The sequence below is a fragment of the Pristiophorus japonicus genome, chromosome 7 (assembly GCF_044704955.1).
Source record: "Pristiophorus japonicus isolate sPriJap1 chromosome 7, sPriJap1.hap1, whole genome shotgun sequence".
Taxonomy (NCBI): Eukaryota; Metazoa; Chordata; class Chondrichthyes; family Pristiophoridae; genus Pristiophorus; species Pristiophorus japonicus.
Genome location: NC_091983.1, coordinates 161,086,580 through 161,230,758, shown reverse-complemented (window position 1 = coordinate 161,230,758; position 144,179 = coordinate 161,086,580). Strand labels below are relative to the sequence as shown.

Below are 144,179 nucleotides of genomic sequence, written 5' to 3'. Positions count from 1 at the left end.
TGGTGGCAACAGACGTGCTTGCCGACATTATCTCACATTCAATCCATTTGGAGTACGCATGTACAACCACAAGGAACATTTTTCCCAAGAATGGGCCTGCATAGTCGACATGAACCCTGGACCATGATTTGGGGGGCCAGGACCATAAACTTAGTGGCGCCACCTTGGGTGCATTGCTTAACTGTGAACATGTCTTACATTTGTGCACGCAGGACTCCAAGTTTGCATCGATACCGGGCCACCACATGTGGGATCTGGCTATCGCTTTCATCATTACAATGTCTTCGTGCGTACTGTGGAGGTCATTAATGAAAGTGTCCCTGCCCTTTTTGGGCACCACTACTCGATTACCCCCTAGAGGCAGTATGCCTATATGGACATTTCATCTCTGCATCGCTGGTACGGCTTTATTTCTTCCTGCATCTCTTAACGGGACACTGGACCAGCTCCCGTGGAGCACACAGTTTTTTGCTAAGGACAGTAAGGGGTGCTGGCTTGTCCAGGTTCTAATCTGTCGGGTGGTAACAGGTGATTGCTCATTCTCGAATGCTTCCATTACCTTAACTAAATCTGCAGGCTGTGCCATCTCCACCCCTGTGGGCAATAGCAGCCTACTGAGAACATCGGCATAGTTTCCTGTGCCTGGCCTGTGGCGGATGGCGTAGTTGTATGTGGACAACGTGAGCGCCCATCTCTGTATGCGGGCTGATGCATTCGTATTTATCCCCTTACTTTCAGAAAAGAGGGATGTAAGTGGCTTATGGTCAGTTTCCAATTCAAATTTGAGCCCAAACAGATATTGATGCATTTTCTTTACCCCATAAACACACACTAACACTTTTTCGATCATGCTGTAGGCCCTCTCAGCCTTAGACAGACTTCTGGATGCATAAGCAACCGGTTGCAATTTCCCAGATTCATTAGCTTGTTGCAATACACACCCGACACCATATGACGACACATCACATGCTAGTACTAAACGTTTACATAGATCATACAACACAAGCAATTTGTTTGAGCATAACAGTTTCCTAGCTTTCTCAAAGGCATTTTCTTGGCTTTTACTCCATACCCATTCATCTCCTTTACGCAGTAAAGAGTGCAGTGGTTCTAACAGTGTGCTAAGACCCGGTAAGAAGTTACCAAAGTAGTTCAGGAGTCCTAGAAACGACCGCAGCTCCGTCACTTTCCGTGGTCTCGGAGCGTTCTTGATTGTCTTCGAATCAGTGGGCCTGATGCCATCCACCGCGATTCTTCTCCCCAGGAACTCCACTTCAGGTGCCAGGAAAATGCACTTCGAGCATTTTAACCTGAGCCCCACACGATTAAGCTGACTAAGAACCTCCTCCAGGTTCTGCAGGTGCTCGATGGTGTCCCAACCTGTAACCAAGATGTCGTCCTGGAAGGTCACGGTGCGCGGGACCAACTTCAGCAAGCTTTCCATGCTCCAGCTGATCGAATCCCAAACGGGCATCTGTTGTAAATGAAGAGACCTTTGTGCGTGTTGATGCAGGTGAGGCCCTTCGATGATTCCTCCAGCTCCTGCGACATGTAGGCCAAGGTCAAGTCCAGCTTCGTGAACGTTTTTCCTCCCACCAGCATCGCAAATAGGTCGTCTGCCTTTGGTAGCGGGTATTGATCATGCAGGGAGAAACGATTGATAGTTACTTTGTAATCAACACAGATTCTGACGGTGCCGTTTTCCTTGAGTACTGGAACAATCGGACTGGCCCACTTATTGAATTCGATCGGCGAAATGATGCCCTCTCGTTGCAGCCGGTCCAGCTCGATCTCCACCCTGTCTCTCATCACGTATGGTATCGCTCTCGCCTTGTGATGGATGGGTCGCGCCCTCAGAATCAAGTGGATCTGCACTTTTGCTCCTTGGAACTTCCCGATGCCTGGTTCGAACAGCGAGGGGAACTTGTTTAGGACCTGGGCACATGAAGTGTCATCGACAGACGAGAGCGCTTGGATGTCGCCCCAGTTCCAGCGTATCTTTCCCAGCCAGCTCCTGCCGAACAGCGTGGGGCCATCGCCCGGTACCAACCAGAGTGGTAAATTGTGCACCACTCCATCGTAGGAAACCTTTAAGGTAGCACTGCCAATTACGGGAATCAGTTCCTTAGTGTACGTTCTCAGTTTAGTGCGAATGGGAGTCAGGACTGGCCTTGAGGCCTTGCTGCACCACAATTTATCAAAAGTTTTTTTGCTCATTATGGACTGGCTCACGCCCGTGTCCAGCTCCATTGACACTGGGAGTCCATTTAATTCAACCTTCAGCATTATCGGGGGACACTTTGTGGTAAATGTGTGCACCCCATATACCTCTGCCTCCTCAGTCAGAGGTTCTGGTTCATTGTGATCCACCCTGGATCTGTCCTCCTCTGCAACATTGTGGTTTCAGGATTAGCAGGGTTTGCAGCTTGCCTGCACACTCATTGGAGGTGTCCCATTGTTCCACGGCTCTTGCAAACGTATCCTTTGAAGCGGCATGAATGGAAACAATGATCACCCCCGCAGCGCCAACAAGGTGTTAATGGCCGAGCATTCACCATCCTTGATGGAGGACTCTGAGACATCTGCAGATGTGCAGCTGCAGGCATGTGAGTCCTGCCCTGCATGTTACGATTCGAAAACAAAATTACTTTGTTTACAGTACTTGCAGCAGCACTCGTGTGCTGAGAGATTTGTTTGGTATTGTCACTGGTGGCGATGAACGCCTGGGCTATTGCAATGGCTTTACTCAAGGTTGGGGTCTCGACAGTTAAAAGTTTGTGAAGTATTACTTCATGGCCAATGCCAAGTATAAAGAAGTCCCTGAGCATGTGCCCCAAGTTTCCTTCAAATTTGCAATGTCCTGCAAGGCTACAAGGCGATGTAGCTCGCCAATTCCTGGCCTTCAGAGCTTTTGTACATGTAGAACCGGTGCCTCGCCAGCAGAACACTTTCCTTCAGGTTTAGATGCTCCCAGACCAGTGTGCACAAATCATTGTATGACTTCTCTGTGGGCTTCACTGGAGCGAGCAGATTTTTCATGAGGCCATACATTGGTGCTCCGCGAACATTTGGCAGTGTTTGCTTCTCCTTCAAGCTCGTTGGCCACAAAGTATTGGTCGAGTTGCTCCACAAAAGTTTCCCAATCATCTCCCTCCGAAAATTTCTCCAGGATGCCCACTGTTCTCTGCATCTTTGGGTTCGCTATCTGTATCTCGTCGCCAGATGTTGTGTATGCAGAAAGAGTCAGACTGAACACTGTGAGCTCAAAGTAAAGTGTGACCTTAGTCTTTTATTGCAGGTCTCCAGAGTGCCTCTCCAACCTGTGAAGCCTTCTTAAATACCTGTGCTCCCAAAGGATTATGGAATCCCTTGGGACTCCGGGGAATGAGCCCTCTGGTGGCTGTGCAGAGTAACTACAAGTCCACACACATAACAACATTCCCCCTCAAAACCAAGAGTGTAACTATTTACAATGTGAGTCGATCTGGGGCCCTTCTTGCCCTGGTTGATCGTCTTGGTGTGAAAGCTGGTGTTGTTGAATCATTTGTTGGGCCCTCGCTGGGCTGCTGTGCAGCTGGCCTTGCTGGACTGCCTGGTGTGTTGGGCCCTGCAGATAATGGGTTCTGCTTCGTGGTCAACCGTGGTGTCGGTTGCCAATAGCGTGTGTGTTGGGGGATCAAAAAAGGTAGGGTCCAAGGTGGGTGGATCAGGGTAGTCCGTGAATCTGAGTTTGATTTGGTCCAAGTGTTTCCGATGAATGAGTCCATTTGAAAGTTGACCCGAAACACCCTGCTCCCCTCTTTGGTCACGACGGTGCCAGGAAGCCACTTGGGACCTTGTCCATAATTTAATACAAGTACAGGATCATTGATTTCAATCTCACATGACACATTTTCACTATCATGGTATGCAATTTGTTGAAGCCGCCTGCTCTCTACCTGTTCACGTAGATCAGGGTGAACTAACAAGAGCCTTGTCTTAAGTGCTCTTCGCATGAGCAGTTCAGCGGGTGGGATCCCAGTGAGTGAGTGTGGTCTCGTGCGGTACCTAAACAGGACTCGGGATAGGCGAGTCTGCAGTGAGCCTTCAGTTATCCTCTTCAAGCCTTGTTTGATGGTTTGCACTGCTCTCTCTGCCTGACCATTGGACGCTGGTTTAAACGGGGCAGATGTGACATGTTTGATCCCGTTATGCGTCATGAATTCTTTGAACTCAGCACTGGTAAAACATGGCCCGTTGTCGCTCACCACGACATCGGGTAAGCCGTGTGTGACAAACATGGCCCACAAGCTTTCAGTGGTGGCAGCGGATGTGCTAGCCGACATTATCTCACATTCAATCCGCTTGGAGTACGCGTCTACAACCACAAAGAACATTTTACCGAAGAACGGGCCTGCATAGTCGACGTGTACCCTAGACCACTGTTTGGAGGGCCAAGACCATAACTTAGCGGCGCCTCCCTGGGTGTATTGCTTAACTGCGCGCATGTATTACATCTGTGAACGCAGGACTTTAAGCCCGCATCGATACCGGGCTACCACATGTGGTATCTGGCTATCGCTTTCATCATTACGATGCCGGGATGGATAATGTGGAGGTCATTAATGAAGGTGTCTCTGCCCTTCTTGGGGAACACTATTCAATTGCCCCACAGAAGGCAGTCTGCCTGTATAGACATTTCATCTTTGCACTGCTGGAATGGCTTTATCTCTTCCTGCATTTCCACTGAGACACTGGACCAGCTCCCGTGAAGCACACAGCTTTTAACTAGAGATAATAAAGGGTCCTGGCTTGTCCAGGTTTTGATCTGTCGGGCAGTGACGGGTGATTGCTCACTCTCAAATGCTTCCATAACCATGGCTAGATCTGCGGGCTGCGCCATTTCCACCCCCGTGGTGGGCAATAGCAGCCTACTGAGAGCATCGACGCAGTTTTCTGTGCCTGGCTTGTGGCGGATGGCGTAGTTGTATGCGGACAACGTGAGAGCCCATCTCTGGATGCGGGCCAATGTGTTGGTATTTATCCCTTTACTCTCGGAAAACAGGGATATGGTCAGTTTCCAATTCGAATTTTAACCTAAACAGGTATTGATGCATTTTCTTTACCCCATAGACACATGCTAACGCTTCTTTTTCAATCATGCTGTCAGCTCTCTCGGCCTTAAACAGACTCCTGGATGCATAACTAAATCATTAGCTTGTTGCAATATACACCCGACGCCATATGACAACGCATCACATGCTAATACCAAACGCTTACAAGGATCATACAATGCCAGCAATTTGTTTGAGCATAACAATTTTCCTGCTTTTACAAAGGCATTTTCTTGGCTTTTGCCCCAAACCCATTTGCCCCCTTTTCATAGTAAGACATGCAATGGTTCTAATAGTGTGCTGAGACCCGGTAAGAAGTTACCAAAGTAGTTCAAGAGTCCCAGAAACGACCGCAGCTCCATCACGTTCTGTGGCCTCGGTGCGTTCTCAATTGCCTCCGTCTTCGCGTTGGTGGGCCTGATGCCATCCGCTGCAATCCTCCTTCCCAAGAACTCCACTTCAGACATCAGGAAAACACACTTTGAGTGTTTTAACCTGAGCCCCACGCGGTTGAATCGACTAAGAAACTCCTCCAGGTTCTGCAGCTGCTCGACTGTGTTCCAACCTGTGACCAAGATGTCGTCCTGGAAGACCACGGTGTGCGGGACCGACTTCAGTAAACTTTCCATGTTTCTCTGGAATATCGCCGCCGCTGATCGGATTCCAAACGGGCATCTGTTATAAACAAAAAGACCTTTGTGTGTGTTGATGCAGGTGAGGGCCTTTGATGATTCCTCCAGTTCCTGTGTCATATAGGCTGAAGTCAGATCCAGCTTCATGAATGTCTTTCCTCCCGCCAGCGTTGCAAAGAGGTCGTCGGCTTTTGGTAATGGGTATTGGTCCTGCAGGGAGAAACGATTGATAGTTACTTTGTAATCGCCACAGATTCTGACAGTGCCGTCTCCCTTGAGGACTGGGACGATAGGACTGGCCCACTCATTGAACCCGATCGGTGAAATTATGCTCTCTCTTTGCAGCTGGTCTAGTTCGATCCCTACCCTTTCTATCATGTACGGTACTGCTCTCGCCTTGTGATGGATGGGTTGCGCCCCCGGAATTAGGTGGATCTGCACTTTTGCTCCTTGGAATTTCCTGATGCCTGGTTCGAACAGCGAAGGAAATTTGTTTAAGACCTGGGGACACGAAGTGTCATCAGCGGGCGATAGCGCTCAGACGTCGTCCCATTTCCAGCGTATCTTTCCCAGCCAGCTCCTGCCGAGCAGCGTGGGACCATCGTCCGGTACCACCCAGAGTGGTAGCTTGTGCACCGCTCCATCGTAGGAGACCTTTACGGTAGCACTGTCGATTACAGGAATCAGTTCTTTAGTGTAAGTTCTTAGTCTCATGCAAACTGGAGTTAAGACTGGTCTTGAAGCCTTGTTGCACCACAACCTTTCGAAAGTCTTTTTGCCCATGATGGACTGACTCGTGCCCGTGTCCAGCTGCATTAACACCAGGAGTCCATTTAGTTCAACATTCAGCATTATCGGGGGACAATGTGTGCACCCCATATACCTCTGCCTCCTCTATCTGAGGCTCTGGTTCATAGTGATCCTCCGTGGATCTGTCCTCCAATGCAGCATAGTGGTTTGCAGGTTTAACAGGCTTAGCAGCTCGCCTGCACACTCGTTGGAGGTGTCCCATTGTCCCACAGCCCTTGCAAACGTATCCTTTGACTCGGCATGAATGGAAATGATGATCACCCCCACAGCGCCAACAAGGTGTTAATGGCCTTGCATTCATCACCCTTTTATGGTGGACTCTGAGACATCTGCGGACGTGTGGTTGCAGGTATGTGTGACCTGCCCTGTACGTTACGATTCGAAAACATCACCACTTTGTTCACAGTACTTGTAGCAGCACTTGTGTGCTGAGAGATTTGCTTAGTATTGTCACTGGTGGCAATGAACGCCTGGACTATCGCTATGGCCTTACTCAAGGTTGGGGTCTCTATAGTCAAAAGCTTGCCAAGTATGGTTTTGTGGCCAATGTCAAGTACGAAAAAGTCTCTGAGCATGTGCTCCAAATGTCCTTCAAATTTGCAATGTCCTGCAAGGCGTCTCTGCTCGGTGACATAACACACCCCTTCCTTGCCTTCAGACCTTTTGTTGGTGTCGAACCGGTACCTCGCCATCAGAACGCTTTCCTTCGGGTTCATACTCTCGGACCAGTGTGCACAAATCGTCGTACGATTTCTCCGTGGGTTTCGCTGGAGTGAGCAGATTCTTCATGAGGCCATACATTGGTGCCCCACAGACGGTGAGGTGGATCGCTCTATGTTTGTCAGCGCTCTCTTCCCCATCTAGCTCGTTGGCCATGAAGTATTGGTCGAGTCGTTCCACAAAAGTTACCCAATCATCTCCCTCTGAAAATTTCTCCAGGATGCCCACTGTTCTCTGCATCTTTGGGTTCGCTATCTGTATCTTGTCGCCAAATGTTGTGTATGCAGAAAGAGTCAGACTGAACACTGTGAGCTCAAAGTAAAGTGTGACCTTAGTCTTTTATTGCAGGTCTCCAGAGTGCCTCTTCAACCTGTGAAGCCTTCTTAAATACCTGTGCTCTCAAGGGATTATGGGATCCTCTGGTGGTTGTACAGAGTAAATACAAGTCCACATATATAACAGTAATCTAATGATTGATTAAGGATTACGGGTGGAGGAGCAATAGTGATAGGGAATTCATTAGGGGAACAGACAGGTGTTTCTGCGGCCGCAGACGTGACTCCAGGACAGTATGTTGCCTCCCTGGTGCCAGGGTCAAGCATGTCACTGAACGGTTGCAAGACATTCTGAGGGGGGAGGATGAACAGCCAGAGGCCATGGTGCATATCAGTACCAATGACATAGGTAGAAAGATGAGGTTCTGCAAGCAAATTTTAGGGAGCTAGGAAAGAGGTTAAAAGCAGGACCGCAAAGATAGTAATCTCCGGATTACTCCCGGTGCCACGTGCTACTGAGCACAGAAATAGGAGGATAGAGCAGATGAATGCATGGCTGGAGAGATAGTGCAGGAGGGAGGGCTTTGGATTCCTGAGGCATTGGGACTGTTTCTCGGGGAAGTGGTATCTGTACAGGCCGGATGGGTTGCCCCTGAACAGGATCGGGACCAATATACTCCCGTGGGGTGGGTTTTGCTAGTGCTATTAGGGAGAGTTTAAACTAGCTTGGCAGGGGGATGGGAACCTGAGAGCAGATTTAGAAGGGAGAGAAACAAAGCTTCTGTTTCTATGATTCTATGATTATACAGAGAATAATAGGAGCGTTATAAGCAATGATCTGAACCTCAAAATTGATTTGTCTTATGAGGGGCTATAATGCTCTCGGGTGCTGCAAGTCATATGGCTGACATCACACTCTGATACAAGATCAGTTCATTTGCATCATATCATGGCGCTCACGGTACACAACACATGATATGCTGGGAACGCAACAGGTGAAAGGATGGGTTATCTGGCATCAGCAGCTCTTAAGCAGCTGCTGGTTGGCCTTAAAACAATCTTGCTGTTAAAGAGGGGAAATTGGAGCAGAAGAGTATGAATCAAGAAATAATGGAGTCTTGTAAGAAAGGTACAGCAATAATCATGGGTGATTTTAATCTTCATATTGATTGGACAAATCAAATTGGCAATGGTAAACCTTAAGGAAGAGTTGATAGAGTGTATGCGGGATGGTTTCTTGGAACAATACGTTGTGGAATCAATCATGGAGCAAACTATTTTAGATTTGCTAATGTGTAACAAGTCTGGATTAATTAATGAACTTGTAGTGAAGGAAACTCTTGAGAAGAGTGATCATAATATGGTATAATTTCAAATTCAGTTTGAGGGTGAGAAAGCTAGCTCTCAAATTAGTGTCCTCAACTTAAATAAAGCTAATTACAAAGGTATGAAGACAGAGTTGGTTAAAGTGGACTAGGAAAATATCAAAAGCCCAGCGGGAGATCGAGAGCCAGCGGCAGTTGGTGAGAGGGGAGCGACCTATAAAAGGCCCAGTGGGAGATCGAGAGCCAGCGGCAGTTGGTGAGAGGGGAGCGGCCTATAAAAGGCCCAGCGGGAGATCGAGAGCCAGCGGCAGTTGGTGAGAGGGGAGCGACCTATCAAAAGCCCAGCGGGAGATCGAGAGCCAGCGGCAGTTGGTGAGAGGGGAGCGACCTATAAAAGGCCCAGCGGGAGATCGAGAGCCAGCGGCAGTTGGTGAGAGGGGAGCGACCTATAAAAGGCCCAGCGGGAGATCGAGAGCCAGCGGCATTTGGTGAGAGGGGAGCGACCTATCAAAAGCCCAGCGGGAGATTGAGAGCCAGCGGCAGTTGGTGAGAGGGGAGCGACCTATAAAAGGCCCAGCGGGAGATCGAGAGCCAGCGGCAGTTGGTGAGAGGGGAGCGACCTATCAAAAGCCCAGCGGGAGATCGAGAGCCAGCGGCAGTTGGTGAGAGGGGAGCGACCTATAAAAGGCCCAGCGGGAGATCGAGAGCCAGCGGCAGTTGGTGAGAGGGGAGCGACCTATAAAAGGCGTACCGGTGCAGCTACAGCGGGAGAGAAAGCAAAATAGAAGTAGAAAGTAATCAAAAAGTGACGTCACAGCCAATGGGGTAAGTGATTGGCTGGTGATTGGTGAGTAGCTTTTCTTTTCTTTTTTATATCAGTAAGTGAACTGTAACATTGTTATTACCAATTTAAGGGTATCTAAGGTTAAGACATGGCAGGAGAGCTCGGTCACGTGATATGCTCCTCCTGTACCATGTGGGAACTCGGGGACACTTCCGGTGTCCCTGGGCGCTACGTGTATGGGAAGTGTATCCGCCTCGAGCTCTTGACGGTCCGCGTTGCGGAATTGGAGCTGAGGGTGGATTCACTCTGGAGCATCCACGATGCTGAGAATGACGTGAGTATCACGTGTAGTGAGTTGGTCTTACCGCAGGAGAAGGGTCCACAGCCAGATAGGGAATGGAAGACCAGCAGGAAGAGCAGTGCAAGAAAGATAGTGCAGGGGTCCCCTGTGGTCATCCCCCTGCAAAACAGATACACTGCTTTGAGTACTGTTGGGGAGGATGACTCATCAGGGGAGGGCAGCAGCAGCCAAGTTCATGGCACCGTAGGTGGCTCTGCTGCAAAGGAGGGCAGGAAAAAGATTGGGAGCGCGATAGTGATAGGGGATTCGATGGTGAGGGGAATAGATAGGCGTTTCTGCGGACGCAACCGAGACTCCAGGATGGTATGTTGCCTCCCTGGTGCAAGGGTCAAGGATGTCTCGGAGCGGGTGCAGGACATTCTGAAATGGGAGGGAGAACAGCCAGTTGTTGTGGTGCACATTGGTACCAACGACATAGGTAAAAAAAGGGATGAGGTCCTACGAAAAGAATTTAAGGAGCTAGGAGCTAAATTAAAAAGTAGGACCTCAAAAGTAGTAATCTCGGGATTGCTACCAGTGCCACGTGCTAGTCAGAGTAGGAATCACAGGATAGCGCAGATGAATACATGGCTTGAGCAGTGGTGCAGCAGGGAGGGATTCAAATTCTTGGGGCATTGGAACCGGTTCTGGGGGAGGTGGGACCAGTACAAACCGGACGGTCTGCACCTGGGCAGGACCGGAACCAATGTCCTAGGGGGAGTGTTTGCTAGTGCTGTTGGGGAGGAGTTAAACTAATATTGCAGGGGGATGGGAACCTATGCAGGGAGACAGGGAGACAAAAATGAGGCAAAAGCAAAAGACAGAAAGGAGATGAGGAAAAGTGGAGGGCAGAGAAACCCAAGGCAAAGAACAAAAAGGGCCACTGTACAGCAAAATTCTAAAAGGACAAAGGGTGTTAAAAAAGCAAGCCTGAAGGCTTTGTGTCTTAATGCAAGGAGTATCCGCAATAAGGTGGATGAATTAACTGTGCAAATAGATGTTAACAAATATGATGTGATTGGGATTACGGAGACGTGGCTCCAGGATGATCAGGGCTGGGAACTCAACATCCAGGGGTATTCAACATTCAGGAAGGATAGAATAAAAGGAAAAGGAGGTGGGGTAGCATTGCTGGTTAAAGAGGAGATTAATGCAATAGTTAGGAAAGACATTAGCTTGGATGATGTGGAATCTATATGGGTAGAGCTGCTGAACACTAAAGGGCAAAAATCGTTCGTGGGAGTTGTGTACAGACCTCCAAACAGTAGTAGTGATGTTGGGGAGGGCATCAAACAGGAAATTAGGAGTGCATGCAATAAAGGTGCAGCAGTTATAATGGGTGACTTTAATATGCACATAGATTGGGCTAACCAAACTGGAAGCAATACGGTGGAGGAGGATTTCCTGGAGTGCATAAGGGATGGTTTTCCAGACCAATATGTCGAGGAACCAACTAGGGGGGAGGCCATCTTAGACTGGGTGTTGTGTAATTAGAGAGGATTAATTAGCAATCTCATTGTGCGAGGCCCCTTGGGGAAGAGTGACCATAATATGGTGGAATTCTGCATTAGGATGGAGAATGAAACAGTTAATTCAGAGACCATGGTCCAGAACTTAAAGAAGGGTAACTTTGAAGGTATGAGGCATGAATTGGCTAAGATAGATTGGCTAATGATACTTAAGGGGTTGACTGTGGATGGGCAATGGCAGACATTTAGAGACCGCATGGATGAATTACAACAATTGTACATTCCTGTCTGGCGTAAAAATAAAAAAGGGAAGGTGGCTCAACCGTGGCTATCTAGGGAAATCAGGGATAGTATTAAAGCCAAGGAAATGGCATACAAATTGGCCAGAAATAGCAGCGAACCTGGGGACTGGGAGAAATTTAGAACTCAGCAGAGGAGGACAAAGGGTTTGATTAGGGCAGGGAAAATGGAGTACGAGAAGAAGCTTGCAGGGAACATTAAGGCGGATTGCAAAAGTTTCTATAGGTATGTAAAGAGAAAAAGGTTAGTAAAGACAAACGTAGGTCCCCTGCAGTCAGAATCAGGGGAAGTCATAATGGGGAACAAAGAAATGGCAGACCAATTGAACAAGTACTTTGGTTCAGTATTCACTAAGGAGGACACAAACAACCTTCCGGATATAAAAGGGGCCAGAAGGTCTAGTAAGGAGGAGGAACTGAGGGAAATCTTTATTAGTCGGGAAATTGTGTTGGGGAAATTGATGGGATTGAAGGCCGATAAATCCCCAGGGCCTGATGGACTGCATCCCAGAGTACTTAAGGAGGTGGCCTTGGAAATAGCGGATGCATTGACAGTCATTTTCCAACATTCCATTGACTCTGGATCAGTTCCTATCGAGTGGAGGGTAGCCAATGTAACCCCACTTTTTAAAAAAGGAGGGAGAGAGAAAACAGGGAATTATAGACCGGTCAGCCTGACCTCAGTAGTGGGTAAAATGATGGAATCAATTATTAAGGATGTCATAGCAGCGCATTTGGAAAATGGTGACATGATAGATCCAAGTCAGCATGGATTTATGAAAGGGAGATCATGCTTGACAAATCTTCTGGAATTTTTTGAGGATGTTTCCAATAAAGTGGACAAAGGAGTACCAGTTGATGTGGTATATTTGGACTATCAGAAGGCTTTCGACAAGGTCCCACATAGGAGATTAATGTGCAAAGTTAAAGCACATGGGATTGGGGGTAGTGTGCTGACGTGGATTGAGAACTGGTTGTCAGACAGGAAGCAAAGAGTAGGAGTAAATGGGTACTTTTCGGAATGGCAGGCAGTGACTAGTGGGGTACCGCAGGGTTCTGTGCTGGGGCCCCAGCTGTTTACATTGTACATTAATGATTTAGACGAGGGGATTAAATGTAGTATCTCCAAATTTGCGGATGACACTAAGTTGGGTGGCAGTGTGAGCTGCGAGGAGGATGCTATGAGGCTGCAGAGTGACTTGGATAGGTTAGGTGAGTGGGCAAATGCGTGGCAGATGAAGTATAATGTGGATAAATGTGAGGTTATCCACTTTGGTGGTAAAAACAGAGAGACAGACTATTATCTGAATGGTGACAGATTAGGAAAAGGGAAGGTGCAACGAGACCTGGGTGTCATGGTACATCAGTCATTGAAGGTTGGCATGCAGGTACAGCAGGCGGTTAAGAAAGCAAATGGCATGTTGGCCTTCATAGCGAGGGGATTTGAGTACAGGGGCAGGGAGGTGTTGCTACAGTTGTACAGGGCCTTGGTGAGGCCACACCTGGAGTATTGTGTACAGTTTTGGTCTCCTAACTTGAGGAAGGACATTCTTGCTATTGAGGGAGTGCAGCGAAGATTCACCAGACTGATTCCCGGGATGGTGGGACTGACCTATCAAGAAAGACTGGATCAACTGGTCTTGTATTCACTGGAGTTCAGAAGAGTGAGAGGGGACCTCATAGAAACGTTTAAAATTCTGATGGGTTTGGACAGGTTGGATGCAGGAAGAATGTTCCCAATGTTGGGGAAGTCCAGAACCAGGGGTCACAGTCTAAGGATAAGGGGTAAGCCATTTAGGACCGAGATAAGGAGAAACTTCTTCACCCAGAGAGTGGTGAACCTGTGGAATTCTCTACCACAGAAAGTAGTTGAGGCCAATTCACTAAATATATTCAAAAGGGAGTTAGATGAAGTCCTTACTACTCGGGGGATCAAGGGGTATGGCGAGAAAGCAGGAAGGGGGTACTGAAGTTTCATGTTCAGCCATGAACTCATTGAATGGCGGTGCAGGCTAGAAGGGCTGAATGGCCTGCTCCTGCACCTATTTTCTATGTTTCTATGTTTCTATATATTATAGGGTTTGACTATAGAAACACAGTGGCAAACATTTAAGGAGATATTTCATAACTCTCAGCAAAGACTTATTCCATTGAGAAATAAAGATGCTAAGAAAAGGATGAACCATCTCTGGCTAACTAAGGAAGCAAAGGATGGTGTCAAATTGAAAACAAAGGCATACAATGTTGCGAAGGACAGTGGAAGGCCAGAGGATTGGGAAACTTTTAGAAACCAGCAAAGGATGACTAACAAAATAATAAAGACAGAGAAGATAACATATAAGAGTAAACTAGCAAGAAATATAAAAACAGACAGTATGAGCTTCTACAGGTATATAAAAAGAAAAACAGTAGCTAAAGTAAATGTTGGTCCCATGGAGGAATGGACTGAAGAACTAATAATGGGAAACAGGGAAATGGCAGAGACTTTGAACAAATATTTTATATCGGTCTTCACAACAGAGGACACTAAAAGCATCCTAATAATTGATAATCAAGGAGCTATTGCGGGGAGGGGGTGGGGAGGGTAGGGGCTTAAAACAATCACTATCACTAGAGGTACAGTACGAGGCAAACTAATGGGACTAAAGGTGGACAAGTCCCCTGGACCTGATGGCATGCATCCTAGGGTCTTAAAAGAAGTGACTGTAGAGATAGTGGATGCATTGGTTGTAATCTACCAAAATTCCCTGAATTCTGGAGAGGTCCCAGCGGACTGGAAAACTGCAAATGTAACACCTCTATTTAGGAAAGGAAGGAGACAGAAAGCAGGAAACTATAGTTAGCCTAACATCTGTCATTGGGAAAATGCTGGAGTCCATCATTAAGGAAGTAGTAGCAGGACATTTAGAAAATCAAAATGCAGTCAAGCAGAGTCGGCATGGTTTTATGAAAGGGAAATCATGTTTGACAAATCTGCTGGAGTTCTTTGAGGATGTAACGATCAGAGTGGATAAAGGAGAACCAATTGATGTCATATATTTGGATTTCCAGAAAGCATTCGATAAGGTGCCACACAAAAGGTTACTGCACAAGATAAAAGCTCACGGGCTTGGGGGTAATACATCAGCGTGGATAGAGGATTGGCTAAACTAACAGAAAACAGAGAGTCGGGATAAATGGGTCATTTTCAGGTTGGCACAGGGATCAGTGCTGGGGTCTCAACTATTTACGATTTATATTAATGACTTGGATGCGGTGACCGAGTGTAACATAGCCACATTTATTGATGATACAAAGATAGGTGGGAAAGCAAATTGTGAGGATGCCGCAAAAAATCTACAAAGGGATATAGATAGGCTCAGTGAATGGGCAAAAATTTGGCAGATGGAGTATAATGTGGGAAAATGTGAGATTATCCATTTCGGTAGGAAAAATAAAAAAACAAATTATTTAAATGGGGAGTGATTACAAAATGCTGTAGTACAGAGGGATCTGGGGGTTCTTGTGCATGAAATACAAAAAGTTAGCATGCAACTGCAGCAAGTAATCAGGAAGGCAAATGGAATGATGGCCTTTATTGCAAAGGGGATGGAGTATAAAAGTAGGGAAGTCCTGCTCCAACTGTACAGGGTATTAGTAAGACCACACCTGGAGTACTGTGTACAGTTTTGGTCTCCTTATTTAAGGAAGGATATACTTGCATTGGAGGCAGTTCAGAGAAGGTTCACTAGGTTGATTCCTGAGATGAAGGGGTTGTCATATGAAGAAAGGTTGAGCAGGTTAAGCATATACTCCTTGGAGTTTAGAAGAATGAGAGGTGATCTTATTGAAACATATAAGATTCTGAGAGGGCTTGATAGGGTAAATGTAGAGAAGATGTTTCCCCTCATGGGGGAATCTAGAACTAGGGGGCATAGTTTCAGAATAAGGGGTCTCCCATTTAAAACAGACATCAGGAGAAATTTCTTCTCTCAGAGGGTTGTGAATCTTTGGAATTCTCTATCCCAGAGAGCTGTGGAGGCTGGATCTTTAAACATATTTACGGTAGAGATAGGCAGATTTTTGAATGATAAGCGAGTCAAAGGTTATGGGAAGCGGGCAGGGAAGTGGAATTGAGGCCAGGATCAGATCAGCCATGATTTTATTGAATGGCGGAGCAGGCTCGAGGGGCCAAATGACCTCCTCCTACCCCTATTTCTTATATTCTTATGTTATGAAGCAAAGGCCCCAATCTTTCCTCTGTGGGGCCAGAGGAGCAGAAGAAATGCAGGCAACAGAAGGGCTCCAATTAATGAAGCAACTTTTGGCGATGCTGTTGGAGGAGATCCAAAAAGGATCATCTTTCTGTGAAGAGCAGCACTAGAGCAACATGGATAGAGATGGCTGCAAGAGTGAGTATTATCTCACCTCTACACCAAACATGGGAGTGGGCGAGGAGATTTTCTTTGGTCACATGAAAGTTACTAAGGTAATTGTGTTCACATTTTGCTTCATATTATAAGGCATCTTAACCTTCCTTCAGTTGAAGTTTGGAGCAGCATCACAGGGAGAGAATACAAAGCACTTCTTCCACTATCCGTGCACCGATTTCCAGGTGCGTGGAGAGGCTCTGGGGGTGTGTTGCTGAGGCCTATAAAAAGGCCCAACGCGTCGGAGAGACTCGGGAGTTCCAGGTACGTGGAGAGGCTTGGGAGGTACATGGAGAGAGGCCTATAAAAAGACCCAACGCGTCGGAGGAGGCTCGGGCGTTCTAGGTGCGTGGAGAGGCTCGGGAGGTGCGTCGCTGAGGCCTATAAAAAGGCCCAACGCGTCGGAGAGGTTCGGGAGTTCCAGGTACGTGGAAAGGCTCGGGAGATACGTGGAGAGAGGCCTATAAAAAGGCCCAACGTGTCGGAGAGGCTCGGGAGTTCCAGGTACGTGGAGAGGCTCGGGAGGTAAGTGGAGAGAGGCCTATAAAAAGGCCCAACGTGTCGGAGAGGCTCGGGAGTTCCAGGTACGTGGAGAGGCTCGGGAGGTAAGTGGAGAGAGGCCTATAAAAAGGCCCAACACGTCGGAGAGGCTCGGGAGTTCCAGGTACGTGGAGAGGCTCGGGAGGTAAGTGGAGAGAGGCCTATAAAAAGGCCCAACACGTCGGAGAGGCTCGGGAGTTCCAGGTACGTGGAGAGGCTCGGGAGGTAAGTGGAGAGAGGCCTATAAAAAGGCCCAACACGTCAGAGAGGCGTGCTTGTACAGCTGCAGCAGGGTGAAAAGGCAAAAAAGAAGTAGAAAGAAATCGAAAAGTGATATCACATCCAAGGGGGTAAGTGATTGGCTGGTGATTGGCAAGTAATTTTTCTTTTTCTTTCTATATCAGTAAGTAACCTTTTAACATTGTTGTTGCCCAATTAGGTTAATCTAAGGGTTAAGTCATGGCAGGAGAGCTCGGACATGTGTTATGCTCCTCCTGTACTATGTGGGAACTCAGGGACGCTTCCGGTGTTCCTGACGACTACGTGTGTGGGAAATGCATCCGCCTGCAGATCCTGACAGACCACATTGCGGCACTGGAGCTGTGGGTGAACATAAGAACAGAAGAATTAGGAACAGGAGTAGGCCATCTAGCCCCTCGAGCCTGCTCCGCCATTCAACAAGATCATGGCTGATCTGGCCGTGGACTCAGCTCCATTTACCTGCCCGCTCCCCATAACCCTTAGTTCCCTTATTGGTTAAAAATCTATATATCTGTGATTTGAATACATTCAATGAGCAAGCCTCAACTGCTTCCTTGAGCAGAGAATTCCACAGATTCACAACCCTCTGGGAAAAGAAATTCCTTCTCAACTCGGTTTTAAATTGGCTCCCCCGTATTTTGAGGCTGTGCCCCCTCGTTCTAGTCTCCCCAACCAGTGGAAACAACCTCTCTGCCTCTATTTTGTCTATCCCTTTCATTATTTTAAATGTTTCTATAAGATCACCCCTCATCCTTCTGAACTCCAACGAGTAAAGACCCAGACTACTCAATCTAGCATCATAAGGTAACCCCTCATCTCCGGAATCAGCCTCGTGAATCGTCTCTGTACCCCCTCCAAAGCTAGTATATCCTTCCTTAAGTAAGGTGACCAAAACTGCACGCAGTACTCCAGGTGCGGCCTCACCAATACTCTGTACAGTTGCAGCAGGACCTACCTGCTTTTGTACTCCATCTCTCTTGCAATGAAGGCCAACATTCCATTCGCCTTCCTGATTACCTGCTTCCCCTGCAAACTAACTTTTTGGGATTCATGCACAAGGACCCCCAGGTCCCTCTGCACCGCAGCATGTTGTAATTTCTCCCCATTCAAATAATATTCCCTTTTACTGTTTTTTTTTCCAAGGTGGATGACCTCACATTTTCCGACATTGTATTCCATCTGCCAAACTTTAGCCCATTCGCTTAACCTATCTAAATCTCTTTGCAGCCTCTCTGTGTCCTCTACACAACCTGTTTTCCCACTAATTTTTGTGTCATCTGCAAATTTTGTTACACTGCACTCTGTCCCCTCTTCCAGGTCATCTATGTATATTGTAAACAGTTGTGGTCCCAGCACCGATCCCTGTGGCACACCACTAACCATCGATTTCCAACCCGAAAAGGACCAATTTATCCCGACTCTCTGCTTTCTGTTAGCCAGCCAATTCTCGATCCATGCTAATACATTTCCTCTGACTCCGCGTACCTTTATCTTCTGCAGTAATCTTTTGTGTGGCACCTTATCGAATGCCTTATGGAAATCTAAATACACCACATCCATCGGTACACCTCTATCCACCATGCTCGTTATATCCTCAAAGAATTCCAGTAAATTAGTTAAACATGATTTCCCCTTCATGAATCCATGTTGCGTCTGCTTGATTGCACTATTCCTATCTAGATGTCCCGCTATTTCTTCCTTAATGATAGCTTCAAGCATTTTCCCCACTACAGATGTTAAACTAACCGGCCTATAGTTACCTGCCTTTTGTCTGCCCCCTTTTTTAAACAGAGGCGTTATGTTAGCTGCTTTCCAATCCGCTGGTACCTTCCCAGAGTCCAGAGAATTTTGGTAGATTATAACGAATGCATCTGCTAAAACTTCCGCCATCTCTTTTAATACCCTGGGATGCATTTTATCAGGACCGGGGACTTGTCTACCTTGAGTCCCATTGGCCTGTCCAGCACTACCCCTCTAGTATAGTGATTATCTCAAGGTCCTCCCTTCCCACATTCCCATGACCAGCAATTTTTGGCATGGTTTTTGTGTCTTCCACTGTGAAGACCGAAACAAAATAATTGTTTAAGGTCTCAGCCATTTCCACATTTCCCATTATTAAATCCCCCTTCTCATCTTCTAAGGGACCAACATTTATTTTAGTCACTCTTTTCCGTTTTATATATCGGTAAAAGCTTTTACTATCTGTTTTTATGTTCTGCGCAAGTTTACTTTCATAATCTATCTTTCCTTTCTTTATTGCTTTCTTTGGTGGATGAACTCTGGAGCATCCACGATGCTGAGAATGACGTGAATAGCACGTTTAGCGAGTTGGTCACACTGCAGGTAAAGGGTACACAGCCAGATAGGGAATGGGTGACCAACAGGCAGAGCAGTGCAAGGAAGGTAGTGCAGGGGTCCCCTGCGGTCATCCCCCTACAAAACAGATACTCCGCTTTGGGTACTGTTGAGGGGGATGACTCATCAGGGGAAGACAGCAGCAGCCAAGTTCATGGCACCGTGGGTGGCTCTGCTGCACAGGAGGGCAGGAAAAAGAGTGGGACAGCGATAGTGATAGGGGATTCAATTGTAAGGGGAATAGATAGGCGTTTCTGCGGCTGCAACCAGGATGGTATGTTGCCTCCCTGGTGCAAGGGTCAAGGATGTCTCGGAGCGGGTGCAGGACACTCTGAAAAGGGAGGGTGAACAGCCAGTTGTCGTGGTGCATATAGGTACCAACGATATAGGTAAAAAACGGGATGAGGTCCTACAAGACGAATTTAGGGAGCTAGGAGCTAAATTAAAAAGTAGGACCTCAAAAGTAGTCATCTCAGGATTGCTACCAGTACCACGTGCTAGTCAGAATAGGAATCGCAGGATAGCTCAGATGAATACGTGGCTTGAGCAGTGGTGCAGAAGGGAGGGATTCAAATTCCTGGGACATTGGAACCGGTTCTGCGGAAGGTGGGACCAGTGCAAACCGGACGGTCCGCACCTGGGCAGGACTGGAACCAATGTCCTAGGGGAGTGTTTGCTAGTGCTGTTGGGGAGGAGTTAAACTAATATGACAGGGGGATGGGAACCTATGCAGGGAGGCAGAGGGAAATAAAAGGGAGACAGAGGCAAAAGATAGAAAGGAGAATAGTAAAAGTGGAGGGCAGAGAAACCCAAGGCAAAAAACAAAAAGGGCCACATTACAGCAAAATTCTAAAGGGGCAAAGTGTGTTAGAAAGACAAGCCTGAAGGATCTGTGCCTCAATGCGAGGAGTATTCGAATTAACTGCGCAGATAGCAGTTAATGCATATGATGTAGTTGGCATCAAGGAGACATGGCTCCAGGGTGACCAAAGCTGGGAACTCAACATCCAGGGGTATTCAATATTTAGGAAGGATAGACAGAAAGGAAAAGGAGGCGGGGTGGTATTGCTGGTTAAAGAGGAAATTAATGCAATAATAAGGAAGGACATTGGTTTGGATGATGTGGAATCGGTATGGGTGGAGCTACGGAATACCAAAGGGCAAAAAACGCTGGTGGGAGTTGTGTATAGGCCACCAAACAGCAGTAGTGAGGTTGGGGACGGCATCAAACAAGAAATAAGGAATGTGTGCAATAAAGGTACAGCAGTTATCATGGGCGACTTTAATTTACACAGATTGGGCTACCAAACTGGTAGCAATGCATTGAAGGAAGATTTCCTGGAGTGCATTGGAGATGGTTTTCTTGACCAATATGTCGAGGAACCAACTAGAGAGCTGGCCATCCTAGACTGGGTGATGTGTAATGAGAAAGGACTAATTAGCAATCTTGTTGTGCGAGGCCCCCTGGGAGAGAGTGACCATAATATGGTAGAATTCTTTATTAAGATGGAGAGTGACACAGTTAATTCAGAGACTAGGGTGCTGAACTTAAGGAAAGGTAACTTCGACGGCATGAGATGTGAATTGGCTGGAATAGACTGGCGAATGATACTTAAAGGGTTGACAGTGGATAGGCAATGGCAAACATTTATAGATCACATGGATGAACTTCAACAATTGTACATCCCTGTCTGGAGTAAAAATAAAACAGGGAAGATGGCTCAGCCGTGGCTAACAAGGGAAATTAAGGATAGTGTTAGATCAAAGAAGAGGCATATAAATTGGCCAGAAAAAGCAGCAAACCAGAGAACTGGGAGAAATTTAGAATTCAGCAGAGGAGGACAAAGGGTTTAATTAGGAGGGGGAAAATAGAGGACGAGAGGAAGCTTGCCGGGAACATAAAAACTGACTGCAAAAGCTTCTATAGATATGTGAAGAGAAAAAGATTAGTGAAGACAAATGTAGGTCCCTTGCAGTCAGAATCAGGTGAATTTATAATGGGGAACAAAGAAATGGCAGACCAATTGAACAAATACTTTGGTTCTGTCTTCACGAAGGAAGACGCAAATAACCTTCCGAATGTACTAGGGGACCGAGGGTCTAGTGAGAAGGAGGAATTGAAGGATATCTTAATTAGGCGGGTAATTGTTTTAGGGAAATTGATGGGATTGAAGGCCAATAAATCCCCAGGGCCTGATTGTTTGCATCCCAGAGTACATAAGGAAGTGGCCCTAGAAATAGTGGATGTATTGGCGATCATTTTCCAACAGTCTATCGACTCTGGATCAGTTCCTGTGGACTGGAGGGCAGCTAATGTAACACCACTTTTTAAAAAAGGAGGGAGAGAGAAAACGGGTAATTATAGACCGGTTAGCCTGACATCAGTAGTGGGGAAAATGTTGGAATCAATTATTAAGGATGAAATAGCAGCGCATTTGGAAAAGAGTGACAGGATCGGTCCAAGTCAGTATGGATTTATGAAAGGGAAATCATGCTTGACAAATCTTCTGGAATTTTTTGAGGATGTAACCAGTAGAGTGGACAAGGGAGAACCAGTGGATGTGGTGTATTTGGACTTTCAAAAGGCCTTTGACAAGGTCCCACATAAGAGATTGGTGTGCAAAATCAAAGCACATGGTATTGGGGGTAATGTACTGGCATGGATAGAGAATTGGTTGGCAGAGAGGAAGCAGAGAGTCGGAATAAATGGGTCCTTTTTGGAATGGAAGGCAGTGACTCGTGGAGTGCCACAGGGCTCAATGCTGGGACCCCAGCTCTTTCAAATATACATTAATGATTTGGATGAAGGAATTGAGTGTAATATCTCCAAGTTTGCAGATGACACTAAGCTGGGTGGCGGTGTGAGCTGTGAGGAGGATGCTAAGAGGCTTGGACAGGTTAGGTGAGTGGGCAAATGCATGGCAAATGCAGTATAATGTGGATAAATGTGAGGTTATCCACTTTGGTGGCAAAAACACAAAGGCAGAATATTATCTGAATGGCGGCAGATTAGGAAAAGGGGAGGTGCAACGAGACCTGGGTGTCATGGTTCATCAGTCATTGAAAGTTGGCATGCAGGTACAGCAGGCGGTGAAGAAGGCAAATGGCATGTTGGCCTTCATAGCTAGCGGATTTGAGTATAGGAGCAGGGAGGTCTAACTGCAATTGTACAGGGCTTTGGTGAGGCCTCACCTGGAATATTGTGTTCAGTTTTGGTCTCCTAATCTGAGGAAGGATGTTCTTGCTATTGAGCGAGTGCAGCGAAGGTTCACCAGACTGATTCCAGGGATGGCTGGACTGACATATGAGGAGAGACTGGATCAACTGGGCCTTTATACACTGGAGTTTAGAAGGATGAGAGGGGATCTCATAGAAACATATAAGATTCTGACGGGACGGGACAGGTTAGATGCGGGAAGAATGTTCCCTATGTTGGGGAAGTCCAGAACCAGGGGACAGTCTTAGGATAAGGGGTAGGCCATTTAGGACTGAGATGAGGAGAAACTTGTTCACTCAGAGAGTTGTTAACCTGTGGAATTCCCTGCCGCAGAGAGTTGTTGATGCCAGTTCATTGGATGTGTTCAGGAGGGTGTTAGATATGGCCCTTACAGCTAAAGGGATCAAGGGGTATGGAGAGAAAGCGGGAAAGGGGTACTGAGGTGAAGGATCTGCCATGATCTTATTGAATGGTGGTGCAGGCTCGAAGGGCCGAATGCACCTATTTTCTATGTTTCTATGTCTAATTGTTAAGTTGAAATGGATGGTAGCAAATGTACCAGCATGCTCATGTTTTGCCAGGACTCTGCATTGCTGCTATGGTAATGCATTTGGTCTATGGCCATTATGTGCGGTATGCAACAAACACGAAGCATGCATCGAACAAAAGAGGGTATATTTTCTGACTTTGCATGGAGGAATTTTAGGTCCTGCCAACTGGGGAAAACCAGGTGGAAGGGGAGTTAAAATGAAATCGGTTCACTGTTCCCACCCTGTAGTCTATTTTTAACAGTTCTGTTTTCCTGGGCGGATGAGGCAATCACCTAATTCCAGCACGGACATGCCATTCATTAGAAATAGATATGGAGGCCCCAATCTTATTTTTGTGGGGCCAGAGGAGCAGAAGTGGGTCCCACAAATACATTTTGGGTCGCTGCTGCTCCAGGCTCTCACAGGGATCAGGATGTTTGAAAATTACCCGAAGGTATCTGCTACCCTGGCAGCACACAATCAGGGAGAGTAGCTGTCATGTGTGCAAACGCTTTGTATTCACTATGTAACTATGTACGATGTACAACCTGAGGGCGCTGCTGTTGGAGGCCCAGGGGTTTCCTGCCCTGGTGTGCGGGGGCATATAAAAGGCAGTCAGCCATGCTGCCCCTCATTTTGCAGTCATATTAAATGGACTGAAGTCACACAGCTCTTACTCACAGTACAAGGCCTCGTGGAGTTATTCGATGATAATTGCAGAAATAATAACTGGCGATGAAAATACGGACTTTCACGCGATTATGGCTACCTTTGGGACACTAAAAGACTTTGCAGAGGGTGATGATTGGGATGCCTTCACGGAAAGGCTCAAGCAATATTTCGTTCCAAAAGATCTGGCAGAGGAGACGGACACATTGGCGGAGAAGCGCAAGGCTGTACTGCTGACCAGTGTGGGCCCGAGGTCTACCGTCTCGTCAGGGACTTGCTGGCACCCACGAAGGCCAAGGATAAGACATACGAAGAGCTGACTGAACTAATTCGCGATACCATACAGATGACTTCCGACCAGAATCGGAGCTCACTGGCAAGTACTGTATGTAAAATAACGCCGATTGCAGGCAGAACTGTTGAACTAATAAGAACTGTACAGAGCAGAGCCTACATGCCTGCTGCTGCTAGGCCGCCAAGGGGTGTAAATGTGAAATCATTAACATAATGCTGGCATTGTGGTGGTAATCATGGGGCCCATCAATGTCGATTTAAAGACTATGCGTGCAAAAGCTGCAGAACAAAGGGCCACCTCCAGCGAATGTGCAAATGTACTGCGACTCACCACGTGGCAGTGGAGTCGGCAGAAGATTCCCGATACAGCGTGGATCACAAAGGACAAGCTAGAGAGGCAACTCAGCCCAAGGGAGCAGTGTGAGGGGTGCACACCCTCTCCACAAAAAGTCCTCCCATGATGATAAAAGTCAAATTAAATGGCGTTCCTGTATCCATGGAGCTGGACACGGGGGCGAGTCAGTCAATTATGAGCCAGAAGGCATTTGAAAGGCTGTGGGGCAACAACAAAGCACAAAGACCCAAGCTGAGCCTGATTCAGATAAAGCTGCGCACCTACACCAAGGAACTGATACCAGTTATTGGCAGTACGAACGTAAAAGTATCCGATGACGAAGAGGCACACGAGCTGCCACTGTGGATTGTACCAGGCGACGGGCCAATGCTGCTTGGCAGAAGCTGGATGGGGAAGACTCGGTGGAACTGGGAAGACGTCAAAGTATTATCGTCAGTGGACAATGCTTCCTGTGCTCAAGTGCTGAGCCAGTTCCCATCATTATTTGAACCAGGCATCGGCAACTTCACAGACGCCAAAGTACAGATCCACTTGGTCTCCGAGGCACGGACCGCTCATCACAAGCTCGAGCGGTCCCTTACATGATGAGGGAGAACGTGGAGATCAAATTGGACAGACTTCAACGCAAGGGAATCATATCGCCAGTCGAGTTCAACGAGTGGGCCAGCGCGATTGTTCCGTTACCAAAGAGCGATGGCACGGTCAGAATCTGTGGCGACTACAATGTAACGATCAACCGAATCTCGTTACAGGACCAGTACCCACTACCCAAAGCCAATGCCCTTTTCGCGACATTAGCAGGGGGAAAGACGTTCAACAAGCTGGATCTAACCTCTGCTTACATGACCCAGGAGCTGGTTGAGTTGTCGAAAAAATTAACGTGCACAAAGGACTGTTCGTGTACCACAGATGCCCATTCGGGATTTGCTCGGCTGCAGTCATACTCCAAAAAAACATGGAGAACCTGTTTAAATTGGTTCCATGCACCGTCGTATTTCAGGACGACATCCTTATCACTAGCCGCAACACCTCCGAACACCTGCACAATCTGGAAGAAGTTTTAAGTCGACTAAACAGAGTTGGACTCCGGTTGAAACGATCTAAACGTGTCTCCCTGGCGCCAGAGGTAGAATTCCTGGAGAGGAAGATTGCAGCAGACGGCATCAGACTCACGGACTCGAAGACAGAGGCCATCAAGAATGCACCCACACCACGAAATGTAACGGAGCTGCGCTTGTTCCTGGGACTCCTCAACTATTTTTGGTAACTTTCTTCCAGGGTTGAGCATCTTGCTGGAACCTTTGCACAAGCTGTTATGCAAGGGAGATGACTGGGCTTGGGGTAAAAATCAAGAGGCCGTCTTTGAGAAGGCCAGAAACCTGCTGTGTTCAAATAATGGTGTTATATGACTCATGTAAACGTCTAGTTTTCAGCATGTGATGCATCGTTGTACGGTGTCAGGTGTGTTTTGTAGCAAGCCAATGCCATGGGCAAGCTCCAACCGGTTGCATATGTGCCCAGAAGCCTATCAAAGGCCGAAAGAGGCTACAGCATGGCCGAAAAGGAAGCATTAGCCTGTGTTTACAGTGTAAAAAAGATGCACCAATATTTGTTTGGACTCAGGTTCGAGTTAGAGATGGACCACAAGCCCCTAACTTTACTGTTTTCGGAAAGCAAAGGCATAAACACCAATGCTTCATCTCGAATCCAAAGATGGGCACTAACACTGTCTGCCTACTATGTGATCTGCCACAGGCCAGGCACTGAAAACTGCGCCGATGCTGAAAGGTGCAAAATTCACAAGAAACCCCCCCTGTGTTTGGGCTCATTTGAAAGGAAATTTAATTTGGGACTATCTACAGAAAAGTTTGGAACTCTAAAGTGCTTATGGAAGAAACTACGAACTTTAATAGAATTTTGGATTTTAAAAGACAAACTCAAGGCTGTGGGCGCACCGACGGAATTAGCAATAGACTGTCTAATTGTGTGAAGCTACCTGGGTGTGAGGACTAAATTAGCCTGTCTGGAAGAATGGATATTCGAAAATCCTTCCCCCACAAGAGACATTAACATCACATAATCACCCAGCAGTAGCTACCCATCAACATGGGTCTGGACAACCATTTCAGCGTATACATCACAAGGAGGCCCAATCCAGCCTGTATGCGAAAGACTAAGCATAAAAGGACATTGCAATTACCAAACTAATATTTCCATCAGGAAACAGTTTTCGAACATCAACCCACCCAAGACATATCAACTTTTAACGAGCCCGACAAAATATTACAAAGAAGAACCAAGCCCGTCAAAATTATACAAAGGATTTTGAACAGATTTGGCGGCAAGATTAGAACACTGAAATCGTATAACTGACCCCTGTTTCAACAGAGGTTAGGTGGTTGCTAGGTAGCTACAAGGCTGCTACTACCTCAGATGACACACTTTGACTGACAGACTAGTACCACACTATGCTGTGTCATCAAGACAAGGAGAGAAACCAAAACGACAGTTGTAAACTAACTTCTCCAGCCTCGAAGTCCTGAAGTCCTGAAGGAAGGAAGAACATCACCATCGCAGCAGCGACCGACCACAGTCAACGTGGTATCAAGGGAAAAGCAACCGCGATCTACTGTTAACTATCAAAAGGATTGGTAAGCATAGTCCCTGCATGCCCTGGAGTCTAACCTAACTAGAATTAGGTATTGGGAGGTGGGAGGTATAATTTTCTGTGACCCCCTTTGAATGTGTAGTGCATGGTTCTTTATTAGAGTGATTTGTGATTTTAAGTTTGACCTTGTACCTTTCCTTGTACTGTCCTTTATTAGAGTGTTTATAAGTTTGATCTTGTACCTTTCCTTGTATTGTTCTTTATTAGAGTGATTGTAAGTTTGGCCTTGTATTTTCTTACAAGAGTAATAAGTCTATATTACTCTGACTGTAATAAACCCAAAGTTCTTTGCATCAAACCAGTGTCTTCTGCACTTTTGTTACACCCCCAAATAAATCCAGAGTACAGAACCCAAGGGAGTGGGAGCGATTTGAACCACTCAAGTTGGTCAGAAGGGAACCTGACCCCCTCATAGAGACCACACCCCCCCTTACAATGCTCTCAGCCGACTGCCGTTGCCCACCACCAGGGTGGAAACGGCGCAGCCCGCAGACCTGCTACTGGCCATGGATACCTTTGATAGCGAAGGGTCACCCGTAACAGCCCGCCAAATTAAGACCTGGACCAGCCAGGATCCTCTGCTATCCCTTGTAAAAAGTTCTGTCCTCAATGGGAGCTGGTCAGCGGTCCCTAGAGAGATGCAAGACGAGATCAAGCCGTTTCACCGTCGTAAAGACGAAATGTTGATCCATTCAGATTGCCTCTTATGGTGCAACCGCGTTATCTTGCCAAAGAAAGGCAGGGAAACCTTCATACGTGACCTACACGGCACCCACCCAGGCATAGTCATTGTTATGTCCTGAATAAAGAGTCAGACTAGATACTGAAAGCTCAAAGTAAGGTATGACCGTAGTCCTTTATTTACACATCTCAGAGTGCCTCGCCAGCCTGTGAGGCCTCCTTATATACAGGTGCTCCCAAGGGATTGTGGGATCCCTTGGGACACCAGGGGATAAGCCCTCTGGTGGTTAGACCCAGTATTTACAGGTTTACATACATAACAGTCATGATGAAGACCAGGTCCCAAGTCTGGTGGCCCGGTATTGACTCGGACCTGGAATCGTGCGTGCGCCAGTGTAACACATGCTCACAACTGATCAGTGCTCCCAGGGAGGCTCCACTTAGTCTCTGGTCCTGGCCCTCAAAACCATGGTCCAGGATCCATGTGGATTATGTGAGCCTCTTTCTGGGAAAGATGTTCCTGGTTGTTGTGGCTGCCTACTCCAAATGGATTGAATGTGCAATAATGGCATCCAGCACATCCGTAGCCACCATTGAAAGCCTAAGGGCCATGTTTGCCACCAATGGCTTACCCGACATTCTTGTCAGTGACAATGGTCCATGTTTCACCAGCTCGGAAATCAATGAATTCATGACCCTCAATAGCATCAAGCATGTCAGATTTGCTCCGTTCAAGTCCGCATCCAATGGCCAAGCGGAGCGGGTTGTCCAAATCATAAAGCTGAGCTTGAAACGTGTCACGGAAGTCTCCTTACAAACCTGCCTGCCCCGGGTACTGCTCAGCTACAGGACATGGCCCTACTCACTTACCGGGGTTCCCCTGCAGAATTACTTATGAAACGAGCACTCAAAACCAGGCTCTCCTTAGTACACCCTGACCTCATTGATCAGGTGGAAACCAGGCGTTATCAGCAAAACATGTACCATGATCGTGTGGATGTATCACGCGACATCACTGTAAATTACCCTGTGTTTGTGCTGAATTACGCTCAGGGCCTCAAATGGGTCGCTGGCACTGTATTAGCCAAGGAGGGGAATAGAGTGTTTTTTGTCAAACTGCTTAACGGTCAAATGTGCAGAAAACATTTGGACCAAACCAAATTACGATTCACAGATAACCAGGAACCACCTGGTGGTTCAGTGACCCACCGACACACGCCCAATCGACAACAGACCTCGCTACCAATCACGAGGATGATCCCTCCATCCCCAACAGTCCAGCCCAATCAGTCGCGCTGCAAGACAGCAGTGGCCCAACCAACTCACCTAGGCCAGAAGTGACACTCAGATGGTCAACCAGGGAGCACAGGGTTCTGGTTCGCCTTTAGCTGTAATCAACTTGCATCAAAGACTTTTGGGGGGAATGATGTCATGTATGCAAACTCTTTGTATTCCCTATGTAACTATTTACGATGTACCACCTGAGGGCGCTGCTGTTGGAGGCCCAGGGATTTCCTGCCCTGGTGTGCAGGGGCATATAAAAGGCAGCCAGCCATACTGCCCCTCACTTTGCAGTCGTATTAAATGGACTGAAGTCACACAGCCCTTACTCACAGTACAAGGCTTCATGGAGTTATTCGATGGTAATTGCAGACATAATAGTTGCAGTTGTAGTTCTACCATGCCAGCCACCCAGTATGAGCCCACAATCTTCAGGAACATCTTCCATACCCAGAACTTGATTTGCATTCAGCAAATGCTGTTGGAATTTTCAACAACAAAATATCTATACCAGTCAACCGATATCTGTTGCTATGTTGCCTAGGGCTCTCTGTTCATGTAAAATAGTGACATTTAAAAAATTACTGCTGAGCAACTTACAATTTGACATAAAATGTATGATTTTATATTATATTCCTTGTCAATTTTTGTTTGGGGTTCTGGAATGGTACTCTTGAAGAAGAAGTGGCAAGATCTATTAAAACCATTGCAGGTTTACAGCTTCTCAACTGAATGTCTACTACAGGTTTTCATTCCTGCGTGACGGCTGGATTTTCTTGACAGCTTGGCACCTCCCTGTGATGTAAGGCTAGTACAGACCGCACCCTTTTTATTATCATAGGAACTCAGGTTGGCCTTTGTTATGTTTGTAGTGCAGATGTACTCTCTACCATGAAAACATGGTGAGTGCATTGCAGTGAAACAAATGAAGCACAGTGAAATGTCATCGTCTGAAGCTATACTTTGTGAACAGAGTCATCTCTAAGTTAAATGTTGAGGACTTTGTGTTTCTCCGCCTCTGAGAAATATATATGTAAATGTAAAATTATTAATTTTGAAAGCATCCAGCCTCGGTGAAGAAAACAGCTCAAAGCAACATATCCTCTTAAATCTACAGCTTGCCTCTTCTGAAATCATTGACATTTGAGAATCAACATTTCTGCTGTGTAGGTGAAAAGTTAAACAATGGAGATGTTCTGTGACTCATGCAGGCAGCATCTGAAGAACTTTATGGAACTAATTCAGAGGGCCTCAGAAAACCTTTTGCAGAAAATAAAAGATTTTTTCAAGACAATACAGTGCTGTTCTTGCCTGAAGCAGAAAAAAACTGACCCAGCCAGTCTTTACAAGTCAGTTTTACAACAACACGAAAAAGAGGCTGCACAGGAGTTTTTGCAGCACATAGAAGAAGGTAAGCTTGTTTTATATTTGCTTTATTATAGGTTTGACTTTCTACCTTAGTGTTGGGCCTTGATAGGAATTGTGGCGTGATTCCCAATAGGGGTTTTAATTTTTTCGTGATTTTTTTATAAGCATATATTGCATTGCAGAAACATTGAATTTGCTACATTTTTTATTCTTTTCACACTTGCATTGCTTTTCCAGTGTCATATTGTAGCATAATTGTGGAGGGTTCTAAATGTTCAATTTGCTCAATTAATATATTTTACATATCAATATAGTTTGCTTTAAAGTTACAGTTGTATCAGAAATTATTATCTAGAATTTACTTTAAATAGAGGGTAGCCTTTGATGGCAGTGTATAAAAAACTGCCTGTTAATATGGCTTCAGACATAAATAGTTGCCATGGTCACTATCGTTAAAACTGTGCTACACTGGCAGACTGTCCAAGGTGGGTATGAATAAAGAGTCTGACCAGATGCTGTAAGCTCAAAGTAAAGTGTGACCTTAGTCTTTTATTACAGGCCTCCAGAGTGCCTCTCCAGCCTGTGAGGTCTCCTTAAGTACAGGTGCTCCCAAGGGATTGTGGGACCCTTGGGACTCCAGGGGATGAGCCCTCTGGTGGTTAAACAAGGTACTTACAGGTTTACATATATAACAACACTCCCCCCCCGCCTCCCCTCCCCACCCCCCCCAAAGTCAATAGTGTAACTATTTAAAAGATGAGTCGATTTGGGGCCTTTCTTTCCCTGGTTGATCGTCTCGGTGCAAATGCTGGTTTTGGTGAGTTGTTTGTTGGGCCCTCGCTGGGCTGCTGTGCAGCTGGCCTTGCTGGACTGCCTGGTATGGTGAATCCCGCTGGGCTGCTGCGGGTGATGGGTTCTGCTTCGTGGTCAACTGCTGAGTCGGTTGCCACTGGTGTGTGTGTTGGGGGGTCAAAAAAAGTAGGGTCTAATGTGGGTTGCTCTGGATAGTCCGCGAATCTGAGTTTGGTTTGGTTCAAGTGTTTCCTGTAGATGAGTCCATTTGAAAGTTTGACCCGAAACACCATACTCCCCTCTTTGGCCACGACAGTCCGGGAAGCCACTTGGGACTTTGTCCATAGTTCAACACAAATGCAGGATCATTAATCGCAATATTGCGTGACACATTTACGCTATCATGATATGTACTTTGTTGAAGCCGGCTGCTCTTTACCTGTAGGTCAGGGTGGACTAACGAGAGCCTTGCTTAAGTGCCCTTTTCATGAGCAGTTCAGCGGGTGGAATCCCAGTGAGCGAGTGGGGTCTCGTGCGGTAACTAAGCAGGACTCGGGATAAGCAAGTCTGCAGTGAGCCTTCAGTTACCCTGTTCAAGCTCTGCTTGATTGTTTGCACTACTCTTTCTGCCTGACCATTGGATTCTGGTTTGAACGGGGCAGATGTAACATGTTTGATCCCGTTATAGGTCATGAACTCTTTGAACCTGGCACTGGTGAAACACGGCCCGTTGTCACTCACAAGGACATCAGGCAGGCCGTGCATGGCAAACATGGCCGGCAGGCTTTCAGTGGTGGCAGCGGACATGCTTGCTGACATTATCTCACATTCAATCCATTTGGAGTACGCATCTACAACCACTAGGAACATTTAATCTAAGAACTGGCCTGCATAGTTGATATGGACGCTAGACCACGGTTTGGAGGGCCAAGACCATAAACTTAGTGGCGCCACCCTGGTTGCATTGCTTAACTGTGAACATGTGTTACATTTGTGCACGCAGAATTCTAAGTCCGCATCGATACCGGACCACCACACATGGGATCTGGCTATCGCTTTCATCTTTACAATGCCTGGGTGGGTACTGTGGAGGTCACTAATGAAAGTGTCCCTGCACTTTTTGGGTACCACTACCCGATTACCGACGAATTGACCGACAAGTCTAAGCTACTCACCACCATCAACACACATCGAGGCCTTTTCATGTACAATCAATGCCCATTCGGCATCAGGTCAGCAGCTGCTATATTCCAGCGCAACATGGAGAGTCTGCTCAAGTCCATCCCGGGGACGGTTGTGTTTCAAGATGACATACTCATCACGGGCAGGGACACCGACTCTCATCTCCGCAATCTTGAGGAAGTACTAAGTCGATTGGATCGGGTAGGCCTAAGAGTTAAGAAATCCAAGTGTTTGTTTCTCGCGCCTGAGGTTGAATTTTTGGGCAGAAGGATTGCCGCTGATGTAATCCGCCCAACCGAGTCCAAAACTGAAGCAATTCGCCCGGCACCCAGGCCCTGGAATGTCTCAGAACTGCGCGCCTTTCTCAGGCTACTCAATTACTTTGGGAACTTTATGCAGATCTTGAGCACGCTCTCCTGCCTTTGTCTGTGTGTGGGGGTAGCGATTTGTTTCACAATATGAACCCCTTGTTCCGATGCCTCATTGGTTATCGTACCCGAAGTATAGATCAGCCTCGTTTCTTCTTCGCCTGCCAAGAACGTCTGTGCGACCAGTGCTGCTGCCTCTAGAGTCAAGTTCCGAAAGCTTATAGAGACTAAGAATATGCCTGCATGGCCTATTCCTTCAATAAAAAAGTCTCTCAGTACTTCTCTCCTTAGTTCATCGGGGAACTCACATGAACTAGCCAGCCTCCGAAGTTCCGCCACGAAGTCGGGTATGCTCTGGCCACACAGCGTCTGTAGTTGTAGAACCTGTATCTGGCCATGTGTGGGCTGCTTGCTGGCTTCAGGTGGTCTCTCACCAGTGTGCTCAACTCCTCAAATGACTTGCTTGCTGGTTTCTCCCGTGCCAGCAGGTCTTTCATTAAAGCATATGTTTTCGAGCCACAGCTGGTCAAGAGATGGGCTCTTCTCTTGTCTGCCTTATCGTCGCCCAGCCAGTCTTTGGTCACAAAGCTTTGCTGGAGCCTTTCTATAAAGTCATCCCAATTGTCTCCAGCATTGTATTTTTCATCTGAGCTGTTGGTAGCCATTCTGTGGATTCTGTGATCCCGTAACTCGTCGCCACTGTTAAGTCCTGACTCTAATGTACTGACTCACACGAGACACATGCTGAAGTCAAGGTCACTCAGGACCTGCACCTTTAATTCCAGCTCTCCAGTGCTGCACTTGCCTGAGACCTCCCTTTATATACCTCACTGGGACAGGTATGGAGTATCTCCTGCAAGTGCACCCCTGGTGGTAAGGTATGCTTATTGTTACAGGTCATATCCAGTTACAGTCATGTATAGCATGGTAAGATACAGTTATATACAGTAATGTGAGATACATGACAAACGGCATAGGGGGATTGTGGGGGTGAGGAGTTTGCACGGTACAGGGGGACTGTGGGGGTGGGGAGTTTGCACGGTACAGGGGGACTGTGGGGGTGGGGAGTTTGCACGGTATGGAGGGACTGTGGGGGTGGGGAGTTTGCACGGTACAGGGGGACTGTGGGGGTGGGGAGTTTGCACGGTACAGGGGGACTGTGGGGGTGGGGAGTTTGCATGGTACAGGGGGACTGCAGGGTATAGAGAGAAAGCAGGAACGGGATACTGAAGGAATAATCATCCATGATCTTATTGAATGGTGGTGCAGACTCGAAGAGCCGGATGGCCTACTCCTGCACCAATTTTCTATGTTTCTATGTTTCTATGTAACACCAGCAATTTGTTTGAGCATAACAGTTTTCTAGCTTTTACCAAAGGCATTTTCTTGGCTTTTACCCCATACCCATTCATCTCCTTTATGCAGTAAGGCATGCAATGGTTCTAACAGTGTGCTGAGACCCGGTAAGAAGTTACCAAAGTAGTTCAGGAGTCCTAGAAACGACCGCAGCTCCGTCATGTTCTGTGGTCTCGGTGCATTCTCGATTGCCTCCGTCTTCGAATCGGTGGGCCTGATGCTGTTCTCCCCAGGAACTCCACTTCAGGTGCCAGGAAAACGCCGTTCGAGCATTTTAACCTGAGCCCCACGCGATTAAGCTGACTAAGAACCTCCTCCAGGTTCTGCAGATGCTCGACGATGTCCCGACCTGTAACCAAGATGTCGTCCTGGAAGATCACGGTGTGCGGGACCGACTTAAGTAAGCTTTCCATGTTTCTCTGGAATATCGCCGTGGCTGATCGAATCCCAAACGGGCAAATGAAGAGACCTTTGTGCGTGTTGATGCAGGTGAGGCCCTTCGATGATTCCTCCAGCTCCTGCGTCATGTAGGCCGAGGTCAAGTCCAGCTTCATGAATGTCTTTCCTCACACCAGCGTCGCAAAAAGGTTGTCGGTCTTTGGTAGTGGGTATTGATCCTGCAGGGATAAACAATTGATAGGTACTTTGTAATCACCACAGATTCTGACGGTGCCGTCTCCCTCAAGGACTGGAACAATCGGACTGGTCCATTCGTTGAATTCGATTGGCGAAATGATGCCCTCTCGTTGCAGCCGGTCCAGCTCGATCTCCACCCTGTCTCTCATCACGTACGGTATCGCTCTCGCCTTGTGATGGATGGGTCGCGCAGCTGGAATCAAGTGGATCTGCACTTTTGCTCCTTGGAACTTCCTGATGCCTGGTTCGAACAGCAATTTCTCTAATTTTATTTTAAACACTCGGAGGCGAAAATTCCTTGATCCTGTTCCATTGCTGTAACTATGGCAGAGTGGGATTCACTCCCCACAGACAGACTTAGAGCTTGACTCCACTGGATCATCTGGGTTCAGGGTGGAAGTAAACTTAAATCATGCCAGTATGGGTGAATTCTGGGTACCCAATAGAGAAGGGAGTGGAAGAAGTGATCCTGGGAAGAAGCTCAACAGAGAAGTCAGCGTAACTAAGTGAAAATGTCAACAATGGTGGAAATCAGCCACCTTTAAAAGAAGATAATTTCAGTGTGGCTTCCTGCTGTCTTCTGGGGTGATCCAAGCAAAAACTCAGGCTTAGACACTCTTATGAGGGTCCACCTCCATTGCTCCATTGACCAGTATCTTGACAGCATCCAGGTTGCTTGAGTCAAAGAAAGCAAGAGCAGTGGAAATTGCTATGGTCAACACCATCCAATCAGCTCTGTTCTTTTCTGTCATTAGCTCATCAGTGGGGTGGAGAAAACTTCCATCTGTCCCCAGATGTAAGTTCCATACATTATTCTTTGGGGTAGAGCTCAGTGTGGAGGCAATGCAGTTGAAGCCAATCCTCTACTTAGCTGACATCCACAAACACACATTTTCAATATGGCTCACTGGTCAGTGATCAGGACAGGACTCCTGGTTTATTTTCCTCTGCTTGTGCTGAGACTAATTTTTAAATTCCCACAAGCGACCGGACGGTGATCAGCTAACTCACAATACATTGAGAATTGAACCTGGGACCTTTCCTAATAGAAATGGCTTAGTATCATATCACTTTGTTTGTTCACTTGTGTTTAAGACCCGTTGAAAAATATTTAAAAGGAAAACAATATGCCTGTTGTGACTGCTGATGCTGAAATCTTTAGTTATATTTGATCAGTAGAAACAGTCCCGGGAAGGACGCTAATTCTTGATCAAAATAATAGAAGCCCCCTGAAAATGGACACCCTCGATATGTCACCAGAGAAAGTGTTTTCTATTTGGTGGACCTAACATGGCACGTCTCTGCTTGCTCAGTTAAAAAAAAAGGGACTATCACTTCTCAGGCAAAAGGAACAATTTTCATTTTATAGTGTATATGGCAGGAGTATCGTTGAATAAAAAAGACCCCCTTCCCCCAGCAGAATATTATTCTTTTATCACTGTTTATTTTGCTCATTTAATTGTTTTACTGTAAAAATGTTCAGAAGGGACAGATACTGGGAAATGTATCTTCAGGAAAACAGTATAGGGTAAAATCACAGTCCAAAATTAGGACTCTGTTTCCATTAAATAGTGGTCAGCAGAATTTCACACAAGGGTTAAGTATTCGTACACTAATATCCCACAGTGCGATTCAATCCCTTGGACTCACCTGTAAAATAACCAATCCGTCTTGTTTGTCTCTACAGCTTCAGAAAATAAAGTGATAGACAGGGAATGCTTGGAGGTCTTGCAGACATTAGCTGCTTCTGAAAATCCTAGTCTACAGCAATCGGCTGCTCTCTACTACTTACACATCAGTGAGCAATGTGAGTATGATATATTTTTTAAATGTTTTAAAGTATATCTTACTAAGGACATGTTAGCCTAAATTTTGCAACATTAGTGCAGCTGAGACCCAGATAGTTAGAAGTAGCTTCTGGATAAACTCAGATTAAAGTGTAATATTTGCACCTAATTTTCTGAGGCAAGCCCATTAGCATTGCTTCAGGTATAGATTTGGACAGGGTGGAAGGAGCACACTGATGATAGGAGCAGAAAATTGTTTCAGGGAAATTTAAAGGGGTGCGAGAAATTAAAGGACAGTAGCTGTACAGAGTGACAAAAATTATGAAATGATTTGGAAAAGACATCTCAACCCATGAGCAGCCTTTGACCAGTAGAAGCAGCACCAGGAAAGATGCCCTCAGAGCTATCAACATCAGAGATGGATTTATGATCACAGAGACAGAAACTGATTGCAAATCCATTTAAATATATGAAGAGTAAACATATTAAAACAGGTCACATTTTGTAAAGTAAAATTGAATTTCATCAAGGTTGAATGCCATTGCTGTTGAGTGAAGTTTGATGGCGCTTGTATATCCTGCAAAGACAGTAACTGGGCTAGAAATTGGATATATCCAAGAAAGTGGCAGTGTTAAGACTAAGGTTATGCTGCATCACCTGGAAATGGTCTAGTTAAGAAATCATAGACATTACAGCAGAGAAGGAGGCCATTTGGCCCATTACATTCGTGCCAGCTGACAACGAGCTATCCAGCCTAATCCTACTTTCCTGCTCTTGGTCTGTAGCCTGCAGGTTTCGGCACGTCAAGTGCATATCCAAGAACGTTTTAAATGCTATGAGGGTTTCTGCCTCTACCACCCTTTCAGGCAGTGAGTTCCAGACCCCCACTACCCTCTGGGTGAAAAGATTTCTCCTCAAATTCTCTCTAAACCTCCTAGCACTTACTTTAAATCTATGCCCCCTATTTATTGAAACCTCTGCTAAGAGGAATAGGTCCTTCCTATCCACACTATCTAGGTCCCTCATAATTTTATACATCTCAATTAGGTTTCCCCTCAGCCTCCTCTGTTCCAAAGAAAGCAACCCCAGCCTATCCAATCTTTCCTCATAGTTAAAATTCTCCAGTCCAGGCAACATCCTTATAAATCTCCTCTGTGCCCTCTCTAGTGCAATCACATCCTTCCTGTAATATAGTAACCAGAACTGCATGCAGTACTCTAGCTGTGGCCTAACTAATGTTTTATACAGTTCAAGCATAACCTCCCTGCTCTTATATTCTATGCCTCGTATAATAAAGGCAAGTATCCCATGTACCTTCTTAACCATCTTATCCATCTGTCCTGCTACCTTCAGGGATCTGTGGACCTGCACTCTAAGGTCCCTCTGTTTCTCTACACTTCTCAGTGTCCTACCATTTATTGTGTATTCCCTTGCGTGTTAGCCCTCCCCAAAATGCATTACCTCACACTTCTCCAGTTTGAATTCTATTTGTCAAGATGCAATATTCATGCTCACTCTTCATTAATATGATTTTCGTCATGATTTCAGCGCTAAAACTGTTGCTCATTGGCATTACACTGAATAGGTGGACCTATATCGGGATGGTCTAGTTCACAGTCATGATTGGCACAGGCTTTTTCCACTACTTAAAGGGAAGGTGCCAGTGATCAGGAAGGCCAATGGAATCTTGGCCTTTATTGCAAAGGGAATGGAGTATAAAAGCAGGGAAGTCTTGCTACAGTTGTACAGGGTATTGGTGAGGCCACACCTGGAATACTGCGTGCAGTTTTGGTTTCCGTATTTAAGAAAGGATATACTTGCTTTGGAGGCAGTTCAAAGAAGATTCACAAGGTTGATTCCAGAGATGAGGGGGTTGACTTATGAGGAAAGGTTGAGTAGGTTGGGCCTCTACTCATTGGAATTCAGAAGAATGAGAAATGATCTTTGTTATGTATTTAACCCCTTGCAACCTGTATCACACTACCAGCAGAGGGCCTACCTGCACGGTATATAAGCAGGTCACCACGAGGTACTTGCACTCTGGAGTCTTATTAAAGGAGCTAAGGCCACATTTGCTCATTGTACACAGTACTCAGTTTCATTCTTTATTATGAATGCATTAATTGGCAACGAGGTAACGAACAACCGCGCGAAAATGCAAACAACAGTTGGTATCCTGGAGAAGTTCTCAGAAGGAGAAGATTGGGAGGCCTTCGTGGAGACCAATACTTTGTGGCCAACGAGCTGGAAGGGACGAGAACGCTGCCAACCGAAGGGCGATCCTCCTAACTGTCTGTGGGGCAACAACCTATGGCCTCATGAAGAATATCCTAGCTCCAGTAAAACCAACAGCTAAATCCTATGAAGAATTGTATATGCTGGTCCGGGAGCACCTAAATCCTAAGGAAAGCATTTTGATGGTGAGATATCGGTTCTACACGTGTCAACGGTCGGAGGGCCAGGAAGTGGTGAGCTATGTCGCCGAACTAAGGCGCCTCGCAGGAAATTGCGAATTTGAGGGATTCCTAGAACAAATGCTTAGAGACTTTAATGTACTGGGCATTGGCCATGAGGTATCCTTCGCAAAATGCTGACTGTTGAAACTCAGAATCTAAGAAAAGCCATAACAATAGCCCAGGCATTTATGTCCACCAGCGACAACACCAAACAAATTTCGCAGAGTAAAGAAGTTTCGGCTAGTACTGTGCACTAAGTAACGTCGTTTTCGAGCAGGAATATACATGGCAGAATGTACATGCCGGCTGCTGCTGCTCGACCTCAGGTGACCCAGAGTCCGTCATCAATCGTTAATGTGAGGCAGTTAACACCTTGTTGGCGTTGTGGAGGTGATCATCGGCTCCATTAATGCCGCTTCAAGCATTATGCGTGCAACAGTTGCAGAACAATGGGACACTTCCAGTGAATGTGCAGGCGAGCTGCAAACCCTGCAAACCACCATGTTGCAGAGGAAGGTCAAGCCACTGTGGATCAGGCTGAATTGGAGACTCATACTAAAGAGGCCAACACATTCACCACGAAATGTCCACCAATAATGTTGAAAGTTGAACTGGACGGAATTCCAGTATCTATCGAACTGGACACAGGTGCGAGTCAATCCATAATGAGTAAAAAAGCCTTCAACAGGCTGTGGGGCAACAAGGTACACAGGCCCAAGCTCAGCCCCATTCACACCAAACGAAGGACTTACACCAAGGAACTAATTCCTGTAATTGGCAGAGCAGAAGTCAAAGTCTCCTATGACGGAGCAGTACACGAACTCCCGCTGTGGATCGTGCCAGGGGATGGTCCCACATTTTTGGCAGAAGCTGACTGGGAAAAATCCGCTGAAACTGGCACGACATTCGAGCGCTTTCATCCATCGACGACGCCTCATGTGCCCAGGTTCTGAGCAGATTTCCAACATTGTTCGAGCCAGGCATTGGAAGCTTCTTGGGAGCGAAAGTGTAGATCCATTTGGTTCCCGGTATGCGACCCATCCACCACAAGGCACGGGTGGTACCATTATATGATGCATGAGAAAGTGGAAATTGAGCTGGACAGGCTGCAGCGAGAAAGCATCATCATGCCGGTGGAATTCAACGAGTGGGCCAGTCCAATTGTCCCAGTATTTAAAGAGGACGGCACGGTCAGAATTTGTGGGATCTTTAAAGTAACGATTAACCGTTTTTCGCTACAGGACCAGTACCCAAGGCAGGCGACCTATTTGCCACCCTGGCTGGAGGTAAGACATTCACCAAGCTGGACCTGACCTCGGCCTACGTGACGCAGGAGCTGGAGGAGTCTTCGAAAGGCCTCACCTGCATCAACACGCACAAAGGTCTGTTCATCTATAATAGATGCCCGTTCGGGATTCGGTTGGCCGCAGCAATCTTCCAACGGAACACGGAGAGCCTGCTAAAGTCGGTTCCTCGCACTGTGGTTTTCCAGGACGACATGCTGGTTACAGGTTGGGACACCATTGAGCACTTGAAGAATCTGGAAGAGGGTCTTAGTCGGTTGGATCGCGTGAACGCTCGAAATGTGTTTTCCTGGTGCAGGATGTCGAGTTCTTGGGAAGAAGAATCGCAGCAGGCGGCATCAGACCCATCTACGCCAAGACGGAGGCCATCAAGAACACGCCGAGGCCACAGAACGTGACAGAGCTGCGGTAGTTCCCTGGACTCCTTAACTATTTCGGTAATTTCCTACCTGGGTTAAGCACCCTGCTGGAACCCCTACATGCGCTACTGCAGAAGGGAGATGACTGGGTATGGGGGAATTCACAAGAGGCTGCCTTTGAGAAAGCCAGAAATCTGTTGTGTTCAAACAAACTGCTTGTCCTGTATAACCCTTGTAAATGATTAGTGCTCGCTTGCGATGCGTCGTCATAAGGGGTCGGGTGTGTGTTACAACAGGCTAACGAATCGAGGATTTTGCAACCGGTCGCTTATGCGTCCAGGAGTTTGTCCAAGGCCGAAAGGACCTACAGCATGATTGAAAAAGAGGCTCTGGCATGCGTTTACGGGGTAAAGAAAATGCACTAGTACTTATTTGGCTTCAAGTTTGAGCTTGAAACTGACCACAAGCCGCTCATATCACTGTTCTCTGAGAGCAAAGGGATTAACACCAATGCCTCTGCCCGCATCCAAAGATGGGCGCTCACACTGTCGGCATACAACTATGTAATCGGCCACAGACAGGGCACAGAGAACTGCGCTGATGCTCTCAGTCAGCTGCCATTGCCCACCACCGGGTGGAAATGGCACAGCCAGCGGACTTGCTCATGGTAATGGATGCATTCGAAAATGAAAAGTCCCCCGTTACGGCCCGCCAGATCAGGACCTGGACCAACCAGGATCCTTTACTGTCCTTGGTTAAAAAAAAGTGTCCTCCATGGGAGCTGGTCCAGCGTCCCAGCTGAGATACAGGAGGCAATTAAGCCGTTCCACAGGCGCAAATGCGAAATATCCTTGCAGGCGGACTGTCTGTTGTGGGGTAATCGCGTGGCCTTACCCAAGAAAGGCAGAGATACGTTTATTTGTGAACTGCATAGCACCCACCCAGGCATTGTAATGTTGAAAGCCATAGCCAGATCCCATGTGTGGTGGCCCGGCATCGACTCAGATTTACAGTCGTGCGTGCGCCAGTGCAACACCTGCGCTCGGCTGAGCAATGCACCTAGCGAGGCACCGCTAAGTTTGTGGTCTTGGCCCTCCATACCGTGGTTGAGGATCCACTTGGACAATGCGGGCCCATTTCTCGGAAAAATGTTCTTGGTTGGCGTGGATGCTTACTCAAAATGGATTGAATGTGCAATAATGTCTGTAAGCACGTCCACGCCCACTATTGAAAGCCTACGAGCCATGCTTGCCACGCACGGCCTGCCTGATGTCCGAGTGAGCGGCAATGGGCCATGTTTCACCAGTGCGGAATTCAAGGAATTCATGACCCGCAATGGGATCAAGCACATCACATCTGCCCCGTTCAAGCCCGCATCCAACGGCCAGGCAGAACGGGCAGTTCAGACCATCAACCAAAGCTTGAAATGCATGTCGGAAGACTCCCTGCAGACCTGACTATCCCGAGTGCTGCTCAGCTACTGCACCAGACCCCACTCACTCACCGGGGTTCCCCCAGCCGAGCTGCTCATGAAAAGGGCGCTCAAAACAAGGCTCTCTCTTGTCCACTCTGATCTCCATGATCACGTGGCGGGCAGACGGCATCAAAAAAGTGTGTACCATGACCGCGCAAATTTGTCACGTGATATTGAGATCAAGGACCCTGTATTTATACTCAATTATGGACATGGTCCAAATGGTTTGCTGACACGGTCAAAGCCAAAGAGGGGAGTAGGGTGTTTCAGGTCAAATTGGCCAATGAACTAACGTGCAGAAAACATTTGGACCAAATCAATTTGCAGTTCACCAACAGCTACGAACAACTCGGAGAAGACACCACTAACTTTGACCCTCCAACACACACACAAGTGGCAACCGACATCATGGTTGACCACGAAGCCGAACACACCATCCCCAGCAGCCCAGCAAGGCCGGCTGCCCAACAGCCCAGTGAAGAACCAACCAACTCACCCACATCCGCATTTATACCAAGACGATCGACAAGGGAGCAAAAAGTCCCAGATCGTCTCACCTTGTAAATAAGTGTACTATTAACTTTACGGGGGAGTGATGTTATGTATTTAACACCTTGCAACCTGTATCACACTACCACCAGAGGGCCTACCTGTTGGAGTCCCAAGGGATCCCAGCATCCCTTGGGAGCACGGTATATAAACAGGCCACCCACGAGGTACCTGCACTCTCGAGTCTTACTAAAGGAGCTAAGGTCACATTTGCTCATTGTACACAGTGCTCAGTTTCATTCTTTTTTATGAACGCATTAATCTTGTCGAAACGTATAAGATTATGAGGGGGCTTGATTTTGTGGATGCACAGAGAATGTTTCCGCTGACAGGAGAGACTAGAACTGTCATGTATCTTACATTATTATATATAGCTGTATCCTAACATGCTATACATGACTGTAATAAGATATAACCTGTAAACACCAGCATACCTTACCACCAGGGGTGCACTTACAAGAGACAGGTATATAAGGAAAGGTCTCAGGCAAGTGCAGCATTCCAGAGCTGTGACATACAGGTGTGGGTCCAGAGTGACCTTGACTTCACTACATGCCTCGTGTGAATCTGTATTGAGGGGACAGGACTTTACATTGGCGACGAGTTACGGGATTACAGAATCCACAGAATGGCGAACAACGGATCAGATGAAAAGTACAATGCGGGAGACAATTGGGAAGACTTTATAGAAAGGCTCCAGCAAAGCTTTGTAACCAAAGACTGGTTAGGCGACGATAAGGCAGACAAGAGAAGAGCCCATCTCTTGACCAGCTGTGGCTCGAAAACATACGCTTTAATGAAGGATCTGGTGGCACCCGAGAAACCAGCAAGCAAGTCGTTTGAAGAATTGAGCACACTGGTAAGAGACCACCTGAAGCCAGCGAGCAGCCTACACATGGCCAGACACAGGTTCTACAACTACAGATGCTGTGTGGGCCAGAGCATACCCGACTTCGTGGCGGAACTTCGGAAGTTAGATAGTTTATGTGAGTTCTCTGATGAACTAAGGAGAGAAATGCTGAGAGACTTTTTCATTGAAGGAATAGGCCATGCAAGCATATTCCGAAAGCTCATAGAGACCAAGAACCTGACCTTAGAGGCAGCAGCACTGGTTGCACAGACATTCTTGGTAGGGGAAGAAGAAACGAGGTTGATTTACAATGCAGGTACGACAACTAACGAAATATTGGAACAAGAAGTTCACAGCACTAAACAAGCTGCTACCCCCACACACAGACAAAACCGGGAAAACAGGCTCTTGACAGCAGGCAGTGGCGCCAGAAGCCATCAAGGGCCACAGGAACGGCCGTTCACACCTCATCAACTCACAATGCAAGCAATCAACTTCAAACTGAGAGAAGCTCAAGAGAGATCAGCCAGACGCAGCTCATTCTTTGGGAATACTTTGAACAATGGAACCGGTCTGTGCTGGAGGTGTGGGGGTGGGCACTCGTCAAGGGGATGTCGATTTCAGCACGCTGTTTGCAGGAACTGTGAATATACAGGGCATTTGGTCCGCATGTGCAAAAAAACGGCAGCTCGGCTGGTATACGAATCGGATGGGTCGGAAAGCGGACCAGAAGACCAGAAGAAGGGGACAGTACCCGGGACACCAATGTACAGTGGGTCAACACGATCAATGGCCGCTGCTCCTACAACAGGACGCCTCCTATAATGATGAGGGTCCTACTCAATAGGATACCTGTCAACATGGAGCTGGATACGGGAGCGAGTCAATCTCTCATGGGCGCTCAACAATTTGAACAACTGTGGCCGTATAAAAGAGACAGACCAAAACTCACAAGGGTCGACACCAAACTAAGGACTTATACCAAAGAATTCGTACCAGTCCTCGGCAGCGCCATGCTCTCTGTCACACACAAAGGGACAGTGAACCGACTTCTCCTGTGGATTGTCCCCGGAGACCCCCCAGCACTGCTGGGGAGAAGCTGGCTGGCAAAACTAAACTGGAAATGAGATGATGTCCATGCCATATCATTAGAGGAACGGACCTCCTGCTCAACAGTTATAAAGCGATTTGAACATCTCTTTCAGCCAGGTGTGGGCACTTTCAAAGGGGCCAAAGTCAAAATCTACATCACACAGGATGCTAGACCGGTCCATCACAAGGCCTGAGCTGTACCCTATGTGATGAGGGAAAAGATTGAACACGAACTAGACAGGCTTCTGCGGGAAGGCGTTATATCACCTGTGGAATTTAGCGACTGGGCAAGTCCCATCGTCCCAGTCATGAAGCCTGATGGATCCGTACGAATCTGTGGGGACTACAAATCTACCATAAACAGAGTCTCCCTACAGGACCAGTACCCGCTGCCCAGAGCGGAGGACTTATTTGCCACATTGGCTAGAGGTAAACTTTTCTCAAAACTAGAACTCACATCTGCGTATATGACGCAAGAATTGACCGAGGAATCCAAGCTACTCACCACCATCAACACACATCGAGGCCTTTTCATGTACAATCGATGCCCATTCGGCATCAGGTCAGCAGCTTCCATATTCCAGCGCAACATGGAGAGTCTGCTCAAGTCCATCCCGGGGACGGTTGTATTTCAAGACGACATACTTATCACGGGCAGGGACACCGACTCCCATCTCCGTAATTTGGAGGAAGTACTACAGCGGTTGGATCAGGTAGGCCTACGAGTCAAGAAATCCAAGCGCCTGTTTCTCGCACCCGAGGTTGAATTTTTGGGCAGAAGGATTGCCGCTGATGGAATCCGCCCAACAGAGTCCAAAACAGAAGCAATTCGCCTGGCACCCAGGCCCCGGAATGTCTCAGAACTGCGCGCCTTTCTCGGGCTACTCAATTACTTTGGGAACTTTATGTAGAACTTAAGCACGTTGCTGGAGCCTCTCCATGTGCTACTCAGGAAGGGATGCGATTGGTTTTGGGGGGACGTCCAGGAACGCGCCTTCAATAAGGCATGCAACCTTCTGTGTTCCAACAGTGTTTTGACTTTCTTTGATCCAGGTAAAAAGCTAGTTTTCACATGCGATGCATCAGCGTATGGGGTCGGGTGCATTTTGCAACATGTCAATAGTGCGGGCAAATTACAACCCATAGCTTATGCCTCCAGGTCACTTTCGCGGGCGGAGCGCGGGTACGGAATGGTGGAGAAGGAGGCGCTCGCGTGCGTGTACGGTGTCAAAAGGATGCACCAATACCTTTTCGGGGCCAAGTTCGCATTAGAAACCGACCACAAGCCCCTCACGGCCCTGCTATCCGAGAGCAAGGCAATAAACGCCAATGCCTCGGCGCAAATTCAACGGTGGGCACTCATGCTGGCGTCCTACGACTATACCATAAGGCACAGACCAGCCACAAACAACTGTGCTGACGCGCTCAGCAGGCTACCCCTGGCAACCATGGAAGGGTCTGACGAACAGGACGGTGAGATAGTCATGGCAATCAATGCCTTTGAGTCCACAGGTTCACCCATGACGACTCGCCAAATCAGAGCCTTGGCGGCCAGCGACCCCACGTTATCCTTAGTAAAAAGATGTGTCCTAACCGGTGACTGGGCAGAGGCTCGCGATGCCTGCCCCGCGGAATTAAAACCCTTTCACAGGCGCGTGCATGAGCTATTACTACAAGCAGACTGCCTGATGTGGGGCAGCCGAGTAGTCATGCCTCTGTAAGGCAGAGAGGCATTTGTCCGGGAGCTCCACCGCGAGCACCCAGGGATCATTCTCATGAAGGCCATAGCCAGATCCCACATCTGGTGGCCTGGTATTGACGCGGAATTGGAGCTCTGCGTCCGAAGGTGCACCATTTGTGCCCAACTCAGCAATGCCCCCAGGGAGGTCCACTGAGCCCCTGGCCCTGGCCCACCAAACCGTGGTCACGGGTGCACGTAGACTATGCGGGCCCATTCATGGGCAAAATGTTCCTCGTAGTTGTAGATGCATTTTCAAAGTGGATCGAATGCACCATTTTAAACTCGAGCACAACCTCCACCACTGTGGAGAGCCTCGCAACCATGTTTGCAACGCACGGAATCCCTGACATATTGGCCAGTGACAATGGTCCATGCTTCACCAGCGCAGAATTCCAATACTTTATAATTGACCACGGCATAAATCACGTCAAGACGGCACCGTTCAAGCCGGCCTCCAACGGCCAGGCGGAGAGAGCAGTGCAAATCATTAAACAAGGCATGCTTAAAATCCAAGGTCCCACGCTGAAGGTCACCTGTCGCGACTGCTGCTGGCAAACAGATCACGTCCGCACTCACTGACTGGAATTCCCCCCGCGCAACTGTTGATGAAAAGGACTTTAAAAACAAGGCTCTCATTAATTCTCCCAGACATGCACGAAATCGTTGAGGCAAAGCGCCGTAAGCTGACTGAGTACCATGGCAGAAATTCGAGGGGGAGATGGAATGAGATAGGGAACAAAGTATTTGTACTAAACTATGGCAGGGGTCCCAAATGGCTTGCAGGGACAGTAACAGGCAAGGAAGGAAACAGGCTACTCGTAGTACAAATGGACAATGGCAAAACCTGCCGGAGGCATGTAGACCAAGTCAAAAGCAGATTTACCAACAACACTGCGGAACCAGAGGCAGACTACAATATGGAACTCGCACCACACCTGGTGGACAGACAGAGGAAACAACCTGAGGAAAGGGCAATAGCCCAGGTGAGTCAACAACAATCACACCAATCGAAACAGACAGCCCAGGCGAGATACCAGCAACCACACCCAAAGAAAAACGGACACCAAGGTGAACAACTGAACCACAACTCAGACGCTCCACGCGAGATCTTAAACCACCTGAGAGACTGAACCTATAAAGACAATAAGACCTTGGAGGAGGGTGATGTCATGTATCTTACATTATTATATATAACTGTATCCTAATATGCTATACATGACTGTAATAAGATATGACCTGTAACCACCAGCATACCTTACCACCAGGGGTGCACTTGCAAGAGACAGGTATATAAGGACAGGTCTCAGGCAAGTGCAGCATTCCAGAGCTGTGAAATAAAGATGCAGGTCCAGAGTGACCTTGACTTCACTACATGCCTCGTGTGAATCTGTACTGAGGGGACAGGACTTTACAAGAACTAGAGGGCATAATCTTAGAATAAGCGGCCGCCCATTTAAAATTGAGATGAGGAGAAATTTCATCTCTCAGAGGATTTTGGATCTGTGGAATTCGTTGCCTTAGAGAGCTGTGGAAGCTGGGACATTGAATAAATTTAAGTCAGAAATAGACAGTTTCTTAAACGATAAAGGAATAAGGGGTTATGGAGAACGGGCAGGGAAGTGGACCTGAGTCCATGATCGGATCAGCCATGATCGTATTAAATGGCAGAGCAGGTTCAAGGGGCCGTATGGCCAACTCCTGCTCCTATTTCTTATGTTCTTATGTTCTTATTAAAGAGGATGAGGAAGGAGGGAGGAGGCAGGTGCCCAGTCATCCATCCGAACGGGCTGTCCAGGAGCGGCTTATCAGACTCCGATTCAAATTAATGAAACCCATATCCCCGTTGCACGCCACATCCCCATCATACCATCCCTGTCTCACAGAATATCACATCGCTTTCTTGATCACAAAGTCAAAATGAGACACACCACAAAAGATTCCAAACACAATTATTAAATTTATCAATAATCATAAGACACATAATTACAATTACGAATGCACCCTGGTGCAATTCCTCAGTGTCTGTCTTTCGTGTGGCTTTGCCGGGCTGCCAGGCTGTTCAGCTGTCCCAACAGCACAGCGAAGAGCCGGAAGGAGAAGCAGCACTGACAAGTAGCAATGAGCACTTCGTAGGAACACTAAGATAGGAAAAGCCACACGAAAGACAGACACTGAGGGATTGCATCAGGGTGCATTCGTAATTGTAATTATGTGTCTTATGATTATTGATAAATTTAATAATTGTGTTTGGAATCTTTTGTGGTGTGTCTTATTTTGACTTTGTGATCAAGAAAGCGATGTGATATTCTGTGAGACAGGAATGGTATGATGGGGATGTGGCGTGCAACGGGGATATGGGGTTTCATTAATTTGAATCGGAGTCTGATAAGCCGCTCCTGGACAGCCCGTTCGGATGGATGACTGGGCGCCTGCCTCCTCCCTCCTTCCTCATCCTCTTGCACCTCATCCTCCTCCTCCTCATCCTCCTCTTCATCCTCGCCCTCATTCTCCTCCTGAGATGGTCCCGCAATCCCTGCAAACGGGTGTCCCATTTCATGGTGGTCTGCTGGCAAGGGCTGCACCCTCAAGATGGCCAAGTTGTGAAGCATGCAGCAGACCACCATGAAATGGGACACCCGCTCTGCCAAGTACTGGAGGGTTCCTCCCAAGTTGATCTGCTCGATGATGTTCCTGGTGGAGGCATAGCTCTCATTATATGAGTGCTGGGCACAAGTGTTGGGGTTGCGGAGGGGAATCATGAACCAGATGGAGAGCGGATAGCCCCCGTCTCCTTGCAACCACCCTTGAGCTTGCTGTGGTGGCTGGAAGATTGTTGGGACACAGGACTGACACAGGATGAAGACATCATGGTCGTACACCAACTATACATTAAGTGAATGGTAGCCGTTGCAGTTCTGGAAGATCTCAGGATTGTTATACGGTTCCAGCAAAGCCACATGCCTGCTCATCCTGCTTCTCTCCACTGAGAGAGTAGCTAACACTAGTAGTCCCTTCTACTGGTGCAGAGAGCCTCAGTAACTTCCCCGATGCAGTGATGGACAGCGAACTGTGAGATGTTAGCTATGTCTCCTGCTGCAAACTGGAAGGATCTGCTGGCAAGGAAATTGAGGGCCACAGTAACCATGACTGCCACTGGGAGAGCTGTGGTTGTCCTACTCTGAGGCTGCAGGTCTGGTTGCAGGAGGTGGCAGAGTTCTGTGACCACCTCCTTTCTGACGTGTAGCCTCCTTAAGACACCGCTCCTCGCTTAAGTGGAGGTAAGAGAAGTGCTCTCGTAAGATCCAAGGTAGGTAAGGCTACCTGTTGAGAGCTTCATAGCCCTTCTTCTCCTCCCTCAGTGTGCATGTTCCTGTCTTCCTCGCTGCCTCAACTCTCTCTGCCGTAGATCCTGGAGAGCGAGGTCGACTGCCAGTACTGCCCCCATGACCGTGAGCAAGTGTTGTGAGCAGAAGTCTTCAACAGATAATGAGTGACTTCTACACTCACAGTCACCAAAAAAAACTAGAAATAACCGAAAAAGCTGTTTCAGTAGCAAGAAGTAGGAAACAGCCACTGAAACTGCAGAACCCTGTAAGGGTCAACTGATTGGGGATGGTGCCTGTTATGTATGCAAATTTGTAACTACCATGTTTAACCACCAGAGGGCTTATCCCCTGGAGTCCCAAGGGATCCCACAATCCCTTGGGAGCACCTGTATATAAGGAGGCTTCACAGACTGGAGAGGCACTCTGAGATCTGTAATAAAGGACTACGGTCACACTTTGAGCTTGCAGTATCTAGTCTGACTCCTTATCCAAGACATAACAACTGGCGACGAGATACAGATGACGAACCCCAACGCAATAATGCTGTGGGCATCCTGGAGAAATTTTCAGAGGGAGATGATTGGGAAACCTTCATGGAGCGACTTGACCAATACTTCTTGGCCAACGAGCTGGAAGGAGAAGGGAACGCTGCCAAACGAAGGGCGATCCTACTCACCGTTTGCGGGGCACCAACATAATGGCCTCATGAAAAACCTGCTCGCTCCAGCAAAACCCACAGACAAGTCATATGATGAGTTGTGCATACTGGTCCGGGAGCATCTAAACCCGAAGGAAAGCGTTCTGATAGCGAGGTATCGGTTCTACACGTACAAGAGGTCTGAAGGCCAGGAAGTGGCGAGCTATGTTGCCGACCTAAGGCGCCTTGCAGGACATTGTGAATTTGAAGGACACTTGGAGCATATGCTCAGGGACTTCTTTGTACTTGGCATTGGCCATGAAGTAATACTTTGCAAACTTTTGACTGTAGAGACCCCAACCTTGAGTAAAGCCATAGCGATAGCCCAGGTGTTTATCTCCATCAGTGATACCAAACAAATACAAAACAAATTTCCCAGCATACGAGTGCTGCTGCAAGTACTGTGAACAAAGTAATGTTGTTTTTGAATCGAAATGTATATGGCAGCACTTACATGCCTGTAGCTGCACGTCCGCCGATGACTCAGAGTCCGCCATCACGGGTGAATACAAGGCCATTAACACCTTGTTGGCGCTGCGGGGGTGATCATCAATTCCATTCATGCCGCTTCAAAGGATACGTTTGCAAGGGCGATGGAACAATGGGACACCCCCAAAGTATGTGCAGGCGAGCTGCAAACCCTGCTAATCCTGCAAATCACCATGTTGCAGAGGAGAACAGATCCACGGTGGATCATGATGAACCAGAGACTGAGACCAAGGAAGCAGAGGTATATGGGGTGCACATATTTACCACCAAGTGTCCCCCGATAATGCTGAAGGTTGAATTAAATGGACTCTCGTGTCCATGGAGCTAGACACGGGCGCAAGCCAGTCCATAATGAGTAAAAACACTTTCGATAATTTGTGGTGCAACAAGCCTTCAAGGCCAGCCCTGACTCCAATTCGTACCAAACTCAGAACGTACACAAAGGAACTGATTCCTGTAATTGCCAGTGCTACCGTAAAGGTCTCCCATGATGGAGCGGTGCAAGATTTACCACTCTGGGTGGTACAGGGCGATGGCCCCACGCTGTTCGGCAGGAGCTAGCTGGGAAAGATACGCTGCAACTGGGACGACGTCCGAGCGCTTTCATCCGTCGACAACACCTCATCTGCCAGGTCCTAAGCAAGTTCCCCTCACTGCTCGAACCAGGTATTGGGAAGTTCCAAGGAGCAAAAGTGTAGATCCATTTGATTCCGGGGGCGCGACCCATCCATCACAAGGCTAGAGCGGTACCTTACATGATGAGAGAGAGGGTGGAGATAGAGCTGGACAGGCTGCAACGAGAGGGCATAATTTCGCCGATCGAATTCAATGAGTGGGCCAGCCTGATTGTTCCAGTCCTCAAGGGAGATGGCACCATCAGAATCTGTGGTGATTACAAAGTAACTATCAATCGTTTCTCACTGCAGGATCAATATCCGCTACCAAAGGCAGATGACCTATTTGCGACGCTGGCAGGAGGGAAAACGTTCACGAAGCTGGACTTGACCTCAGCCTACATGACGCAGGAGCTGGAGGAATCTTCGAAAGGCCTCACCTGCATTAACACACACCAAGGTCTTTTCGTTTACACCAGATGCCCGTTTGGGATTTGATCAGCCGCAGCGATATTCCAGAGGAACATGTAAAGTTTGTTGAAGTCGGTCCTGCGCATCGTGGTCTTCCAGGACGACATCTTGGTTACAGATCGGGACACCGTCAAGCACCTGCAGAACCTGGAGGAGGTTCTTAGTCGGCTTAATCGTGTGGGGCTCAGGCTAAAACGTTCGAAGTGCATTTTCCTGGCGCCTGAAGTGGAGGTCCTGGGGAGAAGAATCGCAGCAGATGGAACCAGGCCCACTGATTCGAAGACGGAGGCAATGAAAAACGCACCAAGACCACGGAACGTGACAGAGCTGCGGTCATTTCTAGGGCTCCTGAACTATTTTGGTAACTTCTTACCAGGTCTTAGCACATTGTTAGAACCCCTGCATTCTTTACTGCATAAAGGAGATGAATGGGTATGGGGTAAAAGCCAAGAAAATGCCTTTGAGAAAGCTGGAAAGCTGTTATGTTCAAACAAATTGCTTGTGTTGTACGTTCCATGTAAACATTTGGTACCAGCATGTGATGCGTCATCGTACGGGGTCGGGTGTCTATTGCATAAAGCTTATGAATTTGGGAAATTGCAACCGGTTGCTTATGCATCCAAAAATCTGTCTAAGGCCGAGATCGAAAAAGAAGCGTTAGTGTGTGTTTACGGGGTAAAGAAAATGCATCAATATCCGTTTGGGCTCAAATTTGAATTGGAAACCGACCGTAAGCTGCTTATCTTTTCTGAAAATAAGGGGATAAATACGAATGTATCTGCCCGCATCCAGAGATGGGCGCTCATGTTGTCCGCATACAACTACGCCATCCGCCGTCGGCCAGGCACAGAGATGGCGCAGCCTGCAGATTTAGTTATGGTAATGGAAGCATTCGAGAGTGAGCAATCACCTGTGACCGCCCGACAGATTAGAACCTGGATGAGCCAGGACCCCTTACTGTCCTTAGTAACAAACTGTGTGCTCCACGGGAGTTCGTCTAATGTCCCGTTAGAGATGCAAGAAGAAATAAAGCCGTACCAGCGGCGCAAAGATGAATTGTCTATACAGGCAGACTGCCTCCTATGGGATAATTGGGTAGTTGTGCCAAAAAAGGGCAGGGACACTTTCATTAGTGATCTCCACATTACCCACTCAGGCATTGTAATGATGAAAGCGATAGCTAGATCCCACGTGTGGTGGCCCAGTATCGATGCAGACTTAGAGTCCTGTGTGCACAAATGTAATACATTGTGTAATACATATTCAGCAATGCACCCAGGAAGGCGCCACTAAGTTTATGGTCTTGGCCCTCCAAACCGTGGTCTAGGGTTCATGTCGACTATGCAGGCCCATTCTTGGGAAAAATGGTTGTAGATGCCTGCTCGAAGTGGATTGAATGTGTGATAATGTCGGCAAGCACGTCCGCTGCCACCATTGAAAGCCTACGGGCCATGTTTGCCACGCACGGCCTGCCTTATGTCCTTGTAAGTGACAATGGGCCGTGCTTTACCAATGCCGAATTCAAGGAATTCATGTCCTGCAATGGGGTCAAACATGTCATGTCTGTCCCGGTTAAATCAGCGTCCAATGATCAGGCAGAATGAGCAGTTCAAACAATCAAGCAGAGCTTGAAAAGGGTAACTGAAGGCTCACTGCAGACTTGCTTATTCCGAGTCCTGCTTAGTTACCGCACAAGACCCCACTCGCTCACCGGGGACCCTCAAGCTGAACTGCTCATGAAAAGGGCACTTAAGACAAGGCTCTCGTTAGTCCACCCTGATCTACACGAACAAGTAGAGCGCAGGCGGCTTCAACAGAATACATATCATGATCATGCAAATGTGTCTCTCGCGAAATTGAGATAAATGATCCTGTATTTGTGTTGAACTATGGACAAGGTCCCAAGTGGAGTGCTGGCACCGTTTTGGCCAAAGAGGTGAGTAGGGGGTTTGTGGTCAAACTCGCAAATGGACTCACCTGCAGAAAACACTTGGACCAAACCAAGCTCAGATTTACAGACTATCCAGAACAACCCACAATAGACTCTACCTTTTTCGACCCTCCAACACACAAACAAGTAGCAACCAACCCAGCGGTTGACCACGAAGCAGAATCCGCAGCAGCCCAGCAAGGCTCACCACCCCGAGCAGTCCAGCAAGGCCAGCTGCACAGCAGCCCAGCGAAAGCCCAACAAATGACTCACCAACACCAGCATTTGCACCGAGACGATCAACCAGGGAAAGGAAGGCCCCAGATCGACTCACATTGTAAATAGTTACACTATTGACTTTGGGGTGGCGTGGGAGGGGGGGGTGGGGTGGGGGAGTGTTGTTATGTATGTAAACCTGTAATTACCATGTCTAACCATCAGAGGGCTTATCCCCTGGAATCCCAAGGGATCCCACAATCCCTTAGGAGCACCTGTATATAAGGAGGCCTCACAGCCTGGAGAGGACTCTGAGATCTGTATTAAAGGACTATGGTCACACTTACTTTGAGCTTGCAGTATCTAGTCTGACTCCTTATCCAAGACATAACAGTAAGCAACTGAAAATAGTTGTTTATGCCATTTTCTGAAGTTACTGTGGGAGTCTGGGAGAACCTCCACGAAGTTTCAGGGCTTATTAAACCAGGAAAACTACCTTACTGAGATGCAGACCAGAGCTGAAGCAACATTGGCCAGCAAATAATTGATGCGAATCTTGCACATCTCTGAGCAGCACTACAGAAGAAGAAACAGGGTGTCTCTGTCCTTTCTCCACCCACCTCCCCCCACCCCTGCCAAGTCAGAGGGAGGTTCAAGAATACAAAAGACAAAATGGCAGAAGAACAATAAAAAAGGGTATAAGCAATTAATAGAGATATTGATTTTAAAAGAGCTTCATGTCATGTATGTAACCTTTATGTAACAACACTGCAATGCTGTATATACGTAAGAAATGCATACCTTGATGACAGGGGGTGAACTTGTGGGAGACACTCCTCACCTGGTCATCCAGGTATATAAAGGGAGGTCCCATGCAGGGTCATCACATCACAGAGCTGTGAGGAGGACGCTAAGAGGCTGCAGGGTGATTTGGACAGGTTAGGTGAGTGGGCAAATACATGGCAGATGCAGTATAATGTGGATAAATGTGAGGTTATCCACTTTGGGGGCAAAAACACGAAGGCAGAGTATTATCTGAATGGCGGCAGATTAGGAAAAGGGGAGGTGCAGCGAGACCTGGGTGTCATGGTACATCAGTCATTGAAGGTTGGTATGCAGGTACAGCAGGCAGTGAAGAAGGCAAATGATATGTTGGCCTTCATAGCAAGGGGATTTGAGTATAGGAGCAGGGAAATCTGACTGCCGTTGTACAGGGCCTTGGTGAGGCCCCACCTGGAATATTGTGTTCAGTTTTGGTCTCCTAACCTGAGGAAGGAAGTTCTTGCTATTGAGGGAGTGCAGCAAAGGTTCACCAGACTGATTCCAGGGATGGCTGGACTGACATATGAGGAGAGACTGGATCAACTGGGCCTTTATACACTGGAGTTTAGAAGGATCAGAGGGGATCTCATAGAAACATATACGATTCTGACTGGACTGGACAGGTTAGATGCAGGAAGAATGTTTCCGATGTTGGGGAAGTCCAGAACCAGGGGTCACAGTCTTAGGATAAGGGGCAGGCCATTGAGGACTGAGATGAGGAGAAACTTCTTCACTCAGAAAGTTGTTAACCTGTGGAATTCCCTGCCGCAGAGAGTTGTTGATGCCAGTTCATTGGATATATTCAAGAGGGAGTTAGATATGGCCCTTGCGGCTAAAGGGATCAAGGGATATGGAGAGAAAACAGGAAAGAGGTACTGAAGGAATGATCAGCCATGATCTTATTGAATGATGGTGCAGGCTCAAAGGGCCGGATGGCCTACTCCTACACCTATCTTCTATGATTCTATGTTTCTATGTTTCTTCGTCCTGTGAATAAAAGTTCAGGTCATGGAGTGACCTTGTCCATAGAATGTGCCTCGTGTGGATTTGTGGTATTGTGTAAGGACTTTACATTGGCGATGAGAAACGGGAATCAACGACCCACGAGAATGGCCATCGGCAGCACAGATGAAGGGTAGTGTGTTGGTGAGGACTGGGACCATTTCATTGACAGGCTCCAACAGAGTTTTGTCACGAAGGACTTGCTGGGAGACGCAGCGGCCGACAAGCGAAGGGCTCATCTGCTGACCAGCTGTGGACCCCAGACTTACGCGCTCATGAAAGACCTGCTAGCACCTGAGAAGCCGGCGGACAAAACCTTTGAAGAGCTTAGCAAACTAATCGGTGAGCACCTCAAACCGGCGAGCAGCATACACATGGCCCGACACAGATTCTATACCCACCGCCGTCGGGAAGGATAGAGCATACCGGATTTCGTTGCGGACCTCTGGCGCTTGGCCAGCCTCTGTAAGTTCACAGACGTCTGCAGGGGGGAGATGCTAATAGATTTCTTTATGGAAGGCATCGGTCATGCTGGGATTTTCAGAAAGCTAATTGAGACCAAGGACTTGACCTTGGGAGCGGTGGCGTTGATGACTCAGACTTTTATGGCGGGGAGGAGGAAACTAAGATAATATACGTGCGCAATTCTGCCTCCAACGTGGCGATGGATCAGGGAGTCAATATCATAAATGCGACACAGAGCCCCACAGGCAGGCAAGGGCAGTTCGACACACCCCAGGCAGCAATAGACCCAAGAGTAAGTCTCCAACAGAGACAATGGCAGGCTGAACGGACATTTATGCCCCCCCCAGTGGACAATGCAGCCCGGGATGGAGCCATTGACACCCACTAACAGGGTACTCAACAGCAGTCAAAGGGACAATCAGTGAGGAATACCTTGTAACAGCTCTTTTGTTCATAACAATGGGAATCTCAGTTCATGCTGGAGGTGTGGGGGCAGACATGCTGCCAGGACTTGCAGGTTTCAACAGTTCGTCTGCAGAAATTGTAACCTCAGTGGCCATTTAGCCAGAATGTGCAGAAAGCCTGTAACCAGGCTAATATACGAGGCGGATGAACCAGATGAGGGGTCTGCGAGGCAGGATGATGCTTGGGGCAAATCAATGGACGCTGAAGTTCAGCGGGTTCATGTGGCAAACATTCACAGCTCATATACCAAAACGCCACCCATGATGATGAAAGTCCGATTAAAACGGCATCCCTGTACGCATGGAGCTGGACACGGTGGCCAGCCAGTCATTCATGAGTGTTCAACAATTTGAAAAGCTGTGGCCACTCAAAGCCTGCAGACCCAAACTAGAATGCATTGAGATGCAATTACGGACGTACACCAAAGAAATCATTCCAGTGCTAGGCAGTGCAATGTTGCCAGTCACACACAATGGATTGGTGAACCGGCTGCCACTCTGGATTGTCCCAGGCAATGGTCCCGCACTGTTGGGGAGGAGCTGGTAAGCTGAGATGAACTGGAAATGGGGGGATGTGCACGCCATGTCATCTGTGGAGCGAAGTTCATGCTCATAGGTCCTACAGCAATTTGAATCACTATTTCAACCTGGCGTCGGGATATTCAAAGGTGCCAAAGTACTGATACGCATCACCCCGGACGCCAGACCAGTGCACCACAAAGCCAGAGCTGTGCCATATGTGATGCGGGAGAAATTTGAAAGCGTGTTGGACCGGTTGCCGAGAGAGGGCATCATCTCACCCGTTGAATTCAGCGACTGGGCGAGCCCCATCATTCCCGTCCTAAAAGCGAATGGCTCGGTCAGGATCTGTGGCGACTACAAGGCCACCATCAACCAGGTGTCCCTACAAGACCAATACCCGCTCCCGAGAGCGGAGGACCTTTTTGCCACGCTGGCAGGCGGCAAGCTGTTCACCAAGTTGGACCTCACTTCAGCCTACATGACCCAAGAACTGGCCGACGAATCTAAACCACTGACCACCATCACCACGCACAGGGGACTGTTTGTTTACAACAGGTGTCTGTTTGGCATTCGATCAGCTGCCGCGATTTTTCAAAGAAACATGGAAAGCCTGCTCAAATCCATTCCCAGAACAATTGTATTTCAGGCCGACATCCTCATCACTGGTCGTGACACCGAGGAACACTCCACAACCTGGAGGAGGTGCTACGCCGACTGGACCGGGTAGGCCTGCGACTCAAGAAGTCTAAGTGTGTGTTTTTGGTTCCCAAGGTCTAGTTTCTGGGCAGGAGGGTTGCTGCAGATGAGATTCGGCCCACCGAATCCAAAACGGAGGCGATTCGACAAGCGCCCAGGCCCTGCAACACATCGGAGTTGCGTTCATTTCTGGGACTCTTGAACTATTTCGGGAACTTTCTGCCGAACTTAAGCACATTGTTGGAGCCGCTACCCGTGCTCCTGTGTAAGGGTTGTGATTGGTTTTAGGGGACTGTCAGGAACGGGCTTTCCATCGGGCGCGGAACCTACTTTGTTCAAATAAGTTGTTGACTCTGTACGACCCCCGTAAGAAATTGGTTCTGACGTTTGATGCATCGTCCTATGGGGTTGGGTGCTTGTTGCAGCAGGATAATGCTGAGGGCCAACTACAACCTGTGGCTTATGCCTCCAGATTGTTCTCTCAAGCTGAACGGGGATATGGGATGGTTGAGAAGGAAGCACTCGCATGTGTCTATGGGGTGAAAAAGATGCATCAGTACCTTTTTGGCAGGAGGTACAAATTAGAAACGGACCACAAGCCATTAACATTCCTGCTGTCAGACAACAAGGCTGTCAATGCCAATGCGTCAGCTCGCATACAGCGATGGGCTCTCACGCTCGCTGCGTATGACTACACCATCCGGCACCGGCCCGGCACCGAAAACTGTGCTGACGCGCTCAGCAGGCTTCCACCGAGAGGGCAGTGGAGCAAAGCGCCGAGATGGTCATGGCTGTCTTTGACAGTGCAGGCTCCCCCATCACATCCCGCCAGATCAAAATCTAGACCAACAGTGATCCCCTCCTATCCTTGATTAAGAAATGTGTTATGACTGGGGATTGGGTGCCCGCACACGGAGCATGCCCTGAGGAGGTCAGACCTTTTCACAGACGGATGGATGAGCTCTCCATCCAAGCCGACTGCCTACTATGGGGCAGCCGGGTAGTCATGCCCCAGAGGGGCGGGGAAGCATTCATCAGGGAACTCCACAGTGAGCACCCAGGCATCGTGCTGATGAAGGCCATTGCCCAGTCACGTGTGGTGGCCGGGAATTGATTCAGACCTGGAACACTGTGTTCGCAGGTGCACGACGTGTGCCCAGCTAGGTAATGCCCCCAGGGAGGCCCCGCTCAGCCTGTGGCCCTGGCCCACCAGACCATGGTCATGTATTCACGTAGACTACGCAGGCCCGCTCATGGGAAAAATGTTTCTAATTGTGGTTGATGCGTACTCGAAATGGATCGAGTGCATCATTTTGAATTTGTGCACGACATCCACCACTGTGGAGAGTCTGCGCGCGGTCTTTGCGACCCACGGCTTGCCGGACATCCTTGCTAGCGATAATGGCCCATGTTTCACAAGCTACGAATTCCGGGAGTTCATGTCGGGTAATGGCCTTAACCATGTCAGGACAGCACCGTTCAAGCCGGCCTCCAATGGCCAGGTGGAACGTGCGGTCCAAATCATAAAACAAGGCATGCTCCGGATTCAAGGACCCTCCCTTCAATGCCACCTATCGCACCTCCTGCTGGCCTATAGGTCCCGACCGCACTCGCTCACGGGGGTCCTGCCCGCGGAGCTACTCATGAAATGAACACTCAAAACTCGGCTGTCCCTCATTTATCCAGTCCTGTCCGACATTGTTGAGGGCAAGCGCCAGTCCCAAAACGAGTACCATGACCGAAATTCAAGGGGGAGATGTATAGAAATTGATGACCCCGTATTTGTTCTCAATCACCCTTTGGGGCCCAAATGGCTTGAGGGTACTGTAATAGACAAAGAGGGGAATAGGGTCATAGTGGTTAAACTTAACAATGGTCAGATATGCCGCAAGCATCTGGACCAAGTAAAAAAAAAGGTTCAGCATGGACACTGAGGAACCTGAGGAAGATCATGAGATGGTATTCACACCACCGCCAGTGAATGAGCAACAAGAACATTCAGCAGCATGCACAGTCCCTGCGGTCAGCCCAGACAGGCCGGAATCAACACAAGTGACAGACACGCATATCAAGGCTCAACAACCAGAGCCCCAACTGCGGCGCTCCACGAGAGAGCGCAGACCACCTGAGAGACTTAACCTATGATCCCAATAAGATGTTGAGGGGGAGATGATGTCATGTATGTAACCTTTATGTAACAACACTGCAATACTGTATATACACGTAAGAAATGCACACCTTGACCACAGGGGGTGAACTTGAGGGAGACACTCCTCACCTAGTCATCCAGGTATATAAAGGGAGGTCCCACGCAGGGTCCTCATTTCTTGGTCCTGTGAATAAAGGTTCAGATCATGGAGTGACTTTGTCCATAGAATGTGCCTCGTGTGGATTTGTGGTGTTGTATAAGGACTTTACACTTCAAATGTTGAATTTCTGAACCAACAACAGTTCTGAGGAAGCGTCTTGGATCAGAAATGTTAACCTGTGTTATCTATACAGGTGCTGAAGGAGCTAGATGTAGAAATTCTGTCCGGTTTAGGGTACAGTACGAGTGCAAGCTGACTGGAAGGAGGAAATTGGGGTGAAACCCAGGATAGTCTGGGCTTTTAACTCTAATCTTAAAAGAGCGCTAGAAACATAGAAACATAGAACATAGGTGCAGGAGTAGGCCATTCGGTCCTTCGATCCTGCACCACCATTCAATAAGATCATGGCTGATCATTCACCTCAGTACCCCTTTCCTGCTTTCGCTCCATACCCCTTGATCCCTTTAGCCGTAAGGGCCATATCTAACTCCCTCTTGAATATATCCAATGAACTGACATCAACAACTCTCTGCGGCAGAGAATTCCACAGGTTAACAACTCTCTGAGTGAAGAAGTTTCTCCTCATCTCAGTCCTAAATGGCTTACCTCTTATCCTTAGACCGTGTCCCCTGGTTCTGGACTTCCCCAACATAGGGAACATTCTTCCAGCATCTAACCTGTCCAGTCCCGTCAGAATTTTATATGTTTCTATGAGATCCCCTCTCATTCTTCTAAACTCCAGTGAATACAGGCCCAGTCGATCCAGTCTCTCTCTCTCTCCTCATATGTCAGTCCTGCCATCCCGGGAATCAGTCTGGTGAACCTTCGCTGCACTCCCTCAATAGCAAAAACATCCTTCCTCAGATTAGAGACCAAAACTGAACACAATATTCCAGGTGCGGCCTCACCAAGGCCCTGTACAACTGCAGTAAGATCTCCCTGCTCCTATACACAAATCCTCTAGTTTTTATTACATCAATCATGCACTGCGCATTTCCGACACTTTCTATTCTTGTGGTTTCTCTGAATGAGGTACTAATGTGGTAGCTTTTTTCTAAGTTTAAAATAGGGAAAACTTTGCACTGTTAATTTGCTGGGAACAAAATTAAATCTATCCAGACTTTGTGTGTTGACTTGGGTTTAAACATAATTTTTATTAATTAGTCTATTACTTTTTCAAGTGAAGAGTGAATTGCCTGAAGAATACCTGGAGCCATATTATGCCTTGTTACAGTCCAACGATTTGGAGGTGCAGAGGAAGGCATCTCTATCACTGGTCAATCTCTTAGTCGAGGGTAATGGTGAGTAGGACAATACAGGAAAAAAATGTTTGTGCTTTTTACCTCATAAAACTGCAGTTTATGTGCCTCACAATTCTTCTTTATACTTTTAAAGTATTAAATGAAAATATTATCAAACACTAATTGGTACTTTAAAGGGCAGGCAATCTGCTCGGCCAGATATCTGCCCAGGCAGTAATGTCTACAGTGCAACAGGAAGCACCAAAACCAGGGGAGCGCATTGCCACAGAACTGTGGAGGAAAAATGTTCGAGGAGGAAAGAGTAGTTGACCATGTGAAAGGCGGTTGAAGAGCTTGAGGAAGTCGAGGACGGACCATGAGCCATGGTCACAGTTATAGAAGACGTCATTAGTGCTCCCCTAGCATCCAAAAGCGCTCCATCTTTGACCTCTTCCTCCAAATAGCACAGTTATGATAGTATGCCAATTCTGCTAAGGGAAACAGTGAGACCCAAGAACAATCCTTCAATCCACAGTAAGCTCTGATTGAAAATGAAACATTGCAGTTTTTATCAACACAATCGACAAACATGGAATAATACAGTTCTTACCAATTTTCTGCCATCTTTTTAGACATGTCAGCATTTCAAAGGCATTGTTATGAAACTGAACACGGTGTTTAAATGCGGCAGTGTGCACCTGGCTTGGAACCAGCAAAAATAGGGGAACATCTAGTCATAAGCCACAACCATGTCACTTCAATGTTACTTTACATAGAATTTTAATATGAATGCTTTTTTGAGGTACAACAGAGCAGCTCTGCCTGACCTGTATGCAAAACTGCACGAAGTTCAAATGGAGTTTCCAGCCCTTTTTATCTGCATTATGCCCAGAAATGGAGTACCCATGGCAAACACCAGAGGAAAATCAGTCACATTATCTCCAATCAGTGGCCTCTCATCCATCATAGCTCAGGTGACAAGGGTAGCAGGTGCACGACTTTCTATTTAGGTTGAATAGCAGCATCCGCTTTAGCTAATACATAAAGAACTGGGTGAGGCACTGTTTTTTCTATTTAATTTCCTGCTTCAGTGTTTGAGTAATTAACATATCAGCTTTGTTAAACTGCAACTTGTTCCTGGATACATGTAAATGTAAGCATCAACTTTTTTTTTAATACCAGTACTGGTTTTCACTTTAAGCACTGGTCATTGAGCTTGTTGATGCTAATAATCCATAAAATACTTTCCTATCTTTGTTCAACACCAGTACAACCTTTGGAGCAAGTTGTACTTATGATCTCTGTCACCTCTCATCATCTATTATTTCTGCAGTGAACAAAGAGACAGTGGTACAGATTGGGCTACTCGAGCCTATACTGGAGCTGCTTGACTCTGGAGATGCCACTGTACAGTGCAACTCCTGTGCATGCGTAGCAACTTTAGCTACTTCAGGTATGTTTACAGAAATGGTAAACCTAATAAATGGTGCTTTTGTAGGTGCCTGAATAATTTAATATGAACATTTATTTCTATTGTATCTATTCAATCTTGCCAGAATTACTGGATGGAAAATTGTGCTAGGCCCATGCCCAAATTCCTAATATGCATTGCAGGCGCACAAAGCTTTGTGTCAAGAGTGCTGAAGTCAAAATGTTCCCCTTTTTTTCTAGCGGGATCTGGGGCCTGTCACCCTTCCCCGAACATTTTGAGTTTTGATAATTTATCTGATACATTTTCCACCATTGGAGTCTACTGTAACTATGCTTCCAATTCAATAATAATTTCTCCACTAACAATTATAGATATTTTAAATATAATAGTAAAAGTAGGCATAGAATCTTCAATATAACTTTGCAGGTCCAGATCCTTTTTATTTGGGAACCTACCCCCAGACACATCATGTTAATTTGTTAACTGAGACCTTTACCAAACACAGAATCCCAGCTGACAGAACATTGTATATTCACAAGACAAACGGGATCATTACCACATCTGTGCCTGTCCCAGATGTGGTGGCAGTCCAGAGGCAGACAGTGGAAATCTGGAATGATGATATTCCGATTGAACTCATTTAAGTGAAACTATTTTTACGTGTGAAAAGTTAACAAGAGTTGAAATGCTATGTCAGCTTAAAATGCTGATAGTTGGCTTGTATGTCACCCCATAACTATTCAGTATTTTTACCAGCTAAGACACTAATTCTTATAAAGGGTAAACATCTGTCATTCAGTTTTTATATGAAATAAGAGTCCCCACTTGGAAATTCTGTGCTATGACCCTATGCCATAATATTAGCATTTGATGTTAGAAGTTATATCAATGAGCTTCTGTTTAGTTAATTTATTGACTGTCGCTCCTCTTTGCTACCCACCCTCCAGTTTTAAACAGAGAAGCTATTGCCTCTGAAGGAGGAGTTAAACCTCTGCTGGGTCTTGCAAAGTCATATGATCCCAGAGTGCAACAAAATGCAGTGGGTGCCATCCTCAACCTTACAAGATCAGGTAAATAGAGTGACAAGTCTTGCTTTAACAGTGCAAAACCACGGCATTCACCTTCCCACTTCATGCTGCTTCCATAAAGTGTTACGTGACTGTAGCAAAGTTGGACTCAATTGAGATGATTAAACTACTCGCTGAACCCTGCTCGGTAAACTGAAAGAGAAAGCAGGGCCGAAATTCAGCCTCCCAAAAAGGCCTCTTACCGCCAGAAAGCGGCGGCCAAGCAGCGGAGTCCACTGGCCGCTAATTTCCGGTCGAATGGCCACGCTAGCGAAATTCAACTTGGTGGATTTTCCGGCGGTTCCCACTTCAAAGGGCGCACTGCCAATCTCCCGCACCACCAGCCAAATTCAGCTTCAAAAATCCACAATCTGCCGAGCGGTGCCCCGAATAGCTTTTTCTGTCGGTGCAGCTTGTTGTCTGTGTGTGTGGGGGACTTAGCTGCGTGGTGGCCATTAAAGGCGAGGGCCCACTGCCGCAGCCGCCATGTTATTTTTTTTGACGGTCGACTTCCAGATCGGCTGGCCAAATATACCCCCGAGTTGGGCCGGGCCGCCAATAGGCAGCCTGGCACCCACTCTGGTACCCGGCCGAAACTCTCCCTGGTGGCCCAATGGACCTAACTAAAATGTTCGCAGAGTTCGCAGCGGCTCTCCCCTTTAAGTGATGGGGAGAGACATGGTGACGCACATGCGTCATGATATCATCACCGCCCCACTGATGATTGACAGCAGCGCTGACTCTGTCCCGCCTCCACTTCCACCCCTCTTGTTGGCGATCTGCTCCTTACCGCCACACTTCCGCCTCCATTATGACTGAATTCATTGTGACCGCGCTTCAAAAAAAATGACAAAAGAGCTGAATTTCGTGAATGAGGGGACCTCATCCAACGCGGTGGTGAAAACACTTCAAAAAAGGGAGGTGTGCCAGGTTTCGGATGGGCCTGAATTTCAGCCTCAGCAACTCATCAGCTTGCAGATCATAGCACTTCTGCTTCAGTCTTTTATCATTTCTTTCTCAACAAAAACAATATAGCTATTTTAATAGAGAAAAATTTCCCAAGGTGCTTCAGAGAAGTGTAATCAAACATAAATTGACAAGCAGGCTGACAACACAGAGGCAGTGAAGGGATAAATAGAGGTGGTAGACAGATATTGTTGGGTGTTGACAGCATACTTCTCAATGGTTTCACCACTCCCAACTCTGTAACCTCCATTAACACTATAAACCTCAAGATCTCTGTTCCTCTGACTCCAGCCTTTAATGCATCTCTCCTTCTCTTCACCCTGCCATTGGCAACTGTGCTTTCAGTTGTCCCAGTCTTCCTCTCTGGAATTCCACCCGAACCCGTCTAACTCATTACCTCTCATTCCTCCTTAAAGTACCTCCTCATAACTTATCTCTTTGATCAAGCTAATCACTCCTTCTTTGGTATGCCATCCATTTTTTCCTATGCCTTTGTGAAGTTCCTTGTTCATCTACATTAAAAGCGCTATATATAAATGCAAGCTGTTGTTATGCCAAGTGCAGATATGAATTTAAGTTCCTTACAGACTATGGAAAGCTGCTTCTGTGTCTGCTGGTACTCTTGGTTTGCAAAGTGAAAATCTGAATTGTGGAATCTCTGAATTTGAATCCAAAATTATCAAATGTTAATTCTTAGTAATTACTGCTAAATGCATTTTTTTTTTTTTTTGTAGACAAGACTCAAATGTTGCTATGTAAAGAGGGAGCTCTGCCTGTCCTGATCCTTCACTTACAATCTCCTGACTCAGACGTCCAGGTGAACAGACAACAATGCTCCCATTTAGTATCTAAGTATTTAAAGAAGAGAAAAGGCAGAGTGATGCACTATAAAGAAATGAAAAAGTGGTGTGATTATCCAATGTTTAACCCTGCATTTATTGTGGAGGGCCAGATCCTTAAAATAATTCTCCAAAATATGCATCAGAAACAGTGAGTATTTAAGTGGGGGTCAGTCTTCCACAAGAGTGCTGGAGGTTTCAAAACTGCTTCACTGTTGAAGGCCAAAAAACATGGCCATTGCTCATGACAAGCCACTTTATATATATGCAGGTAAAAGGTAGAAACTGTCTATTTTGATGGTGCCCATTGACAGATTGTCTGATTACTTTGGAAGTGCTGTTGGGGGCTGTGAATTGAATAGAAATATGGCTCCAGTGTATATAGTGAACACCATTGATACAGAGACTCACTGAGACTGGGCAATCGTGGGTAAGGTAGTATAGTGGTTAAATTACTGGACCAATAATCCAGAGGCCTCGACTAATGATCCAGAGACACAAGTTCAAATCCCACCATGTGAAGTTGAATTCAGTTAATTAAATAAATCTGGAATACAAAGCTGGTATCAGTAATGGTGACCATGAAGCTGCTGTAAAAACCCATCTGGTTCACCAATGTCTTTTAGGAAAGGAAATTTGCTGTCCTTACCTGGTCTGGCCTATATGTGACTCCAGACCCATAGCCATGTGGCTGACGCGTAACTGCCCTCTGAAATGGCCTAGCAAGCCACTCGGCTGTATCAAACTGTTACAATAAAGTTGAATAAGAATAAAACTGGACGAACCACTCTGCATTGACCTGAGCAGGTTCCCACTTATCTATCACCTGCTATTTTCTAGATGGTATCTGACAGCTGTTGAGTTGTAAAGATGTTTATTTACATTTCTTGGATTCAGAGCTCCATTACTGTTTGTCTAACACTAACATATACATTGTGAAATTTCAGCCAATTGTCTGGGATTGGCAGTGGAGGTCATAATTATTTAACTCTAAAATTGTAATCTATCTGTATCATTTATAGAGGGAACAAGAGATTGAGTTGAATTTTGTAAAGTTTTTTCTAGAAAATCACAATCACACAAAATCAGCAGTCTCCACAGGTCTGATTCAGCGATAAATTATGAGTCACTCTGAACTGGAAATTCCTTTTTTCATCCTTTATCAAATCTCTATTGTTCACTTCAAAACCTGATAGCTTCTTTTCCTTAATTTCTCAAAAATTAAATACCTGATTATATTGCCCAAGGTCAGGCCACTGAGAACAGGAAGACGTTCTGAGGGAAAAACACTTTGCAATCCTATTGAAATAATATAGCTATAGTTATTATATGGGTTATCATCATCATCATAGGCAGTCCATTCGAAGCGGGGATAACTTGTTTCCATGCCAAAAAGGGATGAGTTCACAGTTGTTTCAATGAAGGACCTAATATTCCAGATCCCGAACTACATCTTGAAGGATGGAAGATGCCTGTGCGTGGATTTTTTTAACGTGGGGTAGCCATTGCACACCAGCCACCACACGGGCTTGACAGAGCTAGGTCTTGGTCCAGTGGCAAGGATTACCCAAGACGACTGGAACAGCACGGACCTAGTATGCACACATATCGCAGTGTGGGCTGGCCCATGCTGCCCCTGGGCCCTCGCCTCTTCTGGGCCCCAAACTCACGCCTCCCCTGGGCCCTCTACAAACTCTTGCCGCTCCTTCGCCCCTCCTGCTGTGCCTGCCTGCACTGCAATCAGCGACCTGGTTTCACAGCTGTTGCTCTTCTGCAGCAGCACGCGCTGCTCCCTGCAGTGGTATCCCGCCGCATGCTGCTCCCTCCAATGGCCCCGGCCTGCTGATGGTCTTGCAGGCTGGGTCCCCGCCGATTTCCAGGCCGGGCCGCCGCACACTGCTCCCTCCAATGGCTCCGGCCTGCTGGGTTATATTTTATTAGTATATAACAAAAAATATTTCTGAATGCCAGTCATTTTGATGCTTGAAAGAAAAGTAACACTCTGGACCATATTGCCCTCTTTAATGAAAAATTTTAATTAAAACCCTCAAACTGGTGTGGATAATGTGCAATATTTTCCTGATGTTGGGTTCATGGTTCACAAATTATTTCAACATGCCTGGCATAAAGCAGCCAAACATGACATACCTTTAGTGAAGCCCAATTTCACACTTGTCAAGCAACTAACAAGCTTTCTAATTAATACAAAACACAGAAATATTATTAACCCAGCTGTAATGAACTTGGCACATGTTGAAAGCAGAAAGAACTTGTTTGTAGTTTGAAGAAAACTGGGTTCAGAGCTATCCTAAGGGATTGGGGGGGGGGGGGGATTTTAACCCCCAAAAAACAGTGGCTTGAGGTTGGGTGAGAGGTTAAAGTGTTAAAAAACAGAATCCCAACTGCAGCCCACCTCTAACCCGTCCACTTCTGGTTTTAACAAAGGTGGGTCGGGGGGGCAGGTAGCCAACCTGCTCCCAGGAGGTGAGTTGCCCATTTAAATATTATAATAAGGCTGGCATGCCTCAGATTTAACCAGCATTTCAAACTTAGCAGTGGCTGGTCAAGTTTCTCAGGCGTCAGGGAGTCCACCAACTAAAATAAGGCCAGGACTGCTGGATCCAGGAGGCAAATATCTTTACACTACCTCCTGCACCCAGCCTCTCTGTTTCACCCACCTCCCATCCTCAATGTCTCCGATTCCCTCCCCCACCCCCAGAGGCCTCTAACCCCCTCTCCCCTTCTCACCCGAGGCCTCTGACCCCCACCCACCCCCCCCAATCCCTCCCGCGGGGCCTCTAATGGCCTTCCAGCACTCCCCCCTCCAGCCCCGATCCTTCCCCCCCACCGATGATGCACCGGCCCTGTTCCTTCTACAGCCCCAATCCATCTCCCTCTCCTCCCCCCCCCCCCACCGATGCTGCTACGGCACCGATCCTTCTCTTCCCGTCCCTCACCAAAGCTGCTCCGGCCCTGATTATTCCCCACACCCACTCCTCTGATGCTGTGGTCCTGATCATTGAATCTAAGGAGACACGTTTGGATGGAGATAACATTTACATAGTACCCTGTATTTACAGTACAGAAATAGGCCTTTTGGCCCAACAGGTCAATGTCGGTTTTATTGCTCCATATGAGCCTCCTTCCATCCTTCACCCTATCAACATATCCTTCAACTTCTTTCTCCCTTGTGCGTTTATCTAGTTTCCACTTAAATGCAGTTCAATCTTTCCCTCTTCGTTCTGGTATTGTCAAACTGCACCCCCCCCCCCGAAAACAACAACTCCAATCGTCATTTGTATATCTTAAACTATCAATGGACTGTAGGTAATTTACCAGTAAAGATTTTTTTTAATCTATTTTTTTATTGTTTTTTCATCTAAATTGAAGCAACTGTACTCAGCTCAGATAGAGGGTGTCAAGGGTGTTTTTTGTGGAGTGCCACATTCACCACATGGACTGCATCGGTTAAGAAGAAAGCTCATCACCTTCTCAACAGCAACTAGGGATAGACAATAAATGTCAACTTTGCCAGCGGCACCCACATCCTGAAGAATTATTATAAAAAAAGAAACTTAGTACCTTTGCTTTTCATCTCATCCCCCTCTCTAGCTGCTTGCTTAAGCTGAACCAAACAGTACTTGGTCTCCTTAACTGGAAAGTATGTTGGGGCATTTCCTACATTAAAGATGAAGCCGAGTCAATGGTAACTTTCTAAAGGGAATTGCATCCTTCTCTTGTTTCTCTATTTGTCCTCTTCGAGCACATCTTGTCTAAGTTCTGCCCTCTCGACCCTAGTCCCACAAACTGCTGACCATTCAACTTCCCTTCCTGGTCCCCATGTTAGCTGATATTGTAAATTGTTCTCCCTCGTCAGATAATGTCCGTTCCCTTCCAAATCTGCTATCATTCCCCTCCACAATAATATTCTGCCTGCATGTTTTTGCCACCAAAGTGGATAACTTCACATTTATCGACATTATACTACATCTGCCTTGCATTTGCCCACTGCAGTGAAACTTGTAGATAGTATGCACTGCTTCTATCTATGTTGCCATGGTCAAATGCATCTGCGAGAGGTAGATTAATGAGATGAGGTTAAATAGGTTATTCTTTCGTGTTGGTTATTGTTGTGTATCTGTAAAGCATGCAATCCCATGTTCCGTCACCAGGGAGCTCATCCCCTGAAATCCCAAAAGATCCCAACATCCCTTGGGAGCACTGTATATAAGCCGGCCCCTAAGGCCTATTCTTCACTCTGGAGTGTCTTATTAAAGACTGAGGTCACTGTTACTTTAACCTCCCTGTGCGCAGCCTCATCTGTGTTAGGAACACAACAACTGGTGACGAGAATACGAATCCAACGCAAAGATGCAGCAAACTGTGGGCATCCTGGAGAAGTTCTCTGAGGGTGAGGACTGGGAAGACTATGTCGAATGGCTAGACCAGTACTTTGTAGCCAACGAGCTGGATGGAGAAGGAAGCGCTGCAAAAAGGAGAGCGGTCCTCTTCACAGTCTGCGGGGCACCGACCTACAGCCTCATGAAGAATCTTCTGGCTCCGGTGAAACCCACAGATAAGTCATATGAGGAGCTGTGTACACTGGTTCGGGAGCATCTTAACCCGAGGGAGAGCGTGCTGATGGCGAGGTATCGGTTCTACACGTGCCAGTGATCTGAAGGTCAGGAAGTGGCGAGCTACGTCGCCGAGCTAAGGCGACTTGCAGGACAATGTGAGTTTGATGGCTACCTGGAGCAAATGCTCAGAGACTTTTTTGTACTGGGCATTGGCCACGAGACCACCCTACAAAAACTTTTGACTGTAGAGACACCGACCCTCAGTAAGGCCATTGCGATAGCACAGGCGTTTATGTCCACCAGTGATAACACCAAACAAATCTCTCAGCACACAAGTGCTAGCAATGTTCATAAACTAACTAGAACTGTGTTTGTGAGCAGAAATGTACAGGGCAGAACCCACAAGTCTGCAACTGCCAGCAGGCCTCAGGTGACCCAGATGACTCAGAGTCCCCAACAAAGGATGAATGCAAGGCAATTCACACTTTGTTGGCATTGTGAAGGCTTCCATTCAGCCTATTCATGCCGCTTCAAAGGGTATGTTTGCAAGAGCTGTGGAACAATGGGGCACCTCCAACGAGCTTGTAAACGAGCTGCAAGCTCTGCAAAACCTGCTAACCACCACGTGGCAGAGGAAGATTGGTCCTTGGTGGATCAAAGCAATTTCGAGCCTCAGAGAGAGGAGGCAGATGCTGAAGTACACGGGGTGCACACATTTTTGACAAAATGTCCACCTACAATGCTAAACGTAAAATTGAATGGCTTACCCATAGCCATGGAACTGGACACTGGTGCTAGCCAATCCAGCATGAGTAAAAAGATGTTTCAAAGACTGTGATGCAACAAGGCATTCAGACCAGCCCTGAGCCCCATCCACACGAAACTGAGAATGTACACCAAAGAGCTTATCACTGTCCTGGGCTGCGCCATGATTAAGGTCATCTACGAGGGCACGGTGCACGAACTGCCACTCTGGAATGTCCCGGGCGATGGCCCCACATTGCTTGGAAGGAGCTGGCTGGGCAAAATCCGCTGGAACTGGGATGACATCCGAGCGCTATCACATGTCGATGAGGCCTCATGTACCCAGGTTCTTAATAAATTTCCTGCCCTTTTTGAGCCAGGCATTGGAAACTTTTCCGGGGCGACGGTGCGGATCCACTTGGTCCCAGAGGCACGACCTATTCACCACAAGGCGCGAGCGGTACCTCACATGATGAGGGAGAGAGTGGAAATCGAGCTGGACAGGCTGCAACGCAAGGGCATCATCTCCCCAGTGGAATTCAGCGAGTGGGCCAGTCCAATTGTTCCAGTACTCAAAAGTGATGGCATGGTCAGGATTTGCGGCGATTATAAAGTAACTATTAATCGTTTCTCGCTACAGAACCAATACCCGCTACCTAAGGCAGACGACCTATTTGCGACGCTGATAGGAGGCAAGACGCTCACCAAACTCGACCTGACTTCGCCCTACATGACGCAGGAGCTGGAGGAATCTTCGAAGGGCCTCACCTGCATCAACACGCACAAGGGACTGTTCATCTACAACCGATGCCCATTTGGAATTCGGTCGGCTGCAGCGATCTTCCAGAGAAACATGGAGCGCCTACTCAAGTCGGTACCACACACGGTGGTCTTTCAGGACGACATATTGGTCACGGGTCGGGACACCGCCGAGCACCTACAAAACCTGGAGGAGGTCCTCCAGCGACTGGATTGCGTAGGGCTGTGGCTGAAGAGGTCGAAATGCGTCTTCATGGCAACAGAAGTGCAGTTTTTGGGGATAAAGATCGCAGCGGACGGCATTCGGCCCACAGACGCCAAGGCAGAGGCTATCAGGAACGCGCCCAGGCCACAGAACATCATGGAGCTGCGGTCGTTCCTGGGACTCCTCAACTATTTTGGTAACTTCCTACCGAGGTTAAGCACCCTTTTAGAGCCCCTACATGTGTTATTGCGCAAAGGTGAGAACTGGGTATGGGGAAAAAAGCAAGTAATTGCTTTTGAGAAAGCCAGAAACATTTTATGCTCCAACAAACTGCTTGTATTGTATAACCCGTGTAAAAGACTTGTGCTAGCACGTGATGCGTCGTTGTACGGAGTCGGGTACATATTACAACAAACTAACGTTGCGGAGAAGTTGCAACCTGTCGCCTATGCTTCCAGGAGCTTGTCCAAGGCCGAGAGGACCTACAGCATGATTGAGAAAGAGGCATTAGCATGTGTGTTCGGGATAAAGAAAATGCATCAGTACCTGTTTGGCTTCAAATTTGAACTGGAAACTGATCACAAGCTCCTCACATCCATGTTCGCTGAAAACAAGGGGATAACTACTAATGCCTCAGCCCGCATACAAAGTTAGGCACTCGCGCTATCAGCGTATAACTATACCAACAGGCCAAGCACCAAGAACTGTACGGATGCTCCCAGTTGGCTACCATTGCCCACCACGGGGGTGGAAATGGCACAGCCTGCAAACTTGTTGATGGTCATGGAAGTGTTTGAAAATGATAAATCACCTGTCACGGCCTGCCAGATTCGGACTTGGACCAGCCAAGATCCTCTGCTGTCCCTAGTAAAAAACTGTGTACTGCGTGGGAGCTGGGCCAGCATCCCTGTTGAAATGCAAGAGCTAATCAAGCCGTTCCAGCGGCGAAAGGACGAGCTGTCCATTCAGGCAGACTGCCTGTTGTGGGGTAACCGCGTAGTGCTACCAAAAAAGGGCAGGGAGACCTCCACAGCACACAACTGGGTATAGTAATGATGGAGGCGATAGCCAGATCCCATGTGTAATGGCCCGGTATCGATTCTGACTTAGAGTCCTGTGTACGGCAATGCAGTGTGTGTGCTCAGTTGAGCAACGCGCCCAGAGAGGCACGACTAAGTTTGTGGTCCTGACCCTCCAGACCATGGTCGAGGATCCATGTCGACTATGCGGGCCTATTTCTCGGTAAAATGTTCCTGGTGGTGGTGGATGCTTTTTCAAAATGGATTGAATGTGAAATAATGTCGGGAAGCACCGCCACCACCACCATTGGAAGCCTGAGGGCCATGTTTGCCAACCACGGCCTGCCTGACATACTGGTCAATGACAACGGGCCATGTTTCACCAGTGCCGAATTTAAAGAATTCATGACCCGCAATGGGATCAAATATGTCACCACAGCCCCGTTTAAACCAGCCTCCAATGGGCAGGCAGAGCGGGTAGTACAAACCATCAAACAGAGCCTTAAACGAGTCACAGAAGGCTCACTCCAAACCCGCCTGTCCCGAGTACTGCCTAGCTACCGCACAAGACCCCACTCGTTCACAGAGATGCCCCTGACTGAGCTACTCATGAAAAGGACACATAAAACCACACTCTCGCTGGTTCACCCCAACCTGCATGATCAGGTAGAGAACAGGCGACAGCAACAAAATGTAAACGATGGTCACGCCACTGTGTCACGGGAAATTGATCTGAATGACCCTGTGTGTGTGCTAAACTTTGGACATGGTCCCAAGTGGATCGCGGGCACGGTGATAGCTAAAGAAGGGAATAGGGTGTTTGTAGTGAAACTAGACAATGGACAAATTTGCAGAATGCACCTGGACCAAACGAGGCTGCGGTTCACAGACTGCCCTGAAGAACTCACAGCAGACAGCATCTTTTGAGAGCCCACAACACACACCCAAAGGATCAACGACACCACGCCGGACCAGGAAATCGAACCTATCACGCCCAACAGCCCAGCAAGGCCAGGCTCACCGAACAGCCCTGCAGGGCCAACAACACACCAGCCCAGCAAGGGCACAGCCAACACACCAGAACAAACATTTGTACCGAGGTGGTCCACCAGGGAAAGAAAGACTCCCGACCGCCTCACCTTGTAAATAGTTTTCACTTTGATTTTGCGGGTGGGGTGGGGGGAGGGAGTGATGTTGTGTATCTGTAAAGCATGCACTCCCATTTTCCACCACCAGGGAGCTCATCCCCAAAAGTCCCAAGGGATCCCAGCATCTCTTGGGAGCACTGTATTTAAGCTGGCCCCGAAGGCCTGTTCCTCACTCTGGAGTGTCTTATTAAAGACTGAGGTCACTGTTACTTTAACCTCCCTGTGTGCAGCCTCATCTGTGTTAGGAACACAATAGTTATGTCCCCACCTGCAGCAAGCTCCGTCTGGCATCTATGTCTATCAGGACTCGGCCAGCTCGGTCAGTGGTCAAACCACTCGGTGGAGGACATTGAAGTCACAAACCCAGAGTATGTTCTGTACTCTTGCTACCCTTAGTGTTCAACATGGAGGTGTACTGATTCATCAGCTGAGGAGGGCAGTAGGTGGTAATCAGCATGATTTTTCCTTGTCCGTGTTTGATCTGTGACTATGATATATGACTTACAAAAGGTTATGTGCCATGAGTGAAGCTTTAATGTGGAGAGATGATCTGTGGACGGTACATACACTGTATAATTTAAATTCCGCCCTCAGCCAGAATTGATAAGGGAGCATGTGGAACTAGTCAACTTGTTCGATTAAAAAATGACTATGATACCTGTTACAACAATTGTTTGAGCAGGAATTACAAATGTAATGCATCAATAAGTATATAATATGTATAATTACCCCATTCAATGTTCCTCTGTTTATATTGCTCATTGTGTGTAATCAGCTAACTAACATTATATACAAACTGCAATATGCTCATCTATGAGATCACGATTGCACTATATTTATTATATGTTCTTTTCACTCGAAGTATTACAGTTGTGCTGCACTGAGCAACATAGCATCCAGCCCACGTCACCATCAAACCATGCTTCAAATAGGTGATGGCATTCTCCTCAAAATGCTACTGTCTCTTATGTCTTCCTCTGTGGAAAAGGTAAGATTTCTGAGTAATCCTTTATTCTCATGCTTGTTCCACTACAAAATTAAATGATTGTGAGTCAAATCAAACCAAATGTAAATTTAGGGAGAGTCGCGGGTTCTTTTATATTCTAGCACTAAGTTGAATTTTCTCAGCTTGTAAGACTGTATAAATTGTTTTCTTTGGGTTATATTCACACAATGGAATGGGCTTCTGATAAAACGCTAAATTAAGTGGCTGAGAATGCTTTTTCCATCTCACCTTTTCTAAGTTACTGGGTTCCTGGAATGGTATGGTTCCAGGTGTCAGGCTCCATCTGGTACCTTATCCATGTGGCATTACTCATGTGTACACTTTGCCAATGTGTGTTTGCAGACTATTAGATGCTTCGTGTTATGTATGCAATAAAGGTACAAACCGTGTACTGTTTAACTGAACAAGGTACATCCTTGGCTCTGCGTTATTACGGCCCAAAGTGCCTGACTCACAAAATGGCTGGCCTTTTATACCAGAGCAGCACCATGTGCGTGCTGCTCAGTGGCCTCCAACAATGACACCATCATTGGTGGCTACAAACAGCATGTACATACATGACACTTTGTTATCAAAGCAGATTCATAGAAACATACAAACATAGAAAATAGGTGCAGGAGTAGGCCCTTCGAGCCTGCACCACCATTCAATAAGATCATGGCTGATCCTTCAGCTCAGTACCCCTTTCCCGCTTTCTCTCCATACCCCTTCAACCCTTTAGCCGTAAGGGCCATATCTAACTCCCTCTTGAATACATCCAATGAACTGGCATCAACAACTCTCTGCGGCAGGGAATTCCACAGGTTAACAACTCTCTGAGTGAAGAAGTTTCTCCTCATCTCAATCCTAAATGGCCTACCCCTTATCCTAAGACTGTGTTCCCTGGTCTGGACTTCCCCAGCATCGGGAACATTCTTCCTGCATCTAACCTGTCCCCTCCCGTCAGAATCTTATACGTTTCTATGAGATCCCCTCTCATCCTTCTAAACTCCAGTGTGTAAAGGCCCAGTTGATCCAGTCTCTCTTCATATGTCAGTCCAGCCATCCCTGGAATCAGTCTGGTGAACCTTCGCTGCACTCCCTCAATAGCAAGAACGTCCTTCCTCAGATTAGGAGACCAAAACTAACACAATATTCCAGGTGAGGCCTCACCAAGGCCCTGTACAATTGCAGTAAGACCTCCCTGCTCCTATAGTCAAATCCCCTGGCTATGAAGGCCAACATGCCATTTGCCTTCTTCACCGCTTGCTGTACCTGCATGCAAACTTTCAATGACTGATGAACCATGACACCCAGGTCTCGTTGCACCTCCCCTTTTCCTAATCTGCCACCATTCAGATAATATTCTGCCTTTGTGTTTTTGCCACCAAAGTGGATAACCTCATTTATTCACATTATACTGCATCTGCCATGCATTTGCCCACTCACCTAACCTGCCCAAGTCACCCTGCAGCCTCTTAGCATCCTCCTCACAGCTCACACCGCCACCCGGTTTAGTGTCATCTGCAAACTTGGAGATATTACACTCATTTCCTTCATCCAAATCATTGGGGTCCCAGCACTGAGCCCTGCGGCACTCCACTAGTCACTGCCTGCCATTCCGAAAAGGACCCGTTTATCCCAACTCTCTGCTTCCTGTCTGCCAACCAATTCTCCATCCACGCCAGTACATTACCCCCAATACCATGTGCTTTGATTTTGCACACTGATCTCCTGTGTGGAACGTTGTCAAAGGCCTTTTGAAAGTCCAAATACACCACATCCACTGGTTCTCCCTTGTCCACTCTACTAGTTACATCCTCAAAAAATTCCAGAAGATTTCCCAAGCATGATTTCCCTTTCATAAATCCATGCTGACTTGGACCGATCCTGTCACTGCTTTCCAAATGCGCTGCTATTTCATCCTTAATAATTGAATCCAACAGTTTCCCCACTACTGATGTCAGGCTAACCGGTCTATAATTATCTGTTTTCTCTCTCCCTCTTTTTTAAAAAAGTGGTGTTTCATTAGCTACCTTCCAGTCCATAGGAACTGATCTAGAGTCGATAGACTGTTGGAAAATGATCACCAATGCATCCACTATTTCTAGGGCCACTTCCTTAAGTACTCTGGGATGCAGACAATCAGGCCCCGGGGATTTATCGGCCTTCAATCCCATCAATTTCCCCAACACAATTTCCCGCCTAATTAGGATATCCTTCAATTCCTCCTTCTCACTAAACCCTCGGTCCCCTAGTATATCCGGAACGTTATTTGTGTCTTCCTTCGTGAAGACAGAACCAAAGTATTTGTTCAATTGGTCTGCCATTTCTTTGTTCCCCATTATAAATTCACCCGTGTCGAGGAAATTTTAGCTTAAATTAACTCAGAGTCGTGCTTCGAGAGAATTTTATTTTACAAACGAGATATCTCGGAGAGCTTGCTCAGTCCGCACCGAGGCAAATACTCTGAGTTTTACAAGCAAACCCGCTCTATATTTATACAGTCAAAACAGGAATTTTATCTAAAACACACCACACATGAACATTAATCATACATTCTGTAAATGCAATCAAAGCAGGAACTTTATCTAAAACACCACACATGAACATTAATCATACATCCTGTAAATACAAAGGTCATTCCAGGAGGCACACTTTATCTGTTCTTGCATAGTTTCTCCCTGTCCGTATCCTGATAAGCAGGGTATCTGGAAACTCATATAAACACCAGATAGTCATGTATTTACAACATTCTTTGTTTCAAGGCTGAGAAGTTTGGGTGTTTTTTCTAGCTCCACTGATTCTACAAACTCAGCAAAAAGTGACCTTAACCCTTTCCTTTATAATAGGACATAGATCGTTTTCTTCCACACCCGAGTCCGACTGCAAGGGACCTACGTTTGTCTTCACTACTCTTTTTCTCTTCACATATCTATAGAAGCTATTGCAGTCAGTTTTTATGTTCCCAGCAAGCTTCCTTTCGTACTCTATTTTCCCCCTCCTAATTAAACCCTTTGCCCTCCTCTGCTGAATTCTAAATTTCTCCCAGTCCTCTGGTTTGCTGCTTTTTCTGGCCAATTTATATGCCTCTTCCTTGAATCTAACACTATCCTTAATTTCCCTTGTGAGCCACCTTCCCTGTTTTATTTTTACTCCAGACAGGGATGTACAATTGTTGAAGTTCATCCATGTGATCTTTAAATGTTTGCCATTGCCTATCCACCGTCAACCCTTTAAGTATCACTCGCCAGTCTATTCTAGCCAATTCACATCTCATACCATCGAAGTTACCTTTCCTTAAGTTCAGGACCCTAGTTTCTGAATTAACCGTGTCACTCTCCATCTTAATAAAGAATTCTACCATATTATGGTCACTCTTCCCCAAGGGACCTCGCACAACAAGATTGCTAATTAGTCCCTTCTCATTATACATCACCTAGTCTAGGATGGCCAGCTCTCTAGTTGGTTCCTCGACATATTGGTCAAGAAAACCATCCCTAATACACTCCAGGAAATCCTCCTCCACCACATTGCTACCAGTTTGGTTAGCCAATCAATATGTAGATTAAAGTCACCCATGATAACTGCTGTACCTTTATTGCACACATTCCTTATTTCTTGTTTGATGCTGTCCCCAACCTCACTACTACCGTTTGGTGGTCTGTACACAACTCCCACTAGCGTTTTACATAGAAACATAGAAATATAGAAAATAGGTGCAGGAGTAGGCCATTCGGCCCTTCTAGCCTGCACCGCCATTCAATGAGTTCATGGCTGAACATGCATCTTCAGTACCCCATTCCTGCTTTCTCGCCATACCCCTTGATCCCCCTAGTAGTAAGGACTACATCTAACTCCTTTTTGAATATATTTAGTGAATTGGCCTCAACAACTTCCTGTGGTAGAGAATTCCACAGGTTCACCACTCTCTGGGTGAAGAAGTTTCTCCTCATCTCGGTCCTAAATGGCTTACCCCTTATCCTTAGACTGTGATCCCTAGTTCTGGACATCCCCAACATTGGGAACATTCTTCCTGCATCTAACCTGTCTAAACCCATCAGAATTTTAAACATTTCTACGAGATCGCCTCTCATTCTTCTGAACTCCAGTGAATACAAGCCCAGTTGATCCAGTCTTTCTTGATAGGTCAGTCCCGCCATCCCGGGAATCAGTCTGGTGAACCTTCGCTGCACTCCCTCAATAGCAAGAATGTCCTTCCTCAGGTTAAGAGACCAAAACTGTACACAATACTCCAGGTGTGGCCCCACCAAGGCCCTGTACAACTGTAGTAACACCTCCCTGCCCCTGTACTCAAATCCCCTCGCTATGAAGGCCAACATGCCATTTGCTTTCTTAACCGCCTGCTGTACCTGCATGCCAACCTTCAATGACTGATGTACCATGACACCCAGGTCTCATTGCACCTCCCCTTTTCCTAATCTGTCACCATTCAGATAATAGTCTTTCTCTCTGTTTTTACCACCAAAGTGCCCTTTGGTATTCCGTAGCTCCACCCATACCGATTCCACATCATCCAAACCAATGTCTGCACCCACATCTTCCAAACATATCTGCACCCAACAGCAACAAGTACCCCGCCCCATTTTGATCACAAATTTTTCTTATCTCAAACTAATTTAGGAATGAAGGACCCCCATTATTACAACTTTGTTACTGCTGCAAACCTCTTCACATTGCTTACAAACCTCATCCTTGATTTATTTTGCACTATTTTGTCATTTGCAATGTACTCCTAAAATGCTCACAGATCCCTTAATTCAACCTCGTCAGACTCTACCTGAGCACCACCATCAATAAAAACTTCTCTTTCTAAGCTTACTTAATTAGGCCACAAATGACCCCATTTGACTTCTCTATCTCTCCTGAAAATGTTATAGCCAGGATATTTAGTTTCCAGTCTTACTTTGGCTGGAGCCAAATCTGGGTAAAAGCTGTAGTATCATGGGATGTGAGGAAAGTGGGGGACTAACTGGAATGCTCTTCGAAAGATCTGGCGCAGACTTGATGGGCTGAATGTATTTCTGTGCTATGATTCTATGACCCTCCATTCTCATTGGTGCTTCTAGTTCCCAATGCTTTGCACATTGACATGTATACACTACAACCCTGATCTATTTGTAGCCGTAGGTACACTTTCCCTTTCTATTTTTTCTTATTATTTCCTTCTTTATCCTTCTCCTAGCCCCTCTACACTATATAGAGGTTATTTTGGAGAAAGAGTAAAAACAGGCACTAAATTGGTGCTGTGCTAATAAGACCACCTGTTTGAAATATGATTTTAGCACGCAGTTTTGATCCTAATTGCTGATTACCATAATGTGAATTTGCCTGGAGGTGCTAAAACAGACACCTGCAGGTTTAGCACTCAAGTGCTGATTAGACAAAATTTTTGTGGAGCAGTATATGTGGGCTCGATGCACCCACTTTCACTGAAGGTACGGAGTGGGCTGGTTGACACACAACGGCACATATCAGGATGGCTCAGGGATTGATGGATCGAGCTCATATGTTCTCGGATGCGGGACAGGAGCTCCTAGTGGTTGAGGTCCAGGGGAGAAGGGACATCCTGTACCCACAGGAGAAGGAGTCCACCTCGCCCTCCTGTGCCTCACTCCTGCAGCAGCTGGTCCTGACATGCCTGGCCTCATGTCCTCCTCCTGTAACTCCTGCAGACCACGGAGAACTCAAGCAAGATGCCGGTGACCAAGCACTCCCTTTCTCCTGGTGACTCCAAAAAAAGTAGAGTAGCACAGCAGTTACGCTTTTTAGGTGAAGTCATAGAATTTCCAGAATAAATGTTGATAGAGTCTTGACAAAGTGTCCAGAAAGTCTATCGATCCATTTCAAAAGTATTCTTCAAACCTCCAGCAGCAAAAGGTGATATAGCCATAAGTAGTAGCTTAAAATTCTCAGCAATGACTTGTTTACTGCTGTTCAGCTGGTCACTGTTCGGAGAGATCATTAAATGAAGCGTTATCCACCAAAATGGCATGCAGCCCCTTTAATGAGCGCTAGCAAGCAATTTAATTGTCACTCAGCCTCTTAATGATTCTCCAGGTGGCCGTTACTAACGCTGGCTTCAAATCCCCTCTCCCAAGATAGTGTCTTGCGCTAAACACCGGCTAAACCGGCATTGCAGCTTAAAAGACCCCATTTTGGCCACCTCTTGACCTTCTAAAGTATTCGGCCAAAATCGCCCTCCACCTCCCATGTCTCCATTTCCCGTTTTGAGTTTGAGTTTTTAGCCTTCACTATATGTATCCCCCTGCCTTACTAGTTCAAATCGTTCCCCCACTTCTCCAATTTTCTCCTTATAAGGACATTAGTACCAGTCTGTAGCACATCCTCTCACCCCGAACTTGTCACAGTGTCGTAGGAATCTGAATATTTTTGTTTGCACCAATTTTCATGACCACTGAAAATGTTTGACTATTCAGAATATTTTAGTCATCTTTTGACTGCCTGTATTATTGCAATGTTATCTCTACTATCAACTGTGTTCTAGGAGGCATGGAGATCCACCTTACAAAGATGAGTTTTCAAGCAGCTTCCAGAGGCAAACATAAATGGGTGTTGGCTGTGGTGGTAGCTACTGCATGCTACTTTTTCTCTGGTCACTGCCAGGCTGAGCTGTACAGAACAACAATGAGTTTTATATTCCAAGCTTAAATAGATCTGTTGCTGACATCAGAAAAGGTGTCCGCCCAGAAACTTATGAATTGAACTTTTGAGCTACTGCTTCAGTTTTTTCACCAGTCACATGAAACCAACCACAATGCAAATAGGGCTAATTTAGAACACCCTTCAATGTCACATTTTGAAACCGCTTCCAGTCTAAATTATAAAGTTGTCTTTAGAGGTGCAACTTATAATGACATTTTCTTCTAGCTGCATTTGTTTATTTATTTACTTATTTATTCATTCACAGGACGTAGGCATCACTAGTAAGTCCAGCATTTATTGCCCATCCCTAATTGCCCTTGAGAAGGTGGTGGTGAGCACCTTCTTGAATCTCTGCAGTGTGGTAAAGATACTCCCACAGTGCTGTTAGGGAGTTCCAGGATTTTGACCCAGCAACAATGAAGGAACTAAGTTTAGAGCTATTCAACAAATTAAAGAAGTGCACTATAGAATTACAGAACTATTCTAAGTGTTAATTAACTTCGCTCTTTTTGATCAGGCTTTGTGATTTTCAATAGGTCTGCTGTCAAGCATGCTACTGCCTCAGGAACTTGTCTCTGAACGGTAAGAGGAAAGCAATTTAATTTTATAATATTTAAAAGATAAATGACTATAGTGTTGGAAACTTGTACACAGTTTGATGTATATAAATCCTGTTCCAAGACCATTTTTATCTTTAATTTCTTGAAAAAAGCCTGATTATAAGCAACTTTTTGTCCAACTGACCCTACTGCATTAGAAGGGTTCACTATAAAATCATTGAATTGACTCCTAAGGATTCATTAATCTCTGATAAGATTAGGCAAAATGTTTTTCCTTTCTAAATTAGTCCCCTGAATATAGATTGTGTTTTTCAGTATGGAGGGCAAGATGATCCAGTTCGCAGATAATTTTATGGACACAAAGTTTAGTATAGACTCTACCCCGGAGAGCTGTGGAGGCTGGGTCATTGAATGTATTTAAGGTGGAGATGGACAGATTTTTGAATGATAAAGGAGTCAAGAGTTACGGTGAGCGGACGGGGAAATGGAGTTGAGGCCATGATCAGATCAGCCATGATCTTATTGAATGGCGGGGCAAGCTCGAGGGGCCAAACAGCCTACTCCTGCTCTTATTTCTTATGTTATGTTCTTGTGACAAAATTTGTAGGACGTGAAGTCAGACCTCCTGCTCTCTCCACCTCCCAGATATTTCTCTGTTCCTTAGCATTGAGCTGACCAAATCCGGTGAAATTTGTTCACATAAGAAAGTCTGTCAAAATCTTAGTTGAGATATTGAAGGGATTGAAATTTGAGTGTCAATGTTAGAAGACAAAATCACGAGCATTACAGTGACAGTCTCACATTCTAGGAGCATAATTTGAATTTCTGAGGTAGTACCGTGCGTGTTCTTTACCGAATTACATATCTGTAAAATTGTTTCTTACATTGTGGGGTTCCACGGCTGGCTGCTCCTGCTATACTGATCTCCTGTAGTTGGTGGTAACTCCAGAGTAAAGTTGTTATATTCGTTAAGGCTGACTGGGATAGGATGAGGGATCTTGAGCAGCAAAAGATAATAGTCACCGGTATATAAAATTCATGACTAGAATTTAAGTCGTAAGAATAAGATAAAAACACCATTTTCAGCAGGCAAGATACCTGCTGGCAAAATGAGCTTAATCAAACTGCTGATCTACCAGCTCAATGCTTCCCCAGGCAAGAGCTCAGGAGATCAGCAAGGTCCCAGTGATTTTAATGGATCATTATTGTTATATATATGGACTATAGATATACTCTCTGTGTAGTCACTGTATAGTTGCATAAGATGGAGACTTGTTACCTGATGTACTATCAAGGTGGTTTACACTGTGTATATAACATACTGGCACCACTAGAGGGTGCAACTCGTGGAGACCGGGGTTTCCTACCCGTGGCAGAGGCTGTTCACCAGAAGGCACTGCGGTGGGAGACTGGAAGGTCACCTGCATAGGTGTGCAGGGCCCAGTATAAAAGGCTGCCCACCATGCTTGTGCCTCACTCTGGAGTTACAAATAAAAGGACCACGGTCACTACAGTTTGAGTACAACACATTGCCTCGTTGTCGAAATCTCGACCTTCGATAAACGACTCAGACACCTTCAGCTCCGGCGGAAGTTTCTTTAATTTACTAGCTAGCAAGGGAAAGGTCACACTCAGTCAATGGCTAAGTGAACACCTCTGCAATGGTACAATTTCACGAGATATTTATACAGTAAAATCCAAGTTATGGCCTCTCCCTGTGTATTGGTTCTGTCTCGCAGTCAGTGAATACAGAGAGAGTTAATTACTACATCCTTGTCCGGACATGGTTTCCAGATATTTCCTTTTGTCAGGGTTATTAGTTGGCCAGCCGGCCATTACTCGATGAGTGTGGGGTAATGAGCTATTATCTGCCTTGCATTGTGTCAGGATGGTCCAGTTTCCTAGTCAGTTATCTTTTTGCATCAAATGGATGAGGTCACAAGAGATAATGGCTGGTGGTTTGAGTACTTTGAAAAGGGTGGGGTGGAGTGGAACTGGTGTCGTATAGACAATAGGAACGCACCACAGGTGGTACTTGTTTCAGCAGGACTTGTCTCCTAGCTGTCTGGTGGCAATCAGCCATTTCAAGCCAGGTTTAGCTGTTTATGCAAGCCGACTGCTTTATGCAGAAATTTCTGGAAGGACCAGGACTCCATTTTGTTATATATTGCAAAGTGCACAAAAATACCGTGTGGTATCAGCTTAGATAAAAATACATTTCCACATTCCCCCATTTTGTCCTTCACAAGGACAACTTAATCCATTCTGATCTTGTACAGTCTCTCTATTTCCATTTCCACACAAGAGCCTTCAGTGGTTGTTGCTACTATAACTCTAGCCGTGGTCTCGGTAAGTAACATGGTTTTTCTTACCCGGGCACAGCAACACTTAACCAAGACAAGTAATAGATATAGGGCAAAGACTATCAGCAGGAATATGATCAAACCCTGTACCACAGATCTCCCTCGGGATCCCAACCATCCCGATGCCCAACCCCACAAGGTGATACCATCCTGGCCAACTGTGTGTTTATACTCTATTACCTTTTTCCTAATGTATTCAGCTAGACTGCCGATTTCTTCTGATTTATCTGGGATATACGTACAGCATTCTCCACCTATTAATGTGCATGTCCCTCCTTTTTGGCTAGGAGATAATCTAAGGCCATACAATTTTGGAGAGCCAGTGTTCGAATAGCTACCATTTCATCATTTACCCCTTCAAAGGCTTGGGAAGTCGCGTTGGCTACTGATTCGACTAAGTTAGCCAGTTCCCGTAACTGCCATTCGGTTGATGATATTCCATCGGGTGGCATCATTACCTTGAATATTCCGTTTAGCCATGTCAAATCCCGTTTAAATCTATGACTTCCATAGGCATCCCTTAGAGTTTTGATTGATCTGATAAAGGGTACCACGTATCCTAAGTAACAGGACCCTGTCCAGTTGGCTGGTAACCATGGGTAGGCTTTATGGCCACAAATAAAGTAGATGCAATTAGAGGACGTCAGCTCCTGGTCCTTTCGCGCCATCTATACTTGAGTGGTCTCACCTTCCCACCCTTTACCTGGGGCTTTGTTATGGACCATTGTCCAACCAACGGTTGCTATCTTTCTCCCAGCAGTGGGATGAGTTGTGGCTTGCCATTTGGTCATTTGGGAACACGTACTGCATCCCATTTCTGGTCCTTTCGTCTCATTACTCACTGGGCATATTATACCTTCAGGATTTCCTATTCTGGGAGTAATGCTTAGGAAGGGAGGCTGACGGTTATTAATATAATTGGGCTGGTACCATCCCTGGAAGGCTGTAAGTTTATACCCTGCTGACCTCCATTCTGTTTGCTCCTGCGTTTCTGACACCTTGGTTAGGTTTGTCCTATTTTGCACTATCAACTATTCTACCATTTCTGATTCGTTAAAGGGGACAGATCTCAGGGGAATACCCGCTTCGGAGTGGACAGGTACATGGGAACATATCCAACAACTCGACAAGTTTCTGTCTTGAGCATACTTATGACTCAGTGCCATTAATACATTTACTTGCAGTTCCCTTCGGTGGCGTGTCTGTACCCCTGGTATAATCAATAATGCAAAGTAAAACCCTGTCAAGCCCAGCACCATCAGTCCCCATAGTCCATACAGTTCCTTATTCAGTCTTCCTTTTTCTGTTCCTCTGGTTCCTTCTTCCCTTCCTCCTGGTCGGGTGCCCTTTTGCAATGGGACACATGGATCCATGTTGGTCTTTCCTTTACCTTGATTGCAGTATTAGTCGCCAGCCAGACCTGGTATGGTCCTTCAAATCTTGGCTATAGACTGCTTTTTCTTTTAAAGATTTTGATGTAAACGAATTCCCCGGGCTCCAGGTTATGACACTTCCCTTCCGCTGGCTTGACTTGAGCTTCCTTTACCTGTGAATGAAAGCTGGAAATACATTTGGTTAGTGCAATACAATAATTCAACATATTTTCCTCCATTTTGTGGATGTCCATTTGTTTTGCAGTAAATGGTGCTGTAAAAGGTAGTCGTTGGGGACATCCCATAACTATCTCATGCGGTGACAGGCCTGTTGTTCTGTTGGTTGCAGATCGCATTACCATCAAAGCTAAGGGCAGCAGTTCTGTCCATTTCAGTCCAGTGTCATTGCATAATTTTGCCAGCTTATTTTTAAGCATTCCGTTATATCTTTCAACAAGTCCAGCTGATTGTGGATGATAACTGCAATGAAAACGTTGATTAATCTGTAAAGCTTTACACATTTCTCTTATAACAGTTCCCGTGAAATGTGACCCGTTATCACTAGAAAGCTTAGCAGGGATTCCGAAGCACGGTACGATTTCTTTTAACAAACATTTAGCAACAGTAGTGGCATCGGCCTTTTTACATGGAAAGGCTTCAATCCATCTAGAGAACACATCTACAATAACTAATACATACTTGAATCCCATACACATAGGTAATTCAATAAAATCCATTTGTAAATGTACAAAAGGCCCGACTGGATTTGGGTGGGAGGCAGATTCTACTTTTTCCATCTTACCCGGATTCATTGTCTGACAGGTAACACAATTTTCACAGATTTGTTTTGCAATTGCCGAAATATAATCTGCCATCCCCCCTTTGCCTGCATGTGCGAATGTATGAACACATCGGGCAATCCATGGAAGTAAGGATTTGGGCGCCACCATGCGGCCGTCGTGGTGAACCCATATTCCTTCTGGATTTTTATAACATTGATCCTTCGTCCAGGTCACCACCTCCTCCGTACTGGCCTGTGTCTGAAGGCCAGCACTTCATTAATAGTGGGTGGTGGGTCTGAGCAATTATTTTTCCTTTGTGGGGACAATGACACCTGCATCCCCCCTTTTGACAGAGCTGCTGACTTAGCCTCATTCGACTGGCCTCTATGTGCTTGGCATTTGATAATGGCAAGTTTCAAGGGGCATTGAATGGCTCGCAGGAGATTTTCCACTTGTTCTGCATTTTTGATGGTGGTTCCTGAAGAAGTCAGGTACCCGCGAATCTTCCAAATTTGTCCATAGTCATGTGATACCCCAAAAGCATACCTGGAGTCAGTGTAGATATTAACTGTTTGTCCTTCAGCCAGAATACAGGCTTGAGTTAACGCAAACAATTCGGCTTGTTGGGCTGAAAAAGAGTCTGGAAGAGAGGCTGTTTCGACAACATTAGACTGGGTTACAATTGCATAAGCCGCTCTAGGTTGGCCCCTATTATTTCGTAAGGCTGATCCGTCAACATAGTACACTAGATCAGGGTTACACATTGGTACATCTGTTAAATTGATACGTGGTTTAGTCACTAATTCGGTTACCATTTCACATTAATGGCGTTCGCCGTCTTCTTCCGTGGGGAGTAAAGTGGCTGGATTTAAGGTAGGACATCTTTTAATGATAAGGTTCGGATTTGATAACAGTTCAACTTCATTGTTAGTGGTTCTTGCGGAGGTTAGGTGTTGGGTGGCACATTTAGTAAGCAAAATCTCGACAGAGTGTGGGATGTATAGAATGGTCTGATGATTTAAGAGTTATTGTCTGAGCCTGTTGTACAGCATAATAAGCTGCTGCCAACGAAGGAAGACATCCTGGTAGTCCGCATGCCACTGGATCTAGGTGGGTACTGAAATACGCTACCGGTTGCTGCCTGTCCCCATGTAACTGAGTCAAAACAGATTGTGCAAAACCAGACTTGTGATGAACAAATAAGTTGAATGTCTTAGTGTAATCTGGTAATCCCAAGGCTGGTGCTGAAGTGAGGGACTGCTTCAGACTCTGGAAAGCATTCCGGGATACTTCATTCCAAATCCTTCTTTAAGCATTGAGAGAATATAGTAGATTCATTCACAACTCGTAGGTCTTGGACAAACCTCCATTTGTCACTATTGGGCTTCTGAACCGGAAAAATCGGTGTGTTACACGGACTTCTCATTTATGCTTATAATGATTCACAGATCACAGAATGCAAAGTATTTGTTTTATAATTTTATTAAAAGGCTTCCAAACCCAAGATTTTTCCAATACACCCAAAATGTTGATCAAGGAGATTACCTGAAATGTCTCAAAATCCCAATTCAACTATTGTACTGCCACTCTTTATCTAAAAAAACAAATCCTCTTACTGAGCTAGAAGCTCTCGCGTCAAGATTTTACACCAAGGACAATGGGAACGTACTCCCCCAGCCTGCACCTCGAGAGACCCACAAAGGCTTTTAAAAAAAAAAAGGCATTACAACTTCCCAAGGCATTACAACTTCCCTACCCCGTTCTTTATCTTACTCCTAGACTAAATTTATGTCTTTCATACCAATGTAATCAATGATTGCTTGTCTTCTTTCGACAAGTAAGTGAGCGTGTCAAATAAATTCTCTTTCTTTTTAACCGAGACCATGTCTCAACAAACCTATCCTTTGTGCATTTCCTAGCTCCGTAACTTCGCATCCGAATAAATCCACATCTGCGTTTCTAACTTAAAATGTCTTAAACTTCCCACATACAGGACAACACTATGAAGGGTTAAAAAAAAAGTGGGTGGAGTTAAAACAAACAGGCAGTTGCATCACCCTTCCAAACAGGTTTCCAGACACATGAGGAAAAAAAACACAGAAGCACTCTCATTCAAAGACAGACATTCAAAAAAGTCTCTCTCCATTCAATAAAGCTTTTTTTGTTGGCCAGCTTTATTTTTTTTTGAATCCATAAGTCACTATCAGGTTCTTTTTTTTTTTACATATTGATTTACTTCCTCTCTTAATTTTACATGGGCTTGAAGAATCGGAACCCAGGCCTTTTCTATTACTTTCCCTTTTTTTTTCTTTACCTCTTCTACCTGGATCTCTGTTTATAAGACACTCCTCTAGACATGTTGTTCTCTCTAAATTAAATGAACCATCGGGTGGAAATGGCCTGTTTTCACTCTTAGTCCACTTTACCCATTTTCTTTTTTGGTGGTCAATTGAAGACTGACCACAATTCTGGAGCATAAAATAGGCTGGTGTGCCCTTTTGTGGTGTTTTAACTTGCTCCGGCACCCATTCTGGATGATTAAGATTTTCCACATTTTTTGATCTCACAATCCTTTCGGCCAACCGAGTTCTCTACACCTTCTCCTGGCCGTTACGTGGCCTGAAAAGGCTCTTAATTCGGGCTCAGTCTGGGTGTGAGAGATATGTTGGCACGAACCAACTGTAGTTGATCAATCAGTTACTGTTTCTTTTCTTAATCAACCTTGTTTTTCCAAATCACAATTTTCCCCAGTGACTCTTCCCGTTTCTCTAATTGCAATGTCGCACAAAGGTATTGCACACAACAGTATAACAAGGGCAATTAGAACAAACAATATTCACGCGAGTATACAAATCATAGCCTTAAACTCTATCTGAACAAACAATCAATTCTTAGTCTGCGTTGTACGCCACTACAGACCGAGTCCTTAACTTATCCTAATGAAACTTATAAAACTTATGGTCCCATTACCTTAACTCTTATCACACAAGAACCTTCGATCGACTGGCGCTGTTTCTACCTTACCTACTGAAACCTTCCCCGGGCTGTTTCGAGATATTTCCAGGACCAGATCTCTTCTGCCTGCGAGCTAAGAAATGGTCATAAAAAATAACTTTAGCTTTTAAATGTCGAGTCTCGTAGATTGCAGTACCTCCCCTGTGGACAACAGATTACATATGTGATTCAACAGTGAAGAAACCTCTTGTGAGCAAAAGGCTCACCTTGTTTTGGCCACTGAAGCCTTTCACTGGAGAGGCACAATGCCTGTATCCATTTTACTCACAGGGCAGAGCGTATGCATCTCGGTGGAACCTCCAAAAAATAACTGTTGAAATCTTGACCTCCGATAAACGACTCAGACACCTTCAGCTCCTGCGGAAGTCTCTTTAATTTACTAGCTAGCAAGGGAAAGGTCACACTCAGTCAATGGCTAAGTGAACACCTCCGCAATGGTACAATTTCATGAGATATTTACAGTAAAATCCAAGTTATGGCCTCTCCCTGTGTATTGGCTCTGTCTCGCAGTCAGTGAATACAGATAAAGAGTTAATTACTACATCCTTGTCCTGACATGGTTTCCAGATATTTCCTTTTGTCAGGGTTATTAATTGGCCAGCCGGCCATTACTCGATGAGAGTGTGGTAATGAGCTATTACCTGCCTTGCATTGTGTCAGGATGGTCCAGTTTCCTAGTCAGTTATCTTTTTGTATCAAATGGATGAGGTCTCTACAAGAGATAATGGCTGGTGGTTTGAGTACTTTGAAAAGGGTGGGGTGGAGTGGAACTGGTGTCGTATAGACAATAGGAACGCACCACGGGTGGTACTTGTTTCAGCAGGACTTGTCTCCTAGCTGTCTGGTGGCTATCAGCCATTTCAAGCCAGGTTTAGCTGTTTATGCAAGCCGACTGCTTTATGCAGAAATTTCTGGAAGGACCAGGACTCCATTTTGTTATATATTGCAAAGGGCACAAAAATACCACGTGGTATCAGCTTAGATAAAAATACATTTCCACATCGTGGAGTCACTCAAGTGCATTACAGACATAACAACTATTGATCTGAGCTTCTATTTGAAATTGACCATAATAATTCTCAGATAATGTTTTAGCCCAGTCGATTGGAAAACATATAACCAATTAAAGATGTAAAGCAACTTATTAAAAACTGGCAAACAGAACCATAGGCATTGGTGTCAAGATTAGTTGAAAAATATGTACAGATCTAATGTAGAATTAGGTCGATTTGCAGAGGCTTCAATTTTACTTTATTATGGAGCAGATCTTTCTTTTCATCTCCATGTCTGTTTAGATTTCACTAACCAAACTCAAGTCACATGCTAGTGAAATTGGCAAGCTCCTCAGTTACCAGTTGATGGCTGCCTTCAAGGGACTGATTGACCCTTTCTCAAGATTTTTGTGTTCCTCAGTTATGTTTTAATTTTTCACATTACCATCTGTATAGTATTCCATATGGCATATAGACTTTAAAATTCCATCCTTTTTCAGTAGAATATAGAAATCTACTTGAGAATAATTACTATATTGTTTAAGCCCTATTCAAAATGTAATGTGATCACAGGAAACTCTCTTCATTCTTCTAAGGATGTCCAATTAAAAATTCTGGTCAGCAATCTAACATCACTGCAGCCTATTAAGAATTATTGAAAGGGAAAACCCAATTTTCAGGTCAAACAGGACCGAGTAACAGGTACTGTGTTAATAGGGAAGGCAGGTGATTGGTCTCCCATTTGGTTGAATAAGTCTTTTTGCATTTTAAAATAGAAGGCCACAGTATTGTGCTGACATTTGCTGCAATATTATATTTGTTAAATTAATTAAATTCATAGATGAGTCATACAAAGTGTATATATAACAATGGTGCACCATTATAGCACCTAGCTTCGCAGACTACAAAAAACCTGTGTGAAAATGTAATTTGCACACTAAATTTTACAGTATTATTGACACATTGCTGTACTGATACATGTTTAACAGTGAGCTCCACAGGGGAGTAAATATTCACCCTGCCCCGCTGTACTCATGTACTGTCGTATCCTTCTTTAAAAGAACAGCATCAGTCTATTTTTTTGCAATGGCTTTTAATTAATAGACTCATTCCTACACGAAGGAGCAATATATGCACCACCATAGAAAAAATAAACATTGTTTGTATTTACACTGAACTATATTTGCACTACATGGTCCCACATGGCAGACTGGTCACGAAAGTAAAAGCCCATGGGATCCAGGGCAAAGTGCCAAGTTGGATCCAAAATTGGCTCAGAGGCAGGAAGCAAAGGGTAATGGTTGATGGGTGTTCATGACAGGAAGGATGTTTCCAGTGGAGTTCCACAGGGCTCAGTACTAGCTCCCTTGTTTTTTGTGATACACATCTGTTATATATGAATAAAGAGTCTGACCAGATACTGTGAACTCAAAGTAAAGTGTGACCTTAGTCTTTTATTACAGATCTCCAGAGTCGCTCTCCAGCCTGTGAGGCCTCCTTAAGTACAGGTGCTCCCAAGGGATTGTGAGATCCCTTGGGACTCCAGGGGATGAGCCCTCTGGTGGTTACACAAGGTATTTACAGGTTTATATATATATAACAACATCAATGATCTAGACTTGAATATAGGGGGTATGATTAAGAAGTTTGCAGATGATACTAAAATCAGCTGTGTGGTTGATAATGAAGAAGAAAGCTGTGGTCTACAGGAACATATCTATCAACTGGTCAGGTGGGCAGAACAGTGCCAAATGGAATTTAATCCATTGAAGTGTGGGATAATGCATTTGGGATGGGTGTTGTGTATGCAATAGCTCAATAGACTGAATACTATAAACTCCGAACAGGTGCAAACCTGGCTCTATTTTATTAGGACCCAAAGTGATTACATTACAAGATGGCTGGCCTTTTATACCTGGGCCGTACACATGTACACACAGCCCAATGACCTCCAACAGTGGCGCCACCTGGTGGCTAGTAAACCCAAGCATACATACATGACCATATCCCCCTTTAAGATATTAGTAACGGTCTTTTTACAAATTGAGACTGTCTGGGGCTTTCCGCTCCAGAGTTGAGAGTCAGGGATTGAAAGTCCAGATTCATTGATGACAGCGGAATCCTCTGATGGCTGAGGGTAGGTTGGTTGGTCACTGATTGTGTCTTCCTCAGACTGTTCCGGTTCATCCGTGTGTCGCAGCTTTATCTGATCAACATGTTTCCTGCATGTCTGCCCATTCTAGAGTTTAACGATAAACAATCCGTTACTCTCCTTGGCCGTAACAGTACCGGCGATCCATTTGGGACCTTGACCATAATTCAGTACATACACAGGATCATTGATAGAAATGTCATGTGACACAGTAGTGCGATCATGATACCACTGCTGATTTTGACGTCTGTATTCAACATAATTATTCAAGTTAGGGTGGACGAGAGAGAGCCTGGTCTTGAGACCTCTGTTCATCAATAGTTCAGCAGGGGAGGCCCCGGTAAGCGTGTGGGGTCTTGTCCGGTAACTAAGCAATATGCGTGACAAGCGAGTTTGCAGTGAACCTTGAGTTACAAGTTTCATACTCTGCTTGATGGTTTGGACCACATGCTCTGCTTGTCCATTGGATGTGGGTTTGAATGGTGCTGACCTCATGTTTGATACCATTGAGTTTCATGAGCTCTTGAAACTCCATACTGGTGAAGCAAGATCCGTTGTCACTTACAACGATATCAGGTAGACCATGCCTAGCAAACATGGCAAGAAGGCTCTCAATGGTAGCTGTGGATGTGCTAGGTGACATGATTATTCACTCTATCCACTTGGAATAAGCATCCACCACAACTAAGAACATCTTTCTCAGGAAGAGACCTGCAAAGTCCATGTGGATCCTGGACCATGGTTAGATGGCTATGACTCCGCTGGTACTTTACTAAGCTGCATGCAAACATGATTCCAGATCAGAGTCAATTTCAGGCCACCATACATGAAACCTAGCAATGGCTTTCATCATGACAATACCGGGATGCGTGCTATGTAGATCATGCACAAATTTCTCTCTGCCTTTTTTGGGCATGACAACACGATTACCCCACAGTATACAATCTGATTGAATGGATAGTTCGTCTTTGCGACGGATGTAAGGTTTGGTCTCCTCTCACATTTGCTTGGGTATGGCAGACCAATCACCACTAAGGATACAACGTTTCACAACCGAAAATATCAGGTCCTGGCTGATCCAGGTCTTAACTTGGGCCATGACAGGGGTTCCTTCACTTTCAAAAGCATCCAGGACTAACAGTAGGTCTGCCGGTTGTGGCGTTTTCACCGCGGTGTGGGCAACGGCAGATGGCTCAATGCATAGACACAATTCTCAGTGCCAGGTCTGCGGCGAATGACAATCATAGGCAGATAATGTCAGCACTCACCTCTGGATGCAGGACGATACATTGGTATTGATAGCTTTGTTTTACAAAAACAATGAAATGAGTGGCTTGTGATCTGTTTTCAGTTCAAATCGAAGACCAAACAGGTACTGATGCATTTTTATAACCCCATACACACAGGCTAGTGCTTCTTTCTCTACCATGCTGTAGGCTCTTTCCGCCTTTGACAAACTTTTTGAAGCATATGCAACAGGTTATAATTTGCCCGACTCATTAGCTTGTTGGAGCACGCAACCAACATATGACGAAGCATCACAGGCCAATACTAGACGCTTACATGGATCATAATGTACCAGCAGCTTGTTAGAGCAAAGCAGATTAGTAGCTTTCTCAAAGTTCTATGTTGAGACGCACCCCAAACCCAATTGTCGCCTTTTCTTAACAGCATGTGCAGTGGCTCTAATAAGATGCTCAATCTAGGTAAGAAATTACTGAAGTAGTTGAGTAGACCAAGGATTGAATGCAGCTCCATCACATTCTGAGGCTTGGGTGCATTTTTGATGGCCTTGGTTTTCAAGTTCGTAGGCTTGATACCGTCAGCAGCAATTTTCCTCCCCAGAAATTCGACTTCCGGTGCCATGAAGACGCACTTAGAGTGTTTCAGTCTGAGTCCCATTTTGTCCAGGCGATGTAGAACCTCTTCCAAGTTGTTCAGATGTTCGGCGGAGACCAGTATGTCATCTTGGAACACGACGGTTCTGGGGATGGACTTCAGTAGACTCTCCATGTTCCTCTGAAATATGGCTGCAGCCGAGTGAATTCCAAAAGGGCACCTGTTGTAGATAAACAGTCCTTTGAGTGTTGATGCACTAAGTTTCTTCGACGTGTTGACCAGCTCCTGGGTCATGTAGGCCGACGTCAGATCCAGTTTTGTGAACGATTTCCCCCCGGCTAGCGTTGCAAACAGGTCATCAGCCTTCGGTAACGGGTATTGATCCTGTTTCGAAACTCGGTTGATCGTATCCTTGTAGTCTTCACAAATCCTGACCGTGCCATCACTTTTCAACACGGGAACAATGGGGCTGACCCATTTGTTAAATTCGACCGGTGATATGATCCTTTCACGCTGGAGTCTGTCCAGTTCGATTTTGACCTTCTCCCTCATCATGTACGGAACTGCCCCAGCTTTATGATGGATGGGTCTTGCATCCGAGTCCATGTGGATCTGCACCTTGGCTCCCGTGAAATTGCTGATGCCTGGTTCAAACAGTGAGGGGAACTTGCTCAGCACTTGAGCACATGGAGTATCCTCCTCCGACAAGAACGCTTTGATCTTGTTCCAATGCCATTTGATTTTTTCTAACCAGTTCCTGCCAAACAGCATTGGACCATTGCCTGGAACAATCCATTACAGTATATCGTGAACCACACCATCATACGACACCTTGATTACTGCACTGCTAATCACCGTTATGAGTTCTTTCATCTACATACGCAACTTGGCATTGACTGGACTCAGTTTAGGCCTCACAGCCTTAGTATCCCACAGCCTGTCGAATGTCCTCTGGCTCATTATTGATTGACTCGCACCCATGTCCAATTCCATCAGTACCAGCACACCGTTAAGTTTCACAATAATTATCAGTTGGCTGTTTGTTAGGAATGAAAACAGTCCATACACTTCCTCCTTTAGTATCTCTGATTGCATATCCGGATCCGCGCTAGACTGGTCATCATCTTCCACGTGGTGTGTTGCAGCACGCTTGCTCAGTTGCGGACACATGCACTGGAGGTGCCCCATTCTCGAACAGCCTTTACAAATATACTGTTTAAACCGACACTGATGATTTCCCCCACAATGCCAACACGGTGATATCGGATTCATTCCCGTTGGCGGACTTTGAGCAGCCACAGGTTTCGCGTACGCAGTCGGGTAGGCCCTGCCATATGACGATACTATCTTGTTTACAGTACTTGCCAAGTTCTGATTTTTTAAATGATATCTGCTTTAAGCTTTTGTCAGTCATCATGCATGATTGGGCAATCGTGATGGCCTTACTCAAATCCAGCATCTCCGCTGCCAGTAGCTTACACGCAGGATCACCTTGTGGTTAATGCCAATTACAAAGAAGTCCCGCAGCATGTCTGCCAATGCAGTTTCGAACTTACACGGTCCAGCTAGACGTCTTAGGTTGGCAACGAATTCCGATACATCCTGGCCCTCAGAACAAATGTGGGTATAGAATCGATATGTTATGATGATGCCTTCATCTGGTTTGAGATGGTCACGTACCAGAGCACACAATGTTTCATAGTCATTGTCCATAGGACATAAGGGCAAGAGGAGATTCTTTGAGTCCATAGATTTTCAGACCGCAGACCGTGAGGAGGACCCCCCTGTGCCGAACTGATTCTGCCTCTTTCCCCATTTTGTTGGCCATGAAGTACTGGTTCAAGCGGGCTACAAAGTCTGCCCAATCTTCTCCCTCCATGAATCGCTCCAGAATTCCAATTGTGCTCATTTTTGCATGTGAAGGTTCTTGTTACCTCGTCGCCAAATGTGTATGCAATAACTCAATAGACTGATTCCTGTCAACTGCGAACAGGTACAAACCTGGCTCTACTTTATTAGGGCCCAAAGTGATTACATTACAAGATGGCTGGCCTTTTATACCTGGGCCGCACACACATGCGCACAGCCCAATGACCTCCAACAGTAGTGCCATCTGGTGGCTAGTAAACCCAAGCATACATACATGACAGTGGGCTAACAAGGAAAGGGAATACACATTTAAATGGTGGGATACTGAAGTGTAGAGGAACAAAGGGACTTTGGAGTGCATGTCCACAGATCTCTGAAGATAGCAGACCAGGTAGATAAGGTGGTTAAGAAGGCATATAGAATACTTGCCTTTATTAGCTGAAGCATAGAATACAAGAGCAGGGGGTTTATGCTTGAACTGTATAAAACACTAGTTAGGCCACAGCTGGAGTACTGTGTGCAGTTCTGGTCACCGCATTACAGGAACGACGTGATTGCACTGGAGAGGGTACAGAGGGTTGCTGGGAGTGGGGAATCTTAGCTATGACGATAGATTGAAGCGGCTGGGGGTTTGTTTTCCTTGGAACAGAGGAGGCTGCATTGAGTTGTATAAAATTATGAGGGGCCTAGATATTGTGGATAGAAAGGGTCTATTTTCCTTAGCAGAGGGGTCAGCAACCAGCGGGCATAAATTTAAAGTAATTGGTTGAAGGTTTAGAGGGGATTTGAGGGGAAATTTCTTTACGCAGAGGGTTGTGGAGGTCTGGAACTCACTGCCTGAAAAAGAGTGCTGGAGGCAGAAACCCTCACACATTTAAAAAGTACTTGGATGTGCACTTGAAGTGCCGTAACCTGCACGGTTACGGATCTAGAGCTGGAAAGTGGGATTAGGCTGGATAGCCTCTTGTTGGCTGGCATGGCAATGGGCCGAAATGGCCTCCTTCCGTGCTGAAAGTTTCTATGATTCTATGAAAGGACGTGACTGCTGCCAACAGCATAAAGTTCTAAAAGACAGTCAGGCAGAAAAGGCTGTGAACATTATCCTGCTAGTTGCGTGTTTATAAATCAAATTGCTAGCAGGAAAATGATGCGCATCTTTAATTTTATTTGCATTTCTTTATAAAATTATTTCCAACAAGGGAAAAAAATGCTAGAGTTGACATTTACGCAGATCTCCGTCTGTTGTAAATGTTATTTTTAAATTTGGGACCCGACAGTTATACACAGATGTTTCTGAGCAGCTTCCAGTTCGTTGGCAGGAGTCACTCCCGATTATGAAAACAGAATATGTGGACAAAGTAGTCATACTTGATTGGCTGGGAATGATGGTTATGAAGTTGTTCATGCCATAATGAGGAATTTTATCAAACCTATATACATTTTTTCCCTCTGAAATTATTCAAGAGTTTCCCCAAATCATTCCAATTTTTTTCATTAATAAAGTCAGGATTAGCAGATTTTAAAATCCTTTCAACTTTTCCTCTCCACTTCTCTCTTCACTGAAGTATGCTCGTACTAATGTATATCCCACAGATATCAGTAGTACTGCTGTATCTTGCTCAAGTGGCTATTCTTAATGTGGGAGGTGACACTCGACTGTGGGGTTATTACAGCCAAGCCCAATTATGTTTGAATCCACCCTCCACATGTGCACATCCCAGCAGGCTCTGGGTAGTGCCCTCATCCAAACATATTGCTGCCAATTGCAGTACTCCTACTGCCACCTGGTCAAAATCAGCAAACTCAGCCTAGATTGGGGATCAAACCCTGGGACTTTCCAGAGCTGTGTGGCTCAGTTACACGCTGCCCTAAGCAGCTGAGCCATGAGGAGCAATGTCAGATTCCATTTCAGAATGCACTGATGATCTTTTTCCTCACCACAGAAGACATTCAAGCAGACATCGTGGCCATGAACTGCATGCCTCAGCTGCATGAATTGCTGAAGTTCTCCAGTGAAAGTGTGAATGAAGCAGCTCTTTCTGTTCTTACCACTTTGTCAGAAAATCGCTCCAACACGGTAGGAGATGTTTTGTACTGGAGATTTTCAAACATCCAGGCAAAATAAGTACCGATTATAGTTTTATGATTTCCGGAAAAAAAATATTGGGGCTACCCATATAAGTTTCGAGAAGCATCTGGTTTGGGCTGTTATCAATTATTACTTACTGGATTAAAGAAGTGTCAAATAGTCTAGAAGCAATGAAAAATAAAATCTATTTTAGAAACTAGTTGGCACAGTAGTGGGTTAGAAGTTGTTCACTTGTCTCTGCCGAAACTGAAAAGCAGCCTCCTCACTCAGGTGCAAAGGTCAAATGAGAATCAAGTCTGCAGTAGTCTCAGTCAAGTTGTCAGTGGACACAGATCATCCACAATTAGGGGCGAAGTGATAATCTCACTTGGAAAATCCCCTAAACTGCATGATGAGGGAACTGGAAGTTGTACTGGCTTTTCGGGACTTGGGGTTCAGGCATATTACTGAGGCTAGTAGAGGAAACTTATTCTGTATCTGACTGTTATACGTGACTGAGGAGTGCATAACGCCGACACTGGGTGGAAAAATATTTTGCCCATCCGTACTAATTTTTTTTTTTTAAACTTTGATGAGCATGAAAAAAAAGTATTCCAACTATCCTCATCTATGTTGGAATGTATAATTGAGAACAGAGTGACTGAGCACTTAAAGAAATTTGAGCTGATTAGAGAGAGCCAAAATGGATTCGTAAAGAGGTGGTCATGTCTAATGCATCTAATTGAGTTTCTTGAGGAAGTAACTAAAGTAGTAGACAGGGGAATGTCTATGGATGTAGTTTATATGGACTTCCAGAAGGCATTCGATAAGATTCCATTTAAGAGATTGTTAGCTAAAATGAAAGTTCATGGAATTCAAGGCAAATTATTGGCCTGGTTAGGAGATTGGTTAGTCAGAGAGTAGGAATAATGGGTATGTACTTAAATTGGAAGGCTAGTGGTGTCCCACAAGGATCTATGCTGAACCTCAACTATTCCCTGCTTATGGGGATTTCATATGTACAGAGCTTCCATAAGTATGAATCGGGATCACATAAAAAATACCTCTCATCAAATAAATTTATAAAAATACATATATAAAATTAATTAAAATTAAATATTTAAAACAAAAATGTAATTAAAAAATACATGTTTTAACGGAGCTAAACCTTATTACACAAGGTTTTTAATATATAAATGATTTAAAAAAACAGCAAAATAATTGTGTCAAACTCTTACGCTGGAAAATGCAGGCATTACACCTGCTTTTACCAAGTGTAAGAATTTCATGGACATTCGCTGGGCAGAAGTTGGAAAACTAGCCCTACTCTCTACCAGAAAATGCCCTTTTCAGGGGGTTTCGTACAATCTATGGAAACTTGACAGATCGCAAATTCCAGGTTTTAGCGCATGCGCAGTGCATGCCTAAACTCCAAACTTGTCCAGTCCTTACTTGTGCGCACCTCGTACACGCCCGTAGGTGCTGCAAATTCAGCCACTATATTTATTAATGACTTAAACAACACAATTGAGTGTCATATATCTAAGTTTGCCAATCACACAAAAATTGGTGGTGTAGTAAGTAGTGTAGATGGGAGCATAAAATTACAAAGAAACATTGATCGATTAAGTGAGTGGGCGAAACTGTAGCAGATGGATTTCAATGCAGGTAATTGTGAGGTCTTCCATTTTATAGACCAAAATAGGATAGATCTGAGCATTATTTAAATGGTGAAAAGCTAGGAGAGAGAGGCGGGAGTCCAGAGAGGCAGCGGCCTATAAAAGGCTCAGCAGTCCAGGGAGTCGAGAGAGGTGGGAGTCCAGAGAGGCAGCGGCCTATAAAAGGCTCAGCAGTCCGGGGAGTCGAGAGAGGCGGGAGTCCAGAGAGGCAGCGGCCTATAAAAGGCTCAGCAGTCCGGGGAGAGTCGAGAGAGGCGGGAGTCCAGAGAGGCAGCGGCCTATAAAAGGCTCAGCAGTCCGGGGAGCGTCGAGAGAGGCGAGAGTCCAGAGAGGCAGCGGCCTATAAAAGGCTCAGCAGTCCGGGAAGCGTCGAGAGACGCGAGAGTCCAGAGAGGCGTGACTTGTGCAGCTCCAGCTGAGAGAAGTCAAAAAAGAAGTAGAAAGAAATCAAAAGGTGACGTCACAGCCAACGTGGTAAGTGATTGGCTGCTGATTGGTGAGTAGTTTTTCTTTTTCTTTATTAGTCAGTAACTTTTAACATTGTTGTCGCCAATTTAAGTGTACCTAAGGGTTAAGTCATGGCAGGACAGCTCGGTCACGTGATATGCTCCTCCTGTACCATGTGGGAACACGGGGACAACACCAGTGTCCCTGACGACTACATGTGCGGGAAGTGTGTCCACCTCCGGCTACTGACGGTCCGCGTTGCGGAGTTGGAGCTGAAGGTGGATTCACTCTGGAGCATCCACGATGCTGAGAATGACGTGAGTATCACGTGTAGCGAGTTGGTCTTACCGCAGGAGAAGGGTCCACAGCCAGCGAGGGAATGGAAGACCAGCAGGAAGAGTAGTGCAAGGAAGGTAGTGCAGGGGTCCCCTGTGGTCATCCCACTGCAAAACAGATACACTGCTTTGAGTGCTGTTGAGGGGGATGACTCATCAGGAGCGGGCAGCAGCAGCCAAGTTCATGGCACCGTGGCTGGCTCTGTTGCACAGGAGGGCAGGAAAAAGAGTGGGCAAGCGATAGTGATAGGGGATTCAATTGTAAGGGGAATAGATAGGCGTTTCTGCGGCCGCAACCGAGACTCCAGGATGGTATGTTGCCTCCCTGGTGCAAGGGTCAAGGATGTCTCGGAGCGGGTGCAGGACATTCTAAAAAGGGAGGGAGAACAGACAGTTGTCGTGGTGCACGTTGGTACCAATGACATAGGTTAAAAAAAAGGGATGAGTTCCTACGAAATGAATTTAAGGAGCTAGGAGCTAAATTAAAAAGTAGGACCTCAAAAGTAGTAATCTCGGGATTGCTACCAGTACCACGTGATAGTCAGAGTAGGAATCGCAGGATAGCTCAGATGAATACGTGGCTTGAGCAATGGTGCAGCAGGGAGGGATTCAAATTCCTGGGGCATTGGAACCGGTTCTGGGGGAGGTGGGACCAGTATAATCCGGACGGTCTGCACCTGGGCAGAATCGGAACCAATGTCCTCGGGGGAGTGTTTGCTAGTGCTGTTGGGGAGGAGTTAAACTAATATGGCAGGGGGATGGGAACCAATGCAGGGAGATAGAGGGAAACAAAAAGGATGCAAAAACAAAAGACAGAAAGGAGATGAGGAAAAGTGGAGGGCAGAGAAACCCAAGGCAAAGAACAAAAAGGGCCATTGTACAGCAAAATTCTAAAAGGACAGAGGGTGTTAAAAAAACAAGCCTAAAGGCTTTGTGTCTTAATGCAAGGAGTATCCACAATAAGGTGGATGAATTAACTGTGCAAATAGATGTTAACAAATATGATGTGATTGGGATTACGGGAGACGTGGCTCCAGGATGATCAGGGCTGGGAACTCAACATCCAGGGGTATTCAACATTCAGGAAGGATAGAATAAAAGGAAAAGGAGGTGGGGTAGCATTGCTGGTTAAGGAGGAGATTAAGGCAATAGTTAGGAAGGACATTAGCTTGGATGATGTGGAATCTATATGGGTAGAGCTGCAGAACACCAAAGGGCAAAAAACGTTAGTGGGAGTTGTGTACAGACCTCCAAACAGTAGTAGTGATGTTGGGGAGGGCATCAAACAGGAAATTAGGGGTGCGTGCAATAAAGGTGCAGCAGTTATAATGGGTGACTTTAATATGCACATAGATTGGGCTAACCAAACTGGAAGCAATACGGTGGAGGAGGATTTTCTGGAGTGCATAAGGGATGGTTTTTTAGACCAATATGTCGAGGAACCAACTAGGGGGGAGGCCATCTTAGACTGGGTGTTATGTAATGAGAGAGGATTAATTAGCAATCTCGTTGTGCAAGGCCCCTTGGGGAAGAGTGACCATAATATGGTGGAATTCTGCATTGGGATGGAGAAAGAAATAGTTAATTCAGAGACCATGGTCCAGAACTTAAAGAAGGCTAACTTTGAAGGTATGAGGCGTGAATTGGCTGGGATGGATTGGCGAATGATACTTAAGGGGTTGACTGTGGATGGGCAATGGCAGACATTTAGAGACCGCATGGATGAACTACAACAATTGTACATTCCTATCTGGCATAAAAATAAAAAAGGGAAGGTGGCTCAACCGTGGCTATCAAGGGAAATCAGGGATAGTATTAAAGCCAAGGAAGTGCCATACAAATTGGCCAGAAATAGCAGCGAACCTGGGGACTGGGAGAAATTTAGAACTCAGCAGAGGAGGACAAAGGGTTTGATTAGGGCAGGGAAAATGGAGTATGAGAAGAAGCTTGCAGGAAACATTAAGACGGATTGCAAAAGTTTCTATAGATATGTAAAGAGAAAAAGGTTAGTAAAGACAAACGTAGGTCCTCTGCAGTCAGAATCAGGGGAAGTCATAACGGGGAACAAAGAAATGGCGGACCAATTGAACAAGTACTTTGGTTCGGTATTCACGAAGGAGGACACGAACAACCTTCCGGTTATAAAAGGGGTCGGGGGGTCTAGTAAGGAGGAGGAACTGAGGGAAATCCTTATTAGCCGGGAAATTGTGTTGGGGAAATTGATGGGATTGAAGGCCGATAAATCCCCAGGGCCTGATGGACTGCATCCCAGAGTACTTAAGGAGGTGGCCTTGGAAATAGTGGATGCGTTGACAGTCATTTTCCAACATTCCATTGACTCTGGATCAGTTCCTATGGAGTGGAGGGTAGCCAATGTAACCCCACTTTTTAAAAAAGGAGGGAGAGAGAAAACAGGGAATTATAGACCGGTCAGCCTGACATCAGTAGTGGGTAAAATGATGGAATCAATTATTAAGGATGTCATAGCAGTGCATTTGGAAAGAGGTGACATGATAGGTCCAAGTCAGCATGGATTTGTGAAAGGGAAATCATGCTTGACAAATCTTCTGGAATTTTTTGAGGATGTTTCCAGTAGAGTGGATAAGGGAGAACCAGTTGATGTGGTATATTTGGACTTTCAGAAGGCGTTCGACAAGGTCCCACACAAGAGATTGATGTGCAAAGTTAGAGCACATGGGATTGGGGGTAGTGTACTGACATGGATTGAGAACTGGTTGTCAGACAGGAAGCAAAGAGTAGGAGTAAATGGGTACTTTTCAGAATGGCAGGCAGTGACTAGTGGGGTACCGCAAGGTTCTGTGCTGGGGCCCCAGCTGTTTACACTGTACATTAATGATTTAGATGAGGAGATTAAATGTAGTATCTCCAAATTTGCGGATGACACTAAGTTGGGTGGCAGTGTGAGCTGCGAGGAGGATGCTATGAGGCTGCAGAGCGACTTGGATAGGTTAGGTGAGTGGGCAAATGCATGGCAGATGAAGTATAATGTGGATAAATGTGAGGTTATCCACTTTGGTGGTAAAAACAGACAGACAGACTATTATCTGAATGGTGACAGATTAGGAAAAGGGGAGGTGCAAAGAGACCTGGGTGTCATGGTACATCAGTCATTGAAGGTTGGCATGCAGGTGCAGCAGGCGGTTAAGAAAGCAAATGGCATGTTGGCCTTCATAGCAAGGGGATTTGAGTACAGGGGCAGGGAGGTGTTGCTACAGTTGTACAGGGCATTGGTGAGGCCACACCTGGAGTATTGTGTACAGTTTTGGTCTCCTAACCTGAGGAAGGACATTCTTGCTATTGAGGGAGTGCAGCGAAGGTTCACCAGACTGATTCCCGGGATGGCGCGACTGACCCATCAAGAAAGACTGGATCAACTGGGCTTGTATTCACTGGAGTTCAGAAGAATGAGAGGGGACCTCATAGAAACATATAAAATTCTGACAGGGTTAGACAGGTTAGATGCAGGAAGAATGTTCCCAATGTTGGGGAAGTCCAGAACCAGAGGTCACAGTCTAAGGATAAGGGGTAAGCCATTTAGGACCGAGATGCGGAAGAACTTCTTCACCCAGAGAGTGGTGAACCTGTGGAATTCTCTACCACAGAAAGTTGTTGAGGCCAATTCACTAAATATATTCAAAAAGGAGTTAGATGAGGTCCTTACTACTAGGGGGATCAAGGGGTATGGCGAGAAAGCAGGAATGGGGTACTGAAGTTGAATGTTCAGCCATGAACTCATTGAATGGCGGTGCAGGCTAGAAGGGCCGAATGGCCTACTCCTGCACCTATTTTCTATGTTTCTATGACAAGTGGAGGTCCAGAGATTTAGGGTTCGATATACACAGATAACTAAAATGATGCAGTAGTCAGCTACAAAAAAATAATCAAAAAGGCTAATAGAGTATTAGCCTTTATAACTACAGGGCTAGAATATAAAATATATGTAACCCCTGGTTAGATCACATCTGGAGTACTGTGTACAGTTCTGGGCATCGTACTTTAGAAATGATGTATGGGCCTTAGAAGTACAGAGCAGTTTCAGCAGAATATAAGAATGTTAGCAGGAATCCAAGGGTTAGATTATGAGGAGAGATTACATAAATTTAGCTTGTATTTCCTGGAATATAGAAGATTAAGGGTTGATTTAATTGAGGTTTTTAGGATTTTGAAAGGAATAGGTTAGATAGAGAGAAACTTTTCTGCTAGCGGGGAATCTAGGACAAGGGGACATAATCTTAAGATCAGAGCCAAGCCATTCAGGAGGGAATTGTTGGTGTTCAGAGGGACCTGGGTGTCCTTGTATACGAATCACTGAAAGTTAACATGCAGGTACAGAAAGCAAATGGTATGTTGGCCTTCATTACAAGAGGATTTGAGTATCAGGGTAAAGACATCTTAGTGCAATTATATAGAACCCTGGTGAGACCACACTGGAGTACTGTGTACAGTTTTGGTGTCCTTACCCATGGAAGGATATACTTGCCATAGAGGAAATGCAATGAAGATTCACCAGACTGATTCCTGGGATGGGGAGATTGTCCTATGAGGAGAGATTGAACAGGCTAGGCTTATATTCTCTAGCATTTAGAACAATGAGGTGACCTCATTGAAACATACAAAATTCTTACAGGGCTTGACAGGGTAGATGCAGGGAGGATGTTTTCCCTGGCTGGGGAGTCTAGAACCAGGGGTGAACAGATTCAGAAGGGGTCGGCCATTTAGGACTGAGATGAGGAGACATTTCTTCACTCAGAGGGTGGTGAATCTTTGGAATTCTCTACCAGAAGGCTGTGGTGGTTCAGTCATTGAGTATATTCAAGACAGAAATCTTCTCTTCAGCCCTGGATGCTGAAGCCAACTGTAGTGCCACACAACACTGTGAATTTAGACACGGAGCCATTAGGGGAGCTGGTATTAAGTTTTCTAATCAACATGCCATATATACACAATAGCAAAATACTGCAGATGCTGGAATCCAAAGCAAAAACAGAAAATGCTGGAAACACTCAGCAGATCAGGCAGACTCCGTGGAGAAACATTTAATGTTTCAGGTCTGCAACCCTTTGTTTCCAGCATTTTCAATTTTTGCGCTCTATTTATGTTGCGTCTCTCCCTTCATCTTAACATTTATAGGTAACACGTTATTCCATAGTTATTGTCCTCTGTTTAAGACATACCTACATACAATTTCTAGTCTGAGTCGTCCAAAGTTATCCGTTCTCAGGGCTTTGATGAAACCAGTCTTCAGCTGGAAGGTGGAAGTGAAGCAATCCTAGTTGACTCAAGTAGTGTTCCTTCCCTGCCCAGAGAAATTGCCTTGCTTCCACTCAGGGCCTGCTCCTGCTTCCTTGACCAATATTAACAATTTGTACGATTCTGCATCAGAGAGGGAATGGGGGATGACTAAAGCAGAGCTGTCAAATCCCGTGTACGAAACTTTCAATCACTACTTAACTGCATACTCCAGGTATCACTTTCTCCCCAAAAACGTAAACATAATTAAAAGCAGCAAATGGGCAAGATTAGATAATAAATTATAACAATTTTTTCTCCTACAATCTTCGAACACGAGAGGGGAAGATGCTAGTCCCATTCAGGATGGAGCAGAACATCTATTTTTTGTGGCACACTTAGATGTTGTGCTTTATATTTTGGGCTAAATGTTACCCTAAGTTCATGCTGTTGAATGTGTCATACTGTAGTTTGTGATTTAATTTAAATGATAAAATGTTACACATATCAATAAATTTACATAAAAGAATTGCCTCATCAACTGTTAGAAACACCATGGGGGATCTATTAGTAATTCATAAATAAGGACATTGTGAAGTGTAGGTAGTACACGATTAGTGCTGTAAAGCAGTTTAATTGGTTAAGCATTTTATTTTCTTTGCAGGATGCCATTGTGTCAGAGAATATCTTGAAAACTTTGGGGAAGTTACTGTTAATTCACAAAACAAGTCATGGAATCAGTAATCATGCTGCAACCATAATCCATAAATTAGCTACGAGTGAGACTCAACAGGTAAGTTACTGTGCTGAAGGTATACTTCCCCCAGAGTACACTAATATTTTAAAATTGTGATTATGGGAACGATTCTGTGCACTGTTAGTACCTTCTCATGGAAGATGATTTGTCCTTAAGGAACAGACTATACATTTAACCTCCACACTCAAGGTTAAATTCACCAATCTCTGTGCTACCAGCAGGGAGTCACACTCAAATGGTGCTCAGGTTGGAGAATTAGTGCTACAGGGTTGTATAATGTATCTCTACCTCTGACCTGTATTTGCTTCAAGCACTGCTCTCCACTGCAAGTGCAGGGCATTTCTGAGCCTTAAACAACAACCCAACTCTGGAGCAGCAAGGCAGCACTACAGACGGCTTATGGCTGAGGTCCAACATAAAACCCAGTACCTAAAGAACAGGCGGTGGATGGAGAAAACACAGGAGATACAGCAGCTGGCCGACAGCCATGATGTGCAAGGATTCTTCACCTACTGTCCAAACACCCGAGGCCCCACCCCACTGCTGGCCAAGAACGGGGAAACACTCATCAAGGACACCGAGGCAGTCAGGGCCCACTGGAAGGAGAACTTCGAAGATCTTCTCAATTGAGACTCTGCCTTTGACTTGAGTGTTCTCGACTCCACCCCGCAGCATGCTACCCACCACCACCTCAGTAAAACCCCAATGCTGCACGAGGTAGAAAAAGCCGTAAGACAGCTCAAGAACAACGAGGCTACGGAGCGGATGGAATCCCCGCTGAGACACTGAAGTATGGCAGAGGTGCACTATCAGCACGAATACATGACCTCCCTCCAGATGAGAGAGATGAGGAGAGTATACCGGGAAATCTCAGAGCTGCAGTGATCATGACCATCTTTTAAAAAGGGGACAAGTCCGACTGTGGCAACTACAGAGGAATCTCCGTTATCAGCCACTGGGAAAGTTGTCGTTAGAGTCCTCCTCAACTGTCTTCTCCCTGTGGCTGAGGAGCTCCCCCCCGAGTCACAGTGCAGATTTCGTCCCCTACGGGGCACAATGGACATGATATTTACAGCGCGACAGCTTTCGACCTTACAAAAGGTTTTGACACGGTCAACCGCGAGGGTCTATGGAGCGTCCTCCTCAGTTTCGGATGCCCCCAAAAAAGTTTGTCACCATCCTCTGCCTGCTCCACGACGACATGATCCTTACCAACGGATCCATTACAGACCCAATCCACGTCCAGACCGGTGTCAAACAGGGCTGCGTCAACGCCCTTCTCAATCTTCCTCGCTTCCATGCTTCACCTCACAGACAACAAGCTCCCTGCTGGAGTGGAACTAAACTACAGAACCAGTGTGAACCTGTTCAACCTTTGGCGTCTCTAGGTCAAGTCCTGCACATATAGAAAGGCTGAACTCCAAGTCATGGTCAACGTATTTACTGAGACGTACGAAAGCATGGGCCTTACGCTAAACATCTAAGACAAAGGTCATCCACCAGCCTGTCCTCACCACACAGCACTGCCCCCCAGTCATCAAGATCCATGGCACGGCCCTGGACAATGTGAACCATTTCCCATACCTCGGGAGCCTCTTAACAAGGGCAGACATTGACGACAAGATTCAACACCGCTTCCAGTGCGCCAGTACAGCCTTCGGCCACCTGAGGAAAAGTGTGTTTTAAGACCAGGCCTCAAATCTGCCACAAAGCTCAATGGTCTACTGGGCTGTCGTAATACCCGCCCTCCTGTATGGCTGAGACATGGACCATGTACATTAGACACCTCACGTCGCTTGAGAGATACTACAACGATGTCTCCGCAAGATCCTACAAATCCCTTGGGAGGACACACACACCAACGTTAGCGTCCTCGACCAGGCCAACATCCCCAGCATTGAAGCAGACCACACTTGATCAGTTCTGCTGGGCAGGCCACACAGTTCGCATGCCAGACACGAGACTCCCAAAGCAAGCGCTCCAATCAGAACTCCTTCACTGCAAACAAGCCCCAGGTGGGTAGAGGAAACGTTACAAGGACACCCTCAAAGCCTGCCTAATAAAGTGCAACATCCCCACTGACACCTGGGAGTCCCTGACCAAAGACCGCCCTAAGTGGAGGAAGTGCATCTGGGAGGGTGCTGAGCACCTCGAGTCTCATCTTAGAGAGCATGCAGAAACAGGCAGTGGAAAGAGCACGAGACAAACCTGCCTCGCCCATCCTTTTCCTCAACGACTATCTGTCCTACCTGTGACAGGGACTGAGGTTCTCGTATTGGACTGTTCAGCCACCTAAAGACTCATTTTGAGAGTGGTAGCAAGTCTTGGAGGAACTGCCTAGGATGATGATGATGATGATACTCTTCACTGGAAGCACAGGATTTTATGAGCTTTCCGTTGTAACAAATTGAAGATCAATTTGAACAGGATGTGTTGGAGCATCAGTAAATAATGACAGAGCAGTTGAATGAGGATTCAGTCCTCCACTCTGGCAACTTACCTGCCCTGTTGTCAAAAAAATGCCAAGTGGTGTCCCAGGTTTTTGAGGGGACAGGGGGCGGGAAATCAAATGGGAAGTTATGGATCTCTTTGTTACCAGGTGTAGCATTGGCAGATAATTGAAGCACTCCATTTTTCCAGCCCTCTTAAGTACAGGCAACACACAATGCAGGATAAGAAACAGGAGCAGGAGTGGACCATTTGACCCCTTGAGCCTGCTCCACCATTTAATAAGATCATGGCTGATCTGATCATGGACCCGGTTCCTTTTCCCTGCTCGCTCCCCATAATCCTTCACTCCCTTATCGTTCAAAAATCTGTCTATCTCCGCCTTAAATATATTCAATGACCCAGCCTCCACAGCTCTCTGGGGCAGATAATTCCACAGATTTACAACCCCGAGAGAAGAAATTCCTCCTCATCTCAGTTTTAAAAGGGCGGCCCCTTATTCTGAGACTGTGCCCCCTAGTTTGTTTCCTCAATGAGTGGAAATATCCTCTCTGCATCCAACTTGTCGAGCCCCCTCATTATGTTATATGTTTCGATAACATCACCTCTCATTCTTCTGATCTCCAATGGGTATAGGCCCAACCGCCTCATCTCCAGAATCAACAGAGTGAACCTTCGCGGAACTGCCTCCAATGCAAGTATATCCTTCCTTAAATATGGAGACCAAAACTGTACGCAGTACTCCAGGTGTGGCCTCACCAATAACCTGTACAGTTGCAGCAAGACTTCTCTGCTTTTATATTCTATCCCCCTTGCAATAAAGGCCAACATTTCATGTGCCTTCCTGATTACTTGCTGTACCTGTATACTAACTTTTTGTGTTTTATGCACAAGGACCCCAGGTCCCTCTATACTGAAGCACTTTTGCAATTTTTCTCCATTTAAATTATAATTTGCTTTTCTATTTTTTGTGGATAACCTCACATTTTCCGACATTATTCTCCATCTGCCAAATTTTCGCCCACTCACTTAGCCTGTCTATATCCCTTTGCACATTTTTTGTGTCCTCACAATTTGATTTCCCACCCATCTTTGTATCAGCAGCAAACTTGGCTACATTACACTCGGTCCCGTCATCCGAGTGATTAATATAGATTGTAAATAGTTGAGGCCCCAGCACCGATCCCTGCGGCACCCCACTAGTTACTGTTTGCCAACCAGAAAATGACCCGTTTATCCTCTCTGTTTTCTGTTAGTTAGCCAATCCTCAATCAATGCTAATATATTACCCCCACCCCCATGAACTTTTATCTTGTGCAGTAACCTTTTATGTGGCACTTTATCGAATGCCTTCTGGAAATCCACATACACTGGTTCCCTTATCCACTCTGCTTGTTACATCCTCAAAGAACTCCAGCAAATTTGTCAAATGTGATTTTCCTTTCATAAAACCATGCTGACACTGCTTGATTGAATTATGCTTTTCCAAATGTCCTGCTACTGCTTCCTTAATAATGGACTCCAGCATTTTCCGAATGACAGATGTAGGCTAACTGGTCTATAGTTTCCTGCTTTCTGTCTGCCTCCTTTTTTAAATAGGGGCGTTATATTTCCAATCCGCTGGGACCTCCGCAGAATCCAGGGAATATCGGTAGATTACAGCCAATGTATCCACTATCTCTGCAGCCACTTCTTTTAAGACCCTAGGTTGCAAGCCATCAGGTCCAGGGGACTTGTCTGCCTTTAGTCCCAGTATTTTACCGAGGAATACAATCACTATCACTAAGTAGTAAGTTCCTCCCTCCCTATTGCCCCTTGATTATCCCCTGTGTTTAGTGTCTTTTACAGCATAGACCGATTCAAAATATTTGTTCAAAGTCTCTGCCATTTCCCTGTTCCCTATTAATAATTCCAGTCTCATCCTCTAAGGGACCAACATTTACTTTCGCCACTTTTCCTTTTTATATACCTGTAGAAACTCTATATTTCATGCTAGCTTACTTTCATAATCTATCTTCCCCCTATTATTTTTTGAGTCATTCTTTGCTGGCATTTAAAAGCTTCCCAATCCTCTGGCCTCTGACTAGTCTTGGCCACATTGTACACCCTTGTTTTCAATTTGATACCATCCCTTATTTCTTTAGTTAGCCACGGTTGGTTATCCCTTCTCTTACACTGAGGAGAAAAATATTAGTGAAGACAAATGTAGGTCCATTGCAGTCAGAATCAGGTGAATTTATAATGGGGAATAAAAAAATGGCAGACCAATTGAAGAAATACTTTGGTTCTGTCTTGGGACCAGTACAAACCGGATGGTCTGCATCTGGGCAGGACCAGAATCAAAGTCCTAGGGGGAGTGTTTGCTAGTGCTGTTGGGGAGGGTTTAAACTAATATGGACAGGGGGATGGGAATCTATGCAGGGATACAGAGGGAAGTAAAATGGGGGCAGAAGCAAAAGGTAGAAAGAAGATAAGGAAAAATGGAGGGCAGAGAAACAAGGGCAAAAATCAAAAAGGGCCATTCAGATAATAATCTGCCTTCCTGTTTGGTTCTGCAATGTACTGTTCAAGGAAACAGTGGTGTATGAAATAATACAATGAACTCCGTACTGTGAGCCAGTGACTAGGTGTAACCTGGTCAGTCTTTAATGGCTTCCAGAAGTGAAGTTAAAGGTGAAGTTCAGGTTATATACCGGGCCCAGCACGAGTGTAACTATGACCCTAGGACCTCCGACGGTAGTGCCCCCTGTTGGTGGGCAGACCTTATGTACATACACTACAGAAACTATCCCGGATAAACGCTGTGAACTCTTCAAGGCTACCTTGGCCAATTTGCTTTGTCCAATCGCCCCCGATTATTGCCGTTCCTGTTACAAGCCTCCATTATTTCTTGATTTATACTCTGTCCAACAGTGCAGCTACTGTTGGGGGCCTATAGATTACACACACCAGCGACTTTTTTCCCACATCTCCACCCAAACTGATTCAACATCTTGATCCTCTGAGCCAACATCGTTTCTCACTAATGTACTGATCTCATCCTTTATTAACAGTGCTACCCCACCTCCTTTTCCTTTCTGTCTGTCCTTCCGAAATGTCAAATAACCCTGAATATTTAGCTCCCAGACTTGGTCGCCTTGCAACCATGTCTCTGTAATGACTAAGTAGGACCTCAAAAGTAGTAATCTCGGGATTGCTACCAGTGCCACGTGATAGTCAGAGTAGGAATCGCAGGATAGCGCAGATGAATACGTGGCTTGAGCAGTGGTGCAGCAGGGAGGGATTCAAATTCCTGGGGCATTGGAACCGGCTCTGGGGGAGGTGGGACCAGTACAAACCGGACGGTCTGCACCTGGGCAGGACCGGAACCAATGTCCTAGGGGGAGTGTTTGCGAGTGCTGTTGGGGAGGATTTAAACTAATATGGCAGGGGGAATGGGAACCAATGCAGGGAGACAGAGGGAAACAAAAAGGAGGCAAAAGCAAAAGACAGAAAGGAGATGAGGAAAAGTGGAGGGCAGAGAAACCCAAGGCAAAGAACAAAAAGGGCCACTGTACAGCAAAATTCTAAAAGGACAAAGGGTGTTAAAAAAAACAAGCCTGAAGGCTTTGTGTCTTAATGCAAGGAGTATCCGCAATAAAGTGGATGAATTAACTGTGCAAATAGATGTTAACAAATATGATGTGATTGGGATTACGGAGACATGGCTCCAGGATGATCAGGGCTGGGAACTCAACATCCAGGGGTATTCAACATTCAGGAAAGATAGAATAAAAGGAAAAGGAGGTGGGGTAGCATTGCTGGTTAAGGAGCAAATTAAGGCAATAGTTCGGAAGGACATTAGCTTGGATGATGTGGAATCTATATGGGTAGAGCTGCAGAATACCAAAGGGCAAAAAACGTTAGTGGGAGTTGTGTGCAGACCTCCAAACAGTAGTAGTGATGTTGGGGAGGGCATCAAACATGAAATTAGGGATGCGTGCAATAAAAGGTGCAGCAGTTATAATGGGTGACTTTAATATGCACATAGATTGGGCTAGCCAAACTGAAATAATACGGTGGAGGATTTCCTGGAGTGCATAAGGGATGGTTTTTTAGACCAATATGTCGAGGAACCAACTAGGGGGGAGACCATCTTAGACTGGGTGTTGTGTAATGAGAGAGGATTAATTAGCAATCTCGTTGTGCAAGGCCCCTTGGGGAAGAGTGACCATAATATGGTGGAATTCTGCATTAGGATGGAGAATGAAACAGTTAATTCAGAGACCATGGTCCAGAACTTAAAGAAGGGTAACTTTGAAGGTATGAGGAGTGAATTGGCTAGGATAGATTGGCGAATGATACTGAAGGGGTTAACTGTGGATGGGCAATGGCAGACATTTAGAGACCGCATGGATGAACTACTACATTCATGTCTGGCGTAAAAATAAAAAAGGGAAGGTGGCTCAACCGTGGCTATCAAGGGAAATCAGGAATAGCATTAAAGCCAAGGAAGTGGCATACAAATTGGCCAGAAATAGCAGCGAACCCGGGGACTGGGAGAAATTTAGAACTCAGCAGAGGAGGACAAAGGGTTTGATTAGGGCAGGGAAAATGGAGTACGAGAAGAAGCTTGCAGGGAACATTAAGACGGATTGCAAAAGTTTCTATAGATATGTAAAGAGAAAAAGGTTAGTAAAGACAAACGTAGGTCCTCTGCAGTCAGAATCAGGGGAAGTCATAACGGGGAACAAAGAAATGGCGGACCAATTGAACAAGTACTTTGGTTCGGTATTCACTGAGGAGGACACAAACAACCTTCCGGATATAAAAGGGGTCAGAGGGCCTAGTAAGGAGGAGGAACTGAGGGAAATCCTTATTAGTCGGGAAATTGTGTTGGGGAAATTGATGGGATTGAAGGCCGATAAATCCCTAGGGCCTGATGGACTGCATCCCAGAGTACTTAAGGAGGTGGCCTTGGAAATAGTGGATGCATTGACAGTCATTTTCCAACATTCCATTGATTCTGGATCAGTTCCTATGGAGTGGAGGGTAGCCAATGTAACGCCACATTTTAAAAAAGGAGGGAGAGAGAAAACAGGGAATTACAGACCGGTCAGCCTGACATCGGTAGTGGGTAAAATGATGAAATCAATTATTAAGGTTGTCATAGCAGTGGAAAGAGGTAATATGATAGGTCCAAGTTAGCATGGATTTGTGAAAGGGAAATCATGCTTGACAAATCTTCTGGAATTTTTTGAGGATGTTTCCAGTCGAGTGGACAAGGGAGAACCAGTTGATGTGGTATATTTGGACTTTCAGAAGGCTTTCGACAAGGTCCCACACAAGAGATTAATGTGCAAAGTTAAAGCACATGGGATTGGGGGTAGTGTGCTGACATGGATTGAGAACTGGTTGTCAGACAGGAAGCAAAGAGTAGGAGTAAATGGGGACTTTTCAGAATGGCAGGCAGTGACTAGTGGGGTACCGCAAGGTTCTGTGCTGGGGCCCCAGCTGTTTACACTGTACATTAATGATTTAGACGAGAGGAGATTAAATGTAGTATCTCCAAATTTGCGGATGACACTAAGTTGGGTGGCAGTGTGAGCTGCGAGGAGGATGCTATGAGGCTGCAGAGCGACTTGGATAGGTTAGGTGAGTGGGCAAATGCATGGCAGATGAAGTATAATGTGGATAAATGTGAGGTTATCCACTTTGGTGGTAAAAACAGACAGACAGACTATTATCTGAATGGTGACAGATTAGGAAAAGGGGAGGTGCAAAGAGACCTGGGTGTCATGGTACATCAGTCATTGAAGGTTGGCATGCAGGTACAGCAGGCGCTTAAGAAAGCAAATGGCATGTTGGCCTTCATAGCAAGGGGATTTGAGTACAGGGACAGGGAGGTGTTGCTACAATTGTACAGGGCCTTGGTGAGGCCACACCTGGAGTATTGTGTACAGTTTTGGTCTCCTAACCTGAGGAAGGACATTCTTGCTATTGAGGGAGTGCAGCGAAGGTTCACCAGACTGATTCCCGGGATGGCGGGACTGACCTATCAAGAAAGACTGGATCAACTGGGCTTGTATTCACTGGAGTTCAGAAGAATGAAAGGGGACCTCATCGAAACGTTTAAAATTCTGACGGGGTTAGACAGGTTAGATGCAGGAAGAATGTTCCCAATGTTGGGGAAGTCCAGAACCAGGGGACACAGTCTAAGGATAACGGGGAAGCCATTTAGGACCGAGATGAGGAGGAATTTCTTCACCCAGAGAGTGGTGAACCTGTGGAATTCTCTACCACAGAAAGTTGTTGAGGCCAATTCACTAAATATATTCAAAAAGGAGTTAGATGAAGTCCTTACTACTAGGGGAATCAAGGGGTATGGTGAGAAAGCAGGAATGGGGCACTGAAGTTGCATGTTCAGCCATGAACTCATTGAATGGCGGTGCAGGCTAGAAGGACCGAATGGCCTACTCCTGCACCTATTTTCTATGTTTCTATGAGCTCATACACATTTGTATCCATTTGGAGAAAAACAGTAAATTGAGATTTCGTAGATTCCCATCGAATGGCAATACATGGCATATTGAAAGTTTTACTTTATTTTATTTTTCAAAACTACAAGCTGAGGCATTATGCCAAATGAATACTGTATTGTGTTAATTCCTTATTTTCATATTTTTGAGTTTGAAATACTCCAGATTTGGGGAAATTACTCCTACTTTTAAAAATAAAATCAAGGAGGCAATGCCCCATGAAAAGGTTGGTTAACCACTATTTTTGTGAAAGGTTGTATTACCAAAAAGAATATTCTGACAATAAAAGAAAGAAAAAGGCAACTAGAATAAAGACTTTAAATTAATAATGCTTTATTCACATGCACAATTTTAATAAAGTGAATATCCGAGAGAGTTGACTGGTCCCAGCTCATTTGGACGACTGATTTACCATTCTCTGTATATCCCTCCAGAATGTTTGTGAACAAAGCCTCTGTGAATGACTATATTGACACCCTGGCACTGATAGAAACATGGCTCTTGACCAGCCATTCCTTGCCCCTTACACAAGTATCTCCATCCGACTGAACTTTTCAGCACTAGTCCTATCAAAACCACCATGACCGCAGTGCGGCCCTCATCACCAAGGCTCATCTTGCCCTTTCCTCCTACTTTTTTAACATCATCTCACCTCATTTCTCTTCTAAAATCCCCCCTCCATACTGACTTGCTTACTGAGATGTCCTCCTTTCCCACAGTCTCTGAACTGGCTGAATTTCAGAGTCAGTGATTTAAAGTACGCCTCTACTCCATTATCCCCCTCCCTCCTCTGACCACCATCCTTCTGTCTTCTCAATTTTACCCTTCATATAAGCTCCCCCTATATATTTGGACAGCCCCTGGACTTCATTATCTCTCACTGCCTCTCTGCATCAGAGGTCTCGATTACTTAACCACCCACATCTTCCCTACTCTCCTCCAATCCCATCATTTGCCTAGGGGGAAAAAAACTCTTTCTTTGCTCCCTAACAAACTCATTCACAAATCCCTTCATCGGTCATGACACCCCTGCTGCTGTTGCCTGCTTTGTTGTAGCCACATCGCTCCCTTTCAATTTCTTATCCCAAACAAATCACTGTCCCCCACCTCCATCAAGTCAGAGGGGCACAAACTTTATTTTGTGCACAACTGGCCTGGTCCTCAATCATCAGATCTGGTTTGATCGCATCAAGAACTACCCTGCTAAAATCTTTTTTTAATACCAGGATCATCCTGGAGTGCAAAGACAAACTCAGGTTCCTTTTCTCCACAAGAAAATGCCTCAACACCCTCGCTTCAAACGCTAAATGCGCGGAGCTCGAAGACAACTTCACCTAAAAGATCAAGACAATCCTTGACCATGACTTTGGGTTTTGATTTTAATGGAACTGCACTTTTGTGTTCCAGGCTATTATTGACAGTCGATGTGTTGTGGCACTGCTTCAGGCCCTCAGTCACCTCGGAGTCCATGACGAGTCCCTCCTGTATGTCACAGCTTGCATTGCTGAGCTCACAAAGCATGGTAAAGATATTATTTCATCCATTATTATTGTATAACTATGTAATGAGTCATTCATTCATTTGCAGTCCTTCGAAATCGAGGAAGACTTGCTTCCACTCTAAAAATGAGTCCTTAGGTGGTTGAACAGTCCAATATGAGCGCCACAGTCCCCGTCACAGGTGGGACAGATAGTCGTTATGGGAAAGGATGGGTGGAACTGGTTTGTTGCACGCTCTTGCCACTGCCTGCGCTTGATTTCTGCATGCTCTCGGCGATGAGACTCGAGATGCTCAGCACCCTCCCAGATGCACTTCTTCCACTTCGGGCGGTCTTTGGCCAGGGACTCCCAGGCGTCAGCGGGGATGCTGCACTTTATCAGGAAGGCTTTGAGGCTGCCCTTTTAACGTTTCCTCTGCCCACTTTTGGCTCGTTTACCATGAAAGAGTTCGGAGTAGAGTGCTTGCTATTATTATTGTACAACTATGTAATGAGTAGTTGGTTGTCAACAATAATTAATTTTCTCTCTAATTCTATGCCTTCAATATTGCTAAGGGGAAAATTTCCTCTGACTGCTATTTGTAGCAACATTGTTAATGCATTCTTGTAGAATATAGCAAATATAGCCATGAAAAGTATAGAAATGCAATTCCTTTTCTTTTGAGATTAGGAAAGGATAGTAAACAGTATCAATATAAACTACATGGTATTATTTAAATCATAGGAGAGGTGGGTTCTGGTGGATAGATCACTGAAGTGACCAACATAGTGCGCAGGCAGCAGCAGTAAAGAGAACAAATAGGATCTTAGCTGCGTAGTCAGAGGAGCTGTATAGTCAGAAGAATAGAGCACAAATATTAAGACATAATTCTGAGTTTGTGCAGAGCGCTGGTCTGGCCTCAACTAGAATAGTGTGAACAATTCTGGTCACTATATTAAGACATTCAGACATTGGAAAGGATGTAGCAAAGGGCAACTAAATTGATAGTTGTGAATTATGAAGAGATTGCAAGAGCTGCAGAGGCTCAGTCATGATGTAATTTCACTATTCAAGATTCTAAAGGGTATAGGCAAGATAAATATTCATCTGTTTAACATAATCATAGATTCTACAAGAGGGTATAGTCTCAAACTTAGAAGAGAGAAGGTGAAAGGATAGTTTGGATTGAATTACTTTACGCAGAGGGTAATAATGTACGGAATGAACTGCCCAGGGAAGTGGTGAGGGCGGATTGTATCAGAAAATTCAAGAGTTGGATAAATACCTGGTGAAAAATGAGGAAGGATCAGAGATATATTGTAACATTTGATATTTTCTCAATATTGGACCCAGCATGGTGAACAGCAAATTTATTTTGCAGCTGTGTACATTCCTGTTTGTATAACATTTATATAGTGCCTTTCATGATCTCAGGACATACCAAACAGCTAATTAAGTACTTGTCACTGTTGTATTTGGTAATTAGTTGAAACATAGGAGATAGAGAGTATGGCTAAAAAGTAGTGGAAATCTGGATCTCGCTTGCCAAAAGACTGAATGTGAAGTCAGTTGAAGTTTTGTTATTAAACAAAATTGGGGCTCATGGGATTGGGGGTTATGTGCTAACATGGATTGCAGATTGGTTAACAGACAGAAAACAGAGATTAGGAATGAACAGGTCATTTTCGGGTTGGCAGGCTGTTACTAGTGGGGTACCGCAAGGATCGGTGTTTGGACCTCAGCTATTCGTAATCTATATTAAATGATTTGGATGAGGGGGACCAAATGTAATACAGGTGCGACTTCCCAAATAGAAACATAGAAATTTTACAGTACAGAAGGGAGGCCATTTCGGCCCACCATGTCTGCGCCGGCCGACTAAGAGCCGCACGGCCCTTGGTCAGCAGCCCTAAAGGTTACATATAAATCTATGAACAATGACAGAAAGGCACCCAGCCCAACCAGTCCGCCTCACACACCTGCGACACCCCTGATACGGAAAACATTCTACACTCCACCCCAACCGGTGTCATGTGATCTCCTGGGAGAGGCAAAAACCAGATAAAAACCCAGGCCAATTTAGGGAGAAAAAATCTGGCGATCGAAACTAGTCCAGCTCACCACTCTGGCCGTATTCTATTCCCTGCAGTACTTACATTATATCTGTGCCATCCAACAAAAGGTCATCCAGTCTAATCCCAATTACCAGCTCTAGGTCCATAAACCTGCAGGTTATGGCACTTTAAATGCCCATCCAACCATCTCTTAAACGTGGTGAGGGTTTCTGCATGCAACACTCTTCCAGGCAGCGAGGTCCAGATCCCCACAACCCTCTGTGTAAAGAAGCCCCTCCTCAAATCCCCTCTAAACCTTCCACCAGCCACTGTAAAACTATGCCCCTCGTAATAGACCCCTCCACCAATGGAAATAGACCCTTACTATCCATTATGTCCATGCGCCTCAATATTTTGTACACCTCAATGAGGTCTCCTCGCAACCCCCTCTGTTCCAATGAGAACAAACTCAGCCTATCCAATCTGTTCTCATAACTAAGATTCTCCATTCCAGGCAGCATCCTAGTAAATCTCTGCACATGCTCTCGTGCAATCACGTCCTTCTTATAATACGGCAACCAGAACTGCATGCAGTACTCCAGCTGTGGCCTAATCAAAGTATTATACATTCTGGAAATACCCAAACCTCGGCACAGACATTTCTGGATTCGGGACGTCTGAAATCCGGAAATACCCAAGATCCGGAACGGCTTCGGTCCCGAGGTTTGCACCAACATGGATTGCGGATTGGTTAACGGACAGAAAACAGAGATTAGGAATGAACAGGTCATTTTCGGGTTGGCAGGTTGTATTACATTTGGTCCCCTCGTCCAAATCATTAATTTAGATTGCGAATAGCTGAGGCCCAAACAACGATCCTTGCAGTACCCCACTAGTTACAGCCTGCCAACCCGAAAATGACCTGTTCATTCCTAATCTCTGTTTTCTGGCCGTTAACCAACAGAGATTAATAGATTTTTGGATATTAAGGGAATCAAGGGATATGGGGATAATGCCGTTGTGGTAGAAGATCCGCCATGATCTTATTGAATTTTGGAGCAGGCTTGTGGGGCCGAACGGCCTACTCCTCCTAATTCTTATGTTGAAGACTGAGAGCAACAGATTTTTGTTAGGTAAGGTTATCAAGGGATGTGGAACAAAGGCACGTAAATTGAGTTAAGGTACAGATTAGCCATGATCTAATTGAATAGCCTACTCCTGTTCCTAAAGAGAAAACAATGAGTAATATTTAATTTAATCACTAAGGTGTTCAAGTGAAGGGCAAAACAATCTAAAATTCTAACCTTTTGTTCATATTCAGCTTTATAACAAGGCACAAATGAAAGTACATTCGCAGTCTGACAGATGTGAGATGCACTGGAACTAATGATAGCATATCTCTCAAATGACTCATTTTAATTAGGAACCCCCAACATTAAAAACCACCGCTGATTAAAGCAACAGTGGCAAGGGCTGACAAGTCATAAAAATCAGATTTGCCAGTTCCTGCCTCAAGCTTCCACCCAAGTTGCACTCTTTCAACACACTGCAGGGTGAGGGGTACCATTCTAGATATTACAGATATTGAACTGCTTGACCGACTAGCCCTTGTTGAATAACTGTATTTCCTTCCAGAAACAGTAAGAACACAAATAATACAAGAATCAGATGCGAATATAGCAGCTCATCTATTGATGCTCTCAAGCCAGTCTGAAAATACTGATCTCTCCTTCCAGGCCGCTTGTATAATCAGCCAACTTGAACTGGATGGTAAAGTGTAAAATAATCAGACTTTTATTTGTTAAATTTAAAAACAAATTTAGATTGTCACTTTTTGCAGGTGCGTTTTTGTAGAAAATATATCTTTTTCAAAGGAGAAAAATATAATTGGGTTATGCACTTTGTTCCCAAGCTCGTAACATACAGGTATAAAGCAAACCACATTATTTAAGTGATCAAGGATTTGAAATGGAGCGAGCTTGCGGCATGACCCACAATCCGACTCCTAACTCTGTTGCGTTGATCCAAAATGCCAGACCTACACACCTGACAGAAAACAACTTATTTCCAAAAAGAACAGTAACCTTTATATGGCAGGGTAATAACAAGATTATTGTACTTCTTTCTATATAGGATCTAGGGGTTTTAATATATTCAATCGCTACAAAGCAACAAACAACAAAGCAAATCGAATGCTGAACAAGTTCGGCGAAGTCATGATCAAACCGTACACTGCTCTGGGCAGACCTCGAGTACTGTTAGCAATCAAAGCCTTTCCCTTCCCCCCCCCCCCCCAAAACAGAAAATTCTCAGACTTTTATCAGGTTGATAAATCAAGAAAGAATAATTCTCTTCTAATTTTGGAATAGAAAACATTGAACACTTTCCCTGGTCTTCATACTGAAAATTGGGTCTCAGATGTACATGACCCAACTTTCAGCATCAAATTCATTCAAGGAAGAAATACTTCATGAGTCTTTCAAGAAGTACTCTGTTTATAATTTTCATATCACATTTTTTTCCATTTAGAAACAAGATTTAAATAACTTTTAAAGTGTTTTTGTAGGCTGAACAAAGGATATTAGGGTATAATGGAACAAAGTCACTCTCATTGTATGTAGGTATATAATTTTTATTGCCATGAACCGCATTTTAGAACAGAGTTCACTTTGCTGTGGGTAATAATTAATGTGATTGTCTCCAATACAGAAATATTTTCCCTGTTGTTGAGACCACACACCAGGGAGATTGTTGGTTATATCTTACACTTCCTCAAACATCAGGAAATTAGATTTCAACATCTGGGCCTTTTAACTATACGGAACCTCAGAAAAGGTGAAAACACAACAACTTTGTCTCCAAGTTCATTTCTATTTTGAAATTGTCATTTTTTGTGTTTTAGGGTAGAACTTTTAGTTTTCCAAAGTATTTACATGTTACCTTATTTATCTATTTATTGTGCTGAAAGCAAGAATTATCCTCCTTGCCTGTGGCCAAGAGTGCAGGTGACTCAATCTGGGCTCTAGCCGAGAACCTCCAAACTAAAAACAGAAAAATGCTGTAAATGTATAGCACATCTATCAACATGAGAAATGACTGGTTAATGTAACTTGACTGTTCTACCTGTTCACCATTTTATTAAGAGTAAGCAACATTGACTCCCATTACATAGGCAGTTAGTAATAACAACTTGCATTTATATAGCACCTTTCATAGTAAAACATCCCAAGGCACTTCACAGGAGTGTAATTAGAGAAAATATACCAAGCCACATAAGTTGCATTCATGTAACACTTTTAATGTAGAAAATGGTCTAAAGCACTTCAAACAAATGGACACCAAGCCAAAGGAGAAAATATTTGGAGGTTGGAGGATGGAGCTGTGGAGGCTGGGTCATTGAATAAATTTAAAGAGAGATAGACAGTTTCTTAACTGATAAGGAAATAAGGGGTTATGGAAAGCAGGCAGGGAAGTGGACCCGAGTCCATGATCGCATCAGCCACGATCGTATTAAATAGCAGAGCAGGCTCGAGGGGTTCTTATGTTTCTTAAGGTGGCAAACAGTCGGATTCAGCTTCAGACTGTGGCTAGGGAGGGGGTTGGAGTTAGTAGCAAGGGTATAGACTACGTAGCTGATCTGAAGAGGTTAGCTTCAATTCTCCAATGTTTAGTTGGAGGAAACTGGGGCTCATCCAATACTGGAGGTTAGACAAGCAGTCTCGCAGCACTTGGGCAGTGGAGTGATTGAGAGGTGGTGACAAGATAGAGCTGGGTGACATCAGTGTACACATGGAAGCTAATCCAATGTCTTCGGGTGATGTTGCCAAGGAGCAGAATGTAGATGAAGGGGCCAAGGATTAATTCTTGGGGTTGCTCCAGAGGTAACCATGCAGGGGCATGGAGAGAGGAAATGATTGGTGATGTTCTGGCTATGATCGGATAGGTAAGAGTGGAAACAACAGAGACCAGTCCCACAAACTTGGACGAGAGAGGTAACAGGGGTGATGGTATATTGGCCACATCAATGGCTGAAGAAAGGTTGAAGAGGGATAATACACCACGGTCACAGGGCTGTTTGCATTGGGAAGGGGCAGAACTGGGAACTGTGGGAGATAGGCATGGAGTGGAAGATGACAAGTTTAAGGACTGGAAAGGAAAAAGAGATCGGAGATGGGATAGTAGTTTGCAAGGATAGAAGGGTCAAGGTGTTTTTTTTTTGAGGGGGCTGCTGATAGCTGTTTTGAAAGGGAGGGAGACACTATGAGGAGATAGAACTATTTGCAATGTCAACTAGCACAAGGGCCAGGAAAATGAGTTTAATGATCAGCTGTTTAGTGGGAATCGGAGAGAGCAGGTGGTGGGTCTGATGGAGAGGGTATGGGGAATTGAATGGTAGAGAAACTAGAGAGAGATGGTACATGGGTAGGTTCGGGTGAGGTTTGGCTTGGCTGGCAAAAGATAGTAGAGGAAGCAAAATGGATAATCTCAATCTTAGCAATATTTACATTTATCTGAGACATTTCTGAATAAAAACACCAACTCTCCCATTTGCTTAATTTTTCTTTCAAAAGTGTTGTCTCCTGGTGCACAACTCCACTTGTCAGAAATCCTCTTTGACCACTCTAGATCTGCGAGCATTGACCTCACCAGCAAACTACTCACCCTGCAGATGTACTCACTTGTTTGGACATGCATATTCCAGCATGGGTCTCTGGCCATTAATCAGGAGCAGCAGAAAACTTGATTTATTTTTATCCTCTCTAACCCAGGTGTATGGAGAGTAATTGAATTTGCTCTATTGCTATTCTTGTGCAGGGTAAGGTAGTGTAGTGGTTATGTTACTGGACTAATAATCCAGAGAACGCAAGTTCAAATCCCAAATTTGAGAATTTTAATTCAGTTTAAAAAAAATAGGGAAAAAAAGCTGATGCTTATATCAGTAACCCAGTCTGACTTGTTACTCTAGTTGCAATCAACATGGTTGACTCGTAACTGTCCTCAGCACCAGTTGTATCAAGTCGTTACATCACATAGACTATAACAGTTCAAGAAGGTGGCCCACCTCCTAATCAAGGCAATTAGAGACTGAGCTTACCACCACACAAAATGACTTTTACCCACAAGGCTATCAAGGGAAGTTTAAAAAAATCCAATAAATGTTTTCTGTTAACTGATTATTTTAAATAAACTTAAGGCAATGATAACATTGTTTGAAGTATGTAAAATAGCATTAATTGTTTGCTTTACTAACTCTACATGTTATCCTGAAATAGTTTTTAGTTAATTCAAATGTTGCTCTTTTCTCAGATTCTCATTTTGCAGCAGTGTTTAGTGAAAGTCAACTGATAGTGCAACTCTGCAGGGTTTCTCAGCAAACAGCCGAAACACAGGAACTACTCCAAGCTGTTCTATTCCGCATCAACGACGCAGACCAAAAACAAGATGACTGATGACACGCAATAGTTTACTGAGTCTCAGGTTTATAAGTAGCAGCAGATAATCTTGAAGAAAAAGTTAGAATTTTTTTTTATAGAATAGCAAATATGGGACTTGAACCCCATCTTTCCAACCATGTCATTATTCCAGTCAGGGCTGTATATTTAGTCCTTCTAAATGTCCTCGAGCACCAACCTAGGGGATTGGGGGTATTGGGGGGGGTTCTGGCATATACTCCCTGGGAAATTTTGGATTTTTATACTATATTAAACACTTTTACACTATTGTTTTTCATCTGCAAAGTGTTTTGGGACAACTATCCACATAAAACACAGATGATTGGTCTTTATGAATTTTGTAAATACTAAAAAATGTGGAAAATTAGGGGGGGAGGGGGGCAGAGTATGTCCAAATATGTAAATCAGAATCACATTCCAGAGCCTGAACTGGTTAGTAGGCATTGGTCACTGCGAGCTTCCAGAGTTTTCAGCTGGTATTTTTGGCATGCATAGGAGTAGGACTAGAGCAAGTTTCATTTTCACAAGACAAGTGTTATGTGGCCAGAAAACATAAAATACAATGCCTTTGGTCCAGTGACAGTTGGGGGGAAAATAAGCCATTAACATGAGGAAAGTGCAATGAGAAAAGAAAACAGGAATAGCACAAAACTCAGGTTAGGAGGCAAGGAGGAAGTAGAAAGTAGAAAGAAGAACACAAGAAATAGGAGCAGGAGTCGGCCAATTGGCATCTCGCGCCTGCTCCGCCATTCAATAAGATCATGGCTGATCTGATCTCGGCCTCAACTCCGCTTCTCTGCCCACTCCCCATACCCTTGATTCCCTTATCATTCAAAAATCTGTCTATCTCCACCTTAAATATATTCAATGACCCAGCCTCCACAGCTCTGAGGTAGAGAATTCCAAAGATTCACGACAGAGAAGAAATTCCTCTTCATTTCCGTTTTAAATGGGCGACTCCTTATTCTGAAACTATGCCCCCTAGTTCTAGATTTCCCCACAAGGGGAAACATCCTCTCTGCATCTACCATGTTAAGCCCCCTCAGAATCTTATACATTTCAATAAGATTACCTCTCATTCTCCTAAACTCCAATGAGTATTTGAAAATGAAAGGAAGGCAGTGTGTGTATTGAGCCACAAAGATAAATAAGGAAAACATGTCGATCCAGAGCAGCAAGTGTCATAGCTATGAGTCAGTTCAGATTGATCCTGCATTAACAGCGATGTTCGACAAGCCAGAAGGAGCTCTACAATTGTCCTTGTAATACAATCAAAAATGCCTTATAGATTCAAATTCCTCGAGCACATTTACCAGACTGGGGGAGAGAGGAGGAGGATCAGCAAGCAATACAGCAACTGCTGGCACAAGAGGACTAAGGAAGGCAGAGCGCAGCAGGCTATCATCATGTGGGTCTTCCACAACAGGATCTCCCATTTTAACTTAAGTGATGAGCAGTATGTCCAATGCCTCCATTTCACTAAATATCGTCCTCATGCAAACTCCTAGTGCTTGTCTTCTGTGCTCATTGGCCTATTCTGGTGTTCTTGTGAGGTGCTTCCCCAGTGGTGATAGCAGCATGGGAGATGAAAGTCTACTGAACATCCAGTGAAGGCACTTGAAATGGCTGTGGTAGGCAACTGAGAAACTCCGGCCTTAAGAGTGCCTGGCTGCAGACTGCAGCATCTTGGTGACAGTCAGGCACCAATACTAGTACTAGTTCAGAGGCTTGCAGAGGACCAGGCATGCAGCCACCCTGAGAGAACAGCATCTGTCTCTCCCATGGTGCCAATGCCACGGTCATGGGGCTACACCTCAAATCTCACTGCCCTGCACGAGAACAGAGTCCAGGAGTGAGAAGCCCTTTCCTATATTCTCCATCATGCTTTGAAATTCAAAAGATGCTGGAGCATAGCGCCAAGATAGTAGCAGTCTGAGTATCCATAGAAGCTGACCACACACTATAATTGACTGCATTGTCTCTATGCCCTACTTACAAGCTGGACTTCTCCCAACATTGTGGACATGCTCACTGTCAGGCAGTCTAGTGCACAGAGTATTTTGTCATGCACAGCCACCAATCTTCTACAGGCTGAGTACTGGAAGGCCATTACCTCATTCCTCTACAGTAGTCCTTGGATGCAAGCTCGCCCTCTAGTGCACTGGTTCTTGCCCATCCGATGCCCCACATGTACTTAGTGAATCTCCCAGTGCAGATCCTTCGAACAGATCACGTTCTTCCCACCTGGGATTTGTTGTTTAGTTCCTGCATCCATAGCTGAATCAAGGATGTGGTGAGTTCTGGAGCCAAATGATTTAGTATAACCTGAACTGAGCATGTGAACAAATTATTCGTGAGCAGGTATTTCTTGAACATACTATTAATGACTCCTTCTTATTACTTTACTGATAATTATGAGGTTGATAGGGCAGTGATTGGCTGGCTTAGAATTAGCCAGTCTGTGTCATTAGGACATAGCTGGGCAATTTTCCACATCAATTAGATGCCAATGTCGTAGAACTGGAACAGCTTGACTAGGGAAGCAGCCAGCTCCGATACACAGGTCTTTAGTAGCAAGGCTGAGATTCTCACGGCCCATAGGCTTTGAATGTGTATCATACTCAGCTACTTCATAATGCCAATTGGAGTGAACTAAATTGGATGCACTCTTATTTGCGATGGTGGGACCTCAGGAAGAGACCAAGTAGGAGCATCCACTTGGCACATTCTTCTGAAGACACTTGTAAACACTTAAGCCTAGTCTCTTGCACTCATAAGTTGGGCTCCATGTTCGATGATGGGGATATTCATGGAGCCTCCTCCTTTTGTTAGTTGTCTGGTTGTCCACCAGCATTCTTAACTGGATGTGATAGGGGTTGCACTGATCTATTAGTTCTTAGCTCTGTCCATAGCCTGCTGCATTTGGTGTTTAGCATACAGGTATCGTGTGGAAGCTTCATTAGGTTGTGACTTCATTGTTATTGTGCACAAATCTTTGAAGGTGGCAAGACAGTTCTGCTACTGATGAAGTCCCACAGAGCCTCATGGATGCCCAGTTCTGAGTTGCTAGATTTGCCCTCAGTGTGCTCCTTTAATTGAAACATCTGTCAATTATATCACTATCGCATGGGTTTTTGAATCTGTTAATTCAATAAAGGTTAAGTAGTAAGGGGCAGGATCTAGAGTACAAGGCCTGATCCAATATAAAATCCAACACTTAATGGTACTGCTGCACTACACAAATAGAGAATGTCCTCACTGTGAAGATGAGACCATCTTCAGAAGAGCTGCACAGTGGTCACTCCTAACAATGCTATCGTGGACAGACGTATCTGTGACATGTAGGTTGGAGAGGACCAGGTAAAGTTGGTCACTGCCTCGTGCTGGTTCCCTCACCACCTAACGCAGACCCATTCTGGTAGATGCAGAATTCAGCACCGTATCACTTGGAGGTAGACATTGAAATCTCCTACCCAAAGTACATTCTATGATCTTTTTTCCCCCTACAGAGCTTCCTCCAAGTGTTGTGTCACATTGAGGAGTATTGAACAAACAGTTAGGGGGAGGGGTGGGGTAGTAGGTGACCAGTGAGAAGTTTCCATGAGTTTGCGGCGATGAGATTTCATGTTGCTAGAGTCAATGAGGACCTTCCAGAGACATACACTATTGCCTGGTTGTTTTTTTTTTGCTCGTGGGAACGAAATACCCAAAGATGATGATGTAGGCCAGCATGTTGGCTAAAAGATATCATTTTGAGTACGACAGTATCAGTCTAATGCTCAACTCAATCAGGCCAACATCCCCAGCATCAAAGCACTGACCACACTCGACCAGCTCCGTTGGGCGGGCCACATCGTCCGCATGCCTGACAAGACTCCCAAAGCAAGCGCTCTACTCGGAACTCCTACATGGCAGGTGAGCCCCAGGTGGGCAGAGGAAACGTTTCAAGGACACCCTAAAGCCTCCTTGTATGTCTCTGACAGCATCCCCACCGACACCTGGGAGTCCCTGACCAAATAGCGCCCTAAGTGGAGGAAGAACATCCAGGAGGGCGCTGAGCACCTCGAGTCTCGTCACCGAGAGCATGCAGAAAGCAAGCGCAGGCAGCGGAAGGAGCGTGCGGCAAACCAGACTCCCCCCGCCCACCCTTTCCTTCAACAACTGTCTGTCCCACCTGTGACAGAGACTGTAATTCCCATACTGGATTGTTCAGTCACCTAAGAACTCACTTTTAGAGTGGAAGCAAGTCTTCCTCGATTTTGAGGGACTGCCTATGATGATGATGAATGCTCAACTAGTCTTTGAGACAGCTCTCCCAACATAGATACTCGTCCTCAAATGTTAACGACACACACACAATTATGCTTTTTACACCACAATCATCTAGAAAATAATCTCTAAATATGGTGGATGATCCTTCCTTGCATTTGGGCATAAATACAAAGTTAAATCGCAGGCTTAAGCAAATTTGAGGCTACATTAATTTAATAATCTAATTCTGTGCAGTTTTGAATTTATTTTGCTTTACATGGTTTGTTAACTGTGCAAGTTTAAAAAAAATGATTTGAATGATACATTACAAGCTTAGAACGATGAATGTGCTATGTTCCCAAATGCCATAATAAAAAGGGATATCATATGATGTGTTTTCATTTTCATTAAGGAATTGCAAAACAATTCTAAAAATTTCACTGCAATCAATTTACAACTTTGAGTTAATATACTTTGAACAGATGCAAATACTTAAGTGGTAACCAGTCAATAGGAACTCAGTGATATAGGGGGCGGAGATATAAATGTAGGGAACACTCATTTCAGGAAACTTATGTAGAGGACACACTAGGCGATATAAACACAATCAAATGAAACAAGTTCTATAATTTGAGCCAGAGCAAATTTTATAAGTCACAACATAATTATTAAAATATACTTTAATTCAATTCTGGTATGTACTCTTTCCACTGCCTGATCTTTTCATTCTGAATAAGATCAGTCCTTTCAGATCTTAAATTTAGTATCCTATATTGTGTGGCAGAACAATTGCTGGCACAGATACCCATAGTATTGTGATCTGTTGCATGCTAAAGTTCTGGGCTTAGTCTCAGTTTATAGGTCCTACTGTTCATAGTAGGATGTTCTGTAAAAACAAAAACAGGATTTAACAACAAGAGAAAATCCTAACAGCTAGAATGAGAACAGACGCTTGAGACACAAACAAAAGTGAATATGAACACTCAAGACTTTTGTTGTACCTCGGTAGATAGCCTTTAAGCACAAAAGCAATGCATTATAAAAACCCACAATGAATACAGAAGGAACTGTTCTTTATTAACAATGTTTTCTAAAAAAGTGAAATACCTGTAATCCAACTGCATCAGTCAAAATGGTGCAAAATGTTAGTCAAGGCAACATTTTCAAACTGGTTCTATAGAAATAATGAAATTGCAATACATACTAGTTACAGAAACTATTATTTTATTGCATTTTGTTTATGTAAGTTATCAAACTTAGCTCCACCAAATTTTGAGGATCATCTTTTGAAACTATAAAAGTGGGTTGGGGAATGCAGAAAAGGTGGAAAATGAAGGGGCATTTTTCTTTAAACTCATGTGCAGATTTTACTGAGCTTTCACTCTTAGTTTCCTCAATGAGAAACCATCTTGCCGACAGTTACAGATACTGCCAATCCTCCAATTAATCTTCAAAAACATGTACAACTCATTTAGTCCATCAAGTTTGTATATTTAAAGCAGGCAGGCGGGAGATACAAACAAAAACCTGAAACACTCAGTTTTCAGTATTCTCTGCATTAGAAAAATTAAATTCAGAACATTCCTCTGGTAAAATTAAATCAGAATAAATCACGTGCCCAATTAGTTTAGTGTGGTAATTATCACTTTACAGCTGCAACCAATTTAGAATTCAAAAATATTAACTCAAAAATCTTTTTTTTTTTGTACACAATCTATACAGATTAAAACAAAGCTCAAGAAATTTAAAGAATTTCCCCCATTTTTAAGTAATTTCTATATACATGGATATGAGTAGACCATAGAGGAAAAAAAGAATTAGAACAAAATATGCAGCTATACAACAATTACTGAACAAACCACTAAATGGCTTTTTTATACTTGTGGATGGACGAAAGTTTCCAAAGCTTGGACTGAGCCTTTCTTTTAGCACAAAATATACACCACCTGGCTTTAAATTAATCTATTGAATGTACTAATTTCATGAAATGATCAACTCTGAAAAAGGACCCTTGCATTATGGAGTTTTAGCCATAATGCTCAGGAGAAAAATGAAACTGACATCTGGTCGCATTTAGTACAGTCTGCAATAACTTCAGTAGTACTCAAGAGGAAAAAAAGTGCAATGTTTTACTGTCATGCTCTGTAGCAGCAATATCTAAACATGAGATGGAAGTTATGAGTTTCATTGGTGCAGTAACTTGCAAATGAGTTAAATTTAAAGTCTCCAAATCTAGTATGTGAAAGTCACATAGAAGGAATGCCATCTCAAACGCCAGGTTTCTTGCTCTGAAACGAGCAAAGGCAAAGACTCCATAAATCATTTTTAGTTAGTCTCATGATCTGATAAGGCAATTGAAAGCTCATCGCATTTAAGTACCATCATCTAAATTTCCAGTGTCTTTTCTATCAGATCATAAGGCATTATTACAACTGTTTGACCATACACATTGAATTAGTATTGTTTATATATAAAGCCAATCTATTTGAGACACATTATTGGCATGACTAACTTGTCTCAAAGTAGCCTTGTGATAAATACCAACCTGTGTTTTATTTATTAACCATTCACAGAATTGTCATTAGAATCCAATTTAATTTGCACTAGTCTCAACATTTTTTTAATCTTACCTGGTGGTAAAAAAAACTTCTGAATAGGAGGTAACAGTGAAGCATCTAAAAAAGATCTGCTTAGTATTTAAGAGATTACATAGACATCTGTAGAGCTCACTGTGCCATATTTAAACCAATAGGTTCATATTTCTATAATGCCTCATTATCATCAACTACTTGCAGCGCAACAAGGCTTATTCAAGTAATAGGTTTTCAAAAAAGTGAAAGTACTGCTAGTTTTGAAGTACTGTCCTTCACCGTCACAAATTCACCATTTTCATTTCTTGTCATATTATACAGAAGAATGCCAATTCCCTGAAGGAGCATGTTGGAAAAGCATTTTATATACAATGCATACTAAGCATGATTAACCAGTGATCAGAATTAACTAGCTGTTCAGTTAGCAATGATGAATTTCTCTCTACCCGCTTCTTGCACGTTTATACTCCCATTCTCAGTCATGGTTAGTTTCTAGTTTTTTTTTTTTGTTAAAAGCACACATTGGATCTTGAAATGGCTGCACTGCAATTCTTCATGTTAAACCAAAAGAATTCCAGTTGTTGTGAATGTGCTTACTGAACTCCATACTTCGCTGCTCCTGTTCAACGTTCTCAAATCACTTCTGGAAGAAATATAGAAAGATACACAAAAGTTAGAGCAAGTTGATATATTTATGAAATACTTCTGTTCAAAATCTGGAACTTATCAGAAAAACACAGAAGCCTAAATCTGAATTGGGCTAAAGTATCCCTTTGCAGACAGTATCATTTTGAACAAAGGACACATTCATCACTCTGCCTAAGTCACACAGTAGTTTTCTTCTATCAGCCAAATCCTCAACCCTGCAGAAACACATGTTTAGAGAACCACATATACAGAGATATGATTATATAAATTGTGGCATTATTTTATTGCTCTCCACCATTCTTAAAGCAATTTTTCTCCCTCCGGGTTCCTTTCATCACACACCATTTTCCAGGAGACATGTGGAAGCAGGTTAATTATCTTGACCAATGTCACTTTATAAACAAACAAATAAGTGGAGGGACTGGCCTGAGTTAGTTCCTCTTTCCTGACTTCTGCTGGTGGGGTGGGGGGTTGAAAGTACTTTACTTCCATCTGGTGCACTGTCCATTTGATACTGGTATGGTTTAGAACACATCATAAATTTAGGAAATTAATGGGCCGAAAATTGCGGCCTCGTCAGGTGCGTACGAAGTGCACACTCACCTGGCGAGGCCTCACAAAATATGTATCCGATCACTCTGCCACAGTGCAGTAAAAAAATCACTACCATTAACTAAACTAACTGATTAACTATGGCCAATTGTCTTCTCTATTGTCTACTGATCCCAGTATACATTTTTGAATGAAAGTAGTCTTTTTTGAAAGAAACCTATTCACCAACCAATTTGATTAATATTGTGCAACTTTTTGCTTCCATCAACGATACTAGGAGAATTGATGATCGGAGAGGCTTCACAATAGCACTAAAAACTGCATTATACACACTTTCCAAACAAATGAAATGTAATCCAGATATAACCAAATCTCCATTTAGTTCTTGACACAAAATCCCAACATTTTACTATTTCCCATCAGAGTCAGTCTGGTTTCAGGAAACTGGTGCTGGTGACATCAGTTGCCAAATGACAGGATGTGGCACAATTTTATACAAACTCTCAAAAGTTTAAGTTAGCCTCAGTAACACTAATTATGTTATTGTACTATGTTGTACTTGGTTTTAATATACTGGTTTGATGGGTTTTATGATTTATTTAATAGAATCATAGAAATTACAATACAGAAGGTGGCTATCGACAGCCCATTCCACCTGTGCCAGTGGTAGCTCTTCAATAGAAGCTATCTATTCTCATCTTATTTTCTTGTCCTTTTCTCATATCCTTTATATTCTTGCTTTACTAATACTTACTCAATTCCATGTCAAATGACATTATTGCTACGTTTAAAGCATTCCATGTTATAATAATCTACTGTGAAAAAGTTAAACTTCTCCATCATTCTGCTAGTGATAATCCAAAGTTTCTGCCCTTTGTCACTGGTTTGCTATCCAGTTATTTCATATATTTCAGCTACTTGTTTGACTTCTTAGATACTAAACCAAAACATGCCATTGTACCAAATATTAAAATCCAAGTTAGATTTGTTTATATTTTCTCCTCTCTCTCTTTCACACACATTCTCCTCGAGCCAAAACTCTTCTGCCTGTAACCTAACCAGAACCAAGTCCCACTCGCCCATTACCCCTGTGCTCGGTGACCTACACTGACTCCCAGTCTATCAAATCCTTGATTTTAAAATTCTCATCCGCGTGTTGAAATCGCTCCATGGTTTCACCTCCATATCTCTCTAAGCTCCTCCAACCTCATAATCCTCCAAGAACTCTGCGTTCCGCCAACTCTGACCACTTATGCACCCCCCACCCATGGCTATGCCTTTAAGCGATGAGGCCTTAGTACCTTGAATCCATAACAGTCATGTCATCAACAAAACATTCCCATTAATCTTGTATACATTGGTGTGGAGTCAGATAATCACATACCTGCTATTTGTTGAGTCTGAATGCCATCTACTTTGGTTAATAACTCCATGGATCCATTTTCCTCAAATGCAATAAGTGGATTCACAGGAATTCCAACTTCATCCTGACAATCATCATTAATGGTTTCTGTGGCTACTCTGGTAACTCTTACTCCAAGTGAGAGATCAATGAAATCTTCAAAACTTTCATCCTGCACAGAAACTCCATTCACTTTAATGATTTTCTCAGTAGCAGGACTAGAGAATAGTTTAAAAAAAACAGGATCAGCCAAAAGTTCTGGAAAATTTGCCATGAAATTTTATTGGTGACAATATGATTAAAGAACTTAATCTGCCAAAATATTAGCACTCTCAAAGCTGTTTTATTTTGAAAGGCGAAAAAAATCTCTACCTTCCAATCTATTTTATTTACAGGACTCCAAGTTTGAGTGTGTGAGATCATATTACACATTAGCAATCACAAGACTCTACACCAGGTGGCAGGTGTAGCTCATCACAGTTGGACCTCACTTTCACAAAATAATCCAATTAAAAGAATATATGTATATTTAACCTACATCAAAGGTACAGATTCAGAAATACATCCAGGTACAATTGGATTTGGAGTTTTGGTTTTGCTAGAATTTATTCTGCTCATAGTACAATATACATCAAAACTTACCTTGCTACATGACATCGGCCTTGAATTTCTGTAGGGTTCTCCCAAAGTTACAGTGGGAAATTGGGAGAAAACATGTAGAACCCCTGGCTAAACTATGTAAATGCCCATCTTTAACCATTTAGTTTCTTTGGGAGCTCCATTCATCTCCTATGAAAATTTCTGTTACTTATTCTAAGCAACAAAGATGATTTCAGTTCGTTTTCAAAACAGAGTATTGCAAGTTGTGCTTTAAACAAAGGCTGAACTGAAAATTCAGCTGCCAAAAAATTGCAGCTTTTATATGACAAAATGGCAAAGTGTGACATTGCCATTTTAGAGTCATAAAATAGATTCTGATATGGTACCCTCTTATGGGCCCCAAGTTGCCATATGATTTGCTCCTGATTTTTTTTTTTTTTGGAGCAACTGGTGGAGAACGGAGTATCTTAGAAATCGCAATTCTCCACATTTAGTTTGCTCCAGTTCTAGTCAGGTAGAACAGTTTCACTTTGGAACAGAATTTTTGTTTCAAAAGGGGGCGTGTCCAGCCACTGACGCCTGATTTGAAAGTTTCCACAGTGAAAACGTACTCCAAACTAACTTAGAATGGAGCAAGTGAATATTTTTGTAGGCCTGAAAAAACCTTGTCTACACATTAAAAAAATCAGGCGCAGGTTACAAATTAGGCGTCCAGAACGAGATGGGGGGGGGGGGGGGGGGAAAGGGAAGTCATTACATTCTACAATAAATCCTTAGTTATACTTATACAAATAATTCCAACCTGAATAAAAATTTATAAGCAAAGAAAAGATTAAATAAACCATGTTCCTACCTGTGTGAAAGTGCTTCAGGCAGGGAGAAGGCTGCAGGAAGCCTCACAAGTTGAGGCAGCCGTTCCCAACGGCAGCTGGGGGGGGGGGTTGGGGGGAAGGAGACAGTGAGGGCCCGACCGACCGATGGCAGGGAGGAGACAACCGTTCCCGACGGCAGCGGGGGGGGGCGGGGTGGGGGGGAGGAGACAGTGAGAAGGCTGCTGGAACCCTCAGAAGTTGAGGCAGCCATTCCCGACGGCAGGGGGGGGGGGGGGAGGCCCCCCTGCCGTCGGTCGGGCCCGTCGGGAAATGGCTGCCTCAACTTCTGAGGCTTCCTGCAGCCTTCTCACTGCTGCAAGAAGCCTCAGTGCTGATCATGGAAGGGCAAAGTGGTTTTATTAAAAAAATGTTAAAAATTGAACAGCTACAAAGAACTACAAAAATGGCCGAGTGCCAATGTTTCCTTCACACTGCGCGTACACGAACACTCCAACGCGCACACGCAGGGTTGCCGGCACGAAAAAAACTCATTTAAATGGTACCCGCCCCCTCCTACTTACAAAATCGGCACGAGTGGTAGGCTCCGTCCCCTGGGTGCCGCGCCAGGCAGACATCGAGCTGCAAAGCGCTCGAGAATAGCGCGTTTTTTTTCAGGCGTGAAAAACGGGCGCCCAGCTCGGAGGGGCGCCAGTTTTGCCGCGTGTGGAAACTTGGGGCCATGATACTAAAATATACACAGCTTTTAGGTATAATAAGGAAACCAAGTAAAACATTCTTTAACCACACAAACATTTTATTGAACACAAGAACATAATAGGAGCAGGAGAAGGCCATACGGCCCCTCAAGCCTGCTCCACCATTTAATACGATCATGGCTGATCTGATCATGGACTCGGGTCCACTTCCCTGCCTGCTCTCCATAACCCCCTATTCCCTTATCGTTGAAGAAACTGTCTATTTCTGTCTTAAATGTATTCAATGTCCCAGCTTCCACAACTCTGAGGCAGCAAATTCCACAGATCCACAACCCTCAGAAGAAATTTCTCCTCATCTCAGTTTTAAATGGGCGACCCTCTAGTTCTAGTCTCCCCTATCAGCGGAAACATCCTCTCTGCATCCACCTCGTCAAGCCCCCTCAATCATTTATGTTTCGATAAGATCACCTCTCATTCTTCTGAATTCCAATGAGTAGAGGCCCAAACTACTCAACCTTTCCTCATAACCCCCTCATCTCTGGAATCAACCTAGTAAACCTTCTCTGAACTGCCTCCAAAGCAAGTATATCCTTTTGTAAATATGGAAACCAAAACTGTACGCAGTATTCCAGGTGTGGCCTCACCAATACCCTGTATATCTGTAGCAAGACTTCCCTGCTTTTATACTCCATCCTCTTTGCAATAAAGGCCAAGATTCCATTGGCCTTCTTGATCACTTGCTTTACCTGCATACTAACCTTTTGTGTTTCATGCGCAAGTACCCCCAGGTCCCACTGTACTACAGCACTTTGCAATCTTTCTCCATTTAAATAATAACTTGCTCTTTTTTTTTTCTGCCAAAGTGCATGACCTCACACTTTCCAACATTATACTTCATCTGCCAAATTTTTGTCCACTCACTCACTTAGCCTGTCTATGTCCTTTTGCAGATTTTGTGTCCTCCTCACACATTGCTTTTCCTCCCATCTTTGTATCATCAGCAAACTTGGCTACGGTACACTCAGTCCCTTCCTCCAAGTCGTTTATAGATTGTAAATAGTTGGGGTCCCAGCACTGATCCCTGCGGCACCCCACTGGTTACAGATTGCCAACCCAAGAATGAACCATTTATCCCGACTCTCTATTTTCTGTTCGTTAGCCAATCCTCTATCCATGCTAATATATTACCCCCAACCCCTTAATCTTTTATCTTGTGCAGTAACCTTTTATGTGGCACTTTGTCAAATGCCTTCTGGAAGTCCAAATACACCACATCCACTGGTTTCCTCTTTATCCACCCTGTTCGTTACATCCTCAAAAAATTCCAGCAAATTTGTCAAACATAATTTTCCCTTTATAAATCCATGCTGACTCTGCCTGACCGAATTTTACTTTTCCAAATGTCCTGCTACTGCTGCTTTAATAATGGACTCCAATATCTTCCCAACCACAAATGTTAGGCTAACTGGTCTATAGTTTCCTGCTTCTGTATATGGAGATTGAGGCCCTGAGATTGCATTTACTGCATCACTTTAGGATTCTTCACCATACAGAACCCATTAAAAAGGAATAACCCACCCAGAAGAAAGTAATAAATACATATATTGAAACTTTTAATTCCCCAAGTAAATGGTCTGGAAACTCAAAGTAGCTCGGGAAATTTTGAAACAAATTTGAGACTTTCATATCAATTCATGTGAAATTTCATGCAGTCATTAACATTGAATTTCTACTGGTACACAGAATTCTTTCAGCAATACAAATAAATGGCTATCAGACTAACTATTTTGCATATTATTCATGCAACCAAGGACAACTGAAACATGGACAAATGTCTTCCAAATCTAACACAGGAAAACATGGACTTGAACACACACTTCTGCATAGGCTTGGGCCTGTAAGATGTTCTGGTAACCTGAGAATTTGAATCTCCATATACAGGGGCAGAGTTACAGTTGGTGTGTCTGGGAGGGTTAAATATAGAATGTTAAGGTACAGCTACAGGAGCTATTGCACTCCTAGCAAAAGTGCAAAGTTCTGGCTAGAATAGTGCTATTGTGATTGTAATCTCAGATAAAGAACCAACATGACAAAAAACAGGAAGCATTGCCTTAAAAATTAAGTTGTCCATAAGTGATGAATTCTAGACCAGCCACACCTCTCCAGTGCTGCAGGGTGACTTGGACAGGTTAGGTGAGTGGGCAAATGCATGGCAGATGCAGTATAATGTGGATAAATGTGAGGTTATCCACTTTGGGGGCAAAAACACGAAGGCAGAATATCTGAATGGCAGCAGATTAGGGAGAGGGGAGGTGCAACGAGACCTGGGTGTCATGGTTCATCAGTCACTGAAAGTTGGCATGCAGGTACAGCAGGCGGTGAAGGCAGCAAATGGCATGTTGGCCTTCATAGCTAGGGGATTTGAGTATACGAGCAGGGAGGTCTTACTGCAATTGTACAGGGCCTTGGTGAGGCCTCACCTGATATAATGTATTCAGTTTTGGTCTCCTAATCTGAGGAAGGACGTTCTTGCTATTGAGGGAGTGCAGCGAAGGTTCACCAGACTGATTCCAGGGATGGCTGGACAGACATATGAGGAGAGACTGGATCAACTGGGCCTGTATTCACTGGAGTTTAGAAGGATGAGAGGGGATCTCATAGAGACGTGTAAGATTTTGATGGGACAGGACAGGTTAGATGCAGGAAGAACTTTCTCAATGTTGGGGAAGTCCAGAACCAGGGGACATAGCCTAAGGGTAAGGGGTAAGCCATTTAGGACTGAGATGAGAAGAAACTTCTTCACAGAGTTGTTAACCTGTGGAATTCCCTGCTGCAGAGAATTGTTGATGCCAGTTCATTGGATATATTCAAGAGGGAGTTAGATGTGGCCCTTACGGCTAAAGGGATCAAGGGGTATGGAGAGAAAGCGGGAAAGGGATACTGAGGTGAATGATCAGCCATGATCTTATAGAATGGTGGTGCAGGCTCGAAGGGCCAAATGGCCTACTCCTGCACCTATCTTCTATGTTTCTATGTAGAATCTGGCATGGGGCAGGCCATCATCAAATGCTTTGCTCTTTTGGCTTTAGACAGGATCTGACTCCAGGAGTAGCAGGTCGCCCAGAATGGCTACAATATTCCATCAAGAATGAATTCTTGATTTATTGTTTACCTGGTTATAGTGCCCCGGTCAGACCACATCATACTTTGAGTATTGTGACCAGTTCTGGTCGCCAAGACAAGCCCTGGGGAAGTGCCCCAAGACTGATCCTTTGGATCAAAAGGACTAAATTTGTAAGGAAAGACTGAGGAAACGTAGATTTTTCAGCCTAAATGATGATAAGTGATCTAACAGAGATATACAAGATAGTAAACTCTGTAGATCTGGAACTCTACTTCAAACTAAGTTGCGATAGTGGCACAAGAGGACACAGGCTCAAATTAGATCAACAAATGGAATATACTTTAGTGTAGGGCAGATGGTGTTCGGGAGGAGCTAAACTAATATGGCAGGGGGATGGGAACTTACGCAGGAAGACAGAGGGAAATAAAAAGGAGGCAGAAGCAAAATATAGAAAGGAGAATAGTAAAAGTGGAGGGCAGTGAAACCCAAGGCAAAAAACAAAGGGCCACATTACAGCAACATTCTTAAGCATCAAAATGTGTTAAAAAAACAAGCCTGAAGGCTCTGTGCCTCAATGCGAGGAGTATTCGGAATAAGGTGGATGAATTAACTGCGCAGATAGCAGTTAACGGATACGATGTGATTGGCATCACGGAGACATGGCTCCAGGAAGACCAAGGCTGGGAACTCAACATCCAAGGGTATTCAGCATTTAGGAAGGATAGACAGAAAGGAAAAGGAGGCGGGGTGGCGTTGCTGGTTAAAGATGAAATCAATGCAATTGTAAGGAAGGACATTAGCCTGGATGATGTGGAATCGGTTTGGGTGGAGCTGCGGAATTCCAAACGGCAGAAAACACGAGTAGGTGTTGTGTATAGACCACCAAATAGTAGTAGTGAGGTTGGGGACAGCATCAAACAAGAAATAAGAGATGTGTGCAATAAAGGTACAGCAGTAATCATGGGTGACTAAGTTACACATTGATTGGGCTAACCTAACCTGGTAGCAATGCAGTGGAGGAGGATTTCCTGGAGTGTATTCGGGATAGTTTTCTAGACCAATAGGTCGAGGAACCAACCAGGGAGCTGGCCATCCTAGACTGGGTATTGTGTAATGAGAAGGGACTAATTAGCAATCTTATTGTGCGAGGCCCTTTGGGGAAAATTGACCATAATATGATAGAATTCCTTATTAAGATGGAGAGTGACAAAGTTAATTGGGAAACTAGGGTCCTGAACTTAAGGAAAGATAACTTCGACAATATGAGACGTGAATTGGCTAGAATAGACTGGCAAACGATACTAAAAGGGTTGACGGTGGATAAGCAATGGCAAACATTTAAAGATCACATGGATGAACTTCAGCAAATGTACATCCCTGTCTGGAGTAAAAACAAAACTGGGAAGGTGGCTCAACCATGGCTAACAAAGGAAATTAAGGATAGTGTTAAAGCCAAGGAAGAGGCATATAAATTGGCTAGAAAAAGCAACAAACCTGAGGACTGGGAGAAATTTAGAATTCAACAGAGGAGGACTAAGGTTTTAATTAAAAGGGGGAAAATAGAGTACGAGAGGAAACTTGCAGGGAATATAAAAACTGACTGCAAAAGCTTGTATAAATATGTGGAGAGAAAAAGATTAGTAAAGACAAACATAGGTCCCTTGCAGTTGGATTCAGGTGAAATTATAATGGGGAACAAAGAAATGGCAGACCAATTGAACCAATACTTCGGTTCTGTCTTCACGAAGGGATACACAAATAACCTTCTGAAGGTACTAGGGGACCGAGGGTCTAGTGAGAAGGAGAAACTGAAGGATATCCTTATTAGGCGGGAAATTGTGTTGGGGAAATTGATGGGATTGAAGGCCGATAAATCCCCGGGGCCTGATAGTCTGCATCCCAGAGTGCTCAAGGAAGTGGCCCTAGAAATAGTGGATGCATTGGTGATCATTTTCCAACAGTCTATCACTCTGGGTCAGTTCCCATGGACTGGAGGGTAGCTAATGTAACACCAGTTTTTAAAAAAGGGAGAGAAAAAATGGGTAATTATATACCGGTTAGCTTGACATCAGTAGTGGGGAAAATGTTGGAATCGATCATGAAGAACGAAATAGCAGCGCATTTGGAAAGCGGTGACAGGATCGGATCAAGTCAGCATGGATTTATGAAAGGGAAATCATGCTCAACGAATCTTCTGGAATTTTTTGAGGATGTAACTAGCAGAGTGGACAAGGGAGAATCAGTGGATGTGGTGTATTTGGACTTTCAGAAAGCTTTTGACAAGGTCCCGCACAAGAGATTGTTGTGCAAAATCAAAGCACATGATATTGGGGGTAATATACTGACGTGGATAGAGAACTGGTTGGCAGACAGGAAGCAGAGAGTCAGGAAAAATGGGTCCTTTTCAGAATGGCAGGCAGTGACTAGTGGAGTGCCGCAGGGCTCAGTGCTGGGACCCCAGCTCTTTACAATATACATTAACGATTTGGATGAAGGAATTGAGTGTAATATCTCCAAGTTTGCAGATGACACTGAGCTGTGAGGAGGACGCAAAGAGGCTACAGGGTGACTTGGACAGATTAGGTGAGTGGGCAAATGCATGGCAGATGCAGTATAATGTGGATAAATGTGAGGTTATCCATTTTGGTGGTAAAAACACAAAGGCAGAATATCTGAATGGTGGCAGACTAGGAAAAGGGGAGGTACAACGAGACCTGGGTGTCATGATTCATCAGTCACTGAAAATGGGCACGCAGGTACAGCAGGCGGTAAAGAAGGCAAATGGTATGTTGGCCTTCCTAGCCAAGGGATTTGAATATAGAAGCAGGGAGGTCTTACTGCAGTTGTACAGGGCTTTCGTGAAGCCTCACCTGGAACATTGTGTTCAGTTTTGGTCTCCTAGTCTGAGGAAGGCCGTTCTTGCTATTGAGGGAGTGCAGCAAAGGTTCACCAGACTGGGCTGTTATATGAGGAGAGACTGGATCAACTGGGCCTTTATTCACTGGAGTTTAGAAGGATGAGAGGGGATCTCATAGAAACATAAGATTCTGATGGGACTGGACAGGTTAGATGCGGGAAGAATGTTCCCGATGTTGGGGAAGTCCAGAACCAGGGGACATAGTCTTAGGATAAGGGGTAGGCCATTTAGGACTGAGATGAGGAGAAACTTCTTCACTCAGAGTTGTTAACCTATGGAATTCCCTACCGCAGAGAGTTGTTGATGCCAGTTCACTGGATATATTCAAGAGGGAGTTAGATATGGCTCTTACGGTTAAGGGGATCAAGGGATATGGAGAGAAAGCAAGAAAGAGGTACTGAAGGAATGGTCAGCCATGATCTTATTGAATGGCAGTGCAGGCTCGAATGGCCGAATGGCCCACTCCTGCACCTATTTTTCGATGTTTCGAAGAGGCAAAATGCTGGCATTGTTTGACAGTTGGATGCTCTAATGGGGGGAAACCATAGGGTATTTCCACACCTCATCCTCTTGTCTGGATTCGTTTTAGACTAATTGTTAGAGGCTGATGGTCATGATTAGTCAACTACTTAATTATTGTTAATCCTAGGTTCTTACTGAATGCACGAGCTAAAATTGGTAGAATGGCTTTCCTCAATATACCTATTTTGTACTCCACAGCATTTGCATTATGTTTTTAGTATTCAAGATGAAATTTACATTAGCACTTAATTTAAATGCCAGAAACATATTCTTGATTAAGTTAACACTGCTCTTACCATTCTTTATCTATTTGAGAATGATCTACAAACTCGCCCTTAATGCCCAGTTCTTGAATTACTGACTCCTCGTCGGCCACTTCTTCAGGGACTGTTGACATCATTTCCGCTTCAGTTGTTAAGTCAGGATCCTGGATGGATGCTGAAAGAAAAAACATATTTCAGCAGCTAATCTGAAAATACTACATTAAATATAATACACCAACAGTAGACCTTTTGTATAACAGTACTTTGGAGTTAGCAAAAATAGCATGTTATAGAATTTATAGCACAGAAACAGGCCATTCAGCTCAACTGGTCCAT

The 144,179-nt window shown here is 45.1% G+C and overlaps 2 protein-coding genes across 3 annotated transcripts in view; one reads left to right on the top strand and one right to left on the bottom strand.

Moving 5' to 3' along the window:
* The first annotated feature begins 30,192 nt into the window (after positions 1-30,192).
* Positions 30,193-125,554, top strand: LOC139267333 (uncharacterized). Its single transcript, XM_070885478.1, has 14 exons — positions 30,193-30,418; positions 36,397-36,516; positions 61,526-61,645; positions 62,919-63,038; positions 63,965-64,087; positions 65,785-65,867; positions 75,204-75,329; positions 82,550-82,595; positions 98,902-99,035; positions 107,402-107,530; positions 117,868-117,982; positions 121,628-121,762; positions 122,702-122,827; positions 125,300-125,554. Exons 1-14 carry the CDS (start codon positions 30,193-30,195, stop codon positions 125,440-125,442), a joined length of 1,746 nt encoding a protein of 581 aa, XP_070741579.1. The 3' UTR covers positions 125,443-125,554.
* A 5,349-nt stretch (positions 125,555-130,903) lies between these two features.
* LOC139267330 (ensconsin-like) overlaps positions 130,904-144,179 on the bottom strand; it is a 173,106-nt gene continuing 159,830 nt past the window's right edge. For both annotated transcript variants that reach the window (XM_070885469.1, XM_070885470.1), the window contains 3 exons: positions 143,877-144,018; positions 134,872-135,107; positions 130,904-132,930 (listed from right to left, as the gene is read on the bottom strand). In XM_070885469.1, the coding sequence (XP_070741570.1) occupies positions 132,920-132,930; positions 134,872-135,107; positions 143,877-144,018 (389 nt within the window). In that variant the 3' untranslated portion in view covers positions 130,904-132,919. The remainder of the gene's footprint in view (positions 132,931-134,871; positions 135,108-143,876; positions 144,019-144,179) is intronic.

Excerpts from the sequence above, each read along its gene's own strand:
- LOC139267333 (XM_070885478.1), top strand. The coding sequence starts at position 30,193 with ATGGAGATGTTCTGTGACTCATGCAGGCAGCATCTGAAGAACTTTATG. Across the intron at positions 107,531-117,867 it reads CTACGAGTGAGACTCAACAG|GCTATTATTGACAGTCGATG; the intron begins GTAAGTTACTGT and ends TTTGTGTTCCAG. Across the intron at positions 122,828-125,299 it reads TATACGGAACCTCAGAAAAG|ATTCTCATTTTGCAGCAGTG; the intron begins GTGAAAACACAA and ends CTCTTTTCTCAG.